General features: G+C 36.5%; 1 protein-coding gene and 2 pseudogenes across 1 annotated transcript; 2 read left to right on the top strand and 1 right to left on the bottom strand.

The window, feature by feature from the left end:
• Nucleotides 1-19,032: 19,032 nt before the first annotated feature.
• Nucleotides 19,033-19,152, bottom strand: LOC133073236 (U2 spliceosomal RNA; annotated as a pseudogene).
• Nucleotides 19,153-32,009: 12,857 nt separating this feature from the next.
• On the top strand, nucleotides 32,010-96,643 carry VWDE (von Willebrand factor D and EGF domains). The gene is given in 38 exon segments (XM_061166520.1): nucleotides 32,010-32,079; nucleotides 32,716-32,900; nucleotides 34,631-34,862; nucleotides 44,163-44,413; nucleotides 45,243-45,332; nucleotides 45,860-46,007; nucleotides 48,712-48,929; nucleotides 49,176-49,249; nucleotides 50,967-51,237; nucleotides 53,708-53,916; nucleotides 54,234-54,286; nucleotides 54,289-54,654; nucleotides 54,657-54,719; nucleotides 54,722-54,971; nucleotides 54,973-55,049; nucleotides 55,052-55,213; nucleotides 57,669-57,805; nucleotides 62,878-63,033; nucleotides 63,158-63,260; nucleotides 64,903-65,019; nucleotides 69,932-70,182; nucleotides 71,351-71,531; nucleotides 72,764-72,805; nucleotides 77,461-77,557; nucleotides 77,559-77,603; nucleotides 83,123-83,245; nucleotides 83,308-83,420; nucleotides 84,429-84,491; nucleotides 84,494-84,523; nucleotides 85,333-85,428; nucleotides 86,679-86,774; nucleotides 90,252-90,275; nucleotides 90,278-90,346; nucleotides 90,451-90,509; nucleotides 90,511-90,550; nucleotides 91,416-91,508; nucleotides 94,527-94,630; nucleotides 96,623-96,643. Coding segments are annotated over 38 exon segments (4,779 nt in total).
• A 27,845-nt stretch (nucleotides 96,644-124,488) lies between these two features.
• On the top strand, nucleotides 124,489-125,327 carry LOC133072759 (GTP-binding nuclear protein Ran-like; annotated as a pseudogene).
• Nucleotides 125,328-144,179: the final 18,852 nt, after the last annotated feature.

The raw sequence follows: 144,179 nt of genomic DNA, 5'->3' as shown, positions 1-144,179 counted from the left end.
CACACAATGGGAACTCGTTGTAGTGATAAAGAGAGACAGTTAAAATCTCTGACTGAAACTCTCCTGAGGATGAGTGTGCCTCATCTCATCAGAGAAGACTTACACTGATGATGGTAACTTGAAATCAGAGGGAAAATGTGGTTCAGAAAAATGAGACAAGATAATCAGTCAGAAGCAGATTTTAAATTCTTTAAACAGACTTAAAAGAGAAAACAAGTGATAATTTAAGAGTTATTTGAAGACAATTGAATGAAATAAAAGTCGCAAACTGAGAGAGCGTCTTTAGAGTGTGAAAACACATATTTTGAACATGAGATTCAAAAGCCTCGACTGAGACTTTAAAAACTGTCTAAACTACATCATGAATATGAAACGCAGCATCAGTTGAGGAGGGAATTTGTAACTTAAAATGGAGTAGAACACAGAGAGAAGAAGGCAATGTAGAAGATGAAGGCAGAGACAGGAATGTTGCAGACTCCAGGAGCTAGAAAACACAGGAAAAGAACCCCCGCCCAGAGCATCCAGAGTGTGACTCCCGGCCAGTTATTTCTAACTTCTGGTTTACAGAACTGTGACAAAATACATTTGTTGGTTAAAAAAAGGAGAGAGAGAGGAAGAGAGTACAAACTTCCCAAAGTTTATGAAAACATTACCTTTACATACGGAAAATTTGATACCTGCAGTAACATGGCTGAATGTGGGGAAAGAATTGGAAAGCACCACTTCTTTCTAGATATAGGATTTTCACCTATGACAAAAAAATTTGAAGTTGCTTGGCAGCTCTGTTGACTGAAAGCTCAAAGAACTAAGAAAATGATCAAAACAGACAAAAATGAGCAGAATCAGAGTTTAGAATCCAGTCTTTGCTGCACCTGGTATTCCACTTGCAGCCCAGAGCAGCTGCCAGAGAAGGTCAGGGAATTTCCTGCATCCTCAAGTTGCCAGGGGAGGAGGGGGATATGAGGTCACAAGGGTCCAGGGTGATGTGCAGGTTTGATTCAAGTGCTGAGAGCATCCATATGTACAGCCAAAGATCTGATATGATTTCCTCTCTTTAAAGAAATTTTTATTGACCTTTTTCTAGTGTAGCTGCTGCCCTTTAAATGATGATGCATTTTCTCTTATTAAAGTTTTATATATTATAACTCCTAAAAGAGTAGTTTCGGAATATAGATAGCTGAAACTGTAATTCTTATTAAAACATTATTTTCAACTGGACCTCCCAGAATTCGATTGTATAAGTATTGTCTTTTAAATGAATAAATTAGTCCATGACAACTGCAGCCATAATTGAAGCTTTACCTGACCAGTCAGAGATATTCAAAATATAAAAGTCTATTTCTATATGCTGCCAGTTATATGAAGAAATCAGTACAAATAACCTAGTATTTACTTTCATATTATTACTTTAATAATCAATGACTGGCTTTGAAAATAATGCTGTAGCCATGTGTTCTGGGAAACAGACTCATTCAGAAGGATAAGGCAGATAGCAGATAGCAGAGTGCAGTTCATTACACCGGCGGGCCCAAGGCACAGTCTCCTCTCAGCCAAGGACCCCAACCAGCTTTTGTGAAAACCTTATACACCCTAAGTGTACATGCCCAAACCCACCTCCCTAAATTCTCTGAAACTAGTCTGAACAAAGGAAAAGAAAGATACAATCAAAGTTAACCCCTGATTCATATGCCTTAAGCCTAGGTAGTTAACAGTGGCCACTTATCAATAGGCCTGTAATCATACCCCAAAAAGCATAATAGAATTTATGATTCTATTTGGTTACACAGATAATTAGGGCGTTCTTTTAGGTGACGGAGAGTCTGGATACAAGCCCTGGGGCTCTTCCATCTGGGGGGTCTGGTTTTCCAGTTGGTATGTCGTCTCCATAGATGCTGGGCCTATCGCTCAAAGCCCAAAGCACAGCCCAAGACGGAGTCCTGCTTTCAAGACAGAGCCTGCTCTGTTTCCTCCCTCAACAACATGAAAATACCAAAACAACAGTCCCTTAGCAAAATTTATTCTTCTTTCTCTTCAGGAATTTTTCTCATGTTTTGGGTATGCTTAACCTTACGTCCTGATGCTGGGAAAGATTGAAGGCAAAAGGAGAAGACAGCAGAGGATGAGATGGTTAGACAGCATCACCAACTTAATACATATGGATCTGAGTAAACTCCAGAAGAGAGTGGAGGACAGAGGAGCCTGGCATACTACAGTTCATGAGGTCATAAAGAGCTGGACACAAATGAACGACTAAACAACAATCTTTTGAAGATGAATTCAATACAATTTAGTTGAGTTTCTTCGATAGCCCCAATTAAACCTACTATTAAGTTTTTATTGGTTTAATAATAATTTTACAGATTATTTTAGGGTGAGTTGACATTTTTAATGATGTCTCATATCCACAGAAAAACATACATGAATATTTAATAAACTCTTTCATATATTCAGCAGAATTTTCTTCATTCACATGCTGCACATTTAAGACTTGTTTTTCGGCATGTTAACCTACCAATAATTATGCAAATACAACATTTTAAGGTGTTAAGCTTTGTTTCCTGCATGTTTTCCCTTCTTTCTTTCCTTCACTTAGCCTCTTTGCATAACCTCTGAGAGAATGGATAAAACAGGGAGATAACAGTTTGTTCCATGTGTTTCACCTTTTTATTTGAAAAGCTTAAACCTTGGAGGAAGGAGAGAGAATTTGGAGAGAGAATAAAATACCTTTGGGAGAAAGATGACAGGAACAGTATGTACCCTTTCGCCTGTCACCATCTGAAATCACAAAGACATATGGGCAAGCTCTAGCCAGACTACCCTAGATTTGGAAAAGGGAGAAGACAGAGGCAGGGGCAGAATCTTTAAAGGAGGGGCTATAGGGCAGATCTAGGCAGAAAGATCAGGATCAGCCTTGAAGAAAGTTTCCAGTGCCCTGAAAATGACTGTGAAGCAGTAGCAACCTGGGTACGCATGATAAGCAAGGCAAAGTCTGTTGCAGAGGATAAGAGGGGCAGAACTCCCCAAATTAACAAAGCCGTGCCACTCTGCTGGGCCCCCAGTACTGACAATACCAGAGATGTATCACATGAAGCAAGAACTCTTTATCTTCGAAAAATTCCCTGAGTCGAATACACACTCACAATCCAACCCCACACCAAACACATACACATTAATAATTATTTTGTTATATTGATGATAGGTTTCCTCATTTAGCCCAAATATGCCCCGCATCATTTTGTGGACTTGTTAAAAAGTATGGCATGATACCATATCCTTCACTTTCTCATATTAGGTGAGAAATAAAACATTGACACTTCAGTTGCTGCTCTTTATTTTTGTTGGATTCTGTGAGCTAATCAATACATGTAAATCCATGGCTGATTCATATCAATGTATGACAAAACCCACTGGGAAAAAAAATAATAATAATAAAAAAAAAAAAAAGAAAAAAAAAAAAAAAACAAAATGTATAGAGCTATGCATATTAGTTAATATCTCAGAATTTGTCATTTATTTGTTGCATGTTTTACTAAATTTGGCATGTATTTTCACAGGTTGATACTTAGGAATGAGGTTATCTGTGACTTAGAGTTTTAAAATTTTTATGAACTTTTTAATGTCACATATAACACACATACAGAAATGTAAATAAACCAGAGGTCCACAGTGTTCTGTGATATACAAGTACAAAGTGATCTCCTGTTACAGCGCCTTATACAAGAGAGAGCGTATTAACAGCAAGTTCTCCTTAACCTCCTCACTCCTTACATAGATGGAAAGCTTGACCACAAATAAGGTTTGGGTTTATGGGTCTAAAACACCAATATGATGACTGCTTCGAATTCTTTTTTCTTTCTCCTTTCAAAATAACATAATTTCCATACACTAAATGTACCCTTTGTGTATAGTTTTGAGAGTTCTCATGAACATAATCAGTGTGCACCTACCTCTATAAGGAAAGTATACAGTATATATCTCATCCCAAAATGTATTAATATCTCTTCATTCATTTGCAATCAACAAATATCCCATTGCCAGCTCCTGGAATCTACTTACTTGTTTCCTGAGCAGACATATTGCCTTGCAATAATATCATATAAATGGAATCATACAGTATATAGCCACTTAAGTCTGTCTACTTTCACATAGCATTATGTAACTGAGACTAATCCTTAGAAAAATGCCATATTTGCTTTACAGTTCCAGTGCTGCCTGTTCAGCAACATTTTTTCCAAACACAGCTTGCCAGAGCCACTTACTTACAAGAAATAAATCACTTTTAATGTTAGGGAGAGACATATAAAGTTTATTAAAATACAGCTTGACAATCACTATGCAAGTATAAATGAAGATTAATGGTGGCAACACTGAGGGAGCATAGACAGCGATGCATGAGACACTCTGGAGATGGCTCACTTTTCTTGGCATGAAATTTACAACTCCTTTATCACTGGATTTATTTTAGCTGAATCATGAAGGTGATCTTTCCAGTAAGAAATAAGGGGAAAGTAGTTTAGGCAAAGGAAACAGTGAGAACAAGGGTATGGTCATGGAAAATCACATGGCACATTTTGATGTCACAGTGCAATACGTGTGATTGCAGAAAAGGACGTGCATCTATCTCAATTTCCTAGTTCAAATACAAGACCCCACTTTCATCTGATATTCTGCCATCTAGATATAATACCACTGAGTTGTGTCATGCTAAGCAAGTGTAACTGGAGTGGATTATACTGTGACTTGAAAAAATGCTAGACAAATTTTTGAGAATATGATTAATTAGTGAGCATTTTGTTGATCAGGTAGGTAATTAGAGCCAAATGGCAGTGATTGTATATCAACTTGGGCTTTCATAGTTTTTGTTTTTTAAATATTTGAGGGGAAAAAATGAAAGGACAAAGCAGCTATTTTTAAGCAGGTTATCAGGTGCCCTTGTGTATCAATGCCAGGCCTCTCAGCAGGGGGTGCAGACCTTACTGGGTCTTCTGAGACCAATAATGAAGCTTATTTTTAACTCCCTCATGAACCTACTGAAGAACAGTGTCCATTCAGATCCTTGACATGCCTTTCCTCATCAGCATAATTCATACTTTTACTGGATTAAATTTAATGAAGCAAGAACTTTTTGATTGTCATCAACATCTCAGTTACTGAGCCATCTTCTGCAAATAACACATTGATCCAGACAGTCTTTACTTCAAGGACCTCACAATTTGGTGGGTTTGGCATATAGGGAAGTGGGAAACTTTCATGAAATGGGTAAAAGTCCATTGACAGATGAATGGCTAAAGAAGATGTAATATATATATATTATATAATATATATATAATATATAATATATATATACACACACATATATATATGTGTGTGGAATTTATGGAAGATAAATTAAGAGTTTTAGATTAACATATATATACTACTATATATAAAGCAGGTAAACAACAAGGATCTACCATATAGCACTGAGAACTATACTCAATATCTTCTAATAATATAGAATAGAAAAGAATATTCATGTGTATATTTATGTATATAACTGAATCACTTTGCTGTACATTTGAAACTAACACATTGCAAGTTAACTATATAACAATTTTTAAAAATGTTTACTAAAAAAAGAGCTCTAAGAATGTTTAGTACTTGGAACTATGGGGATCGCTGACATGTTAAGAAAACACTGGAAAAATCAAACCTGAGTAGGCAATAACCAGGTAAAAGATAAGGAACAGAAAGCCTATGGCCAGGGATATGAAAGAAATGGGGACTTCCTTGGTGGTCGAGTGATTTAGACTCCGTGTATCCAGTGCAAGAGACTCAGATTCGATCCCTTGTTGGGGAACTAAGACCCCGCATGCTGCATGAGGCAACCCAAAAGTGAAAAAAAAAAAAATCAAGAAAAGAATAAGAGCCTGTCCTATCAGAGGATTGTGATCTGCTTCCTAGGAGTAGAGGTGTGCATTCTGGTTGAGGAAGAGGATAAGGAGAGGGGTCCACTCCGAAGATGCTGTAGCTTATATTTTGAGCTACAAAATTTGCATGAGGCCTCAAGCAAAAGATGGTGGGGATGAACTGACAGATTTAAATAGACATGTGGGTAAAAATGAAAACAAAAAAGAAGTTATTGTCCACAAACTAGGTGAGAAGTAATGGCTATCTGCCCATGTAGTGTCAGGAGGGAAGGAAAAACATGAATAGAACTGAGTGGAGTTAAAGGAGCAGACAGGTTGAAGGGACCGTCTGATAGTGGGAGGTGCAATGGACGGAAATGAGAATGACCTGCAGGCTTTCAGTTGAGAGGAAACAAGGGAATTATTCCTGAGATAGGAGACCATGGGCAAGAATTTTGAAATGTAAGCGTATAAATGGTGCAGATGTCCAGAGTTGTATTCTGAACGCATACTGCAGTCACTTAGGAAAAACTCTCTCATGTATTATACTTAAGATTTTGTTTGTTAATTGTTTGTTCACATATTGGGTGTAACAATATACTTTCTTTACAGTATATTTCTTATGATTTTTTGAACATATAGCTCAACAATAATATATAATGTTACTAAACATTTGCAATCTTTAGAATCTTTTAATTTACACACCAATAATATTTTAGAACTTGTTCAAATATAAAACCAATATAGGTTTGAAAATAATCTTCATCAGTTTTTCTCCTCTTTTACACGTGACTGTTGGGGAAATCAGTCCAGAATATTCACTGGAAGGACTCATGCTGAAGCTCTAATACTTTGGCCACCCAATGTGAAGAACTGACTCCCTGGAAAAGACTGTGATTGAAGGCAGGAGGAGAAGGGGATGATAGAGGTGATAGAAGGTGAGATGGTTGGATGGCATCATCGACTTGATGGACATGAGTTTGAGCAAGCTCCGGGCATTGGTGATGGACAGGGAAGCCTGGAGCGCTGCAGTGCATGGGGTCACAAAGAGTCAGACATGACTGAGAGACTGAACTGAACTGAACTGTGCTATGCTAAGTCACTCAATCATGTCTGACTCTTTGTCACCCTATGGACCCTAGCTCATCTGTTCCTCTGTCCATGGGATTCTCCAGGCAAGAATACTGGAGTGGGTTGCCATGCCCTCCTCCAGGGGATCTTCCCGACCTAGGGATTGAACCCTCATCTCTTACTTCTCCTGCATTGGCAGGCAGGTTCTTTACCACTAGCGCCACCTGGAAAGCCTCTTACACATGACCAAGCTGTAGTTAAGATATCCCCATCTGACGCTTTACATTGGAAACTGTGTGGAATTAGCACAAAGATATCAAGTGGTAATCTTTTCATTTTGTTCATCCTTTTTAAAATATTTTAGGTTATTTTGTATTGTTATTAACAACAAAAATTCTTTTCTAATCTCATGGTTATACTTGGATGTTATTTGTAATAGAATATGAATATAAAGGGCTATTTTTGATGTGTTCCATACTGATTATTTTTTGGCATGAGCTTCTGCTGTTTCAGAGGGCATAAGTGGATCCATTTTAGATGTGTCCTAACAAAGTAAATAGCCACTTGAAAATGGAGAGTTCCAGAACTTTAGATATTTTTGATAAGCTGTATGCTGTCATATTAAAAGTGGAGTATATTTAATATAGTTTAGGTTTTGGTATTCATTTTTGTATCATTTTACATAGTGCTAGAATTTCCTTGATCTTGACCATTAAAATAGGTCCTTTTCAAACTCCTGTCTTTTGAAATTACATTATATGTCATGAAACTTTTGATTCTTATATTTACCAAAAGAGTTTTAACTAGTGATAGTAGAAAAAAGTCACAATAGTTCTGGCTTTGAACTTGTTTTTTGTAGATAACAGTATATTTGACAGATTTTTTCTTTATGGGTCTTCATGGTATTCTGTGTATTAATTTAGAATTTATACACCTTTATGTCTTCTGCCATCTCAATAAACTAAATCAACAAAATAGATTTACTGATTCAACTTGATATTGAGTACTTGTGTGCTAGTTCCAGAAGAAAGTATAAATGAATTGGGAAAAAGAAAAGACATATAAATCCTGCAAGTGCTCTGTTTTCAAGAAAGTGTATTTCTAAATGAAAAAAGGAAAATGATACATGTGACTATCAAGAAGTTTGATATTAGTGTTACTGACCAGGGTTCTTGGCCTCCTTAATCAATAGAAACTGCTAAGAGGCCAGAAAAGAATTCAGGCCAGGTGTTATTGGGACCCCTGCTGCAGCAGAGAGGAGAGAGAACAAGCAACAAGTTCCCTTGATTGCTTGCTCCCCAAGGGGGAGGCAAGCTGGTTCCTTTTATGGAATGAGGGTGGGAGTGTGTCCAGGGGTCCAGCTGGAGGGGTGGCGTGGGTGGTTTGTCCACCCCTGTGGTGGTGGTGTGTGCAAGGGGCATGCACAGTGCTCCTGTCTCTTCAGAAGTGACAGCTGGATTTTTGGTCTTTTTGTATCTTATTGTTCATAATTTGCCCCAGCTGCACACACATGCAGTTATTTTTAGTACCTTATAGTTTCTTTATATTTTGTTGCCTGAGGAGACATTTGTCTAGATTCAAGCACTGCAGCAAAGGGTCCTAGGTTCCAGTTCCTAGCCTTCTCATTAATAAGTAGTTTAGCGGTTTTAAACTGTGCTGCTGTTGATGTTGTTTTAATGTTAGCATTGTATCATTAGACTTGTGTGTTGTTTTAATGTTAGAGTTGTGCCTACTTACAGATTTAAGGTGGAAAGGTCTTGGAAAGAAATTATGGAAACTTTAGAGATAAGAAAATGTCTCAAACTCATGTTGTGTGTGGACGTTGGAGAAGGGTTAGTATCATAGGAACCCAGTAGTCTCAAGAATTGGTTGTTGACTGAGTAAATGATTAAAGTTGTTTATCTGTCAAGCATATTAATTATCCAGTATGTACCCAATCCAATTTGAGTGAAACAAATGATTTTTATGCATTTTTTTGGTATCTGAATTATTGTGGTCAGTCTATCTTTAAATGAAAAGAATGCTCATTACTATCTTTTTACTGTAATCCTAAAACTTCATCACCGCAAAACACAGCTGTGCTGCTACTTTGACATTTATTCTATAGTTTTCAGTCATTATCATTAAGAATAGGTCATCCTGATTTATTAAAGCAAGCCGAACACTATTTAAATAATAACGTTTAGAGAGCACATAAAAAAGATTTCCTGTCCAAGGACTCCCAGAAATCTTCTTGTGTTATATCCTGTTTCTAATTGTGAGTTACTAACTTGGTTTTAAGAATAAAATCTAAACATGCCGATTTGTTTTTCAAAAATGTTCTTCATTCAATTTAGATATTGTCCTCTATCATCTACAAAATACTTTTATTACAGTGCTTTAACGGCACATGCCTTTTTCACTACTGCCTAAAGTTGAAACAGCCACTCACTAGAAACAGCTTGTAGCTCTAAAAAATAACAGACAGGAAATCCACTTCCCTGAAACTTAGACTGAGGATTTTCTTTGGTAGTTAGAGAGGAAGAAGTCAAAGGCTTCACTTTACTAGAAGTCTCTCATTAAAACTGTTGCTCGAGATGACATAATTTACAAGCAGCCACATGTTTCCTCAACATGGCAATTTGTTTCAGTCTCCTTTGGTAGTGAATGACACTCATCTGTTCCTTATTTTGAGATGCACTTCCTTTCTCAATCGGACTGTCACAACATGAAGGATGAAACAGATACATTCACTGTCACCTAGCAGCAACGGGCTCCCCATGTGACTGACTGCATATGAACTGTCAGTGTTACATATGCAGTGTTATCCTATCTCTCTTTGGAAACTCCTCTGAATGCCAACCCCACTCCCCCTGCAACCGCCCCACCACATGCCTTCTGCCTGCCTTTTGTCTGAAGAATACTTTAGCCAAAGAATAAATTTAATCAGAGAAATGAGGAACGCAGAAACAAAGGAAAACAGTCAAAGGAGACCAAATAATATTAATGTAGCCATTAAGCATAGGAAAGGACCTTTAGCTCCTTCTCAAAGGCTATAGACAATAGTCTGAGCCATATCCTGTGAGCTGTCTTATAGGTACTGAAACACCAGATGGAAGAAGTTAAGTGTGTGATGACCACACTGTCCCCAGGACATGAGCTGCCATAATTCTGAGAACTGGCCTCAAAGAAATGGGAGCAAATGGACCCTGGAATTAAAGGTTAACTAATTTGGAAAACTCAGCAGTGGCCACAGGACTGGAAAAGGTCAGTTTTCATTCCATTCCCAAAGAAGGGCAATGCCAAAGAATGCTCAAACTACCACACAATTGCACTCATCTCACACGCTAGTAAAGTAATGCTCAAAATTCTCCAAGTCAGGCTTCAGCAATATGTGAACCGTGAACTTCCAGATGTTCAAGCTGGTTTTAGAAAAGGCAGAGGAATCAGAGATCAAATTGCCAACATCCGCTGGATCATTGAAAAAGCAAGAGAGTTCCAGAAAACCATCTATTTCTGCTTTATTGACTATGCCAAAGCCTTTGACTGTGTGGATCACAATAAACTGTGGAAAATTCTGAAAGAGATGGGAATACCAGACCACCTGACCTGACTCCTGAGAAATCTGTATGCAGGTCAGGAAGCAACAGTTAGAACTGGACATGGAACAACAGGCTGGTTCCAAATAAGAAAAGGAGTACGTCAAGGCTGTATATTGTCACTCTGCTTATTTAACTTATATGTAGAGGACATCATGAGAAACGCTGGGCTGGAAGAAGCACAAGCTGGAATAAAGATTGCCGGGAGAAAGATCAATAACCTCAGATATGCAGATGACACCACCCTTATGGAAGAAAGTGAAGAAGAACTAAAGAGCCTCTTGATGAAAGTGAAAGAGGAGAGTGAAAAAGTTGGCTAAAAGCTCAACATTCAGAAAACTAAGATCATGGCATCTGGTCCCATCATTTCATGGCGAATAGATGGGGAAACAGTGGAAAAGGTGGCTGACTTTATTTTTCTGGGCTCCAAAATCACTGCAGATGGTGATTGCAGCCATGAAATTAAAAGACGCTTACTCCTTGGAAGGGAAGTTATGACCAACCTAGACAGCATATAAAAAGCAGAGACATTACTTTGCCAACAAAGGTCTGTCTAGTCAAGGCTATGGTTTTTCCAGTAGTCATGTATGGATATGAGAGTTGGACTATAAAGAAAGCTGAGGGCCAAAGAATTGATGCTTTTGAACAGTGGTGTTGGAGAAGACTCCTGAGAGTCCCTTGGACTGCAAGGAGATCCAGCCAGTCCATCCTAGAGGAGATCAGTCCTGGGTGTTCATTGGAAGGCGTGATGTTGAAGCTGAACTCCAATACTTTGGCCACCTGATGCGAAGAGCTGACTCATTTGAAAACACCCTGATGCTGGGAAAGATTGAAGGCAGGAGGAGAAGGGGATGATGGAGGATGAGATGGTTGGATGGCATTACTGACTCAATGGACATGAGTTTGGGTAAACTCCGGGAGTTGGTGATGGACAGGAAGGCCTGGCGTGCTGCGGTTCATGGGGTCGCAAAGAGTCAGACAACTGAGCGACTGAACTGACCTGAACTGTACCTAAAACAAGCAAGATGATGCTAGTCAGACCACTGATGACCAGTTTGGAGATGACTATTAAAGATCAATATGCTGTTTCTGTATTTAGCCTCCCTCTACCGCCATTTCTGTCTATAAAACCTCTTGCCACACTGGTTGTCAGTGAGGGAGGAGTTGGCCTTTGGACACATGTCTACCCTCTCCCTTTCTCAGTTGCCGGCATCTGAAATAAAGCAAACTTCCCTTTCTATCAACCTGGCCTGTTTATTGGCTTTTGGGCAGTAAACAGCCAGACCCTCACCCTTTTGTTATCAAAGTGGCCAAATGATTCTGATTTGTGTGATAATTTTTGAGATATTTAGTCTATAAACCCAGAAAGACAAAAATGCATATGTGTGTATAGGCATGCTTACCTAACGAAGCTGATTAGACTTGTATTTTCTCACTTGTTGTTCAGTGGCTAAGTTGTGTCCAACACTTTGTGACCCCATGCACTCCTCTGCCATGGGATTTCCCAGGAAAGAATACTATAGTGGGTACAGTTTCCTTCTCCAGGAGATCTTCCTGGACCAGGAATAAAACCCATGTCTCCTGCATTGGCAGGCAGACTCTTTACCACTGAGCCACCAAGGAAGCCCTATTTTCTCACTACCTCACATCAAAATTTTCATTACAATTTAAAATTTAATAATAGTCCCATTTATCATGTTTACTGCATGCCAGGAATGGAGGGGACATTTCATTCACTATCTTATTATTTACCCCTCATCACAGCCCTGTGAAATATGCATTGATCCCCTTATGTTACAAATGAGAAATCTAGGACATAAGAGGGTTCAATGCTGGGATTTCTAGCACAGGTCTGCCCAACCACAAAGTCTATACTCTTAGCTGCTATTTGATCAACCAAGTTCTCTTCTCAAATCAAAGAAAACAGTTAGTGAAAAGTGCATTTGGGCAGTGAAGTCAAGGAACATATGTACCAGACTTATCCAAGTCATGATTTTTGACACTCCATTCTCCTACCCATAAAATGAGGACGTCAATCCTAAGCAGAGGTTGCTTGTTGGCAGCTGTACCCTGGAGTTGTGTCTTTGGTTTGACAAGGAATTTTTTCTGTATTGTTTGTTTTTAACTAGTTGTTGGCTTTTTAAATTACAGTATTTCATAAATATTAAAAAGAAAAAAGAATGAAAGAAGAAAAATGCTTGGTTATTGTGAAAAGAGACCATCTAGCATAATAGGCCCCTGTCCCCAAAAGAAAAATAGGCCCAAATTCTGTTAGTACAATAATGAGCAGCTCCTCCCTCTATGTGGTCAATGCCTTTTCATGCCCTAGTCTCCACCTCTCCCAGTAGTCTTGAACTAAACCACTGTCACACATTTACATTCCCTGCTCTGCCTCTGTTGACATCTGAGTATGTACCCTGTCCTCAAACCATTATTTCCCAAACTATCCTGTGCAGAGCTGGTGGGCAGGGCCCCAAGATTTCCACTCAATCTTTAATCAAAGACTTTGATACACATTATTTTTAAAATAAATCATTTATCTTAAAATAAGCTTAAAAACCATTCATCTTAAAAAAAAAAATTCATCTTGATGACTTTCCCAGCTCTAAAATAGTTAACTCTTAATCAGCTCTAACTAGAATATCTTTTTGCATTATTGTGCAGGTAAGAAAATACAGAAATTCTAAGAAGGTTTAAAATGTTTCAGTAAAACAAAAAGATCATACATTTTAAAACTAAGGAAGAAATAAACAATGTGCGTGGTAAGTAGTGATTAATAATAACACATACTATCTTTTCATTATCTGTGAAAGATCGGCAGACTATGGCCCACAGGTCAAATCTGACTGATGGCAGTCAGTTTTTGTGAATAAAGTTTTGTTTCAGCACTGCCATACCCAATCCTTTACGTATTGTCTATGACTGTTTTTACTCTATAATGACAGAAAAGGAGTCTCAACAGAGATTGAATTGTCTGAATTTACTATCTGCCCCTTTATAGAAAAAGTTTACAAAAACCTAGAGAAAAATCTGGGTGGTACCCACAGAGCAGAATGGTTCTGACTCAGTTGGGACTAAGTTAGTATATAAATTTGCTAGCGTTAAGTGATGATTAAGACACTGTTCTTCTCCACTTAATTTCTAATTGATACATTTGCTCTGTCACAAACAACTGAATAAGATATTTCAGTAACTGTGCTTATAAATAATATAGAAATATACAGAATGTAGTACTGTCAATTCTCTAGCATTTGACAGGCATTATGTTAAATACGCAATTTTAAAAAAATTATTTATTTTAATTGGAGGCTAATTACTTTACAATATTGTAGTGGTTTTTGCCATACATTGACCTGAATCAGCCATGGGTTTACATGTGTCCCCATCCTGAACCCCCCTCCCACCGCCCTCCCCATCCCATCCCTCTGGGTCTTCCCAGTGCACCAGCCCCAAGCACCCTGTCTCATGCATCCAACCTGGACTGGTGATCTGTTTCACATATGATAATTTACATGTTTCAATGCCATTCTCCCAAATCATCCCACCCTCGCCTTCTCCCACAGAGTCCAAAAGTCTGTTCTGTACATCTGTGTCTCTTTTTCTGTTTTGCATATAGGGTTATCGTTACCATCTTTCTAAATTCCATATATATGTGTTAGTATGCTGTAATGTTCTTTATCTTTCTGGCTTACTTCACTCTGTATAATGGGCTCCAGCTTCATCCATCTCATTAGAACTGATTCAAATGAATTCTTTTTAACGGCTGAGTAATATTCCATGGTGTATATGTACCACAGCTTCCTTATCCATTCATCTGCTGATGGGCACCTAGGTTGCTTCCATGACCTGGCTATTATAAACAGTGCTGCGATGAACATTGGGGTACACGTGTCTCTTTCAGTTCTGGATTCCTTGGTGTGTATGCCCAGAAGTGGGATTGCTGGGTCGCATGGCAGTTCTATTTCCATTTTTTTAAGAAATCTCCACACTGTTCTCCATAGTGGCTGTACTAGTTTGCATTCCCACCAACAGTGTAAGAGGGTTCCCTTTTCTCCACATGCTCTCCAGCATTTTTTGTTTGTAGATTTTTAAATAGCAGCCATTCTGACTGGCGTGAAATGGTACCTTATTGTGGTTTTGATTTGCATTTCTCTGATAATGAGTGATGTTGAGCATCTTTTCATATGTTTGTTAGCCATCTGTGTGTCTTCTATGGAGAAATGTCTATTTAGTTCTTTGGCCCGTTTTTTTGATACTATCACAATGATAAGCACTAGTATATTAGTTATAGTTTCCAGATAGTTTAAATAGCAGACTTAATGTCACATTTAAACTGAGGGGTCAATGTAACAATGTCGTCACAGGAGAATATAGTGGGAGGCAGATTCTTACTCAGCCTTTAGGTTAACAGGAATTTGCTGGAGGTGTATTAGCTAAATTATAAGGGGTGCATAGGAGAAGAAGAGAAAAGAAAGAGAGTGAGGATTTACAAAGACCATAGGCAATCTCTAAATTTCCTGACAATTTCCTCTAATTTTATCTTATTCCCCCCTGCAGTAAATAGACACAGGTAATGGGATAGCACTGATAAGCTGCATGAAAAATAATAATACTAAAAACAGCCCAAGCCTCAGCCATTTGTTGAACATGTTCTAAGTGCCATGTATGATAAGACCTTACATATATGGTTTGGTTTAATCCACAAAGTAACTATATTAGGCAAATACTATTAATCCCATTTTACAGAGGAACAAAGGTAAAGAGAAATATCTTACCCAGAGTTACTAGATGGGAATGGGCAGAGTCAGATTTTCAGATGATGTGCTCTCACTTCAGAAATCATCTTAACCGCTGTATTAAACTGCTTCACCTTGTTCAGCCTCCGCAGTACAATACAGTCAGTAGCTCTCAGACCAGCTGACTTTCCAAGTCAAGAACTGGAATTCTGTAAAGGACAAATGGGAGTACACTGACATGTGTACACTGCCACGTGTCAGACAGCGAGAGGGAAGCTGCTGCCTGGCCCAGGGAGCTCAGCCTGGTGCTCTGTGATGGCCCAGAGGACGGGGTGAGGGTGGGCGGGAGGGAGGCTCCGGAGGGAGGGGGCATATGTACACATATAACTGTGTGCAGCGAAACTAACACAGCATTGTGAAGCAATTACACTTCAGTAAAAGAAAACAAGGTAAAATAAATTCCGTAAAGGTGGGGACATGTGGGCTCAGGGAATCAGCCTGTTGTGGAGCCTTCCGTTGGGCAGAATTGTGATGCCAGGTCCCTTTCTGTGCATCAAGCAGGGATTCCCTGATCCAATAGCAGCAACCAAGATTCAACACATTCAAACATTAGGAAATCCGGGGGAAGAATGTGGCCATCAATTAGAGATTCTTGGATGCCTCTCTATTTAGGTAGTCATTGAATTATTGAGCCTCACTTTAGAAATCAAGAAATTAATTCTCTGAACTGTTAAATAACTTCCCCAAAGTCATACAGCTTTTAAAGTATCAGATTCCAACTTTGAATCAAGGTTGGTCTAATCCAGTAATGTTTGTTCTTTTTTTCATATCATGAAAATTTTCATTTCTGAAAACTAAAATATCAGAAAATCCAGGAATTTAATTAAGTACACTAAAGTCTTTGGTTTTTCTTTAAGGGTCTAAGCATTATTTGAAGTCTGAAAGGCTTGCTAATAAATTAATCATTCATGAAGAAAAGTTCCTTAAAATTTCAAAAATGTTGACAGTAATTTTCATTTGCAGTATTCATAAAAGTTTGAGAATCTTTTACAAATTGACTTCAAAATTTGTCATCCTAATTTTGTACAAACAAATCTTTAAGATGTTTTACTTTTCTTCACCTAAGATCAAATGAAATGCACTGACATTTTCAAGGCAATCCATTTTAAGTAATGCTTTAAGTATTACAACTGCTAATTAAGCTTCAAAATTGAGTCATGGAAAAAAACAAAAGACATAATGTTTGATCAAAAAAATTTCTGAAGATTTTTACATATACACCCAAAGACTTACTCAAATGTTAATAGCAGCATTATTCACAATGACCCAAAAGCAGAAACAATTCAAAATGCCCATCAACTGCTAAATGGGTAAATAAAACATACTGTATTCATACAATGGAATATTATTTGCCAATAAAAAGGCAAAAGGTACTGACAAAGCTACAGTACAGATAATATCAAAAAGTGAAGCCTGTCACAAAAGAACATGCATGATTCCATTTATATGGAATATCCAAAAAAATAAAATATGTAGAGACAGAAAGGAGATTAGCTGTTGCTTGAAAGACTGGAGATGGAGAAAGACTATGAATTGGCATAAGATTTATCTTTAGAGTGATAGAATGTTCTAAAATTAGATTGTTATGTTTGTGACCATGTGAAGTCACTCAGTCATGTCTGACTCTTTGCAATCCCATGGCCTGTAACCTACCAGGCTCCTCTGTCCATGGGATTTTACAGGCAAGAGTACTGGAGTGGGTTGCCATTTCCTTCTCCAGGGGATCTTCCCAACCCAGGGATTGAACCTGGGTCTCCCGCATCGCAGGCAGACGCTTTACCATCTGAACCATCAGGGAAGCCTATAATGTTTGCACAGCTCTGTAAATATGCTACCATGCACTGAATTACACACTATAAAAGCAGGTCAATTTTATTATGTAAATTAACAATACATCTCAGTAAAACTATTTTAAAAAATGAGTTTGTATCTTATAAAAATCCAACTTATTTCAAATTGAACTAGTGTGAATATTTTGGACAGTTAGACAAAAATGAAATATCCTGACATCTATTAGGTTGCTTTGTAAATCTATCAATTTCCTAAATAATGGAGTTACTGCTTCAATATTATCAAGCATTCCTTCTGGAGTTAAAGAATTTAATTAATTACATATTACAAGTTATCATTGTGAGGCTCAAAATGCTTTGGGATTTAGAAAAGGGTGACAACATAAACCATATAAACAAAAACAGAAATGTCACATAGCTTTACCATCTGCTACAACATTTTATTTAAGCTTCTAGAAGAATCTAAATAATATTCAAGTGTAATCATGACACTAGCCAGACATTTCAATTATAAAGGTGTTGTATAATATATACTTTAGACGCAAGCATTATTGCTTATGTATATGAATGGCTATTGACAGGGAAAATATACCTTTTCCAACTCCATTTAAAGTAACTTTAGTATTCTAGTCTCATTTTTAAGACACATTGTAGAAGATAGGAAGTAGAAACAAGTTAATTTTTATATTAAAATAATGATTTTTTTTTAAAAGCTGCTTTTATTGTTTGTGCATCAGAAACTAGCATGATGTTGTAGGTCAATTATACCAATACCTCAAACAACCGAAGAAATAAATGCTTAGAAAAAGAGATCAGATTTGTGGTTATTGGAGGCTGGGGACGGGGGAATTGGGAATTAGATGAAGACAGTCAAAAATACAAACTGCCAGTTATAAAATAGGTAAGTACTAGGGATGTAACATACAACATGATAAATACAATTAACACTACTGTATGTTATATACAAAAGTTGTTAAGAGTGTAAATCCTAAGAGTTTTCATCACAAGGAAAATACTTTTTTTTCTTTTATTTTGTAGCTACATGAGTTGATGGATGTTCACTAAAACTTACTGTGAGAATCATTCCATGAGGTATGTAAATCACATCACTATGCTAGCTACCTTAAACTTATACAGTGCCATATGTCAACTATTTCTCAATAAAAGTGGAAAAGAAAAAATAGAAAATAAAGTTGCTTTTATTATATACAAATAACAGAAACAAACTCTTTGAAAAGTAGTAATTTATCAGTCTTCTGTAAAATATGCTGAATTATAAGGAAAACTGCTTAGGTACTAAGACATGGTCACCATGTTGCAGTCTATGTGATTTTGTACTGTTGGCTGATATGTAATCAGGTTGTCATCTCTATATGAATTTCTATTTAAAGTACACTCAGTCCGGGGTTGAAAGTGAAAGTCACTCAGTCGTGTCCGACTCTTTGTGACCCCATGGACTATACAGTCCTTGGAATTCTCCAGGCCAGAATACTGGAGTGGGTAGCCTTTCCCTTCTCCAGGGGATCTTCCCAACCCAGGGATCGAATCCAGGTCTCCTGCATTGCAGGTGGATTCTTTACTAGCTGAGCCACAGGGGAAGCCCAAGAATATTGGAGTGATTAACCTATAGCTTCTCCAAGGGATCTTCCTGACTTAGGAATCGAGCCGGGGTCTCCTGCATTGCAGGCAGATTCTTTACCAACTGTTATCAGGGCAGCCCATTAGTAAGGGGTTGAACCATATCTACCTCTACTGACCATCTTCAGGAAACCTCCGTGAAACCAGTAACATCGAGATATGTTTAAAGGAAGGGCTTTCTTTCTGGCTGATGGGTTAAACATTCATTCTTTTTATTTTATCTTACTTTAGTTTACCTTTTATTGAAGTATAGTTGTTGTACAACATTAGTTTTAGGTCTACACCACAGTGATTCAGTATTTTTATAGATTATACTCCATTTAAAATTTGTATATTAAACTGATAAGAACAAATACTATACTTAATCTTAGCCAAAATGCTGAGAAGCAAAATAATGGCTATATTTCCCTATGGTGTACAATAAGGGCTTCCTTGGTGGCTCAACAGTAAAGAATCTGCCTGCAATACTATTCAATATATCCTTGTTGCTGGTTTAGCTTATACATAGTAGTTTGTACCTCTTAAACTCCTGTTTCTATCTTGTCCCTCTCCCTGTCCTCCTCCCCACTGATAACCACTATTTTTTTCTTTATCTGTGAGTCTATTTCTGTTTTGCTATAATCATTTATTTGTTTAATTTTTAAAATTCCACATATAAGTGATATCATACAGTATTTGTCTTTCTCTGAATGACATATTTTGTTAAGCATATTACCCTCTAGGTCATCCATGTTATTGCAAATGACAGAAGTTAATTCTTTTTTTATGGCAGAGTAATATTCCATTATATATATCTATATCTACATGATAGATATATATCTTCTTTTTACATTTCTCTGTTGATGGACACTTAGGTTGCTACTATGTCTTGCCAATTGTGAATAATGCTGCTATAAACATTGAGCTGCATGTATTTTTTCAAATTAGTGTCTTTGTTTTCTTCAGATATATGCCCAGGAGTGGAACTGCTAGGTCATATGATTGTTCTATTTTTATTTTTTTGAGGAACCCTCATACTGTTTTGCATAGTGACTACACCAATTTACATTTCCATCAACAGTGTACTAAGGTTCCCTTTTCTTCACATCCTTAGTCAATTTGCTATTTGAGACTTTTGATGGTAGGCATTCTGATGGGTGTGATGTGACATCTTATGATTTTGATTTCCATTTCTCTGATGATTAGTGATGTTGCTGAGCATCTTTTCATGTGCCTTTTGTCCATCTGTATAGTCTTTGGAAAAATGTCTCTTCAGGTTGTTGTTGTTTAGTCACTAAGTCCTGTCTGACTCTTTGCAACCTTATGGACTACAGCATGCCAGGCTTCGCTGTCCTTCACCATGTCCTGGAGTTTGCTCAAATCCATATCCATTGAGTCAGTGATGCTATCTAACCAGTACATCCTCTGCTGCCCTCTTCTCATTTTGCCTTCTGTCTTTCCCAGCATTAGGGTCTTTTTCAAAGAGTCGGCTCTTCACATCATGTGGCCAAGGTATTAGAGCTTCAGCTTCAGCATCAGTCCTTTCAATGAATATTCAGGGTTGATTTCCTTTAGGAATGATTAGTTTGATTTCCTTGCTGTCCAAGGGACTCTCAGGAGTCTTTTCTAGCATCACAATTTGAAAGCATCAATTCTTCAGTGCTCAGCCTTCTTTATGGTCCAACTCTCATATTGTACATGACTACTGGAAAAACCAGAGCTTTAACTGTATAGATGGACCATTGTTGGCAAAGTGATGTTTCTGCTTTTTAATACGTTGTCTAAATTTGTTATAGCTTTCCTTCCAAGGAGTAAGCATCTTTTAATTTCATGGCTGCAGTCACTGTCCGCAGTGATTTTGGAGCCCAAGAAAATAAAATCTGTTACTGTTTCCACTGTTCAGTTTATCTGCCCATTTTAAAAATCAGATTATTTGGTTTTTTGATATTGAGTTGTATGAGCTATTTATATATTTTGGATATTTATTCCTTATCTATCATTTCATTTGCAAATATTTTCTTCCAAGTAGATTGTCTTTTTGGTTTTTTTTGATGGTTTCTTTGTTGTGCAAAGCTTTTACATTTAATTAGGTTCACTTGTTTATTTTCCCTTAGTAGACAGAGGAACCTGGCAGGCTACAGTCCATAGAGTCACACAGAATCACACACGACTAAAGCAACTAAGCATACAGACAGGCCCCCAAAAAATATTACTATGATTTATGTTAAAGAGGGTTCTGCCTACATTCTCTTCTAGGAGTTTTATGGTTCCAGATCTTACATTTAGGTCTTTAATCCATTTTTAATTTATTTTTGTATATGGTGTGAGAAAATGTTCTAAATTCATTCTTTTATGTGTAGCTATCCAATTTTCCCGGCAGCACTTATTTGAAGAGACTGTCTTTTTCCATTGTATTTTCTTACCCACTTTGTTGTAGATTCACTGACCATAAGTGCATGAGTTTATCTCTGGGCCCTCTATCCCACTTCATTGATTTTTTGGTCTGTTTTTGTGCCTGTACCATGCTCTTTTGTTTACTGTAGCTTTCTAGTATAGTCTGAAGTCAAGGCACATAGGACCTCCTGCTTTGTGCTTTTTTCTCGATTTCTTTAGCTTATTCTTTTACTTTTTTCTATTGTGACAAAATATATATAACATAAACTTACCATTTTACCCATTTTAAATGTACAACTCAGTAGCAATAAGTATATTCACATTATTCTGCAACCATCACCATCATCCATCTCCAAAATGTTTTCATCTTCCCAAATTCAGACTTTGTTCTCATTAAACAATAACTCCCCATTGCCCTCTCCTTCTCCCCCAGCTTCTGGAAACCTCCATTCTACTTTCTGTGTCTGTGACCTTGCCTACTGTAGTTATCTCATATAAGTGGAAACATGTAGTATTTGTCCTTTTGTGTCTGGCATCTTTCACTTAGCAAACTTCATTGTCAGAAAGTCCTTTATAAAGCTGAATAATACTGTATTGTATTAATATATACTACATTTTGCTACCATTCATACATCAATGGACACTTGTGTTTAATCCATGCTTTAGCTACTGTGAGTAATGTTGCTATGATCATGGATGTAGATTCATTCTTAAAACAAGCTCTCATGCCAGGCATGCAGCTCCCTGCTCTTAGCTTATTTACATTGTTTCCTAGAGACATGCTACAATAAACATTACAAAATTCACAGTTAATGATTGCTCTCAATGTATTGTTTTTAATATGTCAAGTTTGCTGACTCCTCATTAAGAAAAAGGTATTTACTATTGTTGGGAATGAAATGTCTGTCCCATTTAGTTTCTGTGTCTGGAAGCAATGCCTCCTGAATATAAACTCAGTGCCAGACCCTCAAGATTAATTTGCAGAGCTCAAAAATTGATCTGATGATGCTATTCTCTTCTCCAAGGCCATTTCTATCAAACTTTCCCTCCCCACACAAAGAAAAAAAAAAAAAAAACAGATGTGTCCACGTGAGAGACAGGTTTTCTCATTTAGTAAAACTTACATGGGCCAAGGAATTCATGTATTATGTAAGTGTGCATTTTTCAGGTTCCTCCAAATTATACTCAGCACTGTAAGAGGATAACACTGAGAAATAATGCTATAATAAAAAGATAAAAGGAAAAGTACAATTATGTGATACTGCATCTTGGTTTTATTACCTGCAAACTATTATATATATTTCATGTCAGCTACCTTGTGCCACACACTACCTAAGTGCTCTCTCTCCAGAACCCCCTTCCTCCACTCCCACCGCCACATATACTTAAACTACTGTTTCTTAAACTCTATGAGGTGGGTATTATTACCGTCAATCTCACTGCACAAAATAAATGAGGTTCAGAGGGGTTAAGTGTGCCATCCAAGGTAACACAGTAAACAGGTAGCAGATCTAGGCGTAGAATCTAGGCGTCCTGACCTCAGGATTTGTGCACTTATCACTGTCTTTTTGTCCCCTGAATTTGGAGGTTTTGGCCATATAAGTTCAGCATAATTTTGCAAATGAACCTGAAAAGAACTGAGTTATTTCCTTTTTCAAGGACATTACTGTCTGAAATTTTTTCTTGATAGGTGTTTCTTTTCATTCAAGTTATATTGTACTTATTAGTTCTTGGCTTCACTTTATCTTCCACACAGGCATTCTGTATTATTTCTCTCTCAGTGATATTTTACACATTTTACACAGTGCATTTTACATATACCATTGGTATTTAGAGTACCATGCCTCCATTGGTTATTCTCTTTTTCAAAAATAAAAAATTTAATATGAATATTAACCAAACTTTTTATGAACCTCACTAAATAATGTATGTTAAAATATGCTTTTTATTAACTTTTGTTTTTCCCCACAGTACTTTAACTAGTTTTTATTCAGCCTACTCTTGCAGACTCAAGTCAGCATAGATGAATTTTCCATTGAAAACAACTAAGTTATTTTCAGCTTTTTCCACTTAACTCACTAGTGTGAAAGAAATTTTGTTTTCTGTTACAGGTCTATTGTAAACTCATAAACTGGTATTCATCAATCAAAAGTGAAAGGAAAAATGAGACCCATTTTACTTTAATTTTTTATGCTCAGGGTTTGCTGAAAGTTATGTAAGTGATGTTGTCTTCCAGTAAAGTATAAAAGTTGATTGCATTTTTATAGATATTGTTGTGTTGTTCACCGTGTCATGTCTAACTCTTCTGAGACTCCATGGATTGTAGCCTGCCAGGCTCATCTGTCCATGGGATTTCCCAGGCAAGAATACTGGAGTGGGTTGCCATTTGCTTCTCTTGGAGATCTTCCTGACCTAGGGATCGAACTCAAATCTCTTGCATTGCAGGCAGATTCTTTACTGCTGAGCTCCCAGGGAAGCCCCTCTATAGATATTGTTGGACAATAAATTTACAAAAAATGTCTGATATGATTTAATCCTGACTATAACCATTACTTTATTTCTGGTAATTTCACAAATAAACTGAAGAAAACTTAATGTTTACTTTTCTGTCCCAGTGTTATTAGGGCTTTGATAAGCTGAAACAAAAGATGCAGACTAAAAAATCTCTGGGTTTTAAACCTGCTCACATCAAATTGCTCTTTTGCGATTAGACTTCAAGATGAAACTCATCTGTCCATCTCTACCAGAAACTTATGTTTCATTTTTTTCTATAAGATTGGGTGCCTCTTCTGCATGTAAAAGAGGGCTAAACACAAGCTTTGTCCAACATTAAGAATTTTTTTTTCCAAGATGAATACTCATCTTGAAGTTTGAAACTGGTTTCAAACTTTTAAATGGAGATTTCTTTCAAACAAATTATAATCAATTTTTAAAAGAACTTCTTTATTCATTTGGGCACCTACTGCCTCTATCACTGTGCACAGTCCACATTTCAATCCTCCGAAACTATAGATGGAACTATGGCGTGAACCCTGATGCCCACCAGAATTCCTGGACCACCATCTGTAGACCAGTGTCTTATTTCCCCTTAGGTACCGGTTCTGAGGGTGAAGCCCCAGCTGATTAATCAAAGGACTCAAGAAGTGAGAATACCAGAGAAAAACCATGAGAGTAATGTTTCATATAAATATCTAAATGCTCTCCTCTTTGCTTCTGAAAAACCTGCCATATAAACACAGGAAGAGAGCTGCTAATGGTGAAACATTAATCTCTACTTCGTCCTCCCATCATTCATCACTGAGGCCTGAAGTGGCAAGAGCAACTTCTGAGAAGCACCTTTTAGGACAAACCAGCACACCTCATTATCAGGTAAGTAGTCCATCTGTCGGTATAATTAGGGGCACTGCCCCTTCTAACAGACCCTACAAGGCTTTTTTTTTTTTAATTGGAGGTACACCTGAAGAGTTTCTGGGACCAAGTTCTCCTAAAGCATTTGTTAGAACAGGGAGACGCGAGATTCCAAGTCACAACCTGGGAGTCTTTCCCCTGAAAGTACGACTGCTGGGGCAACCCGGGCGGTGGAGCTTGGCCAGGTCCCGCGGGGCGCGGCAGTGTCCGGGGACACGTTGGGCGTGGCTCTCCAGCCGGCAGGCGGGGTTTGGAAGGAGGAGCCACTAGGCTCTCTGTGTTGTAACTGGAAAGGACCCCCGGGTCCCACAGCGCGGACGCGCAGACGACCCTGAAGGGCTAGCAGAAACGGACTGAGTCTTGTGGTAGGAGGACGGAGGCGCTGCGGTGGCACCTTCTCGCCCGCACCCACGGCCAGGGCTTAGCGACGTCTTTGGCCCACCTGTGGCAGCAGCGACGCCTGGCGGAGTTTGGTGCTGACGCTGGCGTGGATGCTCTTGGTCCCCGGGAAGGGTTGGCCAGGTAGGGCGCTGGCGGATGGGAGCTGGGGCGCCACCTGGGCCTTTGGAGGAGGGGGTCACTTCCCGGACGACCCGTAGAGCGTGCCTGTGCATCTGTATAGCCGCATCCAGTATCTGTTCCACACCGACCTCCGCGCTAGCCTTCCGCCCTCTTTGAAACGGTCACTTTACAGCCTTGGTGCTGTTCAGTTTTCCTTTGCGCACAAGCGATTGTTGCCTTCTCTCCTGCTGTTAAGACCCTCCCTTCCGTTTTTGTCCTTTTGTTTCCCGCTGATACCCGCTTCTTAATGTCCCTTTAATTTCCTGTAAGAAACTTTTGCTGAATCTTCCAGGTGTCCTAGGCGACAACTGGATTTGAAATAATCCGAAAGGCGTTCAACTCCAAACTACACCACTTCTTCTCTACCCCTGGAAATAATAAATTAACATTTTACCCCTACAATAATTCAGTAAGTTTTGTATAAGATATCTTTCGTATATCGGTTAGAATCAGTTTTGCTACTGTAAAATAGATCTCTGAGAAGAAATCACTTCAATCCAGGACAAAGAACACTTGGTTTAAAATACAGTAAGTTATGACAACATTCATTAGTCCTTCCTGATTGCTTTCTGTTTGCACAGACAGGAGCATTAAATAAAACTTACTTGTAAGTTTCCGTATGATTTTCAGAAATCAATCTGTGTAAAACTATCTGCAGCTTCTAAAACAAAGATTGGCTCAACATTTATAAAAGATAAGTGCATAATTTTACTTTATCAGCTTGTTGCTCTTCATCAAGTTGACTAAGGTAAGTTTGCTCTGTAAAACAGGGAAAGCAAGCACTCTCCCATGAAAAATTGTAAAAAGATTAGAACCCCATTAAGGTATTTCCAAAAATGAGAGGCCTCAACAAGCTATCATTGATCCGTACTTTCTTTGGCTGCTTACACATTAACTAGATCTTCATTGAGAACTGTTCAAAATACATGTAATAATATGTAACATTAATATGTGCTGCTTACATTTAGATAATATGTTTCCAGAAAAATGACCAATATTTACAGAGGAATTTGCTTCAGTGTTTACTATAGCTCACATTACCCCTTCTTGCCCTTTATAATAACCCACTCCAGTATTCTTGCATGGAGAATCCCATGGACAGAGGAGCCTGGTGGGCTACAGTCCATGGGGTCATAAAGAATTGGACACAACTGAAGTGACTTAGCATGCACAACCTCTCTACTAAAGGTGAATATTAACCGTTACCATGTTCTAAGCTCCTTGCGTGGTAAAGTTGAAAATAAAGTTTATGGTAAACTTATTTATGTCCTTATAGTAGAGATAAAAGGGGAGACAAATGGAACATTTTTTCCAAATAGCTTTACCAAGATATAGTTCATATACCATGCAAATAATTTACAGTGTACAGTGGTTTATTATGGTATAAAATGATCTCTGGGTTTATTTATATTCACAATTATGTGCAACCATTACTATAGTGAATTTTAGAACATGTTTATCACCTTGAAAAGAAATACTTTACTCTAGCTATACTCCCCTTATACCCTCCTCCAAACTCTCCACCTTCCCAATCATAACCAATCACTAATCTATAGAGTTTCTGCTCTGTAGATATGCCTATTCTGGATATTGTATCTAAATGGGATCATATAATAGACTGACTTCTTTCATTTAGCATTATGTTTTCAAGGTTCATCATGTTCTAACATGTATCAGTACTTTCTCTCTTTGTGATGGAATAATATTCCACTGTATACCATGTTTTGGATATAAATTAATCAGTTGGTGAACATTTGGGTTGTTTCCACCTTGTGGCTAATATAAATAGTGCTGCTATAAATATCTGGGTATAGGTTTTTGTATGGACATATTTTCATTTCTTTTAGAAATATACCTAGGAATGGACTTATTGGATCATAGGGTAATTCTGTGCTTAACCGTATCAGGAATAGCCAAATTATTTTCCAAAGTGACTGCACTGTTTTTCATCCCTGCAGCAGTATATGAAGGTTTTAATGTATTCACAGTCTCATCAGCACTGATTATCTGAAATTTTGATTCTGACAATTCCAGTGGATGTGAAATGATATCTTATTGTGCTTAGATTTACATTTCTCTGGTGGCTAATGATGTCCAAACATCTTTTTCATGTGCTTGAACATCTGCATATCTTCTTTGGAGAAATACCTACTCAAATCCTCTACCAATTTTTGTATTGGGTTGTTGGCCTTTTTGTTGAGCTGTGTGAGTTTTTGTATAGTCTAGGTGCAGTTTTCTTAGTAGGTATGTGGATTTGCAGTTGTTTTCTCCCATTCTGTGGGTTGTCTTTTCACTTTCTTGATCATGTCCTTTGAAGCATGCAAGTCCTTGCTTGCCTGTCCTTTGTTTCTTGTGCTTTACTATCATATCTTGAAATCCATTGCCAAATCTAAAGTCATGAAGATTTACCCTAATGTTTTTGTCCTAAGTCTTAACATTTAGTTCTTATATTTTGGTCTTTGATTAATTCAGAATTAATTTTTGTGTATGGTATAACCAAAGGGTCCAATTTCTTTTTTTTGCATGTGGCTATCCAGTTTTGTTGAAAAAATTGTCATCCCTCCCTTAGGTACACGGATTTATTTCCGGACTGTTAGTTTTCTTTACCAGTCTCTGTCTCTCCTTATGCCACCACTACACTGTGGTGTTTACTGTAGCTTTGCAGTAAATTTTGAAATGAGAAAATGTGAGTCTTCATATTTTGTTCTTCATTTTTTCTTGTGATATCTTTTTCTGGCTTTGATATCAGGATAATACTGGGCTCATAGAATGAGTCTGGAAGTATTCCATCTTTTTCTAGTTTTTGGAAATGTTTATGAAGAATTATTATTTTTTGAATGTTTGGTAGAATTGAGCACTGATGCCATCTAGACCTGGCCTTTTCTTCCTCTATATTTGAGTCTTGTCTTTTTACCGATTCAGTCTTTTCACATCATATAAATCTATTTGGATTGCTTACTTTTTCTTGAGTCAGTTTTGTACTTTGTATCTTTTCAGGAATGTGTCAATTTTATAAAGGTTCTATAATGCATTAGCATGCAACTGTAATAGTATTGCTTAATAAGCTGTATAGTTGTGTGCCCTGTTTCATTTCTAATTCTATCAAGTAAGTTTTCTCTCCTTTTTCCTTGGCAACTCTAGAACCGTATCAACTTTGTTGATTATTTTTTTTAAACATCTTTTGATTTCACTGATTTTCTCCATTGTTTTTCTATTCTCAGTTTCATTAATTTCTTCTTTAGTCTTTCAAATTTCTTTCCTTTTTCCATTAGATTTAGTATGTGCTTTTTTTAAATCTTCAGGTGAAAGGTTAGTTGATTATACTGCGATCTTTTCTTTTTTAATATAATTTTCCTCTAAGCACTACTTCAGCAGCATCTCACAAATTTTGGTGTGTTGTATCTTTATTTTCATCCTTTTCAATATATTTTCTTATTTCCATTTCTTTTATCTCTTGGTTTGCTCATTGTTTAATTTCCACATATTTGTAAGTTTCTTAAATTTCTTTCAGCTGTTGACATATATTCATTCTACTACAGTTAAACAACATATTTTGTATGATTTTGTCTCTTCAAATTTATTGAAATTTGTCTTAGGGTCGAATGTATTGTCCATCCTGGAAAATGTTCCATGTGCTTTTCAGAAAAATTTATATTCTTCTGTTGTTGGGCATAGTGTTCTATAGATGTCTATTAGGTCATGTTGGTTAAAGTGTGTTGTTCTGGCTCTTTTTCCTTTATGATCTTCTGTCTATTTTTCTATTCATGTTGAAAGTGGGATATTAAAGTCCCAACTATTGCCTTTGAAGTAAGTATTTGTTTTTCTTGTTTCTATCAGATTTTGCTTCATGTATTTTTCCGCTGTTATTAGGTGTCTATGTTTATAATATCTTTCTCGTGGATTGAAACTTTTATGGTTATAAAATGTCCCTCTGTATCTCTAGTAACTTTTTTAAAAAATATTTTTGTCTTATATTAGTATGCCAGTCCAGTTTTATTGTGGTTCCTGTTTGCCTGATGTTATTTTTCATTCTTCTACTTTCAATCTATTTATATTATCTTCAAGAGGCATTCATCTTTTAATATATAAAGGAGGACAAAGTAAAGAGATTTAGCAGATTCATCACCTCTCTATTTGACCTTGCTTTTCACACTTTTGTGTCGTTGTAGAATCCATAATACAATTTTGAATATTAGAAGCTTAATATTAACTTTTTATTTATCATTGAATTTGAAGCTAAACAGTGGTTTTTCTCTTTCCCACATCCTTGGGAAAGCTATATAATTTTTTTTTCTAATTCACAAATATTTGAAATTCCTGTTGAGCAATATGCTGCTGCTGCTAAGTTGCTTCAGTCATGTCTGACTCTGTGCAACCCTGTAGACGGCAGCCCACCAGGCTCCCCCATCCATGGGATTCTCCAGGCAAGAACACTGGAGTGGGTTGCCATTTCCTCCTCCAATGCATGAAAGTGAAAAGTGAAAGTGAAGTCGCTCAGTCCTGTCCGACTCTTAGCGACCCCACGGACTGCAGCCTACCAGGCTTCTCCATCCATGAGATTTTCCAGGCAAGAGTACTGGAGTGGGTTGTCATTGCCTTCTCCACTGAGCAATATGCTCAGTCACTAAGTCATGTCCTACTCTTTGCAACCCCATGGACTATATAACCCACCAGGCTCCTCTGTCCACAGAATTTCCAAAGAATACTGGAGTGGGTTGCCATTTTCTTCTCCAGTATACCGAAGTTTTTCTAATTATAAACTCAGATATTATGAAATGCCTGTCTTTAGGTATATATATTTATCAAAAATAAAATATTTAGTTTATCATATTTGTCTGTCACCCAGTTATGAATTAGGAAGTAAGCTAGTCTTAGCCATTGTATTAACCAATATATTAACATCATACAGGTTACTTATACCTACAAACAAAACTAGAAAACTATTTGCATATTGTATCATTATATATCTATTATTTATAACTTGGTATGTTTTCCCAAAGTATTTGAAACCCGAATATTGCAGATTCTATTATATACTACCTAGCTTCTTTAAATCCCTTTGAGAAGACAAAATAAGTAGAAATGTAAGTTTTAATGTATATTTATATGTACTTTTAAGGGAAAAAAATGTTATATTGTACATTTGCTAGAAAGCTTCACATATCATTCATGTCATGAAATTGTCTTATGAGTGAGATATGCTTGTAGAGTTATTCTTTTAGTACTTTGAGAAGTTAGGCTTTCTGATTCCTGAATGGCAGCCCAGACCAGCCACAGTTAACTATGCTCCCTTCTAGAGTTAAGGTTGTAATGAGGTTTTTAAGAGTGTCACTCGTTCATTGCTAATAAAATTTAATTTTTTTCTGCAGAGACCTTGAACATTTAAAGAGTGACTAGTCGGTTTAGAGGGGAAAATTGTGAAATAAATAATACAAAATATCAGCTATTGTTAATTATACAATTAAGAATTTTCCTCTAAAATAAATATCAAAAATTTAAAAATTTCTGTTCAAATATTATATGGTTCTTTAGTACTGTCATTGTCATAATGTGATTGTTTCTAAATTTATGACATCATTAATTTTGGATTAGGAAACAGTTACTCAAAGCAGCAAATCAAAGGAAATGTGAGAACTTCAGAAGTGCTTAGCAAGAAGAAATACTGCACAGAATAAACATGGAGTTATTGACTTTCTCCCCAAGATAAAACTCTATTGCAGGATAAGCTCAGAGAAGACATTTCAATAATTACACAAACCTCACTAGTGATCTCGTTTTAAGTATTTTCCTTGGTTTCTAACCATGTGCAATCTTCTGATGCTGACAGGGAATTAGAATTATTTCAAAATTAAATCAAATAATAGCACATCCTCTGACTTCTACTCTCATATGTTTTATAAAATATTTATCTAGTGTTGACAAATTGAGATTGTCAAAGTCACTAGAGCCTTTGGGGACATTTTAACTGGTGAAACTAGAGACAAAAGGAAAAAGAACGTTTTGTGGTCATTCCTAAAATCTTTTACTGAAAAAGATTCTTTAGGGAGATCTTTTATCTTGCAAAACAATACCTTTTTTCCCCCAGTTTAATTGCTATAACTATAAACAAAATAAAAGCAAAACATTTTATAAGCTATACTTGTGAGACTGACATGCAAATTAATATCTCTACTTTATTGTGCTCCTTGTTTTGTCTGGAAACTGATATTTGTTTATCAACACTCTAACCTTAGGTTATATAATAACTATTTGAGAGTTTTATTCAGTTAGATAGACTTTTTCCATAGTTAGATACTTTAGTAATAATTAAATTTTTCTTTCCCTTTTCTATTTCAAAGATACTATCCTTACTGTAGCGTTTCCCTTGGACAAACAGAATACCTAACGTTGGGAGATTTCTGCCTACTGTGTAAACAAGATACTCCAAACAAAGGCAGTTTCATCTGTTTCTCGTTATATAAGAGACAAGAGCCTCAAACAAGAGCTGTATTTCCATGATAACTGTTTTCATCACTTTCTCTTCTCTCTTCTTGCTGGGAAGAGGCACTTTATGTTCTCTCTGCGCATTTGACAGAAAAAGTATCTTCCAAGCCAACCTCTGCTCAGAAAATGGCTTTCCTAAAAAGCTACAGAACTAGCTTTCCCTCAATTTTCTTCTCTTGTATTTCCTTCAAAACTGTTCCCCTCCACCTCATTCACTTTCCTGTGCTTAGAAATGAAAATCAACTTCAATACTTTTATAGTTAAAAAAGAATAAAATTTTAAAACTTCATATTTTTTTCCTGCACTAGAAAAAAATGCAAGAAACTTTAGTATGAGGGCATTTTATAAAAATTACACTAGTGTTAAAAGATTAGTTTACTTTGCTGCATTTCAGGACCTGGCAGAGATGGGATTTGGGGGTGCATGTGGCTACTGTGGCAGAAAGCAGGTCATGGAGTGTCAGTTATGGCATTCAAACCTGGAGGACCCAGTTGTAGGAATAAACAAATCTTGACCCAAAGCAATCAGCAATTTTGTTGTTTAGTCACTAAGTTGTGCCCGACTCTTTGCGCCCCCAGGGACCGTGACCTGAGAGGCTCCTCTGGCAAGAATACTGGCGTGAGTTGCCATTTCCTTCTCCAGGGGATTTTCCTGATCCAGGGTTCGAAACCATGTCTCCTGCATTGCAGGCAGATTATCTATCACTGAGCCACTAGGGAAGCCCTTGTCCAAATTAAATGAATATAGGGACTCCCCTGGAGGTCCAGGGGTTAAGACCCCATGCTTCCAATGCAGGGGACACGAGTTTGATCCGTGTTCAGGGAACTAAAATCCCACATGCTGCATGGCCAAAAAAAAAAAAAAAACCCAATGAAAATAAAGTCCTTGAAGCTCAAATATCTCAAAAACACATTCTAAAGAATTTGTTGATTAGCTGATTGTATTTATGGAAAGTGCATATTAAGTCATTTTTGTTTTAGCAAGCGATCATGATATTTCAGATGGTCTTTATGTACACTTGGGGTTTTTTTTTTTTTTTGCTCTGTTTTTGTTTTGGGAATCAATTTTAATTGAGGACTGAACTATGTCAATGAAGAAATTTATAAAGACATCTACCTTTCCAATCTAGCTCGGGAGTGCTTTCCTGGGGGACACCAGTTTCTTCAGAGCCCTTATAGAAATGTCCATTTTGACTCCTTGCACCTCCAGCAGTCAGCCATTCAAGACCTGATATGTGACCACTCCCTTTCCCCTGGATGGTATCAATTTCTGCTCTTTGACAGACCTGCTGAGATGCCAACCAAATGTGTTGAGGTATCAACTCATTAATGTTAGCTCCATGTGCTTTTTCTTAAGTATTTTTTGCTATAAGGATTGAATCCTGTTACAACCAATTTATAACTCACACTGCAATATTTTAATTTTTCATCAAGATTAAGTTAATCTGAGGGAGTTTTCCCATACTTCTCTATTCTGAAAATAATAGTAATAGTTAATGTAATGCTCAACAGTCCACCAAATGTTTTTATTTACAATGTTTATAGAAGACAGTCTAGCATCATTATTCTCACCATATAATACAGGAAATATATTTTTAGGGATTAACACTTCTAGAGTCACCTAGATAGCAGGTCAGATAGCCAAGTTTTGATCACAGGCAGTCAGTCTCCAGGGTTCATGTACTTAACCTCAGTAACTTGCAAATAGTAAAATACTGCCTATCTTACGTCCCTCAGTTCTTGCCGGCTTAACAGAAGGATTATGTCTTAACAGAAGCCTCATTTTCTTTATCATTGCACGTGTGCGTGCCAACTTGCTTCAGTCATGTCCGACTCTTTGTGACCCTATGGACTGTAGCCTGCCAGGCTCCTCTGTCCATGGGATTCTCCAGGTAAGAATATTCCTAACCCAAGGATCGAACCCACATCTCTTGAATCTCCTGCACTGGCAGGTGGATTCTTTGCCACTGAGCCACCTGGGAAGTCCTTCCTTTATTGTTACCCACATTTTAAATTATTATACCCACATTTTAAAAACTTCAAAAAGTGGGAATTATTTTCCTTTTTTAGGTATGTAATGTAGAAAGAACTTGAGAAAGATATCCAAATTTGGCTTCAAGTGAGGCTTTAACTTCATTTTTTTCCCCAAATTGCTAACCAGTTTGCCCATCACCAGATTTTGAGCATTCCTTTCTTTCTCCCCTGATTTTTTGATGCCTCCTCCACTCTGCACTAACATCTTACAAATATTATTTTCAGAAAATTTTCAAGAAATCTCCAAGATCACTTTATCTTTATGCTATATATTAAGATGACTTCAGATTGACTTGTCTTAGGATGTATCAGCTATTCAGTAAATTCACTGATACTGAATTTCTCTAGTTCACAATATAAATGAATAATAATAAATGCAATAAAAGTATTTTAATTGAAAAATACTGTATTGATTATGAGAAAGTTACTCTTAAATTCATGGCTTTCCAGGTGGCTCAGGTGGTAAAGAATCCATATGCCAATGCAGGAGATGCAGGCAGGGGATGCAGTCAGTCTCTGGGTCAGGAAGATCCCCTGGAGGAGGAAATGGTAACCCACTCCAGTATTCTTGCCTGGAAAATTCCATGGACAGAGGAGTCTGGTAGGCTACAGTCCATGGAGTCACAAAGAATCAGAAATGACTGAGCACACAAACACGTAGCCTTAAATTTACTATTTATGACTTTATCTTTTCCTTTATGGTACAGGCACAAGTTATTAGATTTTTTTGATGATTGATACTTTAATATTTTAAATATTTTTAAATATTAAAATATGGATGGCATCACCGATTCGATGGACATGAATTTGAGCAGGCTCCAGGAGCTGGTGATGGACAGGGAAGCCTGGGGTGCTGCAGTCCATGGGGTCACAGAGAGTCAGACACGACTGAGCGACTGAACTGACCTTTAATATATTAAAGGTTGTTTGAAAGAAGATGTAAAATTGATGTTATCTACCATGTATGAAAACAAATTGGTGTTTCAGTTTTTGCTTTCACTGCTTCAAAAGATGAACCACTGTGGAACACAGGCCCCCATCTGGCTGTCTCTGAAGGATTCAGAAACACAGCCTCCACCTGGGGAACTCACGCAACTGACAGCTTGTGCCACATGGCGGTTTTTGTTCAGCACTATGGAAGACTGATGTCTTTTTCAAATCCCGGTGTCTGTACGAAACTGTGGCAAGTTTTTTGTGTACTTCCTACAGCCCACTCAAGGATGCATGGGATATTGTTCAGAAGGTAAGAAAACATGTGTAATGCACATGAGTTGCTAGTGTTGGAACTCTGTTTATTGGTGTGTTTGTGCCATCCTCTGGATGGGGTTTATGGAGCTAATGGAGTTTATGGAGCTCAGTAAGATACTTGGTTTACTATTATTGCTAAAATGAGGCTAAATTTCTGGTTTAAATTGGCCATTTGTTAAGGGTTCTTTGCCAAGATATTCAAATCATCAAAATTATTTGTTAATGTGGAAGTGCAAACAATTAATATCAGCAATGGTAATGTATATTGATACCATTATCTACCAATAACATTCAGTAGGAAGTACCTTTCTCCTTTATGGTATTCTTCAGTTCAGTCGCTCAGTCGTGTCCAACTTTGTGACCCTATGGGCTGCAGCATGCCAGGCTTCCCTGTCCATAACCAACTCCTGGAGCTTACTCAAACTGATGTCCATCAAGTCAGTGATGCCATTCAACAATCTCATCCTCTGTTATCCCATTCCCCTCCCGCCTTGATCTTTCCCATCATCAGGGTCTTTTCCAATGAGTCAGTTCTTCACATCAGGTGGCCAAAGTATTGGAGTTTCAGCTTCAGCGTCAGTCCTTCCAATGAATATTCAGAACTGATTTCCTTTAGGATGGACTGGCTGGATCTCCCTGCAGTCCAAGAGACTCCCAAGAGTCTTCTCCTACACCACAGTTCAAAAGCATCAATTCTTCAGTGCTCAGCTTACTCAAAGTCATAACCCCAGTCTAATCATCAGCAAGTTCACATAAACCCAAATTGAGAAACATTCTACAAAACATGTAAATAGTACTATTTAGAAGTGTCAAAATCAAAGAAAACCATGAAAGAGTAAGAAATTATCAAAGATTGGAGCGGACTAAGCAAGCATGAGTAATGCATCATGAAGATATACTGAACTGAGTAACTGGAACTTTTTAGAAAAGAACACTCTTGAAAAAATGGTAAAAATCTAAACAGAGACTTCAGTTTATTTACTAGTAGAGTCCTAAAGACAATTTTTTAGTTTTGACAAATGTATCACGGTTTTTAGTACGTGAACGTTAGTGGAACATGGATAAAAATTATAAAGGATAGCTGTGTATTATTTTGCAAACTTTGTGTGAATATAAATCATTTTAAAATAAAATGCTTATCACAAAACAAACCAAAATTATTTTGGAAAGCAAAGAAAACTGGATGCAATAGGGATTGACTGGTACAGGGATGCTGTCTTACATAGGCACCTGGGAAATGTCTCTGAATAGGTGATGAACTTGAGCTGAGCTCTGAATGAAGAGAAAGGTGGGAAAAAGCATTCCAGGTTAAAAAGAACAGCCAGTGAGAACGTCTTTAGATAGCTGTAAAGATGGACACTTGAGGAACTGAAGGAGAAACCACATGGCAGAAACACTGAGCAGATGATCCCTAGGAGGTGAGATCAGATAAGATGAATGTGGAAGGAGGATCTATATGGCCTGTAGACCATGGTAAGAACTAACATTTAGTCCTAACTTCAGTAAAGTCTTATGGGATTTTAAATAGGTGAATAACAGAATCTGAGGATTGTATTCAAAAGGCTACCATTCCTGTAGAAGACTCTATCTAGGAGGCTATTGCATTAATTCAGTAGAAAGATGGCAGTGGTTTAGGGGTTGGGGGAGGTGGAAATGGCTTAGACTAGTGGCAAAGGAAAGAGGGTATTGAGTTGAGATGTCTTTCAGAGATGGAAGCTCATGTATTAGATATGGGAGAAGATGGCAAGAGAGAAACCAAGAACAACATCTAGGTTTTTTCCTTGAGTAACTTGGATGGGACAGACTGAGTATAATCACACTGGCTGAGGAGACAGAGGAATCAAGAATTATGTTTTGGCCTGTTATCTAAGAGGCGGCATGAGATATACAGACATAAAATACACATCAGATGTGTGACTTTGACACTGATCATGGTATTGACTAAGGATGTTGGAGAATACGGACCCTTACTGGGAGCCCCAAAATATACTGTCATGGAGTTCAGAATTGACAACTAATGAATCCATTCCTTTTCTTTTATAGCTTAATTATGACTCTGAATTCTTTGAAAATAGACAATGTACTCTTTACATCCATAGCAGTATTTAATAGAACTAGTGGCCCAACTCAGCTGCAAGGAACTAAAAATAGAAACTACATAATGGCGATTTTTTTTTTACTTTGGAGGCTTAGACAAGTATGAAGCTGATAAAGGAGGGATTTATTCCTGGTTGAAGATGGGGGTTAGTGTGCTGATAGGTAACCAGGTTATGGGGGAAAACCAGTCCCCTACTGATTTATTATCTGATCTCATCCATATGTAGGAGACTGAAAATGCTGGGAAATACTGCTGTGGATCAGTAGGCAAACATTGCTTCAGCAAATAATAATTGTATGGGTAACATCTGGGATTCCCAGGTTGGCACAGGTGGTAAAGAACCCACCTGCCAATGCAGGAGACTTAAGAGACAAGGGTTTGATCCCTGGGTTGGAAAGATCTCCTGGAGGTGGGCACAGCAACCCACTCCAGTATTCTTGCCTGGAGAATCCCGTGGAAAGAGGAGCTTGATGGGCTACAGTCCATAGGGTCACAAAGAGTCAGACACAACTGAAGTGACAGTATGCGCGCGCGCACACACACACACACACACACACACACATGCATGGGTTACATCTACGAACATTTTCATCCTGAGATTACTAGACTCACCAAATTAGAAAACCCCAAATGATACAGATACAGCAAAACAATGGCAAAGAATATACATTATAAATTACAATTAATTTCAGTAAGTTACAATCAAAAAGATTAAAAGTTGTAAAGAATACTGGAGGTAAGGAGAGGATGAAATTTATAATGTGGTGTCGTCAAAGAAAGCCTTTTCTGAGCACAGGGCACTGATGCTGAGAGTTTGAAAGTGAACATCCCTTGGTCAAATAAAGAGTGAGGGAAGGAACTTCGCAGATAGCAACAGGAATAATGGATGGCCTTAATGTGATTAGGATAGGGTATACTCACAAGAGGAAGGGGAGGACAAAGATGTTGGATCTCAGTGAGCATGTGAGAGCATAATAAAACATGTTGGAAGGGCAGTGGGCCTGATATTTAAGGAGCTCTGCATTTCATTCTCTGTGCACTGAAAAGTCTTTGGAGATTTAGCCTGAAAGAGTCAGTTAGTAAATGTTCACATTCCTTACACAGCTGCTGGCCAACTAAACCTGGCTGCAGGCAGTATGTTCAATAGGGAAGGGTAGCATCTGCTCAGTTAGTAAAGCTCGTGTCTTCCACTGGAAAGGAGAAAATCCAGAGAGACACATTAGCTTCACTCAGTGGCCAAGCTGAGTGAATATTTTCAAATATTTTGAAAAATATTGTGTTTTCTTTTTAAAGTATTTTTCAGTACACTTTACACCATATTTTTTCAACACTTTTTACACATCATGGTACCTCAGACTGTAAAGAATCTGCCTGCGATGCTGGAGACCTGGGTTTGATCCTTGAGTTGGGAAGATCCTGTGGAGAAGGGAATAGTTACCCACTTCAGTATTCTTGCTTGGAGAATCCCATGGACAGAGGAGCCTGGCAGGCTACAGTCGATGGGGTTGCAAAGAGTCGGACACGACTGAGTGACTAACATACTTTTTATAAAATTTCAAATAATGTTATCAAATGTTTATGTAAAATTTTTCAGATGTTTCAATGGAAAAAACCAACAATTTACCAACATTGGTGGTGGTGGTGGTGGTGGTGGTTTAGTCGCTAAGTTGTGTCCAACTCTTGGACCCCATGGACTGTAAACTGCCAGGCTCCTCTGTCCATGGGATTCTCCAGACAAGAACACTGGGGTAGGTTGCCACTTGCTTCTCCAGGGGATCTTCCCAATCCAGGAATTGAACCTGGGTCTCCTGCGTTGCAGGCAGATTGTTTACTGACTGAGCTATGAGAGAAGCCCCATTAGTTTAAGAAATAGTGGCAACTGTTTGAAAAAAAAAAGAAAAAAAAACTTTTACTCTAGAGAATAGCATAACATACAAATAATTACTTCAACAGAAACTTTATTTTGTTATTGTTTGCATTGAATTTAGAAGCTCAGTATTTAAAATTTGCATTTCACAACATGCCCTTAAAACTTAAGAAATATTTCCTGTTTTATTGATATCATTACTACTCACTCAGTTTCTGAAACCTGAATAGTCAGAATTATTTCTCTCATTCTCCATATTCGAGTCCTCTTACTGGTTTTAGGGAAAGGAAGGTGATTGCTATTTTTTACTTTTAATATACAAGTTAGTCAAACATATACATAATTATCCTCTCTGATATGCCAGTAAAAGCTTACCCTGAAGTACCATTTAGACTTCAGTTAAGCTTCATAGATGGCAAACAAAAATGTCACTTAATCCTCTTAAGAACTTCTTTTTCTTGCTTAGCAAGAATTGGGGACAAATTTTCGATAATGATGGTAATTTGGCCACTTTACAATGCCAGGTTGAGGTGTCTGTGAGTCTCTAGGCTCTTCCTGCACGGTGACAGGATGAAGGTCTAGGTTCAGCTTTTTTATCTGCTTTTAGACAGAATAAAATGAAAAACCCAATGGCTTAAAGAGGGCTGTTGGTAACTGAAACTTGTCCCCTTTATTTAAGGAGCTTATTTGAGAATAACCTTATCACAACTACTTCACATTTCCCTGGCTCTTCTCAGTCTCATCTTTAATGAGACTATGAAATGTTTTTTCACATGGATGTATTTCTACCCCAAACCTATGGTGATTGAGTAGGCAACAGTCAGTCATATTTACCTTAAAAACCATCAAAAAAGCAAAAATTAAGAAAAAAATCTCACTTTAATATTCTCATGACTAGGTTTTATTTTTTATAATTCATATGTCATTTTCACACAATTTATCTACCCTTAGTGATTGTTAGAAGCCAAATAAGAAAAGAAACATTGATTTAAGACTATAATTGTAAAGAATGTCATTCAAACAAAAAATTGAATGCTTTTATTAGAATAATGCATGGAAAAATATTTTTCACATTTTACATATTTAGTTAGCAAAATAGTCCTTGAACTATACATGAAGAGGCAACATATCAATTGAAAGTAGGCTATGAGAAATTAAGATTGTATTCTAGAAGGCCTACAGCACCCATGAAAAAAATATCATAGCTAATCAACCAACAAAGAGATAAAACAGAATCATAAAATATACTGTTTGCTTGAGGCAGAAAAATGTGAAAAGTGCCAATAAGACAAATAGAAAACAACAGCATGGTAAATTTAAACCCTACAATATCAATAATCAATTAAACAAAAATGATCTAAAATCTCAAATGAAAGTCAGAAATTGTCAAATTGGATAGAAAAGTAAGACACAACTATGGGCTGCCTAGAAAAACCAACTTTAAAGATTTTTAAAAGTAAGGTTGAAAGTGTAAGAGTAGAAAAAGATATACTTAGGTAACACAAATCACAAGGAATCTTGAGTGGCTAAATTAATAGACAAAGATTATAGAGCAGAGAATATTACATGGAAAGGCAACATTCATTTCCTAATGATGAGTCAACTGAACAACAGAACATTAAAATCTAAATCCTTAATATACCTAACAACAGAGATTCAAAATATATGAAGCAAACTTATCCATCTTCAAGAAGAAATAGACAAATCTATGGTCTTTGTTGGAGATTAATACCCATCTGTGAATAATTGAGCATGCAGAAATAATAGCAAAGTGTAGGAAAATCCATATTATCCACAAATCGCAAAATTGGAGGAGGCTAGGCAATCAGTATTATTTACAAATTGTATGTGAAGCATTTAGTGAGATATAACACATTCTGGGCCCTAAATTAAGGAAATTAGAATATTAGAAAAAGTATATATGTTTACACACATGTTGATTAACTTTTTGTAAAGATCAGGTAGAGTTCAATAGCTTTGGTTTATTTAGACAGAAATTATCAGTATATTTTTAAACAAGAGGAAATTAAGAATAAATTCTGAATTCATTGTTCTATATTATTATGGATGTGGGCTGGTAGTTTCTCTTAGGAAAATTTTCTGTGTATTTTTTTCACTAAAATAGTTTGTTTTTAACAATGTATTTATAAACCAATAATTTCCAAAGGTTTTTATTTTCTATAACTTACTTTGTGTGTTGAATTACAGTAAGATTCGACAATAGTCTAGTGGATATGAAAAATAAAAATCATTTTATTATGGCTTTAAGAAATAGTCTTGGAACTGGCAGAGGTATAGGGAGTTGGGTATATTTGTGTCCTACAGATATATGTGTATATTGGTAGAATCTTTTCATGAGAAAATCTGGCAATTCATCTCAACAGCCTTAAAAATTCACATGTATTTATTTCTAGGAATTCCACTTTCAAAACCTACCTAAAGAAATATTTAAGAGCATTTTTCAAATAGTATGAAAAAAATTGCACGTATCCAGTAACTGCTGGTTGATTCAATATTTTTGATGCATGCATTATGATAAAATACTCTGTAAACAATATTAAGATGCAAGAATACATACTTTGATCTCATCCTGAAGTAGTAGTCTTGGTCAGTTCAGTCGCTCAGTCATGTCTGACACTTTGCGACCCCATGAATAGCAGCACGCCAGACCTCCCTGTCTATCACCAACTCCCAAAGTTTACTCAAACTCACGTCCATACTGTGTACCAAATAAGCTTGAAAGATAAACCCAAAAATGTTCATGGTGGTCCCTTCTCAATCTATATTTTTCATTTTCTAATTTAAATTTTTAAAAGTTATTTCAAATGTTAAGGCCCCCTTCCTGTAACAAAAACTCTAAATAGTTTGTCTAATAAAATTTATGATGTCTAGCTAAATAGGGGGCAGAAATTAAAATTATTTATTGAAACATTAGCCTTTTTGTGGGGTTTGTTGATAAAATATATTGATAATTATATGGTGATACACTGAATGAAGGAGGAATTGTTAACATATAATTAATATAACTGAAAAAAGTATCTTTAATGGTGAAATAAACCATATTGACATAAAATGAATCAGGATAAACAATATAAAATTTAGATACCAGCTCTTTGTCTTTAAAAAGTGGTACTAGAATAAACCTCAAATTACTGTGTTGTTTTTCTATGCCCTATTTCATTTGCAAATGGATATTCCAGCCCATTTCCCTAGCGTTGTCTAAATAAGCAATTGTTATACCTCAAAGTCTCAGTTTGATTATACCCTGTTATAAGAGAATAAAATAGTATCCTTAATAATAGTAACATTAACCATAAAGTATAATTTTTCTCTGCATTATAGATTTGGATTTTCTTTATCATACACTTATACTAAAGTAAAATCACTTCTCCCTCTTGAATAAACAATAAATTTAAGCCACCTGTTATGCTACTCAGAATATTTGTGTAATTAATTGGAAAAATTGCAGTACAAAGTCACACACAATTTGAGAAAGCAACACTTGAGTGAAAGTATTGAGTCAAAAGTCAACAGATACACCTTCAGGATAAAATAGAGAATACATTACAGCAGGTGCTTTGTTAGAATTGACAAAGTGATAATTGTGCCTTTCAAGCAGAAATAATTTATCTGTTGTTGTTTTGAAATCTTTTTCTTTATATTTTAGCAAATGTTTTTTGATCTACATTGTTGCAAGCAGTGGTTAGCTTACCCAAATAGAGGATGCCAATTGATTCAAAAATTAATTTCATGATTTATTTTCCTTCCAGTCATTTGTTACCTCTTCCTAGTAATCATTTCCATAGATAGTCTTTCCCTATTTGGAAATAAATTCAACATTTTTTTAGTTTATTTAATAGAAAATTTTCATTCAGATACGTAATTTTTCAAAAATCATATATACTCCAAAGTAGTCTATTATTTCCTTCAAATCTAGATAATGATTTGGCCTAATGTTTAAAATGTTTGGCAAAATATTTATTACTTAGATTAATTTGAAGATAGTTCATTTATTATTGGGATTTTGTAACTAGTTATCTAACAAATAATTCTTTAAAATATCTGATATTACATAAGTTTGTTCCCCTCACATTTAGACTAAGGTCTCAGAAATTTCCAAAATCTACATTATAGAATTGAGAAAATTATTTTGTGATTATCATAAAATTAATTACAGTGCATATCATAGAAAATATTTGTATATTTTAGGACGTTTAAAAAATCTTACTTTTAATATTTATCAGTCAGATATTTTTCTCTTTTCTAAAATAGAACAAAAAAAAAATATCAAAAGGTATTTTGAAACATTTAGATTCCCCCAATTTAATATTGAAAATGCCCAGGGATAAAAATTGTAAAATCTTCCTGAGTTCCTAGAGAAACTTTAAACTTTTTTAACCTCAGAAAAATGAAAAGAATAAGACTATTGTTTAATACTTAATATTTTTCACTGCTGCTAAGTCGCTTCAGTTGTGTCCGACTCTGTGCAACCCCACAGATGGCAACCCACGAGGCTCCTCTGTCCCTGGCATTCTCCAGGCAAGAATACTGGAGTAGGTTGCCATTACCTTCTCCAATGCATGCATGCATGCTAAGTTGCTTCAGTCATGACCGACTCTGTGCGACTCCATGGACAGCAGCCCACCAGGCTCCCCTGCCCACAGGATTCTCCAGGCAAGAATACTGGAGTGGGTTGCCATTTCCTTCTCCGAATATTTTCCACTAACACATTATAATCACTTCTGTAATGAACATCTCTTTCAACCCAGAATGATGATGGATTGAGTTAAGAGAGTAACTTATAAGAGTAAAAGGGTAAAGCATTTGATTTTGCATTATGACTATTTTTATAACGGGAAACTATAAAGTAGCAATCTTATTTTATTTGTTCCTTTTTTTTTTTAAGAAAAGATAATTGCTTAACAGAAAGTAAATTCCTTTTCAAGAGCTAGACTTTTCAAGAGTAGTCATATTCAATATGCATTAATATAAGCTTGATAAGCTAACATATTTCTTTGCTATCAATATCTATGAGATTATGAGTCAAAGTAAGAATATGGTACTTTGCTGATTGCTAGAGAATAATTATGGAGAAGGAAATGGCAACCCACTCCAGTGTTCTTGCCTGGAGGATCCCAGGGACAGGGGAGCCTGGTGAGTTGCTGTCTCTGGGGTCCCACCGAGTCGGACACGACTGAAGCGACTTAGCAGAGAATAGTTATTTTTCTAAATGTATTTTACATTTCCTTAATATAAATCCCTGAGTTACAGTTTTCATGAGCTTTCCCATAACAACTCTGCAAGATGACCAACCACAAATTTTCTCCTAGCAGGTCAGCTGTCTGCCTCATTACCACCACCACCTCCAGGAAGGCCAGAGGCTGTGGTGGAGCTTATTGAGTCCAGGCTTTTCTGTAGGTGTGCTTTTGATGTTTTCCCTACAAACAACTCGGTGGGGTTTCACATAGCTTGGGCTAGGCTTTCTTCTCAAGAAATCAAAGAAGAGCTGAAATAAGAGACCACAGTTCAGGCATTCTCTCTTTTAGAACTGGATGGTATAAATCTCAGACTTGGAGACAAGGTATGTTCAAAAAGTTGGATTTTCTTTTATTTTCATAAATGTGTTAATTTTCAAAAATGGATTTTAAAATTAGAAGTGGGGATGAATTGGGAGATTAGCATTGACACATATATAGTCCTGTAAAATAGCTAGCTAATGGGAACGTGCTATAAAGCACAGGGCACTCAGTGGTCTGAATGACCTAGATGGGCGGGGAGGGGCCGGGAGGTCCGGGAGGGCGGGGATATGTGTATACTCACAGCTGGTTCACTTCATTGTGCAACAGAAACTAACACAGCATGGTAAAGCAAGTATAGTCCAATAAAAATGAAAAACAAAAGTGCTTAAAAATATATATTCTAATATAAGCTTTATCCTCAGGATATAAAGCACAATGTTTCTCTTTTAATTTTTTTTCTTGGGAGTTGTGCCAACTCCAGTGATAACTGGATTAATCAGTAATCTTAGTGACTTTCTATGAGAATCTGCTTTAGTAATTCACTGATTATTATCAATGAACCCTTATGAATTTATGTCCCTTTCTTGTTTTAAAATATAATTTTATTCTGGGGAAAAAGTTTCTATTTTTCCAATGATAATATCATTTATTATCCACCTTTAAAAACATCTTATATACAAAGTCTACAAAACACTGATTTATGTTGAGGTTTAAACAACTAATATTTTATAATGGACTTTTTCTCAATTTTCAAGCAAGCTTTTAAATTACTTTTTTCAATTATATCTTACGCACAATCTACCAAAAGTTAAAGTTACGTACTTCAATAATTTATCCATATGTCTTCCATAATTGTGTTGCTAAATAACTATTTGTTAACTGTATTAATAGATATTTTGGAGTGCTTCCGTCTTTTTCTTGGAGAACCCACATGTACAAAGTTTAGCCACTGAAAGCCAAGAATTTTTTGCCGGCATTAAGGTATGTGGCAGTGGGTGTATATTTGAAAGATTATTCCTCTAGAACTGTGTTTTCCGCATTGTGATCTGTGGCTGCTGGTTCTAGGACCACATCACAGGCTCCATGTTGAGACCCAAGAGTTTGTATTTTTTGAGAAATAGCTCAAATAATTCTAGTGCCAATGAGCTTTGAGGGCCTGTTACTGAACTAAAGTTGGAATATACTTGCTTTTTTTTTTTTTTTTCCAGAAAAATATTCTGTCTGCCTTGAACCAGAATCACAAAGGCAGGCTTCAACCAGACTGCTTAAAATGTGTTGTGGAACCAAACTGTGCCTAAACTCTAAACATTACAGCAACTCAATGTACTCTTCTGTGCATTGCTGATGTTTTTGAGGGCTTGGTTTAATTGATCTTGGTTAGTTCAAAAATTCTAGTGTTTATTACTATCATCATAGATGCTATGGAGGGGAATTCCCTTTCAAAATTATTATATCTTAGAAATAAATTATATTTTAAAATGATTGCTTTACATGTTTTCTTACACCAGTTATAACCTGAATTGAGCACTATATCTGAAGATGGGAATGGATACCAGTTGAGGATAAAGAGCACAGTTCCTATTGTTTGTCCTATTGGATTCAGTGAGCTTGATCAGGAGTGCAAAATCTCATTAAAACTGACAACTGTTGATCAAGGTAATATGCTAAATCCACTTCATTATTAGATTTCAAATAATAACCAATGCTTTTTTTCTTCAGGAAGTCACTGGAGTGCACTCATATAATTAATTATACTGCATGTTTACATCATTTTACAACTCAATCATGTTAATAATACTGGGCCAAATTTATGATTGCCAAAGCAATCTATATTGCAATCTACATTTATCTCTCCAGGGCTCAAAGCACAAGTTAGGGGAAAAAAAGACAATAATAAACAATCTCCACATTGTTATCTTTCTCTTCCTCCTCTTTTTTCTCTTTCTCCTTCTCCTCATCCTTCCACTTACTCTTCTCTTTGTTTTGTTTTCAGAGATTGAGGGACATGAGGGTCTTTAAGATCTTCCAAGTCATCCCTGTGGAAGGTGTGATAAGTTATGCTAAAAGTTCAAGCTTATATAACACAAATCCCATAATGCATTCTTCCCACTCTGCTCTCTAATGTAAGCTCATGTTTGAGATGTTTTGCTTTTAAATTCTTCCATTTAAATGACTAGTTATATAGATTGTATGACACACTGTCACAGCCACAGAGAGAGCTGAAATTCCCCTCAGAACAAGATAGACTGTGAGAGGACAAACCATGTATGGCAGTGATTGGGTTGATTGGGTTCTTTTTTTTCCCCTAAGCCTCTCATATAGGGACCAAGCAAGTAAAATATAAAAAAATTAAAATAATTTTTAAGAGAGATTATAACTCTGTTCATATATTAATACCTTTTTCACCATAGGGCATAAAATTTTATTTAGTAAATACACCAAGTGCAATGTATCTAGGTCTTCACATCTATATTATACCTAATTAAATCAGAGAAACAAAAGGATAAAAATGCTAAGAGAGATTGCCTCATGGGAAGTACTCACCCAGAAAGAGATGACTACAGAGACAGAAAAAAGAATCAAAAGAGGCTCTCCCAACATGTTTGACACTCAAAAGGCTTAGGTAACACTCAACTATTCACTCGGATTTCAGGAGCACCATAAGCAACACTTTATTTTTAAATATAATCCAGAATATGAAATTAAACCCTCTTTCTCAGGCTATTTGACACATCTGCTTCAAGCTATTTGCTTATTGTGAATATTTGCGTAATACGCAAATTTTACTAAAGTTTATGGGGAATAATAGGAAGAGGGTGATGTTATTGACATCTTCCAAAATTGCCTTAGGCAAAGATTTCCTTCCAAGTGTACTTTAAAGTATATTTGCCTGCCCTAAATTCTTTCAACACAATAAGCACTGCTAAAATAATAGAAAAACAGCCTAAATACATTCCTACATTTTAGAAGTTTATCTGTTATTTGTCAAATAAAAACAATTTCCTTTTTTTCTGTATAAAATTTCTTTATTTCATTCTGATATTCTTCATCTCATCTTCCTTAAGCATATTTTCATTATATCTCTACTCCTATAGAGCAGGAGTTGGTGTCTCCTACCATATTTCTGGGCTTCGCAGGTGGAGCTAGTGGTAGTGAACTGGCCTGCCAGTGCAGGAGACTTAAGAGAGCTGGGTTGGATCCCCGGGTTAGGAAGATCCCCTGGAGGAGGAAGTGGCAACCCACTCGAGCATTGTTGTCTGGAAAACTCCATGGACGGAGGAGTCTGGTGGGCTACAGTCCATAGTGTCGCAGAGTCAAACATTGTTGAGCCTCTGAGCACACACATGCATTACATTTCTAGAAAGACACCACTGCTTTTCCCCAGTCTTAAAAAGAACAGTACTTGGCCCTCATATCATAGACTAGGGGAAATTATGTCGTGGTTCTGTCTAAGCAAGATATATTTCATATTCCCCTTAGGGAGAAGGCTAAGAGTTTAGACGTTTCTGCTGTTTGTTGTGTATATGGGAAAAGTATACATTCCTAGGGGGAAAAAATGCATGAAGAGAAAACTTTTTCAGGAACTTAGAATCTATGCAGTGAGCCTATCTCAGATGGACTTCGTATTCACCAATTGGATGTGAGAGCAAACTTCTTTTAGAGCCAGCTTTTGGTGGAATCTATCCATTTTGTTTAGTTACACAAATTTCTAGAGTTCCTTCCTTATCTTTTCTTTCCAAGTTATTTTTGTGTGTGTTTTTTGTTGCAAGGCAAAAAGCATCTCAAGTTTCTGAATATATTGGGACATTTGGAAGGTGAAAAGAGACTGAGGATTTATTTCTGGTGTGGAATTACTTAGTTTTGATTTTTCTGTTTTTTAAAATGATGAATTCTGTATCAATAATTAAATCTGCTTGGTGAACTCTGTTTCGGTAATCATTGCTATCACTCAACAATGAACAGAACATAAGTTCAAGCCCGAAGATTTATCTGTACCCAAGCCTTAAAAGAATTAGACAGAAAAACTTATGTTTCATAATGTTAGAATTACATTGCTTTCTTTACAGAAACAAAAATAAATTTTATATTGCTTCTAAATTATTTCCAAGAGCACATGAATTTATAACCTATGAAAAATAGTAGTATGTATGTATATATGTTTACACACATGTTGATTAACTATTTATAAAGATCAGGTCAAGTTCAATAGCTTTGGTTTATTTAGAAATTACCAGTATATTTTTAAATAAGAGGAAATAATTTAAGAATAAATTCTGATTTCACTGTTCTATGTTATTATGGACTTTGGTTGGTAGTTTCTCTTAGGAAAATTTTCCTTGTATTTCTTTCACTAAAATAGATACAGAACAGGTAGGCTTAAATTTGGCACTGTCTTCCTGTCACGTGGACCTTCACCAGACATCATCCTGTGCCAACGGAACCTGCAGCCATGCTTTTGTCTACTATACTGCAGTTACAGATTTTTCACAAGATGGGAATAGAGTCACAAATATTGTAGTAGAACCTATAGTTCATGAGAATTTCCTGTGGAACAGCTACATTCCAGACAGCATCCAGGTTAACAAATTATAAAAATCTTTTTATAGACTAAGCTTTAAAAATATATGTATTTTATTATTATACCTTATAAACTTTTCATCTCAAAATTATTTAATGAGCTATTTCAGTTTTTAAATGATTCCTATCTTAATAACTATGATAAAACAGTAGCTAATTAAAAATTCACTGAGCTTGTTAGAAAATTTATTGTATATCTCTAAATAACAATTAATAGCAATATTTAGGGATTTCTTTGCTTCTAAGATCAGAGTGAAAGATGTCCCAACTGCTTACTGCTTTTCATTTACTGATCCACATATAATCACCTTTGATGGCAGGTAGGTTCCTGAAAGTTTTCTCCTTTGGTAGTTTGTGTTTCTCTTGGATTTTGTTGCTTTGTTTTAAACATTATACTATTTCTTTTCTTAGTCCTGTTCACTGAAAGATTAAAAAGGAAGGCATGTATGGACATCAATGTTTTGTTTCAAAATATTTGTTTGTGTGAAATGTTTTTTGCCCTAAAATCTAGTTCTTTTTATAAAATATACAGAATAATTGTGAAGCTGAGTTTGTAAAAATGAAGATTCTTATAAATACAGTCATTTTAGTTTGACCATTTATTTATAATAATGATTAAATTCTCTCTTCTAGAGATATGTACTGTAATGTATTTCTACATGATATTGAAATAATATTGAAGGTTTAGGTAAGATGACTAAGCTAACACATTATAATTATTATTATTTTTTCCATTTATTTTTATTAGTTGGAGGCTAATTACTTTACAATATTGTAGTGGTTTTTGCCATACACTGACATGAATCAGCCATGGATTTACATGTATTCCCCATCCCGATCCCCCCTCCATCTCCCTCCCCATCCCATCCCTCTGGGTCTTCCCAGTGCACCAGCCCTGCGCACTTGTCTCATGCATCCAACCTGGGCTGGTGATCTGTTTCACCCTTGATAATATACTTGTTTCAATGCTATTCTCTCAGAACATCCCATCCTTGCCTTCTCCCACAGAGTCCCAAAGTTTGTTCTGTACATCTGTAAGCTAACACATTATAATTATTTAAAAAATTAACCACTTCTAATTCATTGCAAGGATACTCAGGGGAAAAACTGTTGTATCCATTGCGAATACCTGGATATCTGCCTTTGGAACTTAAAGTAAACTGAGCAAAATGACCCTACACTAACCTAAACTATCTTGCTGTTAATATCTGCATAGAAGGATTTAAACTCAATTATACTGTTTTGGGAAATACATGATTTTAAAATGTTGCTAAAGAAGTAATAAGAATACCTCCTCGTTGAGTCAAAATTTTCTTTGTGATACAAGGTCATTTCCTCTTTAAAAAATTATAATGTGATCATTGTTAATAAAATTATTTAATATCAGCAAAAAGATGTAGAGTCCCCTGCCCCAGTAACAAGTGAAACTCCAAAAGTTTGAAAAGGTATTGAAAGGTTGTAGGTGACCCCACATACAAAAATCCTTTATGACTATAATTAAATCCTTTATGATGATAACTAAACTTAGAAGTTTATGTGGAAAAACCTGAAGAAAGCATAGTGACGATTAATTTAATTTGTTATAATTCAACAGTATTAACCATGTAACAACTAGGTGGCAAACCACACTCTAAGGGCTGGAGTATGGGAGTGCACAGAACAGACAAACATCCCCTGACCTCACGAGGCGTACACTTTATGGGTGGAGAGAGACAGACTCGTCAAAGTATGCAGTGCATCTGAGGGGCTAGAAAGCAGTGTCAGAAAGAGAAGGCTCCAGGTGGGGACCGGCTGAAGTGATGCAACACAAGAAAAATGTAGTGAGAGAGATTCGGGTGTTTACTACTTCCTTGTTTCATTTAGTAATCTACAAATGACTGTTGTGATGTATAAAGCTGTTAGAATATAGATTTTCCATTCTTGCATCAAAATATATTGAATGCATATACATACATTTAATATGTATATTTAGTTTATAACATACTATTGTGGTATTTTAAATCAATTCTTAATGCAATTGACTTCTTTTAATGATAGGATGTATGATAACGTCAACACTGGAACATTTGTGCTGTATAAGAGTATGTCACGTGATTCTGAAGTCCATGTACATCAGTGGGACTGTGGAAGCTTTCACTATCCTGTGTCATCTAACTGCGGCTTTGTTGCCAAAGAAGAAGGTGATGTAGTTACTTTTGATATGTGCAGTGGTCAGCTACATGAATCACAGCCATATTTATTTGTAAAGAGCCAAGATGTAACCAGCAATATCAAGATAAGTGAATCTTACTTAGGAAGAAAAGTCACAGCATGTATGATTATTCACTGTTAAAAGTATTTTTTGTTTTCTTCTACTGATTTTGGATTCAAATCTGAATTTCATCTATATTAAATTAGGCGCTATTATTTTCCAATGTTAGTTTTTTTAAGAAAATAACTTACCAATTAACACAGATCTCAGAATACATTTTTTTTCACTTACCACGAAAACAGACACAACAAAGTTAAAACAGTCAAATTTTAAATGCCTTATTTTAAGATTTCAGTATAACGGTGGGTTATTCACAAAAAATATTTTTGATAACATCTAATAAACAGTATATTAGGCAGAGATGAAATACATAAGAATAAATATTCAGGAGTAACTATTTTTTAAATGAATACAGATGATTCTGCTTCAGGAATAAACTGGTAGATACATGAAAGAGACTAGAAAATCAAGAAACAGACCTAAGTTTATGTATTTTAAAATAATACTTAATATCTGTGAGCTGATTATTTGTATTTTAAGGTCATCTTCCCTTCATCTTCCAAAAAAGTAAATTCCAGGTGAATGAAATTTAAGTTTAAATGAAAGTAGTAAATGTTGCCAGGTCCAGCACAGCGGGTGAGAAAGACCTGAAACAGGCTGAGCGCCGGAAGGAAAAGACAGACCCATATAATTTGGCAAGCGGGCAGTCAGGGGGCCCTCCTGTTCTCCATGGCAGGAAGACAAAATGGCTCCTTTCAGCCCGCACGTTAATTGGCAGAAGTCACATGAGATCATTAGGGAATGGCCATACTGGGGAGTTTGATTAGCGCGGGCTTTGCTGTTGATCAGGAATAACTTGTTTTGTTTCCATGGAGACGGACGCAGGGGTAGGCAGTGAAGCGGAGCAGAGAGCACGTCCTGCCCCAAGAATGTCAGGTCGACATGCTTACTAGGACAATCACGACAATCAGGAGGGTGCAGTTTGCCGCACCCTCGAGTCATGGGGCAGGTTCTGGTCTCTGCTCCGCCAGGCTGCAACAGAGTTTAAGTGAATGTTTTTATAGCATTGAGATGAGTAAGAATTTTTAACGTAGCTTTATATACTTGAATTGCCATTAAAAACCAAAGTGCAAATCAAAAAGGGAAAATATTTGCTACATATAAAGCACACAGTTAATACAGAAAGCACTCAGACATCGCTAATATAGTCAGCACTCCAATTAAAATGAGCAAATAATATAAATAGGCAATTCGCAAAGAAATAAAACTGACTGATATGCCCCAAAGTACAAATAACCAACAAAAATATGAAAATGTCAACCTCACCAGTTTATCAAAGAAATGCAGATCAAACACCTCTCATGCAAGACCAAGTGTAGACAATGTAGTCAGTCTTTCCAGAGAACATACGTATTATTCATAAAAAAAATCTGAACCTATGTGTGCCATTTTTTTCAGGAAATTTTAGTTCTGAAAATTTATCAAAATAATCAAGGATGTGCAGAACCATAGTGAAACTCATTATAGTTTTCCAAGAGGGAAAAAGTACAATTAATCAGTGATGAATAAAACCCATTTAACAAAAACCCTAAATATAGTGCTGTCACATAATAGAACGTTTTGTACTCATGAAAATTTTGGAGTGAATGTGAATTTATTGACAGGTGAAGAAGATATTAATGAAATATAGGAGAGCTTTTCAAAGCACTTGCATTAAGATATACTACCTACCTCAGATTGAGTAGTAATGTAAAATTTGGTTGCTTTTAAAATATTTTTCTGCAGTGAACACTTAGCTGTTTTTACTTAACTGTTTTCAAAGGAGAAAAGGGCTATTTTTAAATTTAAAACTTTAAAAGGGGAAGGAGAGTCAGAGGAACAAAACACAGGTGGTGTATTTTCAGTGATCTTCAACGCAGACATCAAAGCACCTGACCTGGGAGAGGGGTGATCCTCCTGTGAGGAGGCTCATGGATGACACACACAGGCTCTTAAAATGATTCAAGAAACCCCCTTGCTGCCATTCCCAGTTCCCCAAGCAACTTTCTGGTATAATTTGGCTTCTGATTCTATTACCTACTGACTGCAAGAGAATACTGATTACCCACAAGAATCTGTTCTCCTCTGGAACTATATTTATCTGTGTAAATTAATTACTCAGCAGTCTAGCTCTACATGAAATAATTATTATCAGAGATATTATTTCAGAAACATTATCCTCAACATTTCTAGCTGTTTTAATTGTATAAAATATTTGCTTTAGTGTAAATTATTTAACAAAAGGAGCATAAACAAAATATCTCAGTGAAAGGATCAATATGGAGATAAAACTTCAAGTCTGCAAAATGCAAATTCTATTACTTTGACATGTAATATTAAAAGGAAACTTGTGATCTAAAGAAAACCAGTATTTTATTTTCCTTTTGTATTAAAAGTATAAATGAATTTATTTCTTATTGCTTAAAATATAGGTTTTTCTTAATCTATATTGAATATTGTTTAAACATCTTTTATTTCTGTATTTCAGATATGATTTTCTTCTGGAGCTTTTATCAATGATGATCTTAGTGAATGGGGCATGAGTTTAACAATCAGAGCTCCTAGTTTAGATTACAGAAACACTCTGGGACTTTGCGGCACCTCTGAGGAAAATCCAGAAAATGATTTCCATGATAAAAATGGGATCATAACTGATCAAACTTTTAATAATTGTGTTGCTTTTGTTAATGAGTGGAGGTAAGAAAGTAACTTTTTTTTTATTTTTTTATTTTTTTTATTTTTTATTATTTTTATTTATTTTTTTTTTCCAGTGGGTTTTGTCATACATTGATATGAATCAGCCATGGATTTACATGTATTCCCAATCCCGATCCCCCCTCCCACCTCCCTCTCCACCCGATTCCTCTGGGTCTTATTTTCATTTACTATCATATTCATGTCTGACTTAAAATGAGTGGTTGATAATTCAACATTGTTTGTTTTTTTCCAACAAGTTACTGAAGAAAAATTGTTCTTGTCCAAATTACTGTTCTTTCCTGTTTTCCATCTGGAAGGATCTTACCAGGAGAAAGCATGTTTGACACAATGCCAGTTTCTCTGCCATCACCTGAAAACTATCCTACTGTAGCTGCTTGCTGGACACTGCTTCACTGTATCCACTGTATTCACTGATGAGATCTTCTCATCATCTGGACACTGTTTCTCCATCAGAGGTCGTTTCAGCTTGCAAAGACCCCAAACATGTCAAATATTCTTCCTTGATACCAGAGCTAGATGTCACGTCTGAATATGTTAATTCAGAAGCTCTTGTCAGAGAAATAAGCAATCATACATCTCAAGAAGAAAACAGCTTGCATTTCCTCCCTCAAGAAAAAAGGCGTGTGAACCTAACCAATCTAGACTTAAATTTACAAAATCACCCCAGGAGTGAAAACCAAGATGCATCAGAAACTTTGGACAAGGAGAGACATACACAGAACAGGGTAATCACAGCCAAGAAACAAGGTGGGGTCGACAAAGCAGATGGAAACAGCACAATTTAGTGAGTTTCTTCCTTTGTTTGCTTTCCAAAGTCTTGGCCAAAGTGACCTAGAAGAGTTCACTTACTTTTTCCCTGAGGACCACGCTGAGGAGGTCAACCAAGAGTTTGCCCCCACGTGGCCCACACCATCTGGCCTCACTGAGTATAGCACATTGGCACCGTGTGAGCACACTCTGGCCACCTCCAGCATAGGAAGGCACTGTCTTGGCTTTCTTGGCAAGAGACTAGACAGTGTGATAGACATGTGTCTAAGATCATCTCCTAAAAGATGATCTAAGCTGGGAAGAAGCAGCTGTAGCTCTCTTAGAAAATGAATGTGAAAAGAGGATTTTGAAGAGGGGAAATATAACAGAGAAGAATACAGAAAGTCAATTAAAGACATTCTCTTGTCTTTAAAATGCCCAAATTTATGCAGTGGCCGTGGGCAGTGTATAGAATGGGGGTGTGCATGCTCCCCAGGCTTTGGTTCTTATGATTGCAGTGATTCCCAAGGTAAGTCAATACACTCCAACTTTGATCTTGTGTACTTTATCTGATTATGAAAACTTGTTTGTTTGTTTTTTAACTTCAGTGTCTTACCAGACTTTATTCAGATTATGTATGGAAAAGAACCCAAGTTATATTAATCAATACATTAGTACTTTTCCAAAACAGTCTCATCTTACTCAGAATAAAAGCTGGAGTACTTATAATGGCCTGTAAGATACAATGTGATCAGGCACACAGAATCTCTCCATACTCACCCTCTACTACTGTTACGCTCACTCATTGCTCTCTACTCACTTTGGCTTCTGTGGCTGTTCCTTAAAATGTCAGGTCCTCTTGACTTCAGGGCCTTTGCACGTAGCTGATCCTCTACTTGTAGAGAATAATTGTTTTTCTAGAACTCACATTTAGGTGTTTTTTTTTTAAGATTTTTTTGATGGCAGACCATTTTTTTAAGTCTATTGAGTTTGTTACAATATTCCTTTTGTTTTTACATTTTGTGTTTTTTTGGCCCTAAGGCATGTGGGATCATAGTTTCCTGACCAGGGAAAGTGAAGTCTGAAACCAACTGGACTGCCAGGAACTCCCAAATTTAGTGTTTTTAAGCCCTTTTTATATTTTGCTCATTTTACTAATATGCTTAGTTTTTTTTTTTTCTAATCTATCTAAATGGTACTCATTATTTTGTCACAGTAAATTAGAGGAAGACATCAGAAAGTCAGTTTGATTCTCATAATCATTAAACCAATAACTCCTGATTTTCCTCCTACCACCACCAACCTGCTCTTTTCCATCTCAGTAAATGCAAACTTCTTTCCACAGTTGTTCATGTTAAAATCTCAGTCACTTTGACTTTTCTTTTCATATCAAGCCTCGTGTTTGATCCATCAGAAAGAAATTCCCCTCTAGTTTCAAAGAATTTTATCTCTTTCCCTGCTACCAACTTAGTCCAAGCCACCATTATCTGAGAGATATTTATTTTAGATTCTCTCAAAGTTTATTCTTCATGTAGTGATTCCTTTGAAATGTAAGTCAGACTGTATTATTCCTCTGCTTAAATTCCTTTGTTGGCTGTTCATCACCTTCAAAGTAAGATTGGCAGGCCCTACTATAGCTTAGAAGACCCTATATAATCTCAGACTCCTCTCTCGCTGGATTCATCCACCATTCCTCCATAGGTCATTACTTGCCAGTGTTCTCTAGTGGAAGCTTTACTGTTCCTAATAAAGGCCAAGCCTGCTTCTACCTCAGGACCTTTGCACTTACCACTTCCTCTCACTGACACATTCTTCCATATATCTTCATGACTGACTTCCTTGTCTTCTCTATTCAAATATCATATTATCATAGAATCCTTCCATGGTCATTCTAAATAAAATAGTTTTTCTCACACAACCCCATAGCCTTTATCTCCCTTAATGTATTAATAGTTAATATACTTTTTCTCCATTGTCTTGAAAACACTTATGTGATACACTTCATGTTTTTTCTTTTTTGTCCTCCCATAAGTATCAGGAAGGCCGGGACTATTTTGTTCATGAATATATCTCCAACATTTAGAATAACAGCAGAGAAATAGAAGTTGCTGTGTAAACTTTTGAATATATAAAAGAATATAATTTTTCTAAATTTTCATAAATATTTTAGAACTGTAAATACAAACAGCAGGATTTTTATATCCTATTGCTTTTAAAGTTATATTCACATAGATCTTGACAGTTCTTAAACAAAGGATTGAATTACTTTTTATACTGAATTTATCTATTTTAACCACCAGATCTTGCTGATAGAGAGAATGAATAATCTTACCATGACCAGAAGGAGAGAAATACCATAAGAAGGTCATTTGACTCTGACTGATAAGGAAATTATTTTCTCCTATGACTGAGAAGTATACCTAAGATTATCGTAGCATGTAGGATAGCAATAATACATAAAAATATCAACAATACAGGGACAACAGCATGCACAAAATTTGACAGTTCTTTCCTAAAACTTACATTAAGAATTGTTTTTTAATTTAATACATTGCATTGCTAAATACATTATCTTATTACAAGGGTATTTTTTCATAACCTATTTTTATAAGAGCATTTTCTCTGTAGCATATCTCTATGACATAAACCAAATGGCAAAAGCAAAGCATATGCCAGGTGGCAGTAATTTGTTAATACTTGTATTATTTGGTATCAAGTATTATTAAAATATTAATTAAACCTGTATAATGGGGCACTGATAATACCTGTAATGCTGTTTCTACTGGCTTGAATAGTAGGTAATACTTCCTTTAATACTAGATTACTGTTAACATGTAACAGTTTAATTAATGTAGTAAGTAATATTGGGGATAGACCTTAAAATATTATTTTACATATGCTTTTAATTTTGGCCTGGAAAATAATTAGTATTTTCTGGAATTAAAGAAAATATGTTCTATTTTTTAAATCATTATTTTGTGTAGACAAGGTTCCTGAGATTATAGAACTTGAGAATGCTGGATTCTGTAATATTTTAAAATATAACTGTGTGATGGTGAGAGTTTTTGGTCAAGGCTTCAAAGAATCACCTTCAATTAAATGTGAAGTTACTAAACTGAAGGTATGTTAATTATAATGTCAAAAACAATTAAGTTCATGAGTTATTCAGGTTAATTTTCTTTAGTTTGGGGTATCGATTAGCAACATAATCTCAAAGGATGTCATATCCTCAGATAGCTGAGCAGGAAAACTGTTAAGTTACTTAACCATAAAGCTTCTCCATTTCCTAACTCTATTAAACTGTTTTTTATAATTTTTATTGAGGCATTAGCTCACTATTTTAGTCACAATAAGAAATTAAAATAATATCAAACAATATCAGCTTCTTTATTGAAATGTAAAAACACAAAGAATGGAGGTCATTTTAATCGAAGACACTGTACTTAAATTATAGGATTTAGAGATATGAACAGTTCCCTTTTACAAACCAAAAAGTTTGGAATAATTGTGCTCATCCTTTATATTTCCCTAATTATGGATTTCATATGGGAAAACTGCAAAAAAAAAAAAAAAAAGGTGTTTTTCTTTTTTGAGGCCACATAAGACAGACATGGTCACTCAGTTTGAATATTAGTGCATCAAATTATACTTTATTTTTAATGATATTTATATGATCTTCCTTTTATTTGTGGAATTTTGTTTTAAGGAAAGCACTTTAAATTTATAAAGTACTTATTATGTTGGGTAAGCTAGAAGCTTACAATAATAAATCATAATTTAGCATTCTTTTTACTTTTCTCTCAATTCATTCTGAGACTGAGAATTTAAGAAGGAAATAACTTTTCTATGTGTCTTTGTCAAATAGTTATACACAATAATTATGCTTATTTCAAGATTTTGTGAGTAGAGCCTTTCCAAATGAGCCATGAAATATTTTAACCTCAGTGAAATAATAAGACATGTAATAGAAAATGTAATATATATTATTTCATTCACTTTAGTGTCGCTCAAGAAAGTGGTCATTATATTGTTCTTGGCAGAATAAACCACATGTTATCATCACATCACATCACATCAAATGTGGATCATCACACTCCAATTAAGTGATCTGACAAGAGAATTTTATAGGTTTATATTCTCTTGGAAAGTACATTTTGTTCTTTCAGATATACGTTTTACTGTGATATTTCTTCTCATTCTACTTCCCTCCTCCAAATATCTGATAAAGAGTACACTCTGGAATTCTCTAACTCTATACAGAACTATAGAAAAAATATATATTCACTAACAAGAACCAAAATTATGTAAGTTAACTATTTTCTTTCCCACCCTGTTTATAGTGTTTATGTATTTTATTTGTAATACTGTTGGACTTCTTTTTTTAATATTTGTATTCCACTTTGAATTTCCTTCACACTCTGGTTGATTTTAGTTGTATACTTATTTGGAAGGTAGGTGATATATTATCGTGGTTCTAATAGTTGATGCCATACAAAAGGTATACAATGCAGAAAAGTGTCACTTTCTTCTCATCCCTGTGTCCCTCTCCCCATTACTCCTCCTTTCCATCCTGTTCCCATCCATTTTCCAAAAGTATCCATTGTTTTTTTTTAGTTTATTCTTATTGTATTTATTTTGCACAGAGGAGAATGTAAATTTCTCCCCCCCCCCCGCCCCCATGAATGGTAGCATAATACAGATGTGCTTTTTTACTTTTGCAGTAGTCATTTTAAACAAGTTTTTATCTAGAGCTCCACCCACTCAGTCATTTTCTTCACTCACTCTAAAAACATGTAAGACTTTACAGAATCCAATTTTTAAATCACTTACTGATAGGATTAAACCTAAGTTGCTATCCTAGAAACAAATGACCCTTCATGATCCAGCTATTGTCTGTTTTTCCAGGTGTGAACTTCCTGTACTCCAGGAAAATCCCATGCTTTTTCCTGCATTACTGTTTTTTTCACATGGTATCCCCTCCAGGCTTCCCAAATGGCACTCTTTATCTATTTTTGCTCCCAGTATCCAAAAGGCAGTCTGCTTTTTCACTTTCAAGAGAAGTGCTGTTCCTTTTTTGAAGCCTTCCTTGACCATGCTAGTTAGACTTAGCAGCTTCTTTCCCTCATTACACCTTATTTGAATCTTGGTTATAGCAATAAGAAAATATTTTGTTTTTCTCACCTCCGTGATCTCTTTTTATTAGAATATTCTCATTCCATATGAAAGGAAGTGAGTGTTAGTCACTTAGTCGTGTCTGACTTTTTGTGACTCTATGGACTGTAGCCCACCAGGCTCCTCCGTCCATGGGACTTTCCAGGCAACAATACTGGAGTGGGTTGCCATTCCCTTCCCCAGGGATCAAACCCAGGTCTCCTGCATTGCAGGCAGACTCTTTACCATCTGGGCCACTAGGGGTTCCATACAGATACTCACAAAATACTGTTGAATGGAAAAGAAAGAGAACCCTGTTTATTCTTCATTTGGAGTAGGCTGTCTAAACAGAGGAGTGGAAATAACCCCTGTATTCCCGGTCATTGCCTGGAGTCTTGTTTCAACACCCAAAACCAAAATAAGAGTCCATACATCCATCTAAGCATCAGTATCACGACTACCCTCTGATGACTGTTGTCATCCCCCTCTGCTGAAAGGGAACCACTGATTTATCTGCTAGGCCAGACTGGACACAGTCCCTTAAACATGGAGACATGTTATGGGGCTCACTCTTTTAGCAACACAGCTTCTGCGAGCCATAGACTAGTGTGTTCTTGCCTTCTTTTTCCTGCTGACCTGTAATACTGAAACATCAGTAAACTCCTACTTCTGAGCCATTAAAAACATTCCAAGGCATATACTTTTAAAATATCTGAACCTAAATTTTGGTAATAAAATATATCTTTTTTCTGTGTCATTATGTAGCCAGAACATAATTCTTGCTTTACTTCTTTAGACACCAATGCATTTAAATACTGAAAAATAGTATTTAAAGTTTAAATATGATATGACATTGAGTTACTAAATGGGTGAATTTGTTAGAATTTATTTAGTTTGGGCATTGCCTTTCTTCAAGATTGGGATGAAAACTGATCTTTTCCAGTCCTGTGACCACTGCTGAGTTTTCCAAATTTGCCGGCATACTGAGTGCAGCACTTTCATAGCATCATCTTCCAGGATTTGAAATAGCTCAACTGGAATTCCATCACATCCAGTAGCTTTATTCGTAGTTATGCTTTCTAAGGCCCACTTGACTTTACATTTCATGATGTCTGGCTCTAGGTGAGTGATCACACTATCATGATTATCTGGGTAGTGAAGATCTTTTTTGTACAGTTCTTCTGTGTATTCTTGCCACCTCTTCTCATTATCTTCTGCTTCTGTTAGGTCCCTACCATTTCTGTCCTTTATTGAGCCCATCTTCTCTTCTTTTCACAGCTATTTGTAAGGCCTCCTCAGACAGCCATTTTGCTTTTTTTGCATTTCTTTTTCTTGGGGATGGTCTTGATTCCTGTCTCCTGTACAGTGTCACGAATCTCCATCCATAGTTCATCAGGCACTCTATCAGATCTAGTCCCTTAAATCTATTTCTCACTTCTACTGTATAGTCATAAGGGATTTTATTTAGGTCATATCTGAATGGTGTAGTGGTTTTCTCCACTTTCTTCAATTTCAGTCTGAATTTGGCAATAAGGAATTCATGATCTGAGCCACAGGCAGCTCCCAGTCTTGTTTTTGCTGATTGTATAGAACTTCTCTATCTTTGGCTGCAAAGAATATAATCAGTCTGATTTCGGTGTTGACCATCTGGTGATGTCCATGTGTAGAGTCTTCTCTTGTGTTGTTGGAAGAGGGTGTTTGCTATGACCAGTGCATTCTCTTGGCAGAACTCTATTAGCCTTTGCCCTGCTTCATTCTGTACTCCAAGGCCAAATTTGCCTGTTACTCCAGGTGTTTCTTGACTTCCTACTTTTGCATTCCAGTCCCCTCTAATGAAAAGGACATCTCTTTTGGGTGTTAGTTCTAGAAGGTCTTGTAGGTCTTCATAGAACCTACTTTAGCTTCAACTTTAGCTTCTCCAGCGTTACTGGTTGGGGCATAGACTTGGGATTACCATGATACTGAATGGTTTGCCTTGGAAACAAACAGAGATCATTCTGTCATTTTTGAGATTGCATCCAAGTACTGCATTTCAGACTCTTTTGTTGACCATGATGGCTACTCCATTTCTTCTAACGGATTCCTGCCCACAGTAGTAGATATAATGGTCATCCTGAGTTAAATTCACCCATTCCAGTCCATCTTAGTTTGCTGATTCGTAGAATTTATTTAGTTTTAAGTTACATAAATTCAATTGAACTAGCTTGAGCAAAAATCATATTTATTATGAGTAAAATGCATTTTTCACAAAATCACAATAGGAACCTGACTACTAAATTCTCAAGAAAAAAAAAAAAAATTTAACTTGGGACTTAAACACCATGAAGACTCAGTTTATCTGTATTTGTCTGTGTGTGTGTATCTGTCATGATCCTGCTTTTCTCTGTTTATGAGCTTCATTTTTCCCTTTTGCTAGGTATTACTTTTCTCCACGTAGTGATAAACATGGCCATCAACAGCTCCATAGCTTTTTATCTTGTAACTCAAGCCTTCAGGCTGGCTCAACATCCTCTACGGTATGAAGTTAAAACATCTGAAATAACTGAAGCATTGGCATAGCTTTGGTCCACCTATGGACCAGTTAGATGTAGTCAAGGTGGGTGGGTCATGTAAGAAAATGAGAAGCCCTTTGAAAACCATGTATATAGAGGCAGAAAGGGCAGTTTCAAGTAGAAGGTGGGATCAAGAGAAGTGAAGGATTTTCTGAGTAGAAAACTAGTCTGCTATGTGTGAACTACATAGGCAAATATGTTTCTTCTTGCTTCAAAAGTCATTACTTGGGATCCATTATTTATGGCTAATATTGGTAAGTTATTTGATTTGAACCCACAAGAAATGTGTGACTTATTAAAAGCAACTTATATCAAATTAGGATGCATACATATTCTGAATAAAACTGTCAATGTCACTTTTATTTCTTCATTATGTATTCCATTATACAAGGCACATATTGTAAAATTTATATTTTGGTTATATGTAACTCAGTGGCAAAGCATTTACACGATCTAACAGAGGTTAATTGATTTTTCATTATGCTTTCAGTATAATAGCAGTAAATGGTTCCTTGAAGAAGCCCTCTACACATACACTGTTTATCAAAACAGCAGGACTGTTGATTGTCAGTTGCCTGCTGATGTTCAGCAGTCTAGTACCATAGATGTGATGGGTGAGAAACCAATCATGAAGAGGCAAATAAAGGTAAAAAAGAAGAGATATCCACATATTTATAAATAAAATATGTATATATTAAAATTTCATAATGAATTTATAAAAATACACTTAAAACAAATTATTTGATTATAGAACGACATATATCTTGCAGGTATCTAATGATGGTTATAGGTTCAGTAATCCCAAAATAATGATCATATATGATGGAGCTTGTCAAGTCTCTGGTCTCTATGAAAAAGACTTGTGTACTATAGAGCTATGTAACTTTTCCATTATTTTCACATTTGCATCATAGGTTTTTCATTTCCTGTGCCGCTGGAATATCAATGTAGGTGTTCACTTTCATATCACAAATACTAATAGAGAAAAACCTTCCTCAAGTTTATGCAAGATTAAATCAAAATTGTTTCTTTCTGCCTCAAAAAATTTGAAGTGACAGGTTGTTTTACTCCTGAAACATCAAAACTAGAGGTTTAGGTTGAATTTTCTTTCCTACATACATTTTTAAAGTAGTAATAGTGATTTTCCAATAAAATACTGCCTTATGGTTACTTAATCTTCTTTGTGGCAAGTGACATGCATTTAGATAGAGTTTGTAAAATGTGAGGCTAACACTTTCAAAGGGAGTTTCTTGTGGCCACCAAGTTCATTGAACCACCAAATATCTATCACTTGAGGGATAAGAGAACAGCACCGCCTGGGCTGAATCTTCTCACCCATATCCTTCTTAACCTATATCCAGTCCACCAGGCTTAGCAACAGGTTTCTTTTCTATGTAAGTTGCTGATTTAAGTGATACCATGCGTGTAATATCACTTAGCTCTTCAGAACTAAGCAGCATATAAAATGGTTTTTATGTACCTGTTGTTCGGTCACTAAGTCATGTCCGACTCTTTGTGCCCCCATGGACTGCAGCATGCCAGGCTTCCCTGTCCTTCACTTTCTCCCAGAGTTTGCTCAAATTCATGTCCATTGAGTTGATGATGCTATCTAACCATCTCATCCTCTGCCTCCCTTTCCTCAGATTTTTAATTTTTTTTTCCTTGAGATTAACAATCAGATCACATCAATAAGAAATTTCTGTTTTTGAGAAGCTGTTTGATTTTCTTTCCCTCCAAATATTACATTTCCACATGTCCTGAAATAATTACTTTCCAAATGTTGTTATTCACAATTGTTTTAACCTCTTGGGGCTATTTTGTTCTCATTTTTGTGCAGTGTTCCAAATGATGTCAAAGAGATTTGGTAGAATGAGCAAAGTTTATATATCCTGGACAAAATTTGATCTTCTTCCCAAGTTAAAAATGATTTGTACATTTATGATTATTTCTTTGTATGTCAGCAGATCTCTCCATTATTTTATGTAATAGTATCAATTATCAAGTATGGATGACTATGCCACGGATCTGGTCTAGTTTTGCCATGTTCAAAGGACTAGTGGGCTCCTGGAGGAAGGGAGGATAGCTGCAAACCAATCTGATTCTTAGATATGCAGGGGGAAAGAGTCTGTTTTAATTTCTTTGTAAATAAAACACTTCCTGCGTGAGTTTAGCAGTAAAAAGACAGAAAGAAAAGTGGTGCTTTTGATTCCATGTTATTTATAAATTATAATTGTGCACAGAGGTACAATTATGTGTATTTTCTTATTCCTTTCATATTGATCAGTTCCATTAACACAAAGAGGAAATTGTTTTCTAACATGTATTTTGATCAGAATATACAAAAAAAAGTTTTCTAAAGTGAAAAAAAATGTCTGCTGATACAGACTTATAAAATGCATTTGTTGGAATCATCAACATATATGCTGCTATCTTTTTATGTATCGTGTATTTTTTTTTCCTGAACAATAACTAGTTGTATCTTGATTGGTGTTTTCCTTTTTAAAAAACCTCCATTAGGAAAATGTTTGCATTATCAATGGACTCTGCTACATTGAAGGGGATAAAAATCCTACCAGCCCTTGTTCAATTTGTAGACCGAAAATTTCAAAATTTACATGGTCATTTTTAGAAAGTAAGTTATTCTTTTTAATCCAAATATTTAAAAACAATTTAAAATCATGAGTTACATAAATGTTTTTTTAAGATGAACACTGTGTAATTTAGGATTTTTACTTAATTGCATAATTTATTTTGCTCCAAGAAAAATATAAGATGAAATGTTTTCATTATATATAATCTCTATGATTGTAGTACAATAGATATGGGATTTTTATTTTAATATGTGATAAAGAACACAAACCCAGCCCTGTTACTCTGTGACATTCTGAGCATAATATTGGGTACGGATGATTTCTGGATGCTTGTTCCACCTAAAAAACTACCCAAATTATAGTCATGTACCATATAATTTCTTTACTTCTTTAAATAGCCATGTATGATTCCACATAGAGAGAATGTTCCTCACATTCTCCTTTTTCATAAGGCCAGGCATCACAAGATACAACAAGATATAATTACTCCCTGGTCCCATGTAATTTTATCTAAGGAGTCATAAAGCCATATGTTTACCTAGTGCTTTGTAATGGCACCATGTACGTTACTGAATGTGCAAATTTCATTGCTATGTTAGACCATATGTCAGATGAGTCATTGCTCAGGTGCAAGACTCGGGATATTATGGGAAGACAATGGAAATGTGGAGAAGAATTTAGTGCAAGAAACAAGAGAAACACAATGTAACTTCTGAATTGATGTCTCTTTTTAATGGCTTTGGTATGACTGATTCATCATAAACTCACAATGTTCAAAGATATAAGGGGCCTTGAATTATCTGTTCCAAGACCCCCATATTGAAAGGTGGGGAAATTAAAATCAGTGAATATTATAAGGACATACGGGGGCAGAATGGCAGTCAAAACTAAAGTTGCTTTCATCAGTGCATTTTCAAGGCAAGCATAGTGTGTCCAGTAAAATGAAAAGGAGTGTTGTCAGTTGACAAGGAAGGAAGCTTTCTTACTCTGACACTATAAAGAGATGTTTTAAATCACTTCATGACCATAAAGGGAACACTGTCCACAACATAGCCATGTTCCCTTAGCAGCTTTCATTCCAGTGTGGGAGCCTGGACACTAGAAGGACCTCTGAGGAGCTGAGAATTAGTATGACTAAATGCCTCCCAATTATTATAATTGGGGAGGGGGCAGAGAGAGGAAATCTCAGGGGAGTCAAACAAGCAGTCCCATTACCGGCGGTGAGGGAGAAAAAGAAAAGGAGATGTGAGGGACAAAGTAAAGCGGAAAAGAACAGAGAAGAAGTACTGAAAGAGCAGGAAGTGAGACAGGCAACACGGAGAAGTGAGTCAGGCCAAAGAGGGGAGCGTCTTATCCGGGCAGTGCAAACGTATTTACGTAATCTGTGCTATAATCAAAGTGCTTTTACACTCTCATCAGTTCAGTTCAGTTCAGTCGTGTCCAACTCTTTGCGACCCCATGAATTGCAGCAACCAGGCCTCCCTGTCCATCACCAACTCCCAGAGTCCACCCAAACTCATGTCCATTGTGTCGGTGATGCCATCCAACCATCTCATTCTCTGACATCCCCTTCTCCTCCTGCCCTCAATCTTTCTCAGCATCAGGGTCTTTTCCAATGAGTCAGCGCTTCGCATCATGTGGCCAAAGTACTGGTACTGGAGTTTCAGCTTCAGCATCAGTCCTTCCAATGAACACCCAGGACTGATCTCCTTTAGGATGGACTGGTTGGATCTCCTTGCAGTCCAAGAGACTCTGAAGAGTCTTCTCCAACACCACAGTTCAAAAGCATCAATTCTTCGGTGCTCAGCTTTCTTTATAGTCCAACTCTCACATCCACACATGATTACTGGAAAAAACGTAGCTTTGACTAGATAGACCTTTGTTGGTAAAATAATGTCTCTGCTTTTTAATATGCTGTCTAGGTTGGTCATAACTTTTCTTCAAAGGAGCAATCATCTTAATTTCATGGGTGCAGTCACCATATGCAGTGATTTTGGAACCCCCAAAAATAAAGTCTCTCACTGTTTCCACTGTTCCCCATCCATTTGCCATGAAGTGATGGGACCAGATGCCATGATCTTAGTTTTCTGAATGTTAAGCTTTGAGCCAACTTTTTCACTCTCCTCTTTCACTTTCATCAAGAGGCTCTTTAGTTCCTCCCTCACTCTCTGCCATAAGGGTGGTGTCACCTGCATAACTGAGGTTATTGATATTTCTCCTGGCAATCTTGATTCCAGCTTGTGCGTCTTCCAGCCTAGCGTTTCTCATGATGTACTCTACATATAAGCTAAATAAGCAGGGTGACAATATACAGCCTTGATGTACTCCTTTCCTGATTTGGAACCAGTCTGTTGTTCCATGTCCAGTTCTAACTGTTGCTTCCTGACCTGCATACAGGTTTCTCAAGAGGCACGTCAGATGGTCTGGTATTTCCATCTCTTTCAGAATTTTCTACAGTTTGTGTGATCCACACAGTCAAAGGCTTTGGCATAGTCAATAAAGCAGAAATAGATGCTTTTCTGGAACTCTCTTGCTTTTTTGATGATCCAGTAGATGTTGGCAATTTGATTTCTGGTTCCTCTACCTTTTCTAAAACCAGCTTGAACATCTGGAAGTTCACGGTTCACATATTGCTAAAGCCTGGCTTGGAGAATTTTGAGCATTATTTACTAGTGTGTGAGATGAGTGCAATTGTGTGGTAGTTTGATCATTCTTTGGCATTGCCTTCTTTGGGACTGGAATGAAAACTGACCTTTTCCAGTCCTGTGGCCACTGCTGAGTTTTCCAAATTTGCTGACATATTGAGTGCAGCACTTTCACAGCATCATCTTTTAGGATTTGAAATAGCTCAACTGGAATTCCATCACTTCCACTAGCTTTGTTCCTAGTGATGCTTACTAAGACCCACTTGACTTCACATTCCAGGATGTCTGGCTCTAGGTGAGTGATCACACCATGGTAATTATCTGGGTTGTGAAGATCTTTATTGTACAGTTCTTCTGTGTATTCTTGCCATCTCTTCTTAATATCTTCTGCTTCTATTAGGTCCTTACTGTTTCTGTCCTTTTTTTGGGCCCATCTTGCATGAAATGTTCCCTTGTTATCTCTAATTATCTTGAAGAGATCTCTAGTCTTTCCCATTCTATTGTTTTCCTCTATTTCTTTGCACTGATCGCTGAGGAAGGCTTTCTTATCTCTCCTTTCTATTCTTTGGAACTCTGTGTTCAAATGGTTTTATCTTTCCTTTTCTCCTTTTCTTTTCACTTTTCTTCTTTTCACAGCTATTTGTAAGGCCTCCTCAGACAGCCATTGTGTTTTTTTGCATTTCTTTTTCTTGGGGATGGTCTTGATCCCTGTCTCCTGTACGTCACGAACCTCCATCCATTGTTCATCAGGCACTCTGTCTATCAGATCTAGTCCCTTAAATCTATTTCTCACCTCCACTGTATACTCATAAGGGATTTGATTTAGGTCATACCTGAATGGTGTAGTGGTTTTCTCCACTTTCTTCAATTTCAGTCTGAATTTGGCAATAAGGAGTTCATGATCTGAGTCACAGTCAGCTCCTGGTCTTGCTTTTGTGGACTGTATAGAGCTTCTCCATCTTTGGCTGGAAGGAATATAATCAGTCTGATTTCAGTGTTGACCATCTGGTGATGTCCATGTGTAGAGTCTTCTCTTGCGTTGTTGGAAGAGGGTGTTTGCTATGACTGGTGCATTCTCTTGGCAGAATTCTATTAGCCTTTTCCCTGCTTCATTCTGTACTCCAAGGCCAAATTTGCCTGTTACTCCATCCAGGTGTTTCTTGACTTCCTACTTTTGCATTCCAGTCCCCTCTAATGAAAAGGACATCTCTTTTGGGTGTTAGTTCTAGAAGGTCTTGTAGGTCTTCATAGAACCATTCAACTTCAGCTTTTTCGGCGTTACTGGTCGGGGCATAGACTTCGGTTACCGTGACACTGAATGGTTTGCCTTGGAAACAAACAGAGATCATTCTGTCATTTTTGAGATTGCATCCAAGTACTGCATTTCGGACTCTTTTGTTGACCATGATGGCTACTCCATTTCTTCTAAGGGATTCCCGCCCACAGTAGTAGATATAATGGTCATCTGAGTCAAATTCACCCATTCCAGTCCATCTTAGTTGGCTGATTCCTAGAATGTCAACCATTCACTCTTGCCATCTCCTGTTTGATCACTTCCAATTTGCCTGGATTAATGGACCTAACATTCCAGGTTGCTATGCAATATTGCTCTTTACAGCATTGCACCTTGCCTCTATCACCTCACATTCACAGCTGGGTGTTGTTTTTGCTTTGGCTCCATCCCTTCATTCTTTCTGGAGTTATTTCTCCACTGATCTCCAGTAGCATATTGGGCACCTACTGACCTGGGGCGTTCCTCTTTCAGTATCCTATCTTTTTGCCTTTTCATACTGTTCATGGGGTTCTCAAGGCAAGAATACTGAAGTGGTTTGCCATTCCCTTCTCCAGTGGACCATTTTCTGTCAGACCTCTCCACCATGACCCATCCGTCTTGGGTGGCTGGCCCCACACGGCAGGACTTAGTTTCACTGAATTAGTAAGTCTGTGGTCCGTGTGATCAGACTGGCTAGTTGTCTGTGATTGTCGTTTCAGTCTGTCTGCCAGCATGTCCAAGGTAAGAGAAGCCCAAGTAAGACAGTAGGTGCTGAGAGAGGGCATGAGAGGGCAGACAGACTGAAACCACTATCACAGACACTCTTCTAGAAAAGCTTGAATTCTTGTACCTGTCAGTTTTACATTTTCTAAGAATGGAATCAAATTTATTTGAAATCTTTTACAGAATTAGTGAAAGTAGGTAACAGAAATTTTAAGAGTTCAGATCTCATCAAAATGGATCACTGGGAGCTCTCTGCATCACACTTTTCCTTTTCTATGCAGGTTCAAAAGTTAAATGTTTTCTCTGTTACAGAAAATCAACTCCCATTGATTCAAATTCCGCAAGATAAATTACAGACGTTTCATGGGGAGAACTTTGTGTACCAGTTCACAGCTTTTGACCCAGAAGGCTCTGACATTCATTTTATCTTGGACTCTGGCCCCAGAGGAGCAAATATCTCCTCTGCAGGACTTCTTATGTGGAAAACAAATTTACAAATCCCCGAGCAATTTACCCTGCATGTTAATGATGACTGCAGTGCTGAAACTAGAGTCATGATTGAGGTAGTATTTATAATTGCATAAATTAATAAAGAGTTTTAATAGCTACTTTAAATTTAAAATAGAAATTGTTCAACATTTTATGGAAAATTTAACTGCCAAAATGTTAAATATTTTTTAGCAAATTTAAAACCTTAGAGAAAGTCTCAATTATATGGATCTAAATTATGAATTCCTAGAGCATTTTCGGAGAAGGCACTGGCGACCCACTCCAGTACTCTTGCCTGGAAAATCCCGTGGACGGAGGAGCCTGGTAGGCTGCAGTCCATAGGGTCGCTAAGAGTCAGACACGACTGAACAACTTCATTTTCACTTTCATGCATTGGAGAAGGAAATGGCAACCCCCTCCAGTGTTCTTGCCTGGAGAATCCCAGGGACAGGGGAGCCTCGTGGGCTGCCGTCTATGGGGTCGCACAGAGTCAGACACGACTGCAGCGACTTAGCAGCAGCAGCAGAGCATTTTCTTCTGCACTTAACTGTAAGAATAAAAGTGCATTCTTGTCCACCTTTGCAAAAGATCTATGGTAAGCCTAAGATTGCTAACTATGTCCTTTTCTTTCAAGTGAAGGAATATTGGATGTTGAATTAGAAATCAGGATTATAATCACTCAGCTGTATACCCAAAACTAACATAATATTGTAAATCAACTACATTTCAATGAAAAAGGTTATAAATATGAGATTTGAAATAGCTAGTTGCAAATTGTATTTTCTTTTACTTATTTTTGTGCCCTATAGTCACATGAAACTTGGGATACACTCACACAGAAGTAATGGTATGGATGACAGTTACGTACTATGTCATGTTAACTAAATAATTCAAGTGACTATTTCCTCTCTAGATCTTGTCATAAGTCAGGTGACTGCTTTCCACTTTAAGATTTTTTTTTTAGTTGTTCTGCTTACCTTATAGAAATTGATCATCTTGTGACATTTTAAAAATGTATCCCTAGCATTTATATTTTGGCTATGTTCCTGAGTTTGGGCATAGTTGTCTTATTCAATTATCTTTTAAAATACTATTTTACATTAAATGTATACATATTATTTTGCAAAATGTGTGATCTGGTCCCATTAGCACATACAGATACATGCCTATCATGGTTTCTGCGACATAAACTGAAGATATTTTACAGCAAAATAAAGTCTTTATTTTTTGTTTATTTTGCAGGTGACTGTGACATATTGTGATTGCTTGAATGGGGGGACCATATGTGTGTGTGACAGGAAATTTCTGCCAGGAAGTGGAGCATACCTATGTGTCTGCCTGCCTGGTTTTCATGGAGATCTTTGTGAAAAGAATGTCACTGAAGGCCAGGTGAACCCCTGTGGTCTTGGCAAATGCGTTAGAGGTTTAGTGCCGGGAGCTAACACATGAGATCCTACCCATGACAAGGTCATGAGGGAGAAAACCTGACAAGCAAGGTGGATCAGGTTTTCGGGGATTTCGAAAAGGCCAGCTCACGAGATCCCTCCCATAACAAGGTTACGAGGAGAAAACCTGACAGGCAAGGCAGATCAGGTTTTCAGGGATTCCGAAAAGCTGCCCCCGGCGCTCACCTTAAAGATGATATCTGTCTTTCTGATGCTTGCTTCAATAGACTACTCCCTAATTTCTGTGACACAGGCAGAAGGCCTTCCCCGATCTCTTCCCAAACAAGAATCAATTTAGAACTTTAATCAATAAGTTTCCCGGGTGGTGGTATTTTATGAGACTATCCAGGGTGAAAGGAGTGTTTTAATTTAAACTCCTTTGCTGGTATTTTAGTTTGTTTGGCAAATGTGTTTATGCCCTTGGTGCTAATATGCATGACTGCTTATAGTACCCTAATCATAAAACAGCATAAAGAAACTGATCACATAAAGGCCCTGATGACATAGAGCCTTTTTGAGGGGTAAAGGAGTCCTATTAGAAAACATAAGAAAAATTATTCTAAAGGTGGTTACTGGGTTGACGTTTGCTTGCTGTGTTTTTGCTTTTAATGTGCTAAGGTTGTGCTGTGGAAACCATTGTTAATATATTTATAGATCTAGAAAAATAAGAGCTTAGCCCTAGTGTGGTAACAATGAAACGGTTGTTAATTATTAGCCAGGAGTGCTAGGCAGAGGCTGCCTCACCAAAGTGCAGAGTCAGTGTGGGGTAAACTTCTTAGATAAACTCAACTGACAACTTCTGCAGAAGGATTAACTTTTGTGTTAACAAGGATATACTTTTACTCTGTACTGTTACCCTATGAGAGTGCTACCTTTCAGTTAAGGTCACCACAGAAACGGAAAATAGGTTTACATTCACCTGACCCGCATAAAATGTTAATGGGCCCCAAGGTCAGGAGATAATGTGCTAAGATTTATTATAGAATTAGAAAGCAGAAAACATCCTGCTCTTCCTAAAAAACAAACTGATGTAATACTAATCCTGTGTAAGCATCTTGTACCTTGGAAATGTTCTGAGTGAGGGTATAAGAACTGTTGTCAAAAAGTAAAACACAGACTTGGCCCTATTAAGGCTGGTCTCACGTGTTTTCTCTTGCCGACGCCGTTCATCCTGAGGGTACCCCTGGATCCTGCTGGGGCTGGACCCCAGCAGTTTACAGTTATTCTTGTGATTGTCCACCTGAGGTCAAAGGTAAACTTTGTTTCCTCATGAATGAAATTCGGATGTGAACAAATTAGAAAGTAAAGATCTTTGGCTTTCCATGTAATCTACACATTACTCAAGCAAATGTACGGTCTTAAAAGATTTTAATGCACCCTTTAAAATTCTAGTAGAATTCATCACAAACACATTTGCTATCTGTAGTCCTTTTTAACTGTGCATTGCTTACATATACTCTTAAATTTTTGTTCACTTCCATAGTTTGGCAATATTCTATGCCTATACTGTATTTTGCAGGTTCCTAAACATTTCTATCTATATTTGGCAAGTAGAAACATATTTAAATGTATTACTGTTAAAATATAGTATAGAATAATAAAGAAATTTCCCATGAGAAATATAAAAATTATCTAAGAATTTTATTGATAATTCATTTAAGAAAAATATCATGATGTAAGAGTTGAAATCAAATTGAAATGTCAGAATATCTGTTAACTCATTAATATTCTAAAGTGTCTGATTCCAGAAATTCCAGATAAATACGACTAACAACTTTAATTTCCCAAGGCTTAAAAAAAAAACTCATACTAATATTTTTTAAATGAAAATGGATATAAATATTAAAAAATATATATGTAAAGATACAGTTATTGAGCTGGTATTTTCCTTGAAGCCATCTGTTTTTAACATTTTACTAGAACTTCGCAGGACATTTAGGTGTCTTCTACTAATTTTTTTCAGCATTCTAAAATAACAGTTTTATTATTGGGGTTATTTTGCCATGCCATACACTACTTTTGAAAGAATTCACATGTTGATTTTTTCATGAATTTTACTCTAATAGGGGTTACCATCATTAATGATTATGAACATATTCATTCAAATAAGTTGTTAAACATTTCAAAGAGCAACACTTCGCTCAAAAATTGTACTGAAAAAAGACTGACTTTCCTAGCACACTAAAATTTCAGTGGATTTTTATAGCCAATGCTATAACTGGACTGAATAAGTTGTCCTTTAAGCTAAGCAAGCAACTATTCTAATGACTTCTTTAAAAGATCATTGAGTATTTTTTTAACAAAGTAACAAGTTACTGCTATAATATGGTAATTTTTGCCTTGAAATATTAATGGCCTTAAGTCTTAGTTATAGGGTAAAGCTTATATACTTGAAGGATCTTGCTTAATGTTAAATAAAATCTAATTAATAACCTTATATGTAAGTACATAGTAAATTTTTAAAACAGTACACTTCTTTCCCTTTTGTATATGACAGCTTTGTGGGAGTTACCAGGACATAAAGAGTAAAATAAATCAATCTTTGATTTGACATATAATGTTTTTCAAAGTAAACACTTTGAATTCTCAATGTATATTTTATTTAGGCAAAAATTGGCAGGAAGATGTTGATGAGTGTGAATCAAGGCCTTGCTTTCCAGGAACAGAGTGCCTCAATACCTTTGGTTCCTATCATTGCCATTCATGTCCAAAAGGATTTTATGGTGATGGAAAAACATGTCATGGTAAAAGTCCCTATCTTCTAGCATGATTTTTTTTTCTGCATTTAATTAATTCAAATCACTCAGTTCCATTCTCTCTTGTACTCATGCATTCACTCACTATCATGCACTAAGCTAGATGCAGAGGATATAGAAATATGTATTTTCTGACCTAATAGGTTTGAGTGTAGTAGCAGGAAATGTAATTACATAGTTCAGTATGATCTGTGTTTTTCAGTAAAAGTGTCTAGAGAGAATAGTAGGAACACTACAGGGAATCATGCCTACCTTGAGGGATAATGAAAAGTTTTTAAAGGAAGTATCACTACAGCTGAATCTGATGTTTCTGATCAAGAAATAGACATTCTAGGCAGAGGGAACAGCATGAGCAAAGGTACAGAGGCATGTAACGTTACAGCACACCTTGGGCACTGTGAATAATTCAGTGTGCTTGGAATAGAGGGTAAAGGGGCCTGCTACAAAAAGCAGGGGTATCTGGTGGGCAGATCACTGACAAACAATGAGAAATATGATAAGGTTTACATCTGAGAAACTCTACTTAAAAGCACTATGGAGGACAGATCAGTTACAGGTAAGGAACTGTGCAAGTGTGAAGATGGGTAGAGAGTTAAGACAATATTACAAACATAGGGCTTCCCAGGTGGCGCTAGTGGTAAAGAACCCGCCTGCCAATGCAGGAGATGTAGGAGACCCAGGTTCGAACCCTGGGTCGGGAAGATCCCCTGGAGGAGGAAATGGCAACCCACTCCAGTGTTCTTGCTTGGAGAATCCCATGGACAGAGGAGCCTGGCAGGCTTCAGTCCATGGGGTCACAAAAAGTCGGACATGACTGAAGCGACTTAGCATGCACGCAGGAAAGGCATGAATTCTGACCTAAGACTAGGATGAAAGAGAGATGATAGAAGAAATTTGAGTCTATTTCTGCAGACTCACAGACACGGAAAACAAGCTTGTGGTTACCAAAGGGAAGAGGGATGTGGGGAGGGACAAATTAGCGGTGTGGGATTAACAGATACAAACTACTATATGTAAAACAGACAAGCGACAAGTATACTGCATGGCCCAAGGAATCATACCCATTGTCTTATAGTAACATAATGGAGTATAATCTGCAAAAATACTGAATCACTATGCCACACACCTGAAACTAACACAATATTGGAAATTAACTATTGTTGTTTTTGTTCAGTTGCCCAGTGTGTCCGACTCTTTGCGACCCCATGGACTGCAGCATGCCAGGCCTCCCTGTCCCTTACCATCTCCCAAAGTTTGCCCAAGTTCATGTCCATTGCATTGGTGATGCCATCCAGCCATCTCATCAAAATTAGCTATACTTCAGTAAAAAAGAAGCAAGTTGATAGTACTTGGTCAATAATTGGGATTAACATGGTGATGGACAGAGTTACAGTGCTTGGTTTAAGTAAATTGAGTGGGCAGAATTGACATTTACATTGCTGTGGACTGAATTATTTCCTCCCAAAATGCATTCACTGAACCTCAAACACCCAGTATGGGTGTATTTGGAGTAAGGAAGTAGTTAAGGGTAAGTGAGGTCATAAAGGAGAAGCCCTGATCCAATAGGATCAGTGTCTTTCTAAGAGGAGACACCAGAGGTCTTCCTCTGCTTCTCTCTCTGCCGGATGAGGACACCAGGAAAATGCAGCTGTCTGGGACCCAGGAAGAAAGCTCTCTCACCAGGAAACAAATGGGCCTGTACCTAGATCTTGGACTTCCCAGGCTCCTAACTGGTTAGAAGATAAACTCCTGTTGTTTAAATCACCCTATGATATTTCGTTATGGCAGCTTGAGCTGACTAAGACACACATAAAATGTAAGGAAGAAGAAACAGTTTCAAAGAGAAAAGATGATGAATTCAATCTGGATACATTGAGGCTGAGGTGACTGGAATATCCATGTGGAGCTCAGGAGGAAGGATAATGTTAAAGATATAACTCTTAGTGTCACTAGCCACAGATGAAATTTTTCAGGGATAACATTTGGAGAAAGAAGACAAAAAATTGGTGGATATCAACCTTTAAAAATTAAAAAAATAAAAGTAAATTATAAAAAGTCAGTGTCCTTGGTATTATTAAGCAAATGTTTTTTGATTAAAAATATTTATTAATGACATGATGTCACCTTGTACTTCAAATTGGGGTGTGCCTGTCTAGCACTGAAGATAATAGCTCTTCAGATTCGAAGAACACATTACAGGATGGTGAGAGGAATTCCCTACTAGTTCAGCTACCCACATCAATATCTAGTCCCAAATTCTGAGCCTTCTACTCTGTGCACTAAAGTGATAACATTTGTCTTTTCCAAACAGTGGCTCATATTCTCAGTAAGACCTTTATCAAGCAGAATTTAAGAAGAAAGCACATTGAACCAAACCCTATTACACATGAGTGACTAGTAAGTTTTCTATCAGAGGCATTTGTGTATTTTAGGAAGGTGCTTGTTAACACAAACTTGATTTTTTATTGTTGGTTGCTGTTTACTTAGTTTGTGGTAGGCACAAAAATCAATAACTATAAAAGCAAATAAAGTGCAGCTCTTATTCTTGAAGTTCCTAACTAGTGGGGGAAAGAGACACATAAGTGTGAAGAACAAAGTTCTAGGAAAGAATACAGGTGGTTGACATTGATTGACTGGGTGAGTGTGACCATAGGAACATCTGTTAGCTCCGCTGTCATAACAGAATACCACAGACTGGGTGACTTAAACAGCAGAAATTTGTTTTCTGACAATTGTGGAAACTGGGAGCTTGAGATGAAGTTGCCAGCAGGGTTGGTTTCTGGCTTCTCCCCTTGGTTTGCAGATGGCTGCCTTCTCACTGTAACCTTACAGGTGCACTCTTCGTGTGCCTCCTCCTCTTATAAGGACATCAGTCCTATAGGATTAGTGCCTTACTCTTATGACCTCAATTAACTTTATTCACCTCCTTAAAAGTATCTCCAAACACAGCCACAGGATTAGGACTTCCACAAATGAATTTTGGGGAACACAATTCAGTCCCTGAGAGAAGCATCTGCTGAAGAGGTGATGTTTAAGCTAGTTCTCTGATCTAATTTGCAAGGAGTTCAATGCACATGACATCTTCATATGTTCTTATTCACAGTGCTTTGGTTTTATAAGCTTAACTCTGTTTTTGTGTATACATTTATAGTTGAAACATGCATTTAAAATGAATTTACTGCACATACTGTGGTTCTCACAAGGTCTGACAACAGTGTAACTAAGGAAGAGGATGGTAAAGATGCCAATCAGAGACAGGAATGTTAAACCAACAAATGGGAATGCCTTTATTAAGTAATTATTTCAGTTAAACTCTAATGACAAGTATTACCTCTCATGTGTTTTCAGAAGATTCCCATATTTACCCCTCAGGAATTTTTATTTTCAAAAAGTTCATCAAAGATTATATAACGCATTTTACAGATTATCCTTTTTCTTGCTAATCTTTTGAATTCTCTGGTTTATATTCTAGATAAATGAATCATGTTGCATTAGAAACAAATTATATAATTATTTAAGGTGATTTCAGAGAAAGGTAGGATTGGAAGGGATCATTCCAAACTTATATTCTATAAATTCCTGTTCATCATCTACTCAAACCCTACTCAAATGTGAAACTCACTGTTTCATAAGACCTTTTCTTCTTCACAGTGCTTTCTTTATAACTCTTGTTTTATTCAGTAACACACTATTATTCTTGCATGTTTCTAATTACCTTTTTTTATGCCTTTGCATACTGTGATGTCAGCTGTTTATCTTCCAAGATATCACTGCATCTGTTCATTTTGCAAGGTATTGTTGATTATTGCAATATAGGAAATCTATCCTAATTTTAAAGTTATTCATGCACCCAGTTGCCTTATTTAACGCTCTATTTACACTCTTCTATGGTTTATTCTTGTCTTGATTTTGTCGTTAAAACATAATACTTTTGCAAATGGTGAGTTTGTCTCTATTTACTTTTTTATAGTAACTAAGATTTAGTCTATATTTATGATATAGCAACACTAAGCAAATATTTTTAATACATTATTTCATCCTATTCTCATAACAGCTATATATAGTAACTCATTTCCATTTTACAAATGAGTAAACAGAGGCACTGATGGGTTAAGCAATATGTTTACAGAGTTCTTAAATTACAGAGGCAAAACTTGAAATGAGCAATCTAACAGCCCTGTTCCAGCTATCAAATTTATGTTCTGATTGTAGTGGCTGGGACTTCCAGTGCAAAGTGTGCAGGAATGTTTCTTAATGGTTTTGTTTCTTAATGGTTTTAGTGGGAATTCTTCCATATTTTGCCACTGAGTATATGATATCACTACAGGTTTCTGCTAGAATTTTCCTTTTACTAGTTGCTTTCTCAGAATTCTCTTTGGTTTTAAGTCAGGAGTGGGTTTTACATTTTATCAAATGCTTTTCATCATCACTAACTATGTGCTATAATATCTGTTAATGTTTCCTTGGATTAACTTTTTCAGAATGTTTTAATAATTTTTCTTTTCTTTCTTTATTTTTAGCTGTGCTGGGTCTTTGTTGCTGTGAGGGCTTTTCTCTAGTTGTAGAGAGCAGAGGCTACTCTCTAGCTACAGTGCCCAGGCTTCTCATTGCAGTGTCTTCTCCTGATGCAGAGCACAGTCTCTAGGGCAAGCAGGCTTCAGTAGTTGTGGCGTGTGGACTCAGTAGTTGTGGTTTGTGGGCTTTAGAGCACAGGGTCAGTATTTGTGGTGTATGGGCTTAGTTGCTCCATGGCATGTGGGATCTTCCCGGGACAGGGATCGAACCCATGTTTCCTGCATTGGCAGGCTGCTTCTCCATCACTGAGTCACCAGGGCTGCCCTTTCGGACTGCTTTTTTAACAGAAAATGGTTGTATCAAATTACTTTTTAACATTATATTAATTTTTTCACTTATATCTTAATACAATTGTTAGTTGAGATACAAGTCTATTTCACCCTGATGTGATAATATATAACTACACAGCTGCACTTGATTTACCTTAAATAAAAAAATAGTATTTCATTTTAAATTTGTGTATTTTCAAAAATAATGCTGACTATAAGATTATGCCACTCTGATAAAATGTTGATGTTTCATCTCTTTGTGCATGTTGCAATAGTTTTGCAAAAGAGTCTTTCCTTGAAATTTGGTAAAAATATTTTTCCATTAGATCAGCTGTCCTGACATCATTTTAGGAGGTTATTTTAGATTGTTTTTCTATTTCTTTCAATGTAATTTTTCTGTCATCTACTCTACCTCTTCTTCAGTTAATTTAATCATTTATATTTTGTAAAAACTCATTGAGATTTCAAATTCTTAGTTTAAAATTATATGTATTATTATAGAATTTAAAATTATTTTCATATCTACAGACTTGTCTAGTTTTGTTTGTTTGTTTCTGGATAAAGCTTGCCAAAAGTTATCAAATTACTTTTTTCAAATCATCATCGAAATTTGCTTTTCTGTTGTTTATCTCTTTATAATTTTTCTTTGACTTTTTGTTGTTTTGTAAGGGTTTATTCTGGCCACTGATCCTTTACATAATGTGTACTTGAAATTATCTTTTCTATCTCTATGGCCTACTGTATCTATATTGTCTTTTTATGCAGAAATAAAATTTTATACAAATATTTCTATACTGCTTTATATTCTGTGTTATCTTGTGTATTTAAATATATTACAAGTTCTCTGAGGGCAGTAATCATGTGTTGACTTTTTAATGCTGCAAGGCTCCTAGAATAGCATTTATATATGTGACAGACTTTAAGAATGTTTTTTTAATTGAAGTATAATTGCTTTACAGAATTTTGTGGTTTTCTGTCTTACCTCAACAAGAATCAGCCACAGGTACACCCATGTCCCCTCCCTCCCATCTCCCTCCCCACGCCACCCTTCAGCCTGTCACAGAGCCCCGTTTGGGTTCCCGGAGTCATAGAGCAAACTCCCACTGGCTGTCTGTTTTACACATGGTATAGTAAATTTCTGTTACTCTCCATGCATCTCTTCTTCTCACTCCTCTCCTCCCACCAGGTCCACAGGTCTGTTCTCTATGTCTACTGATGCTCTGAAAATAAATTCATCAGTGCTATCTCTTCAGATTCCATATATATGTGTCAGTATATGATATTTAGATTTCTTTTTTTGACTTACTTCACTCTGTATAATAGGCACTAGTTTCGTCCCCCTCATTAGAACAGATTCAAATGCATTCCTTTTTATCACTGAGTAGGATTCCATTGTATATATGTAACACAGCTTCTTTATCCATTCATCTGTTGATGGGCATCTAGGTTGCTTCCATGTTCTAGCTATTATAAACAGTGCTGTAGTGAACATGGGGGTACATATGTCTTTTTCAGTTTTGATTTCCTCAGGGTATATGACTAGGAGTGGGATCGCTGGGTCAATGGTTTTATTTCCTAGCTTTTTAAGGGGTCCTGATACTGTCTTCCATAGTGGCTGTATCAGTTTACATTCCCACCAGCAATGTAAGAGCGTTCCCTTTTCTCTACACCCTCTCCAGCACTTATTATTTGTAGACTTTTTGATGATGGCCATTCTGACTGGTGTCAGGTGGTATCTTACTGTAGTTTTGATTTACATTTCTCTTATAATGACTGATGTACATGTAACAGACTTCAAATGAAGGAATGAATTACCTAATGTTAAATACTACAGAAAGTGTTAGTCACTCAGTCATGTTCAACCCTTTGCATTCCCATGGACTACAGCAGGCCAGGCTCCTCTGTCCGTGGAACTCTCTAGGCAAAGATATTGGAGTGGGTAGCCATTCTGTTCTCCAGGGGATCTTCTCCACCCAGGGACTGAACCCAGGTCTCCTGCACTGCAGGCAGATTCTTTACTGTCTGAGCCACCAGAGAAGCCCTCTGTAGGTACAGCAGAACATTAATAAATGTTATGCTAACTGTGACTAACATAGATTTTTCTTTTTTGGTTGTTCAGCCATAAATTTGCAGCAACTGTCAACAGAACATTCACTACTTGGTGCGAGCTCAATCCACAGTCCTGCAACTACAAAAATGCTCTTGGCTGCAACCAACCACATCTCCCACTTCTCATTGTTACAACCCAAATTAATCATTCAAATAAGGCTATTTCCCATCAGATATCAGATTTTGAACATGTGGATCATACTCCTAGTGCAAACCTCGGTCTGGAGGAGTTGGCAGTTCCTACAAACAACCATAGTTCTTTAAGCATTAACCTGAACAGTTCTCACGGTGAAATAAAGGATCTTACCAGAGTCTCACCCAAACAGACGCAGGAGAGTATACTCAAACTAACAGGTCTGCCCAAGGTTACACACAGTATAAGGATGTGTTTACATCATCACTTACTAGAGCCATCACAGTTTTGCCAGAAAAGCCTGGATTGGACAAAAGATCAAGTTGCGCTGAATCCCCTTGCCTTCTTGGTGTTTCCCGTGTGCCAACCACAGATGGTCACTTCCAGTGTGGACGCTGCCCCTTTGGATATTATGGAGATGGTATCAATTGCAGAGGTAGTGTGACAACTCTTCGAATGTCACAAAGAAAAGTATCTAGTTCACTTTTAAGTGCTTAAAAAGATACACCTTTCTATGTATTTTGTTTACTCCATTTAGTTCACTAACTTCTATTCATTTTATTTATTATTTGGGTATATTCTCTTCACATTTCAAAAAAAATTAACACAAGTGTTTCTCAATTTTTTAATAATGCTGATATTAAAAAACATTATGACTATATAATACATTACAAATATATGTGTTAAGTACCTACTTGTTCTAGGGCCTTTGGAAATATTTCATTTCAATTATGTCATATAATCCACAAGGACTCCATGTGCTAGGTATCATTTTTCCCGTTATACAGAAAAGAAAGCACAACCTTACAGGGCTAACTGACATTCCTGGCAGTAAGCAGCAAGATATAATGGTATGAATAACATGTGGTCTGGGTTCTGTTCAGCTCACAGAAGGTATTTAGCCTTTAAATGACTAATCCTGCATATTTACTTGTATAAATTAAGTTTCTCTGTAATTCCTCCAGCTCTTAAGGATAAAACAAATTAGGCATCACTTTAATTTTGAAAGGATTGTTTATTTCTTTTCTCAGTCATCAGCATAGTTTGATACAAATCAAACTTCCGGCTTAGAAGCTACTTTTTAGTGTTCATATTATTTCGTTTTGTTTGTGTTTTGATTTGTTTGAGACCAACTTAAGCAACAGAGCTGTTAGAGTGTTCCTTTGTTCTGAGTTACCTTGAGGAACTTCATTTTTTCTTTTTTCTGTAGGAATAATGTTAATAACCTTCAATTCTTACATGTTTATAATATAAAACTCATTATTATTAGCAAATAAAACAACCTCAATCATTTCGGTTACTTCAGAAAGTGTTAAATGGGTTGTTAGAGAAGCTTAAGAAATAAGAACATATAATAAGCTTATGATGTGTTCCTGGCATTTTGATCTTTGACATTCTGATTCTCCCTGCCATTCACCAGCATTTAGCCAATTAGTATCTAAATTGCTCTCTGAAAGACTGTAATCCCTTTTATGGTTTGCATCCATGTCCAACAGCAGATTTTCTATGGGACTAATTTCCTCATATGGTATGTTTTGCTTACCCTATTAATCATTTGCCTCAGTCATTCTGGTAGTAAAACAAATATAAGGGAAAAAATAATTCTGTGAATGTATGCAGTCATTATCATTTAACAGCAATTTCAAATTTTTCAATTTCAGAGAATTTTACTTTTATTATATAATTAAGTCTATAGACAATGGGTATACACTATATGTACAAATCAGCCTTTTTGCCTTGATTTTTCCAGTGATTTGTAAAAATCCTTGTGGAAGAAACAGAGAGTGTGTTGCCCCAAACATATGCAAATATAAACCTAGTTACACCAGTTCTAACTGCCAGACTGTTAAGTATAGCTCTTATTAGTTTGCATAATGAATTTAATTGATAACTAATATTTCTAAGCCATGAGCTTTTTTTTTTTTACAGCTATATGTCATCCTGACTGCAAAAACCACAGAAAATGTATTAAGCCTAACATTTGTGAATGTCCCCTAGGATTTGGTGGAGCAACCTGTGATGAAGGTGATAATTCAAATTAAAAATCAAATAACAAAACCAAAATAATGCAATCTTTTAAAAATGTTTTAAAGGTAATTCAGTTTTACTGTGTACATATTAATATATATCTTTTAATGCTGGTGAGGGAGTCTAAGTTTTGTTAATGTTTATTAAAAATAATTTATTGAAGATTAAAAAATTTAAATTTGCCAAATCAGATAGCCAAAAAGCAATAGCTCATACATCTTTGGTAAAAGTATCTGCAGAAATTTTTTGTGATATTTAGTAATATGGAACCATATCCTGATAAATATTTTAGCTTCAAACAAAGGATATCTGCCTATTAAATAATTTCTCAAACATGGGTCCAAGGAACTGCTATTACCAAATAATTAGAAGGTATCAGGTAGTAAAAAGAAACCTAAAAAATCATTTTGAAAAACATGTTTATAGCCATATAATTTCATTGCCTTGGTTGAAATCTTAAATGGAGAGTTTAGGAAATGGCATTCTTAAAATGGATAATACTTTAAAGAAAAAATTTTGTTATTTCTTAAGTAATATTTTTAAAGAATACATCTTAGTGGATTGTACATATATAATTATTATTAAACTGAGAGCCATGTTAAGTGTTTTCATGGCAAGGCAAGGCACAAATTAACAAATTACAGTAAACATAGTGAACTAACAGAACCACCTAGTATGAATAGCATATGAAAATAATTATAGATATATAGAAGTGTTTTCTTTGTAGGGCAAGAATGTGTAACTCCAAGTCTCACTTTTCAGAAGAAACTTTAGATTGTGTATTTCCATCCAGTTAACCAAAAGTTTTATAAACCAAAACATGCTGATATTTATAGGTGTCTACAGAGTGTGGCCTCATAGTCAACCCCACAGAACTAGATTTCATGCTAAACTAGAACTAAGTTTCCTGTAAACTGCTCACAGCAGAAGGTTTTCTTGTGCTTGTGCTTCATAAACTGGCTTTTTCCAAATTAGGAGCTGATTTAACACAATCTGTGTCTGCAGAAGACTGTAGACCACGTTGTCACCATGGTGGAGCCTGCTTAGCTGGAAACCTCTGCATGTGTCCTGTGGTTTTGTAGGAATAAGGTGTGAAACAAGTAAGCAAAGCTCTCTTGCAGTCTAATATAATGAAATTGCTCCTTGATGAGTTGACTGCTCTAATCCTAACTGAGATAAACCCAAACCCTCAGCAAAATACATGCCTTCATGATTTGCTATGATGACGACCATTCTGCATACCACTGGGAACACTGGGAGCCAGCACTAAGTAAGATAAAGAAGCTTGTTCTTAGAAGCAACTCTCTTCTGGACTCTATCCATGACCATTACTTTGAGAGAACAAGAATTCTAACTTGTGTGTGCACAGTCACTCAGTCACGTCCGACTCTTTGCAACCCCATGATCTGTAGCCCGCCAGGCTCCTCTGTCTGTGGGATTCTCCAGGCAAGAATATTGGAGTAGGTTTCCATTTCCTTCTCCAGGGGATCTTCCCAGCTCAGGGATTGAATGCATGTCTCTTGCATCTCCTGCATTGGTGGTTGGGTTCTGACCACTTGTGCCACCTAGAAAGCCCCTCTAATTTTTTAGCTTATAAACAAATCTCCTTTAATCTATGTCTATGATTACTTTCATTAGTAACAATTTTCACAGTCAACTCTTGCTTACTATTCACCCCAGTGATTTTCTACTTTTCCCCATCTCTATTAACAACAGCAAACAATAAAGATAACTAAATATGAAAACTGCAAACTATTTAAAGCCAAAAAATAAATTGGTTTTTATCTTTCTCTTTAATCTTATTCATTAGACAATGTGATTGGCAGTTATGAGCAACTAAGTTATAGCCAATAATATGACCAGTACCGAGTCTAATTTACCTTTCTTTTAATTTATCCTATGATCTTAGTTGTCTGTAATAGGCACTGTGAAAATGGAGGCCAATGTCTTAAACCAGATGTCTGTGAGTGTAAACCTGGCTGGTATGGACCTACCTGTAGCACAGGTAAAATCAGAAATATTTTCAATAAATATGTCAGTTGAAAGAAATTTAAGGTGCATCAGTGGTTTAAGGTGCATCAATGGCTTAAGGATAAGGACTTGCAAAACATAAAACTAATCAGATGAGACTGGTGTAGAGTTTTTATTTCAGATAGATGTTTAAAACCCTCTCTCTCATCTTCATTAATTATCTTTGTATTCAACCACAGAATGTATTTCAGCTTTACTCTTATCCAACCCAAACCAATTTCTTTTTTGGCTTATATTTTTCCCTCATACTCTTGCCTTATGGTGGAGAGAAACATATTTGTGTTGCATATTCAGGTATCTTTGAAGTTTATTTTTTATCACAATGCAGACATTCTGTTTCATTAAATATTCAAGCAATTCTGAGTTAACTGGACATCATAATGTTATTCTATTTATTAATCACAGTATCAGGCTTAATATGTTTGCCATTATCTATGTTTAATCCATTGTGATCGAATGACTCTTCTCAACGTAAATTTAATTCAGTGTTTATAGCTTGACAACTATGTGTGAAGCATGATGCAAAGGGAAATAAAGATCAATTTGTTTTTTCCCCAGTTACAAGAAGCATATCATTAGTGAAGGAGATATAGGTTATAATTATAAAAAGTACTATGATACAAGTTGCATAACAAGTGACATAATAAATGTTTAGCTTTTTGGAAACAGGAAAGAGAAGTTCATTCTGACAGGTGCAGTTAAGAATAAAATTGTGTAAACTTTGTAGAGCTGGCAAAATCGGGGTTAAAAATGGAATTTGGGGTGACTTTCAACGTGGAACAACGGGAAGAAGCAAAAACAAAGCATGTTCTTGAGTGTGCTAGGACTTGAGTGCAGTGTCCCTATTTGAATTGGGAAGATGACTTAAAGGCATGACTGAATGTATTTGAGCAGATTACAGACTATCCTGTTTGTGCTGTTGAATTGCTTTCTCCTAACTTCCAATTGTTTTACCAACAATGCTTACCAAGGTCATTCTGAATTCTAATAATAGCCTCCACATTCATAGCTTGGTAATATTTGTTAATGAATAAACTTTCAAAGCTATTATCTGGTTATTCCTCTCCTCGTTATGTTTGGAAAAGTCTAATTAATTATAGGCTATGGGTTTAAGTGGCGGTAAAAATAAAATATTTCATTATGCACCATTCTGTACTTCAGGGCAGCTTCCATTTTTTAAATAATAAAACTTTCATGGTCTTTCTCCCTCCTGCTGTTTACCAGCTTTATGTGACCCTGTTTGCCTCAATGGTGGTTCCTGTAATAAGCCAAACACTTGCATCTGTCCAAATGGATTCTTTGGTACACAGTGTCAGAATGGCAATTATTCTTTCTTTATAAATAAAAAGGCAAAGGAAAAGTCAGACACAAACAGAGCTCTGAGTAAACAAACATAAGACAATTTTCAAAGGGGAAGATGTTATTTATTTATTTTCTCTATTTCTTGTGATATTGCAGTTTTGGTCACCAAATTACCAGTTCATAGAAATATATGAGTTATTGTGTAAAATGTGTACTTATTCAACTTATGTTAGGCTCACAACCTTAGCACATTTGTAGGACCAAGGTGTGAAACAAATAAGCAAAGCTCTCTTGCAGTCTTTCGTGTGCAATGGTGTCATTTTTGTTGCCTTCTCAGCAAAAATGTTTTATTTACAGTCAATCTAATGTCTAGTACTAATTTTATCTCATGATCTCTCTTGACTTTAGTTTCATTAAACGCTTATGAAGAGCCAGCTACACACAGCAGTGTGCCCAGTAATATGAGACATAAAGATGTACCATTTCCCCCATTTATGGCCTATGACTTTAACATTTTCACTCATAGAGTTAATGCTATAAACTGTTTTTGTTTTTTTCAGAATAATGGGCATGACCTGAAGTTGAGTACATAGGCATGAAATAATGTCAATAAATGAAATTTTAAATCTGTTTTCTGCATCTTAGTATTTTTGAGCTTATACAAATATAGAGTGGATTTTTAGTATAAGACGTGATAATTTAATTCCTAAAATACATACTTTCTTTGTCATGTTACAGTTTGACCTACAATCCTGTTTTGTTTTGTTTTGTTTTACTTAGAGATAGGTTAGGATTCTAAGATTGACACTGAGATGGAGACGAAACCATCACTCTAATACTAGATACATTAAGCATACAAAATGAGTTTTTTTAATTCAGATTTCTGTTAAGGAGCTAGGGTATGAACACAGAATGCAAAAACTAGATTAAGGCAGATCTTGAAAATCAGGAGACTAAATGCATGTTTAAGAGTTTTAGGTAGAAGGAGAATGTGAGAAAGAAAATAAAAAGCTATGCTTCTAATGCTATTTGCAATAGGTGTAAGATTTAGTAAGAAAGTTTCTTCTCTAAAATGTGTATGTCAACTATATAACTAGGTAAAGCAGGGACCCTCTAATTTACTAAATTGAACTAAAAATTATCTAATGAATACATGTCATGTTAAAATTTTTGGAGTTATCACTCTTTACAATGTCCTAGTGGCATGGATATGACAAATTTATAGTCTCCAGGCCTCAGACCTCTTTACTTTCAAGTTTGAGCTAGACAGGTGCTGTCAAGTGTGAATGAGACTATAGCAGACCGCCTCCAAGTACAGTCAGCACTTGGCATTAAGTAACGGTATTATTGTTATTACACATGCTACAGAAAGTGCAGGAAAAAATATGATCTTTATTAGGTCACATCCCTTGTAAGCCCAAATAGAGGGAAGGGAAGATGGTATACATATTGAAAGCCATTGAATACATTAGGCAGACTACTGTTAAAGTAAGTATAAGGAGCATATACTGTGTATTCTACAGATTTCAAAAGAGAGAGACACTGTGCTGAAAACATGAAAGGTTAACTATTAATAAGCGAGACTTAAAATGTGAGGCTGTGTGTGTGTGCTTAGTCGCTCAGTCGTGTCCAACTCTTGCGACCCCATAGACTGTAGCCTGCCAGGCTCCATGGGATTCTCCAGGCAAGAATATTGGAGTGGGTTGCCATTTCCTTCTTTAGGGGATCTTCCTGACCCAGGAATTGAACCCAGGTCTCCTGCACTGCAGGCAGACTCTTTTCTGACTGAGTTACAAGGGAATCCGAAAATGTGAGGCTAGAGATGGTCAAATGTATTTTCCAATTTCCTTCATCCCTTAAATGCCATGAGCTCTTTCCATATACAAAGTAAGGCCAGATTACTTGGCTCATTTTGGAGTCTGATGGAAGATCCATCTGAGACCTGGAGAATCTCATAAATATATACATGAATGGGTATTCTCCTAAACTTCCTTTTCTTAAAATGGGATTAGGGGTGGCACAACGAAGTCCACATTTTATGCCATTTCTCTGTATTACTTTAATTATATATACTTTTTTGTATAGATGTAGTATTTATCTCTACACTCAAGTTTTATACAGTATATGAGTACTGATTATAACAAGACTACCCATTATAAAAAGGTCTTTTTTTCTTTTTAAGTGTTAAATTCCTAACCACTGGTATTTCTTGTGATGTTTTTGTAATGAAAAGAATACATCTCTTCCTAGTTAATAGAAACAATCTTAAATTGAATAGGATTGTTGTCGTTCAGTCACTCAGTCGTGTCTGACTCTTTGTGACCCCACCGACTGTAGCCCACCAGGCTCCTCTGTCCATGGGACTCTCCAGGCAAGAATATTGGAGTGGGTTGCCATTTCCTTCTCCAGTGTAAGAATTAGAAAGCAGAAAACTTAAGATCATTTCTCCATTATAAAAAGTACCAATAAAAATACCAGAGAAAGGAAACTCAATTATTAACCAGAAGAGGCTCAGTCTAAAATAATGGATATTATTCATTTGCTAAAATCTTTCAGTTAATATTGTTTTTATACAAAAAGTGTTACATTATTTTCACCTATAAATCTATTTGAAATCAGTGGAATTTTTCTTAGTTTTGGAAATTTTCAAAAGGGGAATCTGTCCATAAATACCTTATTACCAAAACAAAATAATTGGACATTCACTTTTACAACAAAAACTAAAATACACTTAATCATCACTCAAGGAAAATTAAATTTAAAAATTTATAGGCAAGTTAGGCTTTGTATTACTATTTTTAAATAACTGTATTTAATTGTCACATCAGGAAGAAGTAAGAAGCAAGAAAAATCCTGTCATAAAAGATACAAACATCAACTTCTGAACTCCATGGAACAGAACCATATACATAGAAGTTACTAGTACACTGTAGTCAGGATTATCTAATAAATATTCTTGAAAAAGCCAAAGATTTATTGTTAAAAAAGACTTTTCCCCAGGTCCTGAGAGGAATAAGTCACATATAAAGAAAGCTCTGTCTCTATGACCTCAGTAGGTACCCAAAAGTAACTTTAAAGTTTTTTCTAAACATATAACCGATTTTTCTAACTTCCACAAGAACAGGTCTTATTTTGAGCTAGGTTTTGACTTATTTTCTTGTTTTTTTTTCCCAGGTCATTTCACTCTTTACTTCAGAGTTTGGTGAAACATAAGATTAGATTCATAATATTTGCACTATCATACTGAAGGCTCCATTGGTTATAAACACTTTACCAATATATTTCAAAGTATGCTAACCCACTAGCAATTTATGGCTATAAGCATTGTATTTTATGATTTAGAAATGATGGTTTTAACAACTTGCAGTTGTGATCTTATATTTTACTAGCTCATTTCTCTGCCTTATGTCCCCATATATCACACACACAAAATGCAACATATAATATATAACTGAATATATGATAGTCACAGACTGCTGCCATGTGTTCTTTCAGCTCTCTGCCAGCCTCCCTGTAAGAATGAGGTCACTGCGTGAGAAATAAAGTGTGCGCCTGTCCTGAAGGATACACTGGTATGAGATGCCAAAAAAGTAAGACACTACTAAATATGCTTGCCAGCTACAGGTAAAACAAACATATTAAACAGCAAAACTATTAATACTTAAGGACTAAAATTTCATCCCTTTATCTCCAGATATCTGTGTTCCCATGTGCATTAATGGAGGAAAGTGTGTGGGACCAAACCTTTGCTCTTTGTCTTTCTGGCTGGACAAGGAAACAATGCAACACACCTAAGGGAAATAAATACCCTTAAAATGCTAAAGTCTACATGGGAACATAAAGCGGGACTTCAGACAAAGAACGTGTTCCTTGTTTTTTGTTTCCTTGCTTTTATTTTTTCTTATTTAGCTCTACTTTAGAATTTATCTTTATTTTTTTTTAGAATTTATCTTTTTATTTCACTCTTCTTCCATTTCCCTGTGAAAGCAATCCTCCTTCCATTGGTTTATTACTGAACTTGCCTAAACTTCTAAATCAAAAAGGTCCTAATTTCCTTACAAAATATGTATGAGCTTTCCTAGGAAATTCTCAATTAGCATCAGTTGCATCAATGTTTCACCTTTAAAACTGTTTTCCACAAATGTCTCTTGGAATGTCAACATCAAACTCCTCTGCCTTATGTCGAAATAGATCACGTTAATTTTAATTTAAAAAAATAATATATCTTTTTAAAATAGAATAAATGCCAATTCCTCTGAACTCTTTCTTTCTAATTAGCAGAGGTACAGGGTATCCTGTATTTTCCAGTTTATCCAATACAGTTGCCAGGATAAATGACATGTATTTAAGTCCTGGTCTCAGTTATAAGTAGGAGTCAGGGAAGTTTTAAAAAATTACTGATTTCTTGGCCCCGTCTCAGACCAGTTCAGAACCTCCTGAGTAGTTTTATTGCTTTCAATCTAGCTTTTGAGATGATGGCAGTTCTTGTTCAAATGTTTCATTTTTTCCATAAAAGTCTAACAATGGGAAAAAGGGGAAAAATTCCTTAATCATTGATTTTTAACTGTTTCTCTTTTTTAATGAAAATTGTTATCGCTTATGGTAGGATTTGACTAGTAAATTAAGTTTTAAACTTATGTATATTTCTATTTGCAGCAGTCTGCTTTCAGAAGTGTAAAGCTGGTGGTGAATGTATCGCTCCCAGCACATGCCATTGTCCTACCACATGGGCAGGAGAACAGTGTGAAATACCTAAGCCCACAGAACTCACTTTCTACTCTACGTTCTGAATTTGAATCTATTAGAATTATTAAATAAAGTATGGCTTTAAGAGAAATATATACAGAAAAATAAATCCCAGTATGCTGATCCATTGAAGTTTTAGAAATGGAGGGATGTCTTATCCATCTCTATACCTATTTTAAAAAGAATGTATGGTATATTATATTAATGTTTTGTGTAACTTAGAAAGATCCAAAGTACAGTCTGTGGAGTGTCAGTGAATTCCTCTTAGGTGGACTTAAGAAGTTTTTTTCATTTTAAAAGATCTTTTTTCTTTTTCTTCCAGTTTTCTTGCAATATAATTGATATTCTGCACTGTATAAGGTGTACAACATAATGATTTTACTTACATACATTATGAAATGATTACCACAATGTTTAGTGAATATTCATCTCATATAGGTACAACATTAAATAATTTTTTTAAAAAGTATCCTTCCCTTGTGATGAGAACTTTTACTGTCTTATAAGCTTTTGTATATAATGTACAGTGGTGTTAATTATATTTATCATGTTGTACATTTCATCCCCAGTACTTAAGAAGTTTGTAACTTTTGACTGCTTTCCTCCAAGGGGGAATTAGATGAAGAAGGTTTTAATATATAGTTTAAATGTTTTTCTATATTATAGGGTAGATATATATCTATCATGGAAATCAGAGAAAATATGAAAAAAAATTTTTTAAATAAATTTCTCCAAATTCCATCACCCAGAACTAGTTTATGCCTTGATTTTCTCATGTTAGCTATTTCCACTTTTAGTCATAAAGTTTCACATAGATGGGATCTCATGCTATAGACAAAAATCAAATTTTATGCAATTTTGAAATTTATGTAAACTTAAAATAACATCTTAAAATATTAACAAAGATTGACTTAATGGGAAAAACAGAGAATCTCCTCAAAGTACTTTCAAATGTTTAATACCTACATAATATCAAAACTGGCAATGCAAATGTATTATAAACTGAAATTATACAATTGTAAAATGACTGTACTTTTTTACTAGAAATACCTGCTCTGCTTTTCAGTATGCTTGAACCACACTCATTTCCATTTGTCAGAGATTCTGCATATAATTTTTATGACTCTTAGAGTTTATTTTATTATTAATCACTACTCACTTCTCATTCTAGTAAAATATTTTCAAAGAATTCATTAAGTGCTAGTACTTATTCAAGAAATACGTGCTCAAAAATCAGTAATTCACATTGAAAGTTAGATGTGATAAAATGCTATAAAAAGGAACACTCAACTTCGATTTGGCCTACTCATTCTGGAGAGGGGTTGTGTGGACTATGAGAGAGAATGATGAGATGCTAAAAGCACATTAATGTGGAAATATGCTCCAGTGATTGTGAACTCAGGTACTCTGAGCACAGTCTGAAGATGTGCACCCTGTTTTTGCACCTTGTAGCAACTTTGTGTGAGATTTTAAAAGTCCCCTTCCTCAAAAATGCTTTACTTCTTTCTGTCTGGAAACTTGTCTAAATATTGATGATGTTATTTATACAAGTTGTTTTACTGCCATCTTCTGGAAAAATTGTTGTAATAAATATTCAAATCTATGATGTCTGTGATATGAACCGTGTTTAGTTAGCTGTGGAAACTTGTCCTGCTGTACACAATAGCTCAGATAAAAACATACCTTTCAATGTTGCATTTATACTAAAGGGAGTATTATTCTTATATATGCAAGCTTCAAATATGAGCTATTTAAACAGATACTTCTCCCATGAAAAAAACTATTGTATATAATTTTACATTATGCCTATATTTAGTCAGTATTACTTAAAAGTGTTTTGGTGTCCTTAGAAACATAATTTTAAATGCTATATCAAGTTCCATAATATAAATACTGTAATTCACTTGACCTTTCCTCTCATGTTGAACATTTCTCTTATTTACAAACTGTTACTATGATAAGAATTTTTCTCTATAGGTGGGTAGGTAGGTAAATGAGGAAGGAAAAAAAAGGACAAAAGATAAATAGATATTGAAATAGATATAAGGTATTTTAAAACTGCATAGGAAGAGATTTTAAACAAGAAATTTCTAGTACAGATAATATGCATATCTTTAGGAAGCTTCCAACAGAATTGTTTCACATTAAACTTCCATTAGTAGTAAATAAAATTGTCTGTTTCTCCATATGTTGGTCAGTACTGAGTTGCCCCTTTTAAGTTTTTGCTAAAAAAGTTTTATTAAAAAGCAAATTATGATGGAGAAGGAAATGGCAACCCACTCTAGTACTCTTGCCTGGAAAATCCCATGGACCGAGGAGCCTAGTAGGCTACAGTCCATGGGGTTGCAAAGAGTCAGACATGACTGAGCAACTTCACTTCACTTCATGGCAAAAGACCTTGTGTGAAACATGTTCATCTTAATTTCCATGAAACAACACTCTGCAGTCTAATTAAACTTTTATCTATTGTACATAAGAAAAAAAAAAAAAAGAATCTGCCTGCCAGTGTAGAGGACACGGGTTCAATCCCTGGTCTGGGAAGATCCCACATAGTCAGAGCAACTAAGCCCATGCACCTCAAAAAAGAGTAGCCCTCACTCACTGCAACTAGAGAAAGCACATGCATAGCATCAGCCAAAAAATAAATGATTTTTTTAAAAGGAAAAAAAAATAAAAAGCAAATTATGAATGCTATGTTACTGATTTGAATCTCCTCTCTAAAGAAAACAAAAAAGATATGTTTTAAATACTTTAAAATATAGCCAATGAAAATGTTTGCTTTAATAATATCAATATCTTTAGGAAATAGTGAAACTGTGGTGTTCAGTTTGGGGGTGTTTGGTCTTTTGATGTCTGCATATGTGGGTGTTTGCACACTGGTTGCAGAAATACAGTAGTGCAATTGGTCATTCAATGATTCTTATGTCTATGTTATAGCCAAGTTGCTGAGTGGCTTCAGGCCTTTGGAATTGTCTGAAGCATTTGTGTCAAAAGACAGTAACTGTAAAAACTTGTGTATTACAGCAATTTGCGATCAAAAGTGTCTTTATGAAGGCAGATGTGTACTCCCCAACATATGTTCTTGCTGCACTGAGCATTCTGGGGTCAAATGTGAAAAGAAAATAAAGGTATTTTACACTTTAAACAAAGAATATATTAAATATTGACACCTGCCATCAACCGGGATATTCAGTTGATAGATGCAGTAATTTATACCTATTTGTTAATGCTTTTTGTTCTTTTACTTCTAAAATAGAAAATATACAATATTTTATTTTCTTCTAAAACTAGAAATCATATCATTCTTGTGTCACTATAGGGTTATCTTGTTACTCAGAATTTTCATGTGCGCTTATGGAATTTCAGCATGTAGATAACAACCATCAAACATTATATAATATTTCATGACACCAGAGCTGAAAGAGAGCAAATATCTCACAATGTAGATTTAAGACACCAATAATTTATATTTGGTCAAATACTAGCTAAAAAGACCACCTTCACCCTTTAAAAAAATTTTACCACCTTTACATCAGTGAATCACTACTTCACTGATGGGGGGAGGCGTGTTTCTAAACATGTTCAGTGGATCATATGCCACCAAAGCCTTGAATATCCTTGTTCCTTTCCTTGATAATAGTTCTCTCTCTTCATTTGCGTGCATGCATGCCAAGTCGCTTCAGTCCTGTCCTGCTCTTTGTAAACATATGGACTGTAGCCTGCCAGGCTCCTCTGTCCATGAGATTTCTCAGGCAAGAATACTGGAGTGGGTCGCCGTGCCCTCCTCCAGGAGATCTTCCCAACTCAGGGATGCAACTCACATCTACTCAGGGATGCAACTCACATCTCTTGTATCCTCTGCATTGGTAGGCAGGTTCTGTACAACTAGCACCACCTGGGAAGCCCCTCTCTTCATTTACCTGATGCATGTTCAGTTATGTCCTACTCTTTGTGACTCGGTGGACTGTAGCCCACTAGGTTCCTCTGTCCATGGGATTTTCCAGGCAAGAATAACCGGAGTTGGTTGCCAAAAAGCCATTTCAGGGAAAACAATTTTAAAAACTCTTCATATCATTAGAATTAGGATTTCTTTGTATTTTTAAAATCAAGAAAGCAATAAGACTTTTTTGCTGTTTCTGAAGTTGCCTCCCCCCTACATAAATTATAAGCCAGTGCTATGTAAACATCTATTTTGAAAGTTTCTGTGATCGTATCAGCACTTGTAATATGAAACTGAATTTTTTAGGCCTCCAATCTTAAATTTCTAAATATCACCAGCCAAGATATTTTTTCAGTCCTGATTCCTACACAATCACCAAAAAAAAAAAAAAGAAAAGGAAAGAAAAATTGCAGTAGAACTCTCCAAAAATTTCTTAATCTATTAGTTTAGTCGCTAAGTTGTGTCCGACTCTTATGACCCCATAGACTGTAGCCTGCCAGGCTCCTCTGTCCATGGGATTCTCCAAGCAAGAATACTGGAGTGGGTTGCCATTTCCTTCTCCAGGAGATCTTCCCGACCCAGGGATCGAACCCGGGTCTCCTGCACTGCAAGCAGATTCTCTATCAACTGAGCTACAATCTATTAGATTTCCTTTTAAAAAGCAATTATATGCTTTTTAGCACTTTAAAAACCCAAGGGTCTTGAATAAAGTACTCTGGAGTATATTATATTTTGAAAAATGATAGGGAATTTTATTCCTGAAGATACTGAATCAGACTGGCTTGGTGGCAAAGTGGATATGTATGCATATGTTTCTCCTAGCACTTCTGTTCTTCATGGAAGGATACGATCTCCATTTTGAGAAAAACAAGATCATAATAGTATTATGGTTTGAAAACCAGAAAACAAAAGTTACTGAGTAACTATTTGACCAGCTATTATTGAGAAAAATAAATATTTTAATATAAAAGTTTGAGTTTCCTGGATTTGAAGGCAATCTGAATATACTTTATTTGAGATTTTTGTATGGCACAGAAAACCCTATGACCTCAAAAGCTTTCAAGTCCACTTTGACATACTAAACTACTTCTCTATGTTCTATTTTTATGTATTTCTTTACTATCGGAATCCTTCCTCATATGATAACTAGCAGATCATCACCCCCATTTATATTTCTTAGATCCGTCGGGAAGCACATTAAGGAAAGAAAAAACATGAGGTCATGGGGCAAATGAAACAAAAAGAGTTAGCTCAAGGAACACATGTCCTGCTCTACTGTAACCTGCTCTCCCGAGCTCTTACGGATTGCTAGAATTTCAGTGAAATAGACAAAGAATTACTGGCTAGAAAGAAGACATGGAGAAAGAGGAAATGGGGAAGGGAGGTGCTAAAGAGTGTAGTTTGATGAACAGCTTTGAGAGATTTCATAACCTGATGCCTAACTGCCAAGTGTACTTCCTACATCCCTGCCACTTGTTTGCTCTGTGACCTTGGGCAAGGTATTAAACCCTACCCTGAGCCTTAATTGTTTTCATCTGTAATATGGAGCTTATATGGGGTTGTCATAGGATTAAATATGTTAAAATATGTGAAGTACCTAGAACAGTGCCTGGTATGTAGAAAACACTATGTAAGTTCGTTGGTGGTTACATTGAATAGAGGTGGAGAAAGAAAAGGATGGACAAAGAGACTTGAGAAGAAATATTGTAATGTCAAAAGTCTTTTCCTGGAGAATATAAAAATATTTATTTGGTTTTATTGAGCATGGATATTTCTTGAATATAACCCTTTACCAAGATGGAATCATATACAATTGTATGCAAGCTCCATTAAGTCACAAGTGTTTTGACATTTAAATATGATCTTGATTAGATCTCAATTTTGTGACAGCAGTTCTTAGTCTCTAGTGCTTTATGTCAGGAGGAAGAAGGTAGCAAATAATGAGTCAGAATCACCTAGTTTTCTAATATTCTTTGAAACTTGATTTCCCCCTTTCTACTGCAGGTCAAACATCATTGAGTAATATCAAGTACAAGAATAGACATTTTTATTCAAAAGAAGTTGAAGTTAACTATTAATACTTGAAGTTTATTTGAACATCATTTTTAAAGCTCTTTTAAAGAACGAAGAAACTAATAAATACAGACTGGTCTTAGTTGTCATTGTTAGAGAAAAGGAAAGGAGAAATCCAGATAATCAAAATTTTACTTTGACATGTGATTTGTTATTAACATATTGAAATGATGTTTCTGACGGTCACAATATTTAATAAACTGAATATTTTCCCTGTCTTTACTGTGACAGTGTCTTTATCATCTGGGACCAGTCAGCATCACAGAAGGCATCTGACATACCCAGATATAAAGTGTTAATGCAAAATTAGGAACTCTCAGGACTATTGGAAGAGCCTTGGTGGGCATGGGGGAGGCTAGGGCAGAGGTCAGGAAAGCAGCTGCTGAAAGTCAGAGAAATTGAGAATGAAGATGTCACTTTAATTCCAATCATCTAGCAGCAAACACCCTTGAAAAAAACTAATGGCTTTCTATTCATGTCCAGCTTCTAACGCTCTGGAAGGCTCTTTTCTTTGGTGAACTATAACCCAGAACCACACAGAGAAGGGGTTCTGGAAAATGTAGCTCCTAGCCTTAGGAGGAAGTGACAGTGATGCCAAGGGAACAAAAGTGAGCTCACACGGGACATATTGAAAGCTCTGCATCTTAATGCTTTGGACTATATTCTGGAGGTAAAGCTATTACCTTTCAGTGATAAAATATCATGTTTAGTTTGGTCTGTTTATTTTTCATCTCTACTCTTTCTGCTGCTCTGATGTGTACCATTTCTGAAGAGCAGGGGAAGAAATAATGGAATTTGGAGTTTTAAAAGACTCACTTGGTCACTGTGTTTCTGTGAAAAGGTCTTCTATTCATCCATTCTTTTCAGTACCATGATCTATTTTGATGCAGAAATGAGAGAAACTGTCACAAAATCAAATCCACCTATAAATATCAAGAGATTTGAATACTTCATAAAAGAAAATTAGATTGACATGACTGTTAAAGAAGTGGGAATGTAAACAAAGGACATACAAACAACTGAAAGCTCTATTTCAGAGATGCGAATAATTATACATTAACTAGAGTTATAACACTTCTTTTTCTCTATTATATTTGACCTGAAACTTTTCATTATCTTTTTCAAAAAACATTTCAATTTGAACATGCCTATTTTAAATCATATGAGTTTACAAAAGTCATTTTGTTGTTTTAAATGTAAAGACTAAGCATTCCTAGGCCATGTCTAAAATTACAAGACAAAGTAAGACATTGTTAGAATAAAATTATTGCCCAACTTTGATAAGAATCTTTTTAAGTAATAGCATTCAGTGTCAGAATTAAAGAGATTTTATCATTTCATCTTTGCTGAAAGGTAGTTTTAAAGAATCACTTAAGAGACTATAACATGTTTTACTATGTCTTATTTTATTGCCAAAAGTATAGAAGTACAAATGCAAAATAAACCTTTAATAATTTGTATGTGGTTAAATTTGTAATCTGTTGTGAAAATAAGTGCTAGGAAGACAAAAGTACTTTAGATGAAAGTGAATAATTTTTTAAAGGTAATAACTAGAATTAAGATCCCTACAGAAGCTGCCGTATGAAACAGCTGTAATTTTTGTATCTGCTTCTGCCTCCTTTGCTCAGTATACAGCATTGCAATTTTATCAGTAACACTACTAAGCTGATCTTCAATGTATACTTTTTATAGTTAAAAAGTTATAATAGCTCAAGGATTTATCCTGAAATACCTAAGCCAGGATTTTAAAATCTTCATAAACATTCTCTAGATCCACACCAAGACTCTCAAGCTGCAATTAAAATATTAATCAGTCGACTATGCATTTATAATAGATTTAATGGACCCGTATAGGCTAATAATGAAGAAATGCTATGGTTTACAGCTTACGGATTTTATATAAAAGCACTCCTTATGAAAGCTAATGACTCATGCAAATGGAAGTAATGTTTTAGAAATATAATGTGAATTTTGAAAAGCAAGTAATTTGATAAATTTATGGAGAAGTAATTTAAGTTTTTCTTATTTCTTGGTTATATTTTCACATCTATTAACTTCAAAAATCTTTTATCCAAAATTTGGAAAATATTTTGAAGATAATGAGTGTTTGAAAATTTAAGCAAAAGTACTTCAACAAGTGTAACTTTCAGTGTTTATGTCATCTTCCAAAAAAGAATTCTGATCTTAAAACTTGTTTAATATGCTTGGCTATTTTGTGTTTATTCATGTTAACACTTAAATGAAATCTTTGAATTATCAAATATTCTTAACCTTTCTTTGACCCTTTAGAGTTGGGGAGACCTGGCTCTTAATTCAACCCCAAATCTTCATGCCACCTTTTCCCAGTTATGTGGACTTGCACAAAGAGCTTCTGTATTTAATTCCTTCATCTGTAACATAGGGACAAATAATTCTCATTTCAGAGATCAGCTGGATAATTTTTAATTTAAAATGAGATAATTATAAATAATTTTTCACAATGTCATCTAATAAATGCCCAATATATGAGTGATATTATATATTTTTTGTTGCTAAAAATGAATTAGTGGGACCACTAAGCTGAGGAAAAGATGACAGACTCCTCTATTTGGGTTTTAGGTTTTCCAATGATTATTGTATATTGGTTTTTCTTGTTCCTGACTAAAGAGTTTACTTTTAAAAAGCACTGATTAAACAATATGTTAGTCAAAAGCAAGATAAAATAAGTGAATGTAAATTTTCAATCAACTCTGGCATACAGTTATTTAAAATTGAGGACAGTCTTGTCCATCAATGTGAAAACAAACTAGCTGTCAATCTTTTAAAAATGTTGTAACTGCCAGATGGAATTAGCAGTTTCACCTGCAGATGGTGCTAGATCCTCAGTTCCTAGGTAACACACATGCAATGCAAAACGACCACTGGGTAAGACAGCATATTAAACATTTAATGCAGACATGACATCTTTCAAAAATAAATTTCTTCGCTAACACAGCATCGGTCTTTCTTGTGACCTAGACATCTGTTACACCTGGTGATTAATCAATAATCAATAATTTCAGCCACTTGGCTGACTGCAGTTAACAATTCCCATTGTGCTAGCAAGGGATGAATTGCATTTGAAGATTTAGTGACAATCTGTATGAGATTTAAATTGCTGTGAGAATTATTAGGGTAAGCAGAAAACCTTTGTTTTTCATACACAGACTGAACTTGGAAAAGTCTAGCAATGAAAATGGCCAGTACTTTCAGATATTTCAAAGTTATAATTTTTTTCTTCTATTACTGACAAATAATCACAAGTCCCATATGTGGTACACCCTAAGAGAAAAAAAGGCTTTGTAAAGGATGATGGTTTCCTGAATATACTCCTTCTTTGCACTATAATTTTATCTGAAGTAAGTAAGTTTCCCCCAGCTATATGCCTTACATATGACAATACCTGGAAAATCTTTGACTTGAGAGACTAGAAACTTGAGAAAAGTATTAAGACTTACTGGACACAAACAGTATAGTGAAAATAATTCCGCTTTATTTCCCAATTCCCTCAGATAGACAGAAAGATAAATAGATCATATAGTGTGTGTGTGTGTATCTCACTGATTCTGATATCACATGTAAATCTTGCTCACCAAGTAACTGTGGTCCTTGCTAATGTGACCAAGAGAAACTGTTAGGATCTAGTTTAGATTCTCATTCTAAGATCTCAGGATCTTCATCTGTATTTTCTTTACTGCTTTGGATCAATTCTGCCTGAGCTGAGATGTTCTCTCTTGGTTGAGGGCTCTGATTATGAATCAAAGGAAATTCTTAGGGTTTGTGTTTCCATGGCTCCAGGTTGTGTTTTTAGCCATCAAGACCTGCCATTCTTTTCTAAGGACGATCCTGGTGATACCCACTGTTGTTAGTTTATGGAGACGGCAGCTGCAAGGTGCTTCATCCCCCTACTTTGACCCCCTTTGTTGCCATAACAGTGTCTTCTGCTGATGCATTCTCACCGATGACTTGCAATTCCTGAGGACTCCAGAAATAAACAGGACTTTTTTTCAAAGTCTTTTTTGTGACAGTAGTCAATTCTTCCTTTGGAGCTGACCTGAAACCTATCTCCCCATATTCAAGATTCAAGCCATTTTCATTGTAATGTCATCATCAATATACCCTGCCTGCAGCATTACAAGTGAAATAAATTAAGCATCAGAAATGCTATGGATAGTCTGATCCCTTCATTTTCTACACAGTGGCCTGCAAAGAAGGGTACAATGGTTCAAACCAAGAAAAAACCACAAAGCAGTAGCAGAACTTGGTAAAAAAAACAAAAACAACAAAAAACTGGGGCAACTTATCATAGCATGCGTATCATGTTTCACATGAGTGATAGAAAAATATTCTGAAAAATATTTTAGTTTTCTTTTTCTCCCCAGAAAAGAAGAAACAGCTGTAGGAAATGGAAATTGACCTTACCAGAAATAAAACTTCAATTGCTCATTTTGAGGGTTGGCATACGGCTGTGGGCTTGGCTCTGCAGAGCAAAAGTGGGATTTTTCTAGAGCCATATGGTTGGAATCAAGAAGGGCAATGAGTGAAAGCAGACAGAAGGCAGTTTACGGGTAATGACAAAGTCCTAAAGCCTAATATATTCTAGAATGTTTCCAATCTTAGATTCACACTGAAAAGGAGGGGGCTGCCAAGAGATGCACTGAAGTGTTTTTCTCCTGAAATGAGAAAACAAGGATCCCAGACTGTACTACCTGTCAGCTCTGCTTAGATGAACTTACCTTCCAGTCACTGTTAAACCAAATGATTAAGAGAAATGTCCTGTTTCTAATTGTTTTGAACATCATGATAGTCTTCCAAACCAGTATCTATTGAGTTTCCACAGAAACAGAAAATTCCTTCATTAACCCATTCAGGCAGGTTGATAACAGGCTCTGCCAGTCTATATTACTAAGCACTAAACTAACCTAGTGAGGCAACTGACTACAAAGAGAGCTGTTTCATTCCCCATCCCTCAGAGAAAACTAAACTGACAGCACGGTTGAAACCATGATGGATAAGCAGTTTGTAACTTCTGACAGAACTCTTGTGCTGAAAATACGTATGTGAGATTTTAACTAATTAGGCCTCAAGCTCTTTGTAAAAGCCACATTGCAATTAATTAAGATGCTACTCGTTATTTTTCAAAAAGCAAATTCTTTATCATAATTCACAAAAGTGTCAAAAGAAGAGTATACATTCTAACACTACCATATTATAATTTTTAATGCTAAAACAGATAAAATATTTAAGACAAACATTATTTTTAAGCTGTTCATTTGACTTAAAATTGACATACTGTTATGAATACTTTAGCTAACATGTAATTATAATTGAGTTAACAAATGAAAATTAAAATCAAGATTTGTAACATCTCATTGAGATCCAAATTTAAAAAATTATCACATCCACTTTTAAGAGCAGTGCTACGATATGGGACCTGTCAGTGGAAATCTTGACAGTTACAGCCAATTAAGAGAGTACATAAAATTTTTAAATAATAACCTCTGTCTTGCATATAGGGTTATTTAATAATATTTCAAGTGACCATGAATAGAAAAATAGCTATTATATATTTAGCTATGAAATTTCTATAGACCATATGAAACAGTAAGTCATGCAGAACTTAATCTTACATTTTTGAAAGATGGCTATGTTATATTAAATGAAAAATATGAAAAGGCAAACTTTTAGACAATCCTATTATACTCATTTTAAAATGTGTGTTTGCATGCACATATGTTTTTAATAAAATTTCTATGAAGACATATAAATTTTAATTGGTTATCTTAAGAAAGTATGATTAGGAGCTGAGGAGTGATTTATATAGATGTTACTTATTACTTCTCATATATATTTGTACCATCTGCTTAGAGTTTTTATAGTAATCTTAATTTTGTAATGTATACGTTTGCAGAATCTTCAATTAGCTTCAAACAATGCAGCTCTCTTGAAATACCAAGTAAGAGACATTCAGAATAATATGAATTGAAAATTAAACAACTACTGCATAGTTTATCTTAACTGAAAAGGGGCAATTAAAATTAATTAAAAATTTAATATGTTATTTTAGAAAATTTCAGTTGTGGTACTTTTTTCATAGTAAAAAATTTTCCTAACTCATTATTGCATATGCATTTAAGTTGTAAACTGCTGTATTTGAATTAAGGAGAATGGCTTACAGTCCTATGAGTATTATCATAAGATTAAAATTAATTGCTCAGAATTTTCAGCTGAGGCCAAACTGGACAGCTACTCAGTCATAAGCTAATGTTATTAGCTTGATTCTTGTTATCAAACTGATAATACCAGGCAAGGGGGGTGGGCAAAAAAAAAAAAAAAAACCTCCATATAAAAACGATGGAATGAAGTTCTTTTGTTTGCAATAGTTCTAACATTTAGAGATCACATTTACAGCAAAGACTTGAGTTTACTACCTGAATAATTCAGGTAAAAAGCTTACATGTGCTTAAATTCATGGACCAAATATCCACAAAGTATATTTTCTACTTATAAGTCTGTTTCAGTGCCTTTCATGTGAAAATTTTGGAGCCTTTAAAAGACTGAATTAACTATACTTTAAAATGAATGAATGAACACTTTAAAGACAGAATTAAAATGCACCATATATAAAACCTAAAATACAGAAGAATGAAGTAAACTTTCCTCTAAGAGACATAAATCAGATAAAAAGCAATGGCTAATTTTTAATAGAATCTAAACCTATCAAGGGTCAGTCTTGACTAGGTACAGCTTTTTTTTGTTTGTTTCAGAAAATGACCACTATCTTTCTGAAAAAATATGTGATATTTGATATATACAAAAGAAAATGGCACTGTTATCTCTGAAGTTATAAAGAATACCAAAATGGACACCTACAACTCAATCATTCAATTCAGAAATATGCCAATGACAAAACAGTTAGACCTATTTCTGTTCTCCTTTTATAATCTTGCTTCTCCCCCCTCCAAATTATTGTCCTGTATTTTGTGTTCATAACCTGTGTTGTACACGCATCTAAGTCGCTTCAGTCGTGTCCAACTCTTTGAGACTCCGTGGACTATAGCCTGTCAGGCTCCTCTATCCATAGGATTCTCCAGGCAAGAATTCTGGAGTGGGCTGCCATGCCCTCCTCCAGGGGATCTTCCCAACTCTGGGACTGAACCTGCATCTCTTATGTCTCCTGCACTGGCATCTGGGTTCTTTACCACTAGCACCATATTAGGCAACCTCTAAGATGATCCCCAATGACCACCACTTCCTAATATTAATACCTGTAGGTAATCCCCTTCTTTTGAGGGTATGCTCAACTTAGTGATTCATTTCTAACCAACAGCATATGACAGAAGGAATGACTGTCACTTCTAAAATTAGGTTATAAGATACTTAACTTCTCTCCCTACTTCCATATCCTCTTCCCCTTCTCTCTCTCCTTCCACTCTCATTTTCCCTCTCTTCATCTCCAAGAAAAGCCAGTTACCATGCTACCAGTTTGCCCATAAGAAGACCTAGATACCAATGAACTGAGGGAGGCCTCCAGCCAACCCAGGAAGAGCTGAGGCCTCAGTCCAGCAACCCAGAAGGAACTGAATCTTGATAAAAACCACAAGAGGGATTTTTGAGTAGATCATCCCCAGGTCAAGCCTTGAGATGACACCATCATCGTGACTGAAACCTCAAAGACACCATGAGCCAAAGCACTTAAACCATACCTGAATTCCTGACCCACAGGTAATGTGATATAAGAAAATCATGTTTTTCTGAGCCACCATTTTTTGGAATAACTTGTTAGATAACAAATGTTTATCCTTACCTTTATAAAGTTTTGATATAGAGCAAAAAGTTTATTAATTTCTGTTAAATCCAAACTTTAAGCTTTTTCAATTCTTCATCTTGTGAATTTATTATCTGCCTAATCTTCTATAATTTAGAAAAGTATTGAAATCTTTTTTCCTTTTTTGTATTGTCTTAGTTCCCCTTGTAATTTTATCAAATTTCCCTTTATATACTTGAGGCCATTAAATTAGATGCCTACAAGTTTCTAGTATACTAAGCCTTTTCTTAGGTAGCATAACATCGTGGTTAAGTGGATGGACTCTGGGGACAAAGTGGCTTTTGCATTTGAACCCTAATCTTATTCCTTATTGATCTGAAGCAAATTATTTAACCTCCATCCCTTCATTTCCTCATCTAAAAAAAAAATGGAAATATAAATAATGCCTACCTGTTGGATTTAAATGTAGTTTAAACAAGTTGATACTTTTACAGAGACAACAATAGTTCACACAGAACTATTGGTAAATCACTATATGTTGTGACTTATTTATCCCTAATGCTTTTTACTTAATGGTTGCTAAAGGTTACTTAAAAATTATTTTGAAAGCTATTCATCTTTATTTAAATTTTCCTGAAAAAAATATATTTACCTGGCTAATCTTTTTCTACTGTACTTTCAATGCTTCTCTAGCCCTAAGTTTTATGTGTGCCTCTGGAATTCAATGCAAGACTGATTTTTTTCTTTTATTGAAACTACTAGTCATTTTGCCTTTTAATTGGAGAAATTGTGTATCTTCAATTACAAATATTTTGACTTATTTCTTATCATTTTGGTTTTACCTAGGTGTTCCACTTTTGCTATTTTTTCTCTCTTCATACTTTCTTTTGGATTGATTGAGATGCTATTATTTGTTTGGTTTTCGCTTCTCTTTTCCCTTTAACTGGCTTGGGCATAATATATATTTTGATCTTTACAATTACTGCCTTTGAAATTTGCAGTTGAAAAACAAAATATAAGTCACTCTTCACTCTCATTTCAAAAAATATAACTTTTTCAACAGTTTAATTCCTGTCAGTCTCTTTCCAAGTTACATGCTATTATTTAATTTTATCTTCCTTTATATGCTAATTTAGAAATTATAACTATTATTTATAAAGACAACATTTGACTAAATTTAGCTAAATGTTTACTAATTTGCTTTCCATTCTTTCTTGCCTCTTAACCTTCATTTTGGAGTCAACTTTTTTCTCCCAAAGTACATTCATTTTGAAGTTCCTTTGGTAAATTTCTATTGATGCTAAGTATTCTATTTTTATGTTAAAGTATTATTATGATTCCCTCTTACTTGAAAATAGTTGTGCTGGATACTTAATTCTAGTTTTATGGTTATTTTCTTTCTACACACTGAAACTACTATTTTACTGTTTCTAAAATTTATCTTATCAACCTAATTGTTGTTACTCTGTTTTATTCTGGTTCTTATCCTATTCTTTTTTTATATGTTCTGTAGTTTGACTACAAGGTGTCTAAATGTCATTTTATTTTTAATTTATACTGCTCAATAAGTATTATATTTATTGTACCTATGGATTCATCCAACACCTACTCATAAGGTTGTTACAAGCATTAACTTAGTTAATGAAAGTCAAGTGCTGTGAACAGTACTTTGCACGTAATTGATACTATGTATTTTACTGTTACTGAATAATGATCACTTTTATTATCCTCTCCTTAATACTGCCCGCCACCACCGCCATTACTTGTATTCCTTCCTGTAGGACACCCATTAGGAATATAAAGCACCTGTCCTTTCCAGTCTAAATGTCAATTAACTGATCTTTCCTATTTTCCAAATCCTTGCTTCTCTGTGCTGCTGGGTAATTTTGCAGATCTATCTCTGAATCACTAGTCATCTTTTAAGTTTTGTCTAATCTGCTGTCTAACCCGTAAGTGTTGGTGACTAGCCTTTCTGTGCCTGACTCTGTGCCGGGCGTCTGATCTTTACAGTGTCCCACCTAGGCTCCTTCCCTGCAGTTTCTGGTGGAACCAGGACCAGGGGAGCCTTCAGTAGCAGCCCAAGTTCAGGAGGAAGAGGATGGAGATGTCAGGTACTTAGTCCCCCCTTGTCTCCCTGTGTTATCATAACACTTTCATTTTAAGAGAGTTCACATTTTACTTCATTATGAAGCTGGGATTTATTCTTGGTATATGAAAGGCACAAAAGGTATTTTTTCTTAAACAAATACTGAACTGCTTTCTTCTGAATCATGACCATTCCAAAATAACCAGGAAAAACAAATCATTTTGCGTCATCTAAATATTACCATGCCCATCATCACTGAGTATTTTATGTGAAATTGCTTCAAGAATGTTAAAGATAAATAAGCAAATCCTTTTCCAATCTAAAGAAGAGAAGCAAAGCAATTCTCTTTAGATATATCACATCTGGTAACAGAATGGGAATTGCTGAATGAAGATGGAGAATCTGATTACAAGAAAGAAAAAAAAATGTTTAGAGATTTGGTATAATGTGATGTAAAGCTTTCAGAAAAGGAAAAACTAAAAACTGCCAAAAAGTGAATTTATGAGCTAACATGATTTTTTCCCCATCTGAATAAAAGACAGATGATAATCATAAAAATACTTTGCTACTTTTCCATATATTTTATTACTTATTTACAAGCAATTACTACAACATTATGACATACATAAGGTAGAGAGATTGTGAGTTAACTTATAAATTTAAGAATAACAATTCTTAAAATTAAAGAAACTACTTACATACTGTACACAAAAATCACTGCATTGGCACAAAACTTCTTCACCCCATTTATATTTTAAAATTATTCCCTAACCAGCTAAATTTATAATAAACTTGAGAATGGTCACTGCCATAGTCCACACTGCAAAGTTCAGTGGAAGCGTGTGTATATAATTTCCAAAGCATCTTTTCTCCTTCTCAACACCCCTAGTAGCAGGAAATTTTAACCAAGACTCCCCAGTTCTATCCAATGATCATTTTACTAATGTTAATCTGTCAAAGTCTTGAACAAAGGTTCTTGAAACAGTGAATAACTAGGTCAATTTGGTCACTACAAAGCACCTCTAATGATTTTTGAGCTTCGAAAGATCAACAACCATCCACAGCTTATTCTTGAGCATTCCATCTGACCTAACTGTGCTTTTTAACCATCCTACAATGACAGAAATAAAATAATAATGAATACTAGGATGACAACAGCTTGTCTTGATATGTGTGCACCTAGTTATTAAGTCAGAGAAGACAATGGCACCCCACTCCAGTACTCTTGCCTGGAAAATCCCATGGACAGAGGACCCTGGTGGGCTGCAGTCCATGGGGTCGCTAAGAGTTGGGTATGACTGAGTGACTTCACTTTGACTTTTCACTTTCATGCATTGGAGAAGGAAATGGCAACCCACTCCGGTGTTCTTGCCTGGAGAATTCCAGGGATGGGGGAGCCTGGTGGGCTGCCGTGTATGGGGTCACAGAGTTGGACACGACTGAAGCAACATAGCAGCAGTAGCAGCAGCAGTTATTAGGTCTAGAATACTTTATTATCTGTATAAAGGAAGTTAACTATATCAGCACACATAAAAACACAGCTAAACTACTAAATTATAAAATATTTAAATCAGAAAAATGTCTAACGAGATCTGGTCTATAACAATTCAAGGGTCTAGAAAGCACTGGTGTGCATGTTTTGGAGGCGGCAAACAAAGCTTGTCTCAGACAGTGTTACATTTATCTAAAGAGAAATCCTAAATTCAAGAGGAAAGTGTCAGTGTATCTCTTTATAAAAGATGACATTTAAATGAAAGTTTGCTTCAAACCTACAAGATGTACATTGTATGTCTTGAAGTGCTGAGGACTTGGCAAATATGAATACTTATAAAACCAAACCCAACATATTCCAATTTTATATAACTTGATAGAGTAAAATACGAAAGAGGAAATGTGAAACAGCACTCTCTGTGTTGCTGAATGTTAGACAGGGAAAACAATGAACAAATGTATCTGTCCTGAAAAATGTATAACTAGACTCAGCAAACTAGATACTTTTTATCAATTATTAAGGATGCATGTAAAGGGAATTTTTCAGCATACTTTCCTTCTCCCCTCTGCCTTATAGTTTTAAAGGTTCTTTGTTCCTTTGATTTATTGTTCTGTTTGTGCATTCCAGCCCCAGAGTCATAGTTAGGGGACAGCTAAAATTAAGGGACTAAGGAATAGTCTGTCAATCTTTGCCCCTTGGGTAGAAGGCTGCTATACAGCAAATGAAAAATGAAACATCATTAAGAATAAATTGTAGGTTTTGAGTATGTTCCTTTATTCTCAAAATGGGTTTTCTTTTTTGAGAATCGTCTCTTTCCATTTGAATTGGCTTGTATTATAAGCTGATTGTGGCATTCTGTTTTTGTCTGAGTTTGCCCAGATGTTCCTTCCATTGACAGGGGGGGAAAAAAATTTCCTTCTAATACAAAGTTCTGTATTTTTAAGTCCCATCTGATGAGTTAAGTTTCAAAGTCCTAGAAAATTCTTCAGAAACTTCTGATTTTTTTTCCTTTTAATCTGCACTTTGCTTTCTAATTTGAAAAGAGCTTTTGTTGACTTCTTTTTTATTAAGCTTTAAACGTTTTCTTGTGTTTTGCTAATCAGCTAAGTTTTACATTTCAAAGTAGCATCTTCATGTTAAAAATTGTAACGTGACTGCTATTTAGTTTTGAAATATATGAATAGCTTTATTTTCACATTTTTGTTTCCATTGAATATTATTGCAGAAGGATAAGTTTCTCTTGAATTATATTTAATTATAAATATAGAATACCATATGTAAATATGAACTATATCATATTTATAACATAATTATTTAACATTTATAATTATTCATGGAAGGGAAGACGAAAAACTAAAACCTAATCTTTTAATATCATTTTTAAAATCAAGTAACTAAAATGCTAATTACATAATAACTCTAAGTTAAATCAAAACAATGGAGTCAATGTATATATTTACTAAACCACTCAAAAGAGAATAAAACCAAAAAGAACAATGTGTTTATCATACATGGTATATTTCTCACCCATTTTCACTTGAGGGGGAAAAATTATTGGCAAAATCATGTCTTGGGTAGAAGAGAAGCTAGGTTTTATTAGCAAAGAGCCCAAAAAATGGAGTGGTAGGAAAGAATTTCTCAGGCCAGTTATCATAAGGAAATCATTGGGATCAAAGTCAAGAATCTGTGGAAGCTGTTTGCCCACATTTCAATATCCATATATAGGGGGAATCAAACATCTTCAGGTAAGCCCTAGAAACTTGTGGAAGGCTAATGCCCAGACTCCTGACATGGCAGGCAGAACTGTACAAGGTAGAAAAGGAGAATAGTGAAGACTTTCCAACAGTCCAGGCACTCTGACATAGTATGCCCTCCTTCAGATCTTGTCCAAACAGTCAGGGCGTCCTCTTTCCTCTCCAGGTTTATCTCTTCCTCCATCCTCTCAGGCTGAACTATTAATACTTGCAGTTGAACTACTGAAAAACCACTGACCAACTTTTATGGCCCTTTTAATTTGGGCTCAAGTTTTATTTTCTTAATAGTTATTTACTACTCCTTCAGATAGCTTGAGTATCTGCATTTCTAGAGCCTTGTGCATTATTTTCAATGTCTGTGTTGTCATACTCTATTTAATTATTAGCCTAGTATATAGGAGATGATCAGAAAATGTCAGGTGGATTCATGAAGGAATCAGCAGAGCATTTTAACTATACTTGAACTAAAACTGACACAAGATTTTTTAAATTAGCACTTTTTAATAAGCACTTGGTTATTATGGTAAATCAATGCTAATCTTTAGAGTATCACATTCTTTTTTTTAAGAAAACATATTATATAACTTCTAGAAACTAGCTGTAATTTTTATAAGAAAAAATATAAGTGATTCTCATATTAAATTTTACTCATTCAAATGCTGTTATAGGTTTTTAAAAGAGGCAGGATTCTCCATTACCCAGTGCAAATTGTTGGCTTATTGTCATCATACTAAAATCTGACAAGCATGTCGGATTTTTGTCACAAAGACTCTGAGGTCAAATTACAAATCACTTTATAAGAATTCTGCTTTTCCTGGGACTGGGAAATATTTCTTAAGAGGGACAAAATACAAATACCAACCATTTTTAGATACAAAGTGTTATTTATCAATGAGAAAAACTAAAAGCTGTTTCTAGGTTCTAAAGTACCCTAGAGTAGACAATTGCAAAAAGAAGCTGCAAAAAATTTTTCTGTGTACACAGCTCACGCTACATCAGAAGAGGAAATGATTGTTTTACATCTTCAAAATGGGTGATGTAGTGAAGTGTGTTGTCCTAGCCATACTGACTGACATGGAATCTTTTCTGTCACATTATTATGGCTTGTGCATATCATCATCACAACTGTTAAGTTTTACTGTGGTTGTCCACTGGTATTTTTTTTAGAGCTTTTTCAGTACTAAGATGGAAAGAAATGACACACAACAGATTTATAGGAGGTGAAGTTCTTTTAAACACTTTCGAGTTGCTCCACTATGCACTGCTTTAAGAACTGGATGATGTAAGGCTGTCATTTTCTTCCTTCCATAACTTAATGGCAATTAACACCAACCAACAAACCCCACAATCTTTATAATAACATATCTCATATCTCTCAAGTGCTAGTAATATTATATAAGCCCATGCATCACTTTCCACCTGAATGTCATCCCAATTCACCACAGATAAAGGTCTTGGTGATGGTACAGAATCCCAGGCACTATTTGTCACCAGCAATGGGACCCTGTTGGCATTTAATTTCACTTCTCCTCAACCCAAGTAGACCCTAAAACAAGGATTTGAGTGCAAGCAGTCTACTGGAAGGTGAACCAAGGAACACCTTTATGCTAGAGAAAAAATGAGACAGCAAAGAAAAGTTAACTAAGAAATTTACTACTGCAGTCACCTGGAGCCTGATCTAACAGAGTGGATTCACAGTTCAAACTTACTCTGAAAATATGAGAAATTTTCCTGGCAGTCCAGTGGTTAAGACTCTGTGTTTCCACCGCAGGCGTTTTGGGTTCCATCCCTGGCTGGGGAACTAAGACCTTGCATGCTGCCACCAAGAAAAAAGAGAGAAAGAGAAGAAAAAAGGAAAAGAGAATCTGAGAGGGCTGTGGTGGGCGAGTGTGCACTCAAGTCATGTCTGCCTCTTTGTGACCCTATGGACTGTAACCTGCAATGTGATTCTCTAGGCAAGAATACTGGAGAGGGTTGCCATGCCCTTCTCAGAGGATCTTCCTGACTCAGGGATCAATCCCACAACTCCTGCATCTCCTGCACCTCAGGTGGATTCTTTACCACTATACCACCAGGGAAGCCCAAGGGGCAGTGGTATTTATCTACAAATTCCACTACTGTAGTCATTGTTTGAAGAATGTTATGGGGGACTGACAGACAAGCATTAGATAACTTGCATTCCAGTCTGCATGGGCAAAGTGAAGAAGCCAGAAAAATTCCTCTGGCAAATAAATGTACATGCTGATGATCAGAAGTAGGGCTTATATATTATGGTGGTTCTAGGAGCAAGATTGAGGAGCAACTAGTAATAGCACTTCTTGATTTATTGATATATAACCCAAAAATGTCAAGAGCATGTGTCAAGAAGGCTGATGTCAGCTGCAATGATGGAAAACTTGTTGATCCATTACTCAGTTTCTAGACCTAAGCCATTTCTCATTCCCAATTGAAAGGGATAGTGGGTAACATTAACGTAGGACTCTGTAACACCACAGCATGTACAGGAGATATTCCCCCAGTCTGCCCAGAGGGATCCATGATAAGTATCCATATAGCTGCACATGGAAGGAAGTGGAAAATGACAATTCTTCAAAGACTGTTAGTAATAGTTATAGGGTTGAGCTGTAACTGATACTTAGGATCCTTTTTGTGACATAGGAGGTACAGGAGACAGCATAAGACCATGGACCCCACTGGTCCTACTATATACCTTATCACCTAAAAGCGTCCAAGCTAGGAACATTTTTAATGGCCTCTTAAATGCACAACTTGAATCTTCAGCTTGGATGCCCAATCACTCTTGAGTGGTTGGAAGTTGGGATACTGTTCTTCAAGATTCAATATATACTAGTTTAATTTCAAGCTACACAGCTTGTGGGATCTTAGTTCCCCAACCAGGGATCAAACCTGGGTCCCTCAGAAGTGAAAGCATGGAGTCTTAAGTAGAGTCTTAAGTGAAAGCATGGATTCACTGGACCACCAGGGAATTCCCAAGATTCAGTATATGCTTTAAGGTAAAAGCCACTGTGTGGTGATCTTTTCTCAAAAGCTTAATACATAGGGTTGGGGCCAAGGTATGGGCATAAGGATAGGCTCCCTCATCATCACGCCTACTAACCCACTTGGGGAACGTTTGCTCGACTCTCCCACAACTTTAGCCTCCACTGGATTACAGACACTGGTTTAGGAAGGGGTATGAGATGGAATGCTTCTATCAAGGGACATAGCAAGGGTTTGCTACTAAATCTACAGCTTTGGTGGCCACCTGGACGTTTTGGATTCCTGATACCAAATCACAAGCAGGCAAGAGAAAGTCACTATCCTGGGAAGAGTAATGGGACATGATTATCATAAAGTGATAAGGTTGGTGCTAGTGATAGGCACAGGGAAAAATATGTCTGAAATTTAGATGGTTCTGTTGGGTATCTCTTCCTGCTTCATCATCTCCAGTGGTAACTGTGAATCGGCAATAAACCATGCACAATCAGTTATCACATTGGTAAGGAAAAAACTGAAAAGTGTGATGCTAGATTGATAAAAGCAATTTTAAGATACTAAGGAAAAAATATTTCTAAATTCAATCAAAATTTATATAAATTGTTATCCTTATTACTTTACCTGATTATATGATGATCATCCATTATCATTATGGAATATGATTTTTTAAATTAGAAAATGGGTTATGGATACTGTACAATAAAAATGAGATAAGTTGTATATACAAATCCACTTTTCTTTAATACCAGAACTTGTTTGAAAAGCTACAGTGTAATAAGTCTTTCATTGAAAATTGAGAAGTTTATTTGTTAGAGAACATCTATATTTAATTTCAAAGGTTATTAAAATCAATTGAGAAACTCTGTTTCACCATATCCTTTCATTCCACTTCATAGCACTCATATTGAACCCGGCAGGGCTTGGACAATCACAGCAAGTTGGTTATTATGCAGACACACTTTAAAGTCTGTTGGTTTATTATGTAGCCATTAGGAAGATTGATTTTTTTTCTAAAGTAATTTTCTTATTTCTGATTAAATCTTCCCATGAATTTATTTTTCAGTTGTGGGACACATCAGAGTTGTATGGTAAAGTAAATTAAGCATAATTTGAAACCTCATTTAAACCACTATTTTATATTTTAACACATTGAACTGATTTTCTCCTGTGTGAGGCAAGAATTTATTTTAGCTATTCCAGTTTTGCTCGCACTCTAGATACCTTCTCAATCTTTCTCTGTGTCTCAGGGAGCTGAACCTAGTAGGCATCAATTTCCTTGCCCACAGGCTTTGGCCTCAGACAGTGAGACAAAGCCAGGAGATGAGAGAGAGCTGGAGGCAGGGCGGGGGTTGGTATGAAGATATTCATTCTTCCATATTCCCCCATGTGACATCACCTCTGGTTGTTTGTGGTCAGCTGACACATCACCTTCTCTGCAAACGTCTTTCTCCAGGATCTGATCATTGCCAGCTCCCCTGCCGCTTTCCATCTATGGCTAGTAAAGGCACGCTGGTTGTCAGTTGCACAGGAACAGCATACCCCCACCTTGATTTTTCTAAACTACGCTCTCACCATTCTAAAGAGATATTTTGCTAAACTCTCCTTCACTGTCAAACTTGAATCCACATGTGTGTCTTACCAGGACCCTGACTAATGTAATTACTTTAAGTATATTTCTCTTCCCTATTACAAAAACCTTGTTGTTGTTTAGTTGCTAAGTTGGGTCCAACTCTTTGCAACCCCATGGACTGTAGCCTGCCAGGCTCTTCTGTCTATGGGATTTCCCAGGCAAGAATATTGGAGTGGGCTGCCATTTCCTTCTCCAGGGTATATTCCCGATCCAGGGATCAAACCCACGTCTCCTCCTTGCCAGGTGGATTCTTTACTGTGGAGCCACCAGGGAAGCCCCAAAAGCCAGAAAAGTTATAAAGGCAAATAACTGCTTTGAATTCATAACTTATAATTATTACAGTTAACTTCCTTGGACACACACTCCTTCACTTATAAATCCAGAATGGATGACTAAAGGTTCAAACAAAAGACCCTTTTCCCTACTTCCTCGTATCACTTTTACGATCAGTTTACCTTGAACTTCTTTTTTAGTGTTTCTCTCCTCTCAACCTCTGCTTCCAAGTGAACCAAGGATCATACATACTGTATTTTCCCATTACATTAGCCTTCTCTCCAACTAAAGCCTAGAATGACAAAATCTGCTAATTTGGAAAGATTTAAAGTGGTCATAAAGTTCAACTTTTAATTGTACCTTAAATGAATATGATCAGTTGTCCACTGGACATTTTACCAAGTTATCTGAATTAATATGCTCAAATATTGTCTTTATTTTCCTTTCGGCATGCTACTTTTCTTTATTAACAAATGACAGCATGATCTTTATCAAACTAGAATCCATGTTCATCCTTAACCTCTCAATTTTTCTTTCTCTTAACATCTAGTAATAATGGTTATTGTAAGGATAGCACCAAGCATGTATTTATTACTATAAAATCAGTTCTCTACTTATTTTATGTAACATTTATAATAACAGCTAATATTCATCAGGAATTATATTTATCATATACCAGACTGAGTTTAATTTGTAAGTTCAATCTTCATAACATCACTTTGATGTTAAACACTATTTCCATTTTTCCAGGTGATACTGAAGTACCGTAAGTTATTAATTTCCAAAAGTTAAAACACATCATAGCTGGCGTAAGTTTGAGTTCAAAAATCATGCTATTAACTACCACATTACTTTCTTTTTCTAGTGCCATATGGGAGAAATATCCAATTTCACAGATGAGAGAACTGATTTCCAAAGATACTTAATTGCCCAAGATCACACAGCTAGTCAGAGGTGAACACAGGTGTTACATACACTTTTCTTCCAAAATTCCCAGAAGCATAGTTTTCATTAAAATTTGCTCATAGGTCCTTCAGAACTTTTTTCTTCTAAAATGTCCCAAAAACTTCAGTATTTGAGCAAATTTGAACAAAAAGTAATATCTATGAGCCATTTTTAAAACAAAAATTGTGAGTACAACTTATTTTCTCCAAACACCGTAAGCACCATGATCATTCAGCTAGGAAGCAGAGGAGCAAAGATTACAACTTAGACTGTCTCACAAGAAAGCCAGCTTTTTAAATCTATTTTATGTTATTATCAAATCATATAGAAAAAAACTCTTTAAATTTCCCCTGTTTCCTCTCTATTTCTATCACTATTGCCTCATCACCTCTCTCTTGAATTACTCCAGTAAGGTCATAATTACTTTTCCTTCTTCCTTCCTCATCTCTCCCAACTCATCACCCAACGCTAACTTTTTAACAGTTCTTCTATAGTTAAAATCAAATTACAGGGAGAGAGTATTTGTACTGAACATCTCTGATAAGGGACTAGTATCCAAAATACATTTTAAAAATACCTTACAACACAATGATTAAAAGTTAAATGACCCAATTAAAATGTAGACACAAGATCAAAAGAGATATCTTTCCAAAGATGATATACCAACAGCCAAGAAGGACATGAAATGATAATCAATATCACTAGTTACTAGGGAAATACAAAGTCAAAACCACAAGGAGACACCACTTTACACTTACCATAATGTATTCAAAAGGGCGATCAGTAACAAGTGTCAGTGATAATGTGGAAATACATGAATCTTCATAAATTGCGAATAGGGATGTAAAATGGTGGATGCTCTGGAAATGGCTTCATTGTTTTCAAAACAAAGTAAACCTAGAGTTACATTACCCAGCTATTCCAATTTTCAGTACAGACTCAAAAGAACTGAAAATATATGTTCATATAAAAAACTGTACTCAAACATCCACAGCAGCATTATTAACTTTAAAAATACAATAGAAACAATCTGACTGTGTATAAATAAATGAATAAACAAAATGTAATATATGCATAAAATGGAATATTATTCAGCTCTAAGAGGAATGAAGTACATGAATGAACCTTGAAAAACTATTCTCAGTAAAATAAGTCATTTACAGACACATACTGAATAATTCTGTTTACATGAAATGTCCAGAATAGAAAAAAATCCATATTACCAGAAAGTAGATTAGTGGTTGCCAAGAGTCAAGGGGAGTGAAGAATGGGAAATGAATGCTAATGGGTATGAGGTTTCTTTTGGGCCAAGTCTTTTACTATAACTATTAAAATAGACTATATTACATACACTATATAAGTCAAAATAGACTTAGCAATGCTGTCGGAATCAACCATAGTAAAATCTAAATAGTCTGACACAATCAAAAGTTAATTTCTCATGAATGCTCCAAGAAATATCTCATATTTAGTATCTTTTACTAGAAAGAGTTCAATTCATCAAACCACTGATGAAACGTTAGCTGTATCAAACAGGGAATGAAAGGAAAGACAGGTTTGTTTTAACCATCCTTCCATTGACAGCATCCTCAGTAAAATATATATTTATAGGATAGGTTACATTTGGCCATTTGTTTTTTTCTTTTTAAAAAAATCCTTTAACTAATAGATAAATTTGAATAAAGCCCTGAAAATTTGTTGCTCTTTAATGACCTATAAAGGCTTTTGTCTTCCTAATTTAAACATGTTTTGATGCCTAATTAAGGCACTCTCATGCAGTTAATTTTCATATCTTTTTATGACTATAAGAAATAAAATTCAATTTTGTAGTCAAATAGCCTGCTAATTTTTGTGGTTTAGTAATAAAAGCTTAGATGTAATGGAAATCTGTAGTGATTTACATTGTAAATGATCAAAATAATCTATAAATTCATTATTCTTAACAAAGTAATTCGTATTTTGTTACTCTGATAAACAGTTAAGTAAGACATTACTTATTAAACTTTAAGGGATATTAAAAAGTCCCTAGCAATAGTTCAAATTTAAAATTTGTTATATTTCAAAAATATTTTTAATTATATAGTGAGACAGAATTTGAAGATAAGCAATACATTCTTAACAGTAGGATCAATCTCCTGGATAGAAAAAATATAGATTGGTCTATATGATATAGTTTGAGGGTATTTCTCCAAGGATATTCCTACTTGCTACTCTGTCTTAAATCCCAATAAATGATTCAGTCACAGAAATATATGTTGATTGTTCAAAGACTTGTGAATTCAACAGTGAACAAGAACAAAGACCCTGTCCATTTCCCTGAAACCTTAGTCATTCATTATCACCTTAATAAGGTTTGCCATATACGTTCATGCTGTCTATATTATTAACTTAATAATTTTCTTTAAAGTGACTTATTTTACTTAAATCTATACAAGAAATCAGTTCAGAGCCTATTAAACAGGTGGCATTTACTCTTAATAGACTGTAATTTTAAAGAAATTAATATAAGAAAACAAAGTAACTGTATTAATTAATAGATTCCATTTGATAATGGCTATGGCCCTGATGATTCTGAAGTTGAATAGAATACTCTTTCCTTATTTAAAAGCGGATATCACGAACTGTTTGAGAAGTCTTGAAGACTACAAAAAAAAAACCTGGAACTTTCCATATAATCAAAAGAACCACAGAGTGATTTGTTTTGTAACATGATGTCTCAATACAAATTATGATCACCTTGGAGAACAATTTAAACTCCACTAAAATGTGTTCCTTGGCTATAAGGATTTGTCCTCCTGTGAAATCTTTTTCTTAGGTACAAAATATTCTATACAGATTACTTGTATTGTGAAAGTAACTCTCTATCTTAAGTGACCTCATAGGATAGGAAGTCTTTTCCTGAGGTATTAAGACTCTAAGTAGATTATAACGGAAGAGACCCACTGGGCTCAGGCCTCAAATCTCTGAGATTTTAATAAAAGGGAAAAGTAAAGAGAGGCAAAAGTAAGGAGAAAGAACATTTAACTATTTTCACAACTTCAAATCAGCTAGAAAGTTGAAATAGGATAAATAGCAATTCTCAATTTCAGTTTATAAAACAGTTTAGTTCAGTGGGTAATTAATAAATTCTTAAATAATTAGCTACTATAGTCCCAAATTAAACTCCATTTTAATTACTTAACTGAGGTGTGACAAATATTACATACCTGTGTTGTAAATTATTATCTCATTTGAGAAGAAAAACAAATCCAAGCTGGAATTACTGTTAAGGGGGAAAACACTGTCACTGCTGTGCTGGATAGTCTTTATTTGCTCAAATAGAGACACTCCTTACTTATCTCCACCCTACTCCGCATTCTGAAATACTGGACTTGCGTGGATTACATTAACAAGCTCCCTTGTCCTCTGACATTCTATTCAGTTGGGTAAGCCCAGCAGAAGTTTAGGGGAAGGGAGGAAAATGAGATCTGAATGTACGTTTTCTTCCTGGCTTCCTTCTTGTGGAGTGAAATGTGTTGGCAAGCCCCTTGACTAAAGACCTCAGCTCCTATTGAGGAATTTCTCTCGAGATAGCCCTTTTTGTCTTTTAGTTCCTTCTGTCCTAAGGGTGGTGTTAGTGCCATGATTCACTAGTCTCAGGTGCAGCATAACTTCTTGTGGTTTCCCTATACTTTATCCACATGCTTTTCAAAAACAGTCATTTTTTTAAACACTCCTCAAATTACCCAGTTTGGATGTATTACTTTATTATTTCCCTCCTAGGCTGCTGACTAGCTCAAACAGCCATTTATCTTCTCAAGAACTTCAGTGGTCTGGGGCCAAGTATTCAGCACATAAAATTAATCTTTCATAAGAAGACCTAGTTTTAAAATGACATTTTCTTGTAATTGTTTTATATTTCAAAGGAAACAAACACTCTGCATTGTTATTGAAAATTTGAGTTCCTGTTCTCTATTTCATCTTACAGTTTTTAGGAGGATAAAGGTCATAGACTAAAACACAAAAAATTCAAAAATACCTAAAATGCATTATCTGATTGAAAGTACAAAATAAACTGGAAAATTTTATATATATAAAAAAATTTGTAAGCATTGAAAAGCTACCGCTCAGGGCTATTTATGATCCTTGAGAGAAGAGAGAAGGATGAGGTGCGCCCTACACTCATTGGCTTTTTCAATGAGGCATTTTCCAAACTGTTAGCCAGGAAAATAGAACACAGTCAGAGAGTGCTGTTTCACTGGGTGGAGAAAACAAAGATCAGAGTTCTGGGTTACATAACCGGTTGGGATTAGAGGATCAGAGTACTAAAGAGAAGAAGACCAACATAAGGAGGCCAAAAATATGCATTAAAATTTCCCCCTGGGAAGGGAACACTCCTACACTGTTGGAGTATATGTGGAAATGTAAATTGGTATAGCCACTATCAAGAACAGTATAGAGGTTCCTTAAATAAAAACAGACCTACCATATGACCCTGCAGTCCCATTCCTGGGCATATATCTGGAGAAAAACATGATTCAAAAAGATACATGCACCCCAATGTTCATTGCAGTACTGTCTACAATAGCTAAGACATGGAAGCAATCTAAATATTCACTGAGAGAGGAATGGATAAAGAAAATGTGGTACATATATACAATGGAACATTACTCAGCCATTGAAAAGAATGAAATAATGCTATTGCAACAACATGGATGGACCTAGAGAGTGTCATGTTGAGTGAGGTAAGTCAGACAGAGAAGGAGAAATATCATGATATCCCTTATGTGTGGACTCTAAAAAGAAATGATGCAAATGAACTTACAAAACAAAAACAGACTCACAGACTTCAAGAATGAGCCTATTGTTGCTAGGGGGGAGTGTAGGGGCAAGGGATAGTTAGGGAGTTTGCAATGGGCATGTACACACTGCTATATTTAAAATGGATAACAACAAGGACCTACAATATAGCACATGGACCCCTGCTCAGTGTTATGTGGCAGCCTGGATGGGATGGGGGTTTGAGGGAGAACGGATACATATATATGTATGGCCAAGTACCTTTGCTGTTCGTCTGAAACTATTACAACATTGTTCATTAATCATCTATACCCCAGTACAAAATAAAAAGTTAAAAAAAAATTTTCCCTCTGGTCTTTGGCCAACTCATAAAGTTTGCATGTTTGTTATGAAACACTGGGAGATCTAGCAGAGAACAGTGGTTGGGATACTAAAAGTTTGAGTAGAGATTTTAGAAGCTTCACAAACTGGATTTTGGGTCCATTAGAATAGAAATTTTTTCCAAACAGGGTTTTTCATCTCGAAAGGTCAGCCTTGCAATTGAGGACAAAAAGCTAGGAGTAAAAGGATAACTAGCATAAACCAGGACTATAAGTTCTTAAATTAAGCCATTCAAAGTAGGGGCTGGTAATTTACTCCTTGCCAGAGCAAAATATGACAAAATCTAGAGGAATATATACAATCATTAACTCCCACATAAAATAATTCAAATGTTTAATATACAATTATAAATTACTAAACAAGCAAAAAACAACAGGTAGTTGCTGATATTCAAGATGTAGGTTCAAGCCCAGTAATGATAAAGGAAATGGAGTTGCAAAGAAGGACTTTAAAATTACTATGATTAATATGTTAAAGATAATAGAAAATAATGAGGAAATGAATAAAAAATTATTTCCTTTTTAGAACTTTAAAGTCTATAAAATTATCTTAATGGACACTTTAGGACAACAGAACAGCAAAATATAGTATCTGAGACTAACAACTTATTGAATAATTTTAACAGCACACTGAACAGAGGAGAAGACAAGATCAGTGAGTATAGAGACTGTTGTCATGCTAAGTCTTTGCGACCCTGTGTACTGCAGCATGCCAGGCTCCCCTGTCCTTCACTAACTCCCAGAGTTTGCTCAGATTCATGTACACCGAGATTCAGTGATGCTATCTAGCCATCTCATCTTCTGCCACCACTTCTCTTTTGGCCTTCAATCTTTCCCAGCATCACAGTCTTTTCCAATGAGTTGGCTCTTCACACCAAGAAGCTAAAGCACTGGAACTTCAGCATGAGTCCTTCCAATGAGTATTCAGGGTTGATTTCCTTTAGGGTTGATTGGTTTGATCTCCTCGCAGTTCAAAGGACTCTCAAGAGTCTTCTCCAGCACTATAATTTGAAAGCATCAATTCTTCAGCACTCAGCCTTCCTTATGGTCCAACTCTTACATCTGTACATAACTACTGGTAAAATCACAGCATTCACTATCCAGCCTTCCCTGGTGGCTCGGATGGTAAAGAATCCACCTAAAATGCAGGAGAACTGGATTCAATCCCTGGGTTAGGAAGATTCCCTGGATAAGGGAATGGCTACCCACTCCATATTATGGCCTGGAGAAATCCATGAACTGGATAGTCCATGGGGTTGCAAAGAATCAGACACGACGGAGTGACTTTCCCCTTGACTATCTGGACCTTTGTCAGCAAAGTGATGTCTGTTTTTTGATGTGCTGTCTAGGTTTGGTGTAGCTTTCCTTTCAAGGAGCATTTCAGGGCTGCAGTTACCTTCTGCAGTGATTTTGGAGCCCTAGAAAATAAAATCTGTTACTGCTTCCACTTTTTGTCCTTTTATTTGCCATGAAGTGATGGGACTGGATGCCATGATCTTAGTTTTTTAAACATCGAGTTTTAAGCCAGCTTTTTCACTCTCATCTTGCACCCTCATCAAAAAGCTCTTTTAACCCCTCCAAAAAAGTGTGGGAGATCGTCTCTAAAGCTGTGGCCTTCAGAAGTTTCTCCTTTTCACACTAGGTCTGCTTCCCACAATTCATCAAAAGTGACATTTAAGTGTTTCTACCAGCTTGTAGCTACAGCAGCTTCTGTCCCACAAAACTTTATCTTATCTATGATGTTTTATGTTTGCCTGTCTCTCCACATTTTGGTCAGTGGTTTGCCAGTTTCCATCCCTGTGTTGGGAAGATCCCCTGAAGAAGGAAATGGCAACCCACTCTAGTATTCTTGCCTGGGAAATTCCATGGACAGAGGAGCCTGACAGGCTATAGTCCATGGGGTTGCAGATCCACACACGACTACAACTAACACTTTCAATTTTCATTTTGCCCTGTAACCTCAATTCTTTGATAAGCCCAAGATAAGTCATTGACTTTCAGATTTTTCCCCATCATTTTTCTTATAAGGGTAAGAATGACAACTTCTAATTTCCTTACATGTCAGAGTTGAAACTGGAAATCTGAATACATCTTTAAATAAATATTTTTATTTTATAATATTAGTATCTCTTTTTCAGAATTTATCTCTTAATCCAAAACTAAAATGTCCCTAATATCAAATAAAGAGACATTTCTCAGAATGTCCCTTTTATCTTTTTCTTTTTTTGTTGTTTTTTGAGATTCAATCTCATCCAAAGGAAATACTATGTCTATACTTGATTCTTTCAAGTGTCTCTACTACAATTTCATATGACAATCTTCTCAATAATGCATATTTAAATTTAAAAGAACCTGGAGCTGTATTTTAAATCACATACAAAATTACTCCAATATTGGTTGCAGACTAAAATGTGAAAGCTAAAACAAACAAGCCTCGACGTTAATACAAAGCAAAATATATCACTGTAGTATAAAAATAATGAGATTTGTTAAAATTAAGAACTTCGGTTCACTAAAACAAATTATTAAGAGAATGAAAAATAAGGCAAAACGGAGAGAAAATAACCTCAATATACAGGTATCAACAAGCTCATATCCAGAACATATGAAGAATTCGTATTAAATGAGAAAGAGGTCATTCAACTGTTAATGTTAATACTTCCTAAAAGAGAGAATATCAAAGTGGCCAATAAATATAAATAAAAAGATCCTCAAAAAATTAGTTTTCAGAAGGTAGTGGGGCCGGGGCGGGGGCAGGTGTTGGGGGGTCCAGGCAGCGGCAGGCGGTGGCCATGAGGAGTCCCGAGTCCTCTGGGCTGAGAGTTCTCCTCTCTCCCCTACAGCGGAGGCCGTGAGGGTGCCAGGATGCGAGCTGCGTAACATCGTGATGGCTGCCCAAGGAGAACCCCAAGTTCAGTTCAAACTTGTTTTGGTTGGTGATGGTGGTACTGGAAAAACTACATTCCTGAAGCGTCATCTGACTGGTGAATTTGAGAAGAAGTATGTAGCTACCTTGGGTGTTGAGGTCCATCCTCTTGTGTTCCATACCAACAGAGGACCTATTAAGTTCAATGTATGGGACACAGCTGGTCAGGAGAAATTTGGTGGACTGAGAGATGGCTATCATATACAAGCTCATTGTGCCATTATAATGTTTGACGTAACATCAAGAGTTACTTACAAGAATGTGCCTAACTGGCATAGAGATCTGGTACGAGTGTGTGAGAACATCCCAATTGTGTTATGTGGCAACAAAGTGGATATTAAGGACAGAAAGGTTAAGGCAAAGTCAATTGTCTTCCACCAAAAGAAGAATCTTCAGTACTATGACATTTCTGCCAAAAGTAACCACAACTTTGAAAAGCCCTTCCTCTGGTTTGCTAGAAAATTGATTGGAGTTTGTCGCCATGCCTACTCTTGCCCCGCCAGAGGTGGTCATGGACCCAGTCTTGGCAGCACAGTACGAGCACGATTTAGAGGTTGCTCAGACAACTGCTCTCCCGGATGAAGATGATGACCTGTGAGAAAGTGAAGCTGGGGCCCAGCGTCAGAAGTCTAGTTTTATAGGCAACTGTCCTGTGATGTCAGTGGTGCAGCGTGCTTGCCACTTTATTATATAGCTAAGCAGAACATGTGCTTAATCTTTGGATGCTGAAGGAGATGGATGGGCTTTGGAGTGAATGTGGCAGTTTTAAATATCTAAAAAAAAAAAATTTAGTTTTCAGAGGACTACAAATTAAAACCACTCCATATCCACCAAAATAGGTAAATTTAAAAATATCAAAAGACAACAGGGGAAGGTGTAGAGCAAATAGAACTTTTCCTGGTATTAGCTCTGGGAAAATACCTACCTTTTCCAACAAAAGCCAAACATAATCTTTCACCTACCAATTTCAATGAAAAACAACTTATTACTGATACACCCAACAACCTATATGAACCTAACAAACTTAATGTTGAGCCAGACACAAGAGTATGTGATGTATCAGCCTATTTACAGGAAGTTCAAAAAGAAACTAAAATGGTGGTAAAATCAGGATGGTGGTGTGTGTAGCGGGGAGAGCACTGTCTGGTTAGGGACAGGAGGGAATCTTCAAGGAAGACTACAATGTTTTGTATCTTGATTAGGGTAGTGGTTACATGAGTGAATCAATGTATAAAACTATATCAACTGTATTTTCACAATATGAGCACTTTATTTTGGGTAAATTACATCTCAATTTTAAAAAAAAAATCACATTCTCACTTCCAATCAACTGAAATCAATATAGGGTTGAGATCTTTGCTCCTCGAACAATCAATTTTTCTGTCCTGCTGCACAGACCAAATAGAAATATTATCTTCAAAATATACAGCATATTTTTCTTTAAAGTTTAAATGTTAATATTTAAAGTTTAAATGCTAATATTATTTTCCATAATAATAACATTAAGGTTCCTTTTGATTGCTCATGTTGTAAAAAACTGAATCTACCTTCTGCCAAGTTATACAGAACCACCTACTCCATTTATTTATTTAATTACTTCGTCAAATATTGAGAAGTGGCAGTGTGACACTAGTCAAAGATCTAAAGCAAACACATTTCTAGGTTGAATGGAAGTTTCTGCTGCAATGTAGTTCTCCAACTAAAATGTCTAATTTGGTGGTCCCTTCATTGACTAGTGACAAGTACTTTAATTAAGAACAAAAGATCATAACTACCAGTTAACCCTTTGTATATAGTTTTCCTTAAGTTTGCAGAATATTTGCTTAGTACTAGTCAGTGAATTCCAGCTAAACAATTTAGCAATAATGTAGCAAACCAGGAATCTAGAGATATTGAACAAAGGGAAGTTTACATTAGTTTAACAGAAATACAATCTGTACACAATATCAATTTTCACCTTGGGCATTTGTATTAATAATGATGGATCAGCCATTTGGGAGTGATTATAGCAGAAAGCTCCTTCTATTAGGAATCTGGCACCAACACTATTTAATTACAGAGCACTGGCTGAAGCTTTTAACTTCCTTCTACATACAAAGTAAAGTGTTATTTCCAAAGTTATTCCATTCTATTGCTTAGAGAAAGTTCCACAATAACTTCTTAATGTACTATATAATGACTTCCCCATAGTAGTCACTTATATAGGTGCACTTATTAGAAATTTAATCAGCTTTTCATTTTATGCATAGATGAGTGCTTTGCTAACTATGAGGAAAAGAGAGCCATTTTGCTATATGTGGCAGTGGTGCAGTGATAAAGAATTCACCTGCCAATGCAGGAGATTCAAGAGGTGCAGGTTTGATCCTTGGGTTGGGAAGATCTCCTAGAGTAGAAAATGGCAACCCACTTCAGTATTCTTGCATGGAAAATTCCACAGACAGAGGAGACTTGTGAGCTACAGTCCATGGGGTCACAAAGAGTTGGACATGACTGAGCATGCACGCACCCTCTACTTTGAGAAAACATCGTAGCTGCTGGGTGGGGCTTCTCCTCAAACTACTAGTGCAGCTCTGGAATCCTCATTACTGCTCTTTCATGTCCCTAGGCCTAGACTTGTATTAAATCACCAAATATTAGGGAGCAAGCTAGCCAGCCTTATAGTGGTCATAGATCACTGTTATAATTTACATAACAAATGAAAACCTCTTTAATAAAATGTGGTTTTCTGTTCCCCCATTCCCAGTAAAAGAAAGAAAAAGAATACATCATGGTATGCATTAGATTTCTCCATTCTCTCTCCCCTTTTCATATATAGCATGAAAATATTTTATATTTTGATTAGCATAGAGACTGACTACATTATGCTCATTGCTTGGTGTCTGGTTATAAAACTACTCATCTAAACCAGTAATTTCTTCTCTGCTGCTGCTGCTCCTAAGTCGCTTCAGCCGTGTCTGACTCTGCAACCTCATGGACTGTAGCCTCCCAGGTTCCTCTGTCCATTGGATTCTCCAAGCAAGAATACTGGAGTGGGTTGCCATGCTCATCTCCAGGGGATATTCCCAATGTAAGGATCGAACCTACCTCTCTTATGTCTCCTGCACTGACAAGTAGGTTCTTTACCATTAGTTCCACCTGCAAAGCCCCCTAATTTCCTCTCAATCCTATACAAAAAACTGTACCCTGGAAAGTGGTGAGGGCTCTGTTACATAATTAGATCCAGCTTGTCCAAACATAAAAGATACAAAAAACAAAACTACAAACTGTTAAATAAAATATTTTCTACTTTTGTTAAAAAACAGATATAGCTTTACAACAAATTTTTTTCATGGGGTAAAGGAACAGGAAAATTAATAGCACAATTTCAAAATTGGTTTTATTGCTTGACAAACAGCATGATGAAGACAGGCAGCCTGGAAGTGAGCAGCACAACTCCACAGGCCCCCCAGAACACCGCCCCTGTCCCTGCTGAAGGGAACAATACGAAGCAGCTGGACTGTGGGCCTCTCAGGAGAGCTTGTCCCCCAGAGCTCAAGCTTGTCCCCCAGAGCTCAAGCTTGCACCTCTCTATTCTCTAATCAAAGCACAAAACTTTCGTTTGCTTTTGAATCACTCAGTCTTTTTCTATTGGCACAGTGATACCAGGCAGGAAGCCCCCACTTGGAGATCCTAAGCACCCATTCTGTCCTAAAGTTGCAGGGGATTACTCTGCGTGGTCATCATACTCAAGGGAAGAGGCTCTTGAGCCCCAGCCTCCAGAGAAACAACCTGGGGCAACAGACTCCCCTTGAGTATGCATGTGAACCTCTCTCCGACCTGAAGCTTCTCTTCCAGAACAAAACCCAAGTGTGACCAGGGATACTCAGGCCACAGCAGTGAGTCTCAATGTCAGGGGACACTTGCCTACAGGTAAAAGACCTAGATACCTTCACTTTAAGGAAAATATGACATATGACCATTATTCTGTTATTATTTGGGCCATGTATCTTAAATTGTCTGATGTCCTTTGTCTCCAAAAGATAAGACAAAAAAGTGGTCGCTCAGGGATACAGTAAGTTCTGGCTGAGGCCTCGGGACCATCACACATATCTAAAGGCAGCTGGGGGAAAGTCACGCCGCTCCACTGGGATGATGACAACGTCTACACTCAACAGGAAGCACTTACAGAAAACAACCTGTGCCCCTCAGCGCCCCGCAAGAACGAGGAGCAGGGCAAAAGGCAGAAGGGGGATTTGTCACTAGGAGAGCCCATTAATAATACCTAGAAAATAAAAATAGAACGTGAGTGAGAAAATAAAGTCTAACCTTTTTCTCTTTTCCTGTTGGCTTAGTCTGGTTTCATTTGCTCACAGGAAGCCGTGTGCAGAGGCCTCGCACCCAGCACGTCAGATCAGAGTTCTCAGAGCGCAATGGCGACCCCTGACGCCTCAGTTCAAGATGGCCACGGTGGGCGGTGCTCAGAGGTGCTGCGCCTGCGCTGCCGGGAGCCTCGGCAGCCAATAGCACGCCCGGGCCAATCTGCAGGAACTCCGCCCCTCCCTGTTAACAAGGCGATCGCACCAGTCAGTCCTCGAGGAAATCAACCCTGAATGTTCACTGGAAGGACTGAAGCTGAAGCTCCAATACTTTGGCCCCCTGATGCGAAGTGTCGACTCATTAGAAAGACCCTGATGCTGGGGAAGATTGAGCGCAGGAGGAGAAGGGATGAGAGGATGAGATGGTTGGATGGCATCACCCTGCTGACAAGACCCCTGTAAAGGATCCCTGCAGCGCCACGTGAGGGAGAGCACATATTGTAAAGCTGGGGCTTGCGTCTCCATCCCTTGATCAAAAGAGAAGCTTCCCTTTGTCTGGAAGAAAAGAAAAAGAGGAAGAAAGGCAGGAAGGGAGAGAAAAGAAAAGAAAAAGTAATATGTTTTCTCTTTATGCCACCTGCTGCCTGCGTGCTAAGTCACTTCAGTCGTGTCAGACTCTTTGCTACTCTATGGATTGTAGCCTGCCAGGCTCCTCTGTGCATGGAGTTCTAAACTGAAGTGGATTGCTGTCCCCTTCTGACCCAGGGATCGAAACCGCATCTCTTGTATCTCGTGCATTGTCAGGTGGGTTCTTTACCACTAGCGCCACCTGAGAAGCCCATGCTATCAGATACATTCTTGGAATATTCTGCCCACATGATGAGCTCAGACCCTACCTCCAAGACTCTTTTTAAAAACTCTTGGAAGAAGTCTGAGTCTGAGGCAAGGTTTTAATTGAGACTTTTCAGAATTTTCTGTGTTCTACAACTGAATATGATGATGGCACGTCCCCTGCCTCCAGTTCTCCCCACTCCACCGTCCAGTTTTCCCCCTGGTTCTTCCCACCCCAGTATCACTTCACACTTGAGGGGTCTCCAGTGCCCACAAGGCACCCTCACAACTAGGATCCATAGACATCTCTGCTAACAGCTGTCTCTCTACCCCTAGGGTCTAGAGAGGAAGACGTCCACTGTAAGCAGGTCAACAGGAAGAGAGACTTCAGGAAAGAGCTCCCATAGGGATGAAGAATGGGCTCAGGGATTGTAGAACAGACAATCCAGAGTCCCAGGTACCATGGTATGGTTTAGAAGGTGGAACACCATCTCTGGGTGGTCACATCCCCTTGGCCCTATGGGCTGTGACATAGAAAACGGCAGCTTCTGCATTTGCTGGAGTAGACACCCCTCTTGTCCAACTCTAAGAGTTGTGTTGATCCCAGTACTACTGGACTGGGACTTCCCTGGTGGTCCTGGGGCTATGACTGTGCCCCCAGTGCAGGGAGTCCAGATTCAGTCCCTGGTCAGGGACCTAGATCCCACATGCTGCCACTGAATTCACAGGCTGCAACTAAAAGTTCGCATGTTCCGACTAAAACTCCCACATTCTGCATCTAAAACCATCCTACTTGAGGTAGTTTAAGAAGATCCCACATGCCACAGCAAAGATAGAAGATCCTGAGTGCCGCAACTAAGACCCGGCACAGGCCAATAAGTAAATGCATACATAAACAAATAGGAGAATGGCTATCTTAAAAACGTACTACTAGAATGACGAAATTTAGGAGGTTCAACAGGGTATTAGGATGTAAAAATATTAACTGTGTACAAAACATCAATGTTGTAAAGAAAAGGCAGAACATTGACAAGAATACTCAGTGAATGGAAAACAATCCTATGACCGATGCTTGCAGGCCATCACGTCTGGTCCTGGACAGAACACAAAGCATGTGGGTTTTGTGTTAAGGTCCTCCTACCTCTCTTCGTCCCTTCTTCCCTCTCTCAGGATGAGGAACCTGTTCAAAACCTGGTGCAGTGTTGTCCTACTCAGAATTTCCTCAAAGAGGTAACCTTACTCTTTTTTCCTTTCCTCCTCACCCCTGGAAACACCCTGGGTCTTAAAGAATGTGATGTCAGCTCGGTGAAAGGGAAAAGGCAAGGTACTCCCTTCCACAGCGTTCTCTCAGAGGAGTTTTTATAGACAATACTCACTGGAAGAAATGAGTCTTTTGTTGGTGGAGATCTGGTATTAGAGGAAAATTTGTTGAAGAGACTGTTTGGGTCAATGCATTTTGTGCATAGCTACCTCAGTGGAAGTTAGGGATAATATCAAAATCACAATGGTGCATTTTGGAAAATATGATGAAGATAATAGGACTGTGAAGATATATTTTTTAAACTAGGAATATTAAAAGTACTATCACGTTGCATAAATTATGCTGGTGATGGAGGAGAAGATGGAAAGACAGATGTATGAAAATAATGTGTACAATTTCTACTAGGAAATAAACAGAGAAAACATCATTATAATTTCTTCAGTGTGGAAAAAAAACAACTAAAATCTCAGGTGTCTCCTTCCTAAGAAAAAAATAGCAAGTGTTTCTTCAGACTCTTTTCAGACATTTAAATCTTAAGGGTCTATTCCAGATTTTCATTTTTCTATTTTACAACCTAGGAATGACTTTTTAGAGACGCTATTAATGACTCCATTCTCTTTCACTAATATGAAATTATAATTATTTCATTGGAAATCACTACTATATATTATTTTATATTTTATTTCTTCCATAATTTTGTTCATATATTAGTCTCATACAGTACCTACCTTACAAGACATTATAAGATAGGAAATTACCAAGAGAGATTTAATGTAGAAATAACAATGGTATATGGTGTCCCTACCTATTCATTTGTGCTTACATAACTTTGGAGGTGCTCAAAGGGTTCCACAAATATTGAGTCATTAAAGCTTAGTACTCCTGTGAGGTGCACTTGGCTATTATCATTATAGTTTATTATTATTCAGACAAATCAAGTGTCCCCTGGAGTGCTGCTGAATGGCTCCTGCAGAAAGCGTTGGCTTTTTAATATTCAGTATCTGAGAGTTCACATTTCAGCTTTGTAAAATTAGCTCATTTTTCCTAGGATTATCTCTTGTGAATTACTGGCCATTATCCACTTTGGATAGTGGAAAGTAGCATAGCAGAAATAGGGCTCACCCAGCTTTTAGCAAGCCTTCTAGGTGAAAGGCCATCTTGCTTCCTTCCAGAAATACTGGGTAGAGATGAAGTAGTTGAGAAATGCAAAGTAATCAGTGCATGGTTTGCTTCCCAACACCATTTCTCGTGAAGAGAGAAATAGAGCTAGTAGCACCTGGAGATACTATCACCTGTTCTATGCAGCCCAGGCCACAGATCTGTGGGTTGCTTTTTGGGTTTTTTGTTTGTTTTTTTGTCACCACATCCCTTGCCTTGATTTACTTTCTTCCTGTCTCCATACCCCTAAGAACTGAACGACATGCTCTGATTCATCTCTGTGTTCATTTCAAATGTACCTGGTGTTTGACAGAGATGCTTTGCACTTGTCTTTGAGAGAGGAGTGCTTTCAGAGATATACGATGGTAAACCACCCTCAACCAGCCCTGATTTCTCTACAGTAATGCCTGGAGCCTGGAAGACTACAAAAGCCCCGGCTGCCCACAGCTGCCCCTGGAAATCCCCACACTTTCCCTAGAGCCCCGATTACCTGTCTGCCACTTACTGCTTAAAAGTCACCCACTTTCATCCCTTCAGGAGAAGGTGTTTTTAAGAGCATGAGCTCCTCTTCTCCATTCTCTGATCATTGAATAAAAGCCTGTCTAGCTTGCATCAAACTCAGTTTTATTATTGACAATATGAACCTGAGGAGATTAGAACTCTCTGACCAAGCCAGAGGGCTTCAGTTCAGCTAGGACTCTAAGAGAGGGGCTGTCTAGTTTGGTAACAATAGGTCAGATCCCACAGGTTTGGGCTCAGTCCTGTAAGACCACCCCTACTTTAGACACCAATTGAAATCCAGGTTGTGATCTGTACTTCTGACTCATGGGCTTTAAACTGGTTCCCATGACTGCTTCCCTGAATTTAGTAATTTGCTAGAATGGCTCACGGAGCTCAGGGAAACATTTACCTATGTTTACCAGCTTATTTGGGCTTCCCAGGCTTCCCAGGTGGTGCTAGTGGTAAAGAACCCACAGGCAAATGCATGAGATGTAAGAGACGCAGGTTTGATCCCTGGGTTGGGAAGATCCCCTGGATCTTGGGAACCCACTGAGAATCCCCATGGACAGGGGATACTGGCAGGCTAGTCCATAGCATCACAGAGTTGGACCCAACTGAAGCACGCATGCACACATACTTTCCAAAAGCACAGCTCCTTGAGGGGGCAGAGTAAGTTCTAGACCTCTGGTCTTCTAACAACCAGCCCAATACCCTAACCCAATTTCCCAAAGTGTGATATGTTTGTGAACAGTGGAACAGGACAGTGTTTCTCTATACATTGGTAGATTTAAATTTAATGACTGTCCTTTGTCTGTTTCTTCATTTGCTATTATTTTCTCCCAATCTGAGGGCTGTCTTTTCACCTTACTTATAGTTTCCTTTGTAGTGCAAAAGCTTTTAAGTTTCATTAGGTCCCATTTGTTTAGTTTTGCTTTTATTTCCAATATTCTGGGAGGTGGGTCATAGAGGATCTTGCTTTGATTTATGTCGGAGAGTGTTTTGCCTATGTTCTCCTCTAGGAGTTTTATAGTTTCTGGTCTTACATTTAGATCTTTAATCCATTTTGAGTTTATTTTTGTGTATGGTGTTAGAAAGTGTTCTAGTTTCATTCTTTTACAAGTGGTTGACCAGTTTTCCCAGCACCACTTGTTAAAGAGGTTGTCTTTTTTCCATTGTATATCCTTGCCTCCTTTGTCAAAGATAAGGTGCTCAAAAATATACAAGCAACTCCTGCAGCTCAATTCCAGAAAAATAAATGACCCAATCAAAAAATGGGCCAAAGAACTAAACAGACATTTCTCCAAAGAAGACATACAGATGGCTAACAAACACATGAAAAGATGCTCAACATCACTCATTATTAGAGAAATGCAAATCAAAACCACAATGAGGTACCATTACACGCCAGTCAGGATGGCTGCTATCCAAAAGTCTACAAGCAATAAATGCTGGAGAGGGTGTGGAGAAAAGGGAACCCTCTTACACTGTTGGTGGGAATGCAAACTAGTACAGCCGCTATGGAAAACAGTGTGGAGATTTCTTAAAAAACTGGACATAGAACTGCCATATGACCCAGCAATCCCACTTCTGGGCATACACACTGAGGAAACCAGATCTGAAAGAGACACGTGCACCCCAATGTTCATCGCAGCACTGTTTATAATAGCCAGGACATGGAAGCAACCTAGATGCCCATCAGCAGATGAATGGATAAGGAAGCTGTGGTACATATACACCATGGAATATTACTCAGCCATTAAAAAGAATTCATTTGAACCAGTCCTAATGAGATGGATGAAGCTGGAGCCCATTATACAGAGTGAAGTAAGCCAGAAAGATAAAGAACATTACAGCATACTGACACATGTATATGGAATTTAGAAAGGTGATAACGATAACCCTATATGCAGAACAGAAAAAGAGACACAGAAATACAGAACAGACTTTTGAACTTTGTGGGAGAATGTGAGGGTGGGATATTTCAAAAGAACAGCATGTATACTATCTATGGTGAAACAGATCACCAGCCCAGGTGTGATGCACGAGACAAGTGCTCCGGCCTGGTGCACTGGGAAGACCCAGAGGAATCGGGTGGAGAGGGAGGTGGGAGGGGGGATCGGGATTGGGAATACATGTAAATCCATGGCTGATTCATAGCAATGTATGACAAAACCCACTGGAAAAAAAAAATAATAATAATAAAAATTAAAAAAAAAAATAAATTTAATGACTGTATAATTTTAAAACAATACTATTTCTCCACCAAACTGTGATATCGTGGAAATTATTGGTTAGGAGAAGGCTAGCACAGATAGAATCTGTGGCTGAGGGTCAGTGGTGTCAATAACAAATTAATCAGTCAATTGAAGAAAGAAACAGAAAATTTTGAGACAAATTGAAGATTATAACTCGGGTAGCATCTCAGAAAGCTCTGAGAAGCTTATACCCATTAGAAGTTAAGGCACAGTTAAATAACTTTTTGAGGCAGAGGCTGCTGATGCTAAGTCGCTTCAGTCATGTCTGACTCTGTGTGACCCCATAGACGGCAGCCCACCAGGCTCCACCATCCCTGGGATTCTCCAGGCAAGAATACTGGAGTGGGTTGCCATTGCCTTCTCCATTTGAGGCAGAGGGCCCTAATTAAATGTTGTATTGACAATTTACACAATCCTGATCTGAGCTAAGCATCATCTTGGCCCCTCATAAGATCAAGAAGAAATGTTATCTTTTAAGGAATTCTCTTGATGGTGTTAGGAGAATGTTGCTCATTTTGGTGGGCAGACATTTCTGCTGATGAGGAGGTTCGGTTGATGCATAATGCACATGATGCAGAGTGGGAGAGAAGAGGCCAAAGGGCAGAGAAAATTTTTTTTGTGTAGTTTTCTTGTCTTGCCATAAAATATGAATTTTATTTCATAGAGGGAACGAAGACAATTGTGTAAAGTTCAAGAGACCTACTGTGTACCATTTTCACAGGCTTTGTTTAAAGTGGGGGCTATGGTGTAAAGGACAGTTAGAGGAAAAGGATGAAGAGAAGAAGGAGTGGTAACTCTAGCTTTAGTTTTTGGTTTTTTTACTTGCTTATTTCCTGATTTTAAAGTATTCATTTGTATAACTCACCATTTTCCTTTTCCAATGAAGTTATACCAATGCTAAAGCTAGAGTAGGAAATGATGAAAAAGTGCACTGCTTTGAAGATGATCTTGCTCTGGCAGGTTCCTTAACTGTGAGTCCCAAGATTTCTTATTCCAGGTATTGGTGTTCACTTCTTACAAAACCCTTACAGAAGGTCTGCGGCATAATGGGCCTGGGTGTGGGGATTCACAAGTGAATTCCCAAGGGATACTCCCAACTCAGCACGGTCTTCAGCGACCTTTCCTTCTCTTGTGTGTGTTACTCACTCAGTCTTGTCTGAGAATGTAACCCATCAGGCTTATCAATCCATGGGATTCTGCAGGTAAGAATACTGGAGTGGGTTGCCATGTCCTTCTTCAGGGAATCTTCTTGACCCAGGGATCAAACCCAGGTCTCCTGCATTGCAGACAGATTCTTTACCATCTGAGCTACCAGGGAAGCCCCAAATGAAAGATCTATCCATTTCTAAAGTTTTTCCTGTCTTTATGTCGATTCAAGTTTTTGGCCCGTACCTTCTCTTTGAAGAAATCATTTGAACATTTCTTGCAATGCAGTTCCTATCAGCAACAAATTCTCTCAGTGTGTGTTTGTTCGAGCAAGTCTTTATCTTTTGTTCATCACCTTCAAAGTTGATTTCTAGTTCACGGTTACTTCATAATCTGAAAGAGCTCCTGTCATTTAGTCTGGGTTCCATGCAATAGAAAAGAGGAACTTATCCTTCAAAAACTACTCATGAATCTCATATACAGTGCTTCCACTTACATATTATTGACCTAGATTTAGTCATATGCCACATCTAGCCACAAGGCAGGCTGGTAAAGGCAGCATTCTTTCTACTTGTTGGCAAATGCAAGCTTGTATGCTCAGTCATGTCCGACTCTTTGCAGCTTCATGGACTGTAACCTGCCAGGTTCCTCTGTCCATGGGATTTTCCAGTCAAGATTACTGGAGTGGGTTGTTATCTCCTCCTCCAGGGGATCTTCCCTACTCAGGGATCGAATCCACATCTCGTGTTTTTTTGCATTGCAGGTGTATTCTTTATGGACTGAGACATTGGGGAAGCCTCACTTGTCAACAAGGGACTGACCTAAAACTCAGAGCTCTATAAAAGAGGAGAGTGGATATTCTGAGGCAACAAGACGTCTCCAACAGAGGAGAGTGACATTATTTCTGTTAGGAAATATGCCATTAGAATCATGAGTCCCAGTAGATAGATGACTAATGCATAAGGAAGCCATTCACACAAAGGGCAGCTAATTTATTAGTACTTTAGCTGCTCTGTTCTTTGAGCACACATAAATCCAAGTACTATAATCACTTCTACTGTGTCAGCACGATTCACCTACATTATGCTGTTTGTATATAATTCATAAATGACATATTTGTTTCAGCAAGCATACTTCATATAAAGATTGGCTAAACAGTATCAAGTTAATTTCCATAATCTTAAGTTATCTAGAAAGATTTTTGCTCCATGGAATTCACTACTATGGAAAATGAAACATTAAACTGTCTTCATTTAGAAAATAGATTTTATAACAGGTATGCCTTATGTTCTATATTGCACTGAATAAAATGAAATGTAGAACCTAAGTTTAAGAGACATATTAAATATCTCTATGGCAAAGATAATATAGATTGTCTATATGGTACATTTTAATTTGCTCTCAAAGTAATTAGTGATTATAAAATTAAGTGTATATAGTTCTTCTTTTTCCTGTAATTAAATAGCATCAATTGTATAATTAAAACAAGAAAGATAGTCACACAGTAGGACTCAGAATTGTACCAGAGAAAGATATCTGAAGGGTTGGGCATATCCTCTAGAGAAGGGAAAGGCTACCCACTCCAGTATTCTGGCCTAGAGAATATCATGGACTGTACAGTCCACGGGGTCACAAAGAATCGGACGTGACTGAGTGACTTTCACTTCACTTCACTTCACTTCATAAATAAATAAAGTTGAGGAAGAAATTTTCCTCTACCCATCTAGGTTCTCTCGACTTAAAAAAGTACACAATGTAGGCTTCCCTGGTGGTTCAGGGAATCCACCTGCCAATGCAGGATATGCAGGTTTGATCCCTGGTCTGGGAAGATCCCACATGCCAAGGAGCAACTAAGCCCATGTGCCACAGCCACTGAGCCTGCAAGCTCTGGAGTCTGTGTTCTCCAGCAGGAGAAGCCACTGCAATAAGCCTGCTTACCACAACTCCAGAGTATCTTCCTGCTTGCTGTAACTAGAGAAAAGCCCACATAAAACACAGACCAGTACAGCCACAAAACAAAAACAAAACCCCAACCCCCGCCCCCCCCCCCACCCCGCAAAATCAATAAAACATAACGTGCAGGTTGTGAGTTAAGTTTTATTGGGTGCATAATGAGGACTAAAGCCTGGGGGACAGCACCTCAGATAGCTCTGAGAAACTGCTCCAAAGAAGCAAGGGGGAAGGTCAGTATATATCAGATTTTGGTGATGGAGGAATACATGCAATCAAGCATGTATTTTTCCAGAAGATTTCTGCTAGTCTCATGAAGCTTTTGCAAGAAATGACAAACAGTTCTCACCATGAAAAGGGGTTTAGTACTTTTCTATATATTGGGGCAATATAAGCATTAGGCTCATAAATTAGCTCCTGAAAAAAAAAAAAAATCTAACTATCTAAAGACCTGTTGTCAGCCCCCACCGCGCCCGTTTCCCAAGCAGAGTGCCTCATTTCTGCTCTCCACTCTGAACTCCTTTCAGGGGTTGTGGAAAGTCAGCAGCTGCAGCAGCACATGATTTAATCATTGTGGAGGCAGATGGCAAGTGCCCGTGAGCGAGTGAGTGAGTGAGTGAAGTCGCTCAGTCGTGTCCGACTCTGTGACCCCATGGACTGTAGCCCACCAGAGCGGCTCCTCCACCCATGGAATTTTCTAGGCAAGAGTACTGGAGTGGGTTGCCATTTCCTTCTCCAGGCAAGTGCCCATGGCAAGTGCCAATTTATACTTAACAGTTCTTCTGGCTGGTCTAAGAAATTAAACTGACATGAGACAGATTAACAGGAGAAAATCAAACAAAATTTAGTAACATGTATACAAAGGAGAGATGTAGAAAACTGAGTAACTCTGCAAAATGGCCACAGCCTTCACCTTAAACGCCATCCTCAACGAAAGACAAAAAATGAAGTTGAGTGTAGAGAGAATCAGCTATGGAAGGTTACCAGGAAAAGTACAGTAAGCAGGTTAAGTTGGTTTTTTTTTTCCCCGATTTAAGTCATTGCCTTCTTCTGGGACAAAAGTTTCTATAAGTTTCATCATCTTCTTTCAGGCACATAGAGGAAGACCCTCTTAAAAATGGAAATTTCTCTTAAAAATGTAAATCAATGTTTTTTAAAAAGGGCAATTCATGTTTAGTTTTCAGAGCCCCTCTTATGTCTGCTGTTTCTCAGAAAATAACTAGTTTAAAACAACATGCTAAAGAGACCTATTTTAGGGTGGTAAAATTCTGCTCCGCTCCAGCGTTGGTCCTTTATTGTACTGGAACCTGGTGGTCTGGGGTTGACGATAAGAAAGTGAAAGAAGGAAAGAGGCTAATATTCCCTGGGTTACGCAGCTGGCTTTCAAGCTCCAGGGCATCAGCCAGAAAGAGAGAGAGAGAGAGAGAAAGAAAGAAAGAAAGACACGGGGACCCAAGCTCTGATGGAGCAAAGGTGTTTTAATCAATATGGTGTGGGCATATATACTGTCTTACAAGGTAGTTATTCTCAGCAAAGATAAATATTAAAATTCCAGACTTAAAAAACACAAGGCGATCCCTGTTAAAGAGAGAAGAGGGTACTTATCACCATTATGAGAAACTAACAAACGAAATGCCTGGATTCCTCAGCCCGGGGAAAGGCGTGCCTCTCCTCTTAATTCCTGAATATTCAGGAATTAATAAGGGCCAAAGGTTTCCAGACAGATCCAAAACAGCACACAGGAAGCCTCCTGTTACATGCTTCCTGACACTCCAGGATCTAGAGCAGGTCTTCACTGCCTTAGGATTCTAGACTCCTAAGAGACTGCTAGAAACAGAACAACAACCTGTTTAGGACTTGAACATAAAGTGAGAAGTAAACTTTCATTTTATTGAAAAATTACTGATTTACTGGGATTATTTGACATAGCAGTTAGCTTACCATAACTAATTTGACTACTAGTAATAAACCCAAAAGCCAGAATCCTATTTTTCTATTCCCTAAAAAAAAAAAAAAAAAAGGAAAAAAAGCGCCTTTATGGTAATTCTTTAATGTCTAAATCAGGGATCAGACAAGTTTGTCTTAAAAGGCCAAAGAGTAAATATTTTAGGATTTGTAGTTCAAATATTCCTTGTTGCATCACAATGAACTATGCTGTTGTGTGAAAGACAATTCATGAAGATATGGGCAAGGGTTTGTTCTAATAAAACTTTATTTACAACAACAGGCAGCCGGTCTATGAATTAACTTTTCTGACCCCTGATCTAGATCATTAATCTCTCTGGATTTATTTTGGTGAACAATGTGAGGCACGACTTTTAACTTTTTTCCCCCAAATGAACAGTAAACCACTGTGACACTATTTATTAGATAATATGTCTTTATCTACCAGTGGGTAAGGGACTTTGAGGTAAAGGACTTTTATGAACCTGTATTGAGTTCCTAAAACCAATTTTTCTAAGTCTGGGTCAATAATAGGCTGTTTTGATTTCTCTAGTTTTAAAGTATAATCTGAAAGCTTGTGTGGCAAGCTCACACTTTTTGCTTATTTTTCAAAAATTTCTTGGCTCCTGCTGCTGCTGCTAAGTTGCTTCAGTCATGTCCAACTCTGTGCGACCCCAGAGACGGCAGCCCACCAGGCTGCCCCGTCCCTGGGATTCTCCAGGCAAGAATACGGGAGTGGGTTGCCATTTCCTTCTCCATTTCTTGGCTAGTCTTGACTGTTTATTCTTCCATCGGAGTCTTAGTGTTAGCTTGTCAAGTTCCATGAAAACTTTTGTCAGGATTTTGATTAGGATAATACAGATGAATATATATGTTATTTGTTCTAGTTAGAATTCCATTTAATTCTGGATACAGCCAACTGGCCTGGCTCAACATCTGCAGTTCAACTGTAATCCTCTTAGAGTGAACTGTCCAAAAACTTAAATGTGTAGTTTGTTAAACAAGTCAAAGTGGTACTTTGTTGCTGGGATTTGGTCTACAGCTCTAAATAAACTAAATAAAAATGATTACCATGGACAGCAAGTGTCCTTGAATATTGTATTTCTACAATTGGAAAGTTGAAAAGAGGATTTGAACAAACCTACATTTAAAATCATGTTTCCTCAAAATGTGTGTGTTGTCACTCAGTCATGTCCAAATCTTTGTGATCTCTATGGACTGTAGCCTGCCAAGGCTCCTCTACCCATGGGATTCTCCAGGCAAGAATATTGGAGATGGTAGTCATTCCTTTCCCCCGGGGATCATCCCAACTCAGGGATCAAACCCGGGTCTCCTGCATTGCAGGCAGATTCTTTACCATCTGAGCCCAGGAAGCCTCAAAACAAATGTTTTAAGTGACTCGTTGTATATATTCATTTTGAACTCCTTGTAAATCACCATGTGTCTATATCCAGTACTGATGTATAAGAAGATTGTCCTCAAAAATCATTTTTATCTTCATAGTACTTAGAACTAAGATTTTATATATATACATATACTTATTTATATAATATCTATATCTTTCTCTTTAATAAGTCATAAAATGATAAAAGCAGATGTAAGTTGAAACCCAGAGTTGATTCAAGGGAAAATATGAATACTTCTATGGTCTATTCTAATGTCACATGCTTCCTGTAAGAGTTAATATGATTAACAAAGGTATTATTTCATTCATCATTTCCTTCAAGTACAGGACTTCCCAACATTTTCCCTCCACAGTGTTCTTAGGAAATATTTGCTCAGTCCATCAGGACACGCTAACAAGAATGCTTACCACTTGAGATGGCAAGCAGCCCCAGGCCACTGGCTGCTAGTAAGCTGGCACCTGTAACACATCTGCGGTGCACTGATTGGACAGCTATGCTTAGACTCTCCTGGTCTTCCTTACCCTGTACCCATTCTCCCAGTCCCCCAAAATGCTATCGTTGTACTCCAACTCTCTTCTCAAACACAGTACTGAGTTAAACACTGAAGAATAGGAGGGTGAAGTGTCCAAGAGATAAAGGCAGGGATCCACTGTATTCATGGCCACTAAACTGTCTTTCTTTGAAGTTGGGACTGTATTACTTTCATCTTTGTATCCCCTATAGTACCAAATTCAGTGACTTATATGCAGTTGTTGCTCAAAATTTACTGAATTAAAACTTTGGGTACCCACCACTACATCATTTTTAGACTTCCAATTCTAAGCATCATACTTATGTCTTTAGACATACTCTAAAATATATGATAAATATTTTTGATAAAAAGGAAATTATGATACTATTAATACAAAACATTTGCCTTTGATAAATCTTAAAATGATAAAAGTAGATATAACTGAAAACCAAGAGTAAAAGGCATCAAAAGCAACGCATTGCTTTCCTGACATTAATAAGTTATTTTCTGGTTGAAAGTTCAAGTCAAAATTAAAATACCAATTGAACTAAGTTTCAGTTTTCTTAACTGTAAAATGAAAAACAGCAATAACAGATGACATCATAAGGCTGTAGGAATTACATAAAATAATGCATAAAGAATGCTCATTAAGTGCATTGACAGAAATAGCTCTTAACATTTTAGCTATTTGAAGATCAACTTTACTTCATTAAACACATTGGCTCCAGAGGTAACTTTTCAGTCTATCATATTTATATTTCTTTACAAGTATTCAATCAACACAAACATTATGTTGCAGAAACCAGTACTTGAGAAGCCAAGCACCACACTTGGAGTTGGAGAACTCAGGTTTATTACACTGGCGGGCAAAGCTCCGAGCCCCGGACAAAGGGGTTACAGAGTTTTTATACACGGACAGGCATGATTAAGTGGGTTTGTGGGTTTGCAGAGGCTGGGTGATTGCAAAGAACAGGACAAGGGCAAGTGAGATAAGCTCCAGTTTCTAGTATTGTCAGGCCCCATTTTCTGAGACCTACATGATCCAGACTTTGCAAAGAGCAAGCTGCGTTACAGAGGCAGAAGGAGCAAGAGGTTATGTAAAATTTTAACTTTTCCTCTTCAATTATAGAGTACCACTAATTAAAGAAAATGTCTGTAAATGTATAACTTTTGTGTGTAAACTGCACAATTTTTCCCTAATGTAAATAAATAGCACAATATACTTTTTCCATTTTTTTTTCTGTAAGAGCCATAAGCTTTCTCTTTAAAATTCAAATAGTAAAAAAATAAATAAAATAAAATTCAAATAGTATCAAAATAAGACTATTTAAATGAGTCAATGTGGCCTTTCATACAACCTTCTTCATTCATTAAAATGACAGTTTGACTTACAGTAGAAGACTGTATGAAGAATAAGCTGACTTTAATACCACAGCAAAGTTTGATGCCCTCTCTTGAGTCAAGTCACAGATAATGACACATACTATATATATGTTTTCAAACTATTACAAATGAAAGATCTTGAAAATATTAAAACTTTAAAAAATTCTGTAAAAATCTGTTATTTCAAGGTTTTCTTTCATTGCTAAGTATTTGAGTGCTAAGTAATTGGAGTGGTAGATGAATGAGTACTGCAGCAGTTAATATAATAGGCAAAAATACCTCTTCTAATTATATGTATACAGACAATAAGCAAATCAGTAAATATGTATAGTATTTCACACAGAGGTAGATGCTATGCAAGAAAGTAAAAGGCATGGAAAAAAGAATGGGAATTCCATGGTTCAGGGGTGTTGCAAGCCCTTCTACCTTTTTAAACCTATGCACAGCTTATCAAAGAGTCAGCTAGTATTTTAGGAAGGAAAAGATGTCGAAGAAGGCAATGCTTTTAACATTGTGATAAGTAACATGAATATTCAAAATGTAATTTTAGGAAATTCCATATTACTTTACTAAAAAAACACAAGATTATCCATAAGAACAAAATTAAAATTAACATATAAACAAGAGTGTAACTTAAAAAAAATTATACTTTATATGTGAACAAATAACTTCTGGAATAAAAGACTTTATCTCAAATTCATGAAAGCTTACATTTGAGTGAAAAATGAAAGTGTTGTCACTCAGTTGTGTCCGACTCTTCGCAACCCCGTGGACTGTAGTTGGCCAGGCTCCTCTGTCCATGGAATTCTGTGGGCAAGAATACTGGAGTGGGTTGCCAATCCCTTCTCCAGGGAATCTTCCCAATCCAGGGATTAAACTCGGGTCTCCTGCATTGCAGACCGATTACCTTATTTAAAAAAATCTGACTTTAAGCTCATTCTTGAATTTTTATAGGTTTTTACAGATAGCATTTGT

Source organism: Dama dama, chromosome 18, assembly GCF_033118175.1.
Source record: "Dama dama isolate Ldn47 chromosome 18, ASM3311817v1, whole genome shotgun sequence".
NCBI lineage: Eukaryota > Metazoa > Chordata > Mammalia > Artiodactyla > Cervidae > Dama > Dama dama.
Note: the sequence above shows the minus strand (reverse complement) of the source record. Positions and strands in the feature narration are given on the sequence as shown.